The 144,179-nt window shown below is 42.2% G+C and overlaps 2 protein-coding genes across 4 annotated transcripts in view; both read left to right on the forward strand.

Annotated features, from left to right (window-relative positions):
* Positions 1-4,570: 4,570 nt before the first annotated feature.
* On the forward strand, positions 4,571-81,433 carry ABCB7 (ATP binding cassette subfamily B member 7). Of its 3 annotated transcripts, XR_015750700.1 has the most exons (17): positions 4,571-4,717; positions 20,577-20,654; positions 28,602-28,688; positions 35,163-35,282; positions 50,667-50,799; positions 51,212-51,480; positions 54,379-54,467; positions 54,559-54,646; positions 57,110-57,284; positions 58,346-58,503; positions 59,007-59,170; positions 59,319-59,448; positions 61,261-61,432; positions 66,962-67,065; positions 68,729-68,836; positions 77,806-79,434; positions 80,610-81,433. XR_015750700.1 is itself a non-coding variant. In XM_087971975.1 (16 exons), exons 1-16 carry the CDS (start codon positions 4,595-4,597, stop codon positions 78,022-78,024), a joined length of 2,217 nt encoding a protein of 738 aa, XP_087828101.1. In that variant the 5' UTR covers positions 4,571-4,594; the 3' UTR covers positions 78,025-81,433. The 3 variants fall into 3 exon arrangements, 2 of the variants coding, with proteins under 2 accessions (XP_087828101.1, XP_087828102.1); XM_087971975.1 differs by having other exon boundaries at positions 77,806-81,433; XM_087971976.1 differs by lacking the exon at positions 28,602-28,688 and having other exon boundaries at positions 77,806-81,433.
* A 28,889-nt stretch (positions 81,434-110,322) lies between these two features.
* NEXMIF (neurite extension and migration factor) overlaps positions 110,323-144,179 on the forward strand; it is a 409,722-nt gene continuing 375,865 nt past the window's right edge. The window contains exon 1 of the mRNA XM_087971974.1: positions 110,323-110,515. The gene's annotated coding sequence lies outside the window, so the exon portion shown is untranslated. The remainder of the gene's footprint in view (positions 110,516-144,179) is intronic.

Here is a 144,179-nt window from a genome sequence, read left to right on the forward strand (position 1 = left end):
GTTAAACTACATTTCCCAGAGTCCTTCGCGCGAAACCAGGACTCTTAAAGGGGCGGCTTATATTATTATTATTATTACTATTATTCTGCGTGGGAAAATTGGTCCCTTTTCTCATTGCAGGCAGGCCGGGCTGCCTCGGCTGGGGTTGTGCGCAAGCCGCAAGGGAGCGTCTTCCGGCAAAGAAGCCGCCGATCCTGCTTGCAAGCCGCCAAGGGCTGCATTTGCACAGGGGACTAAAAATGGAACGTTTTTCTGAATGGCGAAATCACCTTCTATTTCAGATCTCATAAGGCAAGAGCTACTTGGATCCTGCCTTTGCGAAATCGCATGCACGAGTAGCCCTCGACTTATTGCCATCATAGGGAGCTGCAGAATTCCCTTGGGGAGCAGGGCGGGTTTTTTTGTTTTTTGTTTTGCTGCAATTCAGAGCAAATCCCTGCCGTTAAGGGAGTTCGTGCTCTTGTTGGAGCGAATCCAAATTCCTCCGTTGAGTTTCTGAAGCCGGCTTGGGAAAGTCACAAATGGCAACAACAAGGAAGCTGCAATACATGGCTGGTTGCCAAGTGCTTGAATTTTGATCACCTAACTGGGGCTGCTGCCGAGGTCCTAATTGCAAAGGCATTCAAAGTAAGTCACTTTTTTTCAGTGCTGTTGTAACTTTGAAAGGCCACTAAATGAATGGTTGCAAGCTGAGGATTACTTGTAGCAGCTGTCTGTATTTAGTAAATCAGAGGTGTCGAAACTTGGCAACTTTAAGACTTGTGGACTTCAACTCCCAGAATTCCCCAGCCAGCAAAGCTGGGAGTTGAAGTCCACAAGTCTTAAAGCTGTCAAGTTTGAAGACCCCCGGACTAGGCATACCCAATTCCTACAATTGTTCTTCATATTTTAGTCGTGTGATGAGAAAATGTGGGTCCTTGAGAGCCTGCCTGCATTTACAGCTGCAGGGTGTCTTTGACCCTCCCCGTCTCTCTGTCCTTGCGGATGCTGCCCTGCACTCTGCTGCCAGTGCTACTCCCTCTGCCCTGCATCCCTGCCACACCCAGCTGACCTTAGCTGTCTTCTTCTGCCTTTTGCAAAGCAGCTGCTGGCTGTGCAGCATCCTGAATCTTTTCTCAGGAAAGGCCAGGTGTGCCTTGTCAGCAGCAACAGAAAACAGTGAAAGTTAGCTGGGGATGGCAAGGGCGGTAGTGTATAGGGGAGCCAATAGAGCAGAGATGGGCATGGAGGGAAGGTAAGTCGATGGGGGAGTTGAAGCAGAAATGAGTGCAGCAGGACATAGAGACTAATGACAATGCAGAGTTATTCTAATTATTGCAAATGGGACAACAAAAGTACCTGTATTACCATTAAGTGGTACAGTCATGAGATATTTTCCTTATTAACCATTTCCCTTAGTGTTGGAAATTCCAATCCCAATTAGGGTTGGTAATCAAGGACCACCTCGGCTTCCAGTTCTTCCTCTCCTCCTGTTTCTTATTCTAGCTCTTCTGCTTTTAAAGGTGCACATCAGGCCAAAAAATAAGCAAAAGATTCAGCAGGGTGAATGTTTGCAGAGTCATGACTGCAAGAAAGGGTTTTTATCATTGAATGTATTCCAGTCTTCAAAACCTTTGCTGTTTCCTCCACCCTAAATTCCTGGTATTTATATGGAAACCCCACTCCCATCTTTTAAGTCTTACTTATAAGTTATTGTACATAAAACTGTAACATTGTGCATTTAACTCTAAGAATAAAAAAATGTATCCAGGTGTCTGATCAATAGAATAACCATTTATATGAAATTTACAGTTATATTTAATTCATACCTCTTAATTTTAAAAGTAATTTTTATATCCATTTCAGGGATGCCAAATTGGCAGCCTGTGGGCCGGATGCATCATGCACAGGCCACGCCCACCCCAGCTCCGCAAAGGTGAAAAATGTCGCAATATATCACATGACAGCAACATGACGCTGTGGGTTTGACAACCATGATTTATCTCAGAGTCCATTGCAAGCATGATCAAAACAGGGGATAGTCAATTAATTTTAGTACCAGTATTTTATTACTGCAGATCCCCAGCGTAACTTTCTCTTCTTGGTCACTCCAAGGCTCTTGTTCCTTTTTTGCGGTCACAAGTGATAAAGTATTTTATCTAAAAGATTTTGGTTGGACAGCAGATAAATTAACTGGGAAATTCTGCAAAAGTTTAGCAATCAATTATTCAATTACATGAATGTTGCTGAAATATATCATGTAGAATGCATTTGAAGATATCCTTATGATTATGTCAGTATCTAAAATCAGAGAAGTAATTGTCAATCATACCCCAGTATTCTTCATTTTGGCGAGATTCTACATACCTTCCGCTGTGTGTGTTGTGTAACACATAGGATTCCCAAATTCTTCCTGATGATTGACGGATGGTGGTAACTTTTATTAGGGATATTTTCCAATTCACATAACCATGCCAACAATCTGTTACAATTATACAGCCAGGTAAACAGACGATATAATTACATTTGCCAGTGTTGATGCAGATTAATTGTCAACAGCAGGTATGAAGCAGTGTCCAACAATCCTGTTTCCTACACAATCTTCCCACGTTGCATTTTTGTTGAATGAGCAGGCTCTCATCAGTTTCAACTGCGCTGGATCCACCAATGGCATCCTGGTTATTGGTGGAATGATTGCACACAAATCTCACACATGAAGTGATTCTGACCAGCTGTTGCTTACTTTGATTCTATATCTAGTTCTGACAGAAAGGGACACTTGTAAACTTTCGACCAGCAGGATATGAAAAAACTACAACGCAGTAAGGCAGATGGGTGTGCTCCAGCCACATACTAATTCCAAGGGAATAATAATATTCCAAGTGATATATTATTGATACAGTAAATGAATATTATCATTTTTTAAATATTTTGATAGATGTATGGGTATAAGTGAAGGGAATTTCTTGCAGACTTCAGGTGGTACCTCCAAGGATCTGGCTTGTCCTATAATAGGGCTCTTCAAACTTGACAGCTTTAAGACTTGTGGACTTCAACTCCCAGAATTCCTCCTTCAGTCATGTTAGCTGAGGAATTCTGGGAGTTGAAGTCCACAAGTCTTAAAGCTGCCAAGTTTGAAGACCCTTGTCTTATAACATTAGGATCTTTTCCAGGCCTTCAGCACACAGACTCAATGTATGGAGTACAGGTAGTCCTCAACTTATGACCACAATTGAGCCCAAAAGTTCTGTTGCTAAGTGACACATTTGTTAAGTGAGTTTTGCCCCATTTTACAACCTTTCTTGCCACAGTTGTTAAGTGAATCACTGCAGTTGCTAAGTTAGTAACATGGATGTTAAGTGAACCCAGCTTCCCCATTGAGTTTGCTTGTCAGAAGGTTGCAAAATGGGGTCGCATGACACTGCAATCATAAAGATGAATCAGTTGCCAAGGCTCTGAATTTGAATCACATGACCGTGGGGAAGCTGCAATGGAATGGTCATAAGTCAGTGCCACTATAACTTTGAACAGTCACTAAATGAACCATTGTAAATCGAGGACTAACTGTATTCTGTGATTCTGCAGGAAGAGACCGGCCCATTTCTTGTAGCTGACTTATGCGAAGTGCAACATCTATCCTGCAGCATGCTGGCAGAAATTAGCTAGAACAGGGACTTCCAATCATGGCAACTTTAAACCTGGAGGACTTCAACTCCCAGAATTCCCCAGCCAGCTTTCCTGGGAGTTGAAGTCCTCTAGGCTTACAGTTGCCAAGTTTGAATACCCTGAGCTAGATCGTGCTAGCGACATGAAATAGCCATATTGAAGCCACCTGGAGTCCCATAAAAGTGAGCAATGCCTATCAATTGAAGGAATGGATCCCTATCAAGCCACGGCTGTGGCTTCTGCTCTGCAGGAAAGAAGCAAGCGACAGAATAAGCTCAAATAAAGTGTGGAACGCTGGGCCCTTTTATGACTTGTGGACTTCAACTCCCAGAATTCCTGAGCCAGGATTTTTTTAAAAACGTAGTAAATGGCTGGCTTGGGAATTCTGGGAATTGAAGTCCACAAGTCATAAAAGGGCCATTGTTCCCAACCCCTGCAATAAATAAGCAAAAACAAGAAGAGCCAACTTGAGGAGGAAGCGATCTTTGGCCTCCATCTTTCAGTTTATCCACCTAAAGCAAGAGTCTTCAAACTTGACAGCGTTTAAGACTTGTGGACTTCATCGCCCAGAATTCCTGAGCTAGCATGACTGGAGGAGGAATTCTGGGCGTTGTAGTCCACAAGTCTTAAAGCTGTCAAGTTTGAAGACCCCTGAGTCATAAAGTCCCCATCAAGCCAGCCTGGGAAGCCTCTACGTGTGCTGGACAAAAACCGCCAGCCGCACCACGCCTCGTAGCGTGGGAGACAACAACCTCCACAAACCCAATTCACACTCCTCGCCAACCTCTCGCTCTCTCTCAGACCTCCAAGGTCCCTTCCAACTCTTGTCCAACTCTATCGTCCTATTAGTCTGTTACTCTCAATTTGCTCTCCTCCCTGCTCCGCGCGCCCAGGCTCACTTCCGGTCGGTGGCGCCCGCCCCTTCCGCCCCTCGCTTTCCCCCGTCAATATGGCGATGCTGAGGGCTCTTCCGAGCCTCTCCGGTGACCGGGCGGTGGTCACTGCGCTCCGGACCAGGCCGCTTCGGATTTCCTTGCGCTGGCGGGGACGGTCGCTCCCGGAGGCCTCCCAGGTAGGGCGGCGGGAGCTCTGGCGCTAGCCAAAGGCCGGGCGGGTGAGAGAATGGGGAGCCCGGCAGAGACGAAGGACTCCCGGGCCAGGCCGCCTTAGCGGGGCCGCTCGTGGAGAAGTTGTTCAGGCCCCACCAGGGGAGGGGAGGACCGGCTGGGCGGCTTAAGGTTGTTGTCCAGAGCAGGGGTCTCCAACCTTGGCCGCTTTAAGACTTGTGGACTTCAACTCCCAGAATTCCTCCTCCAGTCATGTTAGCTCAGGAATTCTGGGAGTTGAAGTCCAACAAGTCTTAAAGTGGCCAAGGTGCTCCAGAGCGTTCCAGGAATCCCAGAGGTGTCCCGTCCTCTCCCCCTCCCCTCCCTCAGGATTCGAAGCCTGCCAGTATCTAAGAAGGTGATGAGGTTGACTCTTGGACAGTGAAACAGCTGCAAGCACAGAACATAGAAGGACAGAGTTGGAAGGGACCTTAGAGGTCTCCTAGTCCAACCCCTTGCTTGAGCAGGAGACCCTTGTAGTCTAGGGCCTACCCCATTTATTTATTTATTTATTTTTATTTATTTGATTTGCCAATTGTTTACAAGATAATAAGTATAAATGTATACATAGTTGTGAATACATGAAATGGTTACATATAAGAAAAATAAAAGAATAAGAGAAACAATAGGACAGGGACGGTAGGCACGTTGGTGCGCTTTATGCACGCCCCTACAGACCTCTTAGGAAAGGGGTGAGGTCAATAGTAGGCAGTCTAAGGTTAAAGTTTTTGGGGTTTGGGAAGAAACTACAGAGTCGGGTAGAGTATTCCAGACATTGACCACTCTATTGCTGAAGTCGTATTTCCTGCAATCAAGTTTGGTGCGGTTTACTTTGAGTTTGTATCTATTGTGTGCTCTTGTGTTGTTATGGTTGAAGCTGAAGTATTCATTGACAGGTAGGACATTGCAATGTATGATTTTGTATACCATGCTTAAGTCAGACCGAAGACGGCGTAATTCAAGGTTTTCTAGTTCTAGAATTTCAAGTCTGGTGGCATAAGGTATTCTACAGCGAGTAGAGGAGCGGAGAACTCTTCTTGTGAAATATTTCTGGACTTTCTCAATTGTGCTAATATCAGATACGTAGTGTGGGTTCCAGACTGATGAACTGTATTCGAGTATTGGTCTAGCAAATGTTTTGTATGCTCTGGTTAGTAGTGTGATATTACCAGAGAAAAAGCTACGTAGGATTAGGTTAACAACTCTTAATGCCTTTTTGGCTATGTAGTTGCAGTGTGCTCTAGCACTTAGATCATTAGAGGTGAGTATTCCAAGGTCCTTTACAGAGCTTGGGTCATCAACAAGATCTTGACTATTCAGCTTGTATTTTATTTTCTGATTTTTTTGCCAATATGTAAGACAGAGCATTTATTTGTTGAGATTTGAAGTTGCCATTTGTTTGACCATTCGGATACATAGTCAAGATCTTTTTGTAGGGTAGCAGTATTGTCTGTGGTATTGAACAGCTTTACATCATCAGCGAAGAGAACGCAATTGCTCTTAATATGATCACAGAGGTCGTTTATGTAGAGTATGAAGAGAGTTGGTCCTAGAACACTGCCTTGGGGAACACCACTATTGACAGGTACTGGATTTGATAGGACGCTCCCGATTTTGACCATTTGTTGTCTGTTTGACAGGAATGCTTCTATCCAGTTATTCAGTTGTCCAGAGATACCATAGGATTTTATTTTTAGGAGTAGTTTGTCGTGTACCACTGAATCAAAGGCTTTACAGAAGTCTATGTAGATTGCGTCTATTGTTTTGCCCTGGTCGAGTTGTGTCGTCCATATGTTTTTGCAGTGTAAGAGTTGCAGATTACAGGATAGTTTTTCCTGAAACCAAATTGTTTATTGGAGAGTAGGTTATTTGTCTCTAAGTGAAGGATGATGGATTGGTTAATAATTGATTCCATGACTTTACAGGTGACGCAGCATAAGGAGATTGGCCTGTAGTTTTCAACTAGGCTTGGGTCTCCTTTTTGAAGATGGGGATGACTGTGGCTTGTGACCATAGGTTAGGCAAGGAGCTGGTTCTGAAAGATTTTTCAAAGATTATGCTTAGAGGTTTGGCTATGGCAGTGGATAGCTTTCAAGAAGTAGGCACATATTCCATCCGGTCCAATAGATAGAGATGGTTTGAGGTTGCGTATTGCTTTTCAACATTGTCTTCTGTGAAATCGATATGTATTAGATCATTGTTGTTATCTGTGGTACGGCTAGGAAATATTGGGCATGATCCATTGCTGTTTACAAATACTGAGCCGAAGAATGTGTTAAAGATGTTGGCTTTAATGGTGTCGTCGCTGTAGTCTTTACCATCAGGTCCTATCAAGGGAGGGATGGACCTTGAGTCTTTTAGTTTGTTGTTTACAAAATTGTAAAAGCGCGGTGGAATTGGTGCTTAGAAGGTTTTCCTCTTGTTTAATGTGATAATTGGTGCATTCGGTCTTTATCTGGTGGCATAGATTTTTGTATCGGTTTTTGAAATTGGCAACGTGACCAGATTTGTTTTTCCGCCAGAGTGATCTCTTTTTGGATTGAAGTTTCCTTATTGATATGGGTAATCTGCTTTTTTGTTTTGTTTTGGGAGTTGTTGTTGGTACATATAGTTTGATGACTCTTTTGACTTCAAGTAAAAATATGTTATAATGGTCTTCAACGGTATTGCATCCAGTGAATAGAGATTGCCAATCAAGGGATGAGAGATCGTTGTCTATAAGATCATAGTTGCCTTTTTGAAGTTACAATAGGGATTACATCATTGTGGTGATTTTTGTGTGGATGTATGTTGAGACAAAAGTCGATCATATTGTGGTCACTACTGGAAAAGGGTTCTTTAGATTGTATTCCGTAGATTAGGTTCAAACTGTTGCAGAAGATGAGATCGAGGCAGTTGTTTAAATTTTAGAATAGAATAGAATTCTTTATTGGCCAAGTGTGACTGGGCACACAAGGGATTTGTCTTTGGTGCAAATGCTCTCATTATTGGCCCACCTCTTCCAGTGATGGAGCATTTACAACTTCTTGAGGCAAGTCCTTCCGCTGGTTAAATGTTCTCACTCTTAGGAAATTTCTCCTACGTTGCTTCTCTCCTTGGTTATTTTCCATCCAGTGTTTCCTGTTCTGTGCTTTGGAGCAGGGGGGTCTCCAAACTTGGCTACTTTAAGACTTGTGGACTTCAACTCCCAAAGTTCCTTAGCCAGATTTGGGAGGTTCTGGGAGTTGAAGTCCACAAGTCTTAAAGTGGCCAAGGTTGGAGACCCCTTGCTTTAAAGAATAGGCTTGTCCCCCTCGTCTTGGTAGGAGCTCCTCAAATATTGAAACACTGAAAACAAGCCCACAAACACCGCACAAAGAACTTTAGGGTTTTTAAGAAGCCAGAGGATTTTTTTTTTAAGTGCTGTTAGGGTGAATTTCCCACCCACTTCATTTTAAATAATTCATCTTGGTCCAAGGGTAGGAAGTGATGACTCTCTGAAAGGAGTAGCCGTGGGAAAGGGCGACCACCAAGTGTCCCAAAATAGGGCTGGGACTTTGCACGGGAGCGTTTCGCACTTCAGTGCTTGGTTCAGAGTTCAGCTCTTCTCAAAAGTGGTTTTGCAAGGAGAGCAAGAGTATTCCATTGCTTTGGAAAGCATCAGGATTGTTGATTGTCTTTTAATGAGTATAATGATCTTATAATCATTAAAAAAGTAACTTATTGTTTTGGCTATGTTGCCATGTAGTAAATGAATGTCATTTAGAAAGTTACTTGCTTTTACAAAAGCCGTGGGAATATTTTTTTTTAAGAGAAAGTGAATGAATGTTAAACTTTTTGTATTGATGTTAAATGGGGGAAGATTGATTTAAGTTGCTTTTCTCCTTGAGAATATTGCTTCTTTTGATAAATACATTGCAAAATTTAAAAATGTATTAATTCCAATAAGAATGCAGTCGTTAGCTTTATAACCACCATATCTGTCATATTGTGCTTATCTTCAGATCTTTTTCTCTAGCTCTAGGACAGAGAAGTATTCTTTTCTTTGAATTATTGCTTTGACTAAGAGGAACAAAGAGCTTATAAAAAGGCAAAAATGATTTTTTTCCCCCCAATTGATTTTGGGACTAGATTTTAAATGTTAAAGGAAGACTTCCAATGCAGATTCTTTTATTTGCTTTCATTAAGCTATTGATTAGTATTGCCAGAACAATGAATACAGTGAATATTTTTACATTTGCTCAGGCTGATCTTGACAAAACCCAGTTATTTTTTAGGGGAACATGAAGGGAATGTCTCACTTTAAAAAAACAACAACTAGTTTCTTGTGCAATTTTTTTATTTCTTTGATAGGGAAAGATGGTCATGCTACTGAGCCTTCATAGTCTTTGATAACTGACATCTACACATTTAAGGCTGGCATTACATTTTTAAAAGCAATACTTTTCTTGGAAGATTTTAGGGTAATCATGCAGCTTCCAGAACAAGTTAGTTTTGCATAAGAAGATTGCAGATAAAGGACCTGTCTTGTCTTACCATTTAACAAATGCCATGCCTCTCAGGTTCTAACACAAAAGCACAGTATTCCTCTCCATGTAACTCAGTAGTTAGTATTCCAGTTGATACTTGGGAAGACCAGAGCTCCTAAAGTGATTACTTCTGTTAAACAGGGACAGTTTGCTTGCTTTGGTCACTGAACAAATCAACTGGGTGGATTCACACAACATGCTTATCAAAATTAAACATACCACATTTTAACTTAGCTTAATAGCTGTGATGGTACAGCAATACTTTAAAATTTGTGAAAATAAATAGGCACCACTTCAGTGAGAAGGTAACAGTGTTCCATACAGTGTTCGGTGCAGTCATGCTGGCCACATGACCACAGAAATGTCTTCGGACAATGCTTTGACTAGGAGATGGAAATGAGCAGATGCCCCCCCCCCCAAGTGTGACACGACTGGACAGGGAAACCTTTAACTTTACTTTTATTTATTGAGGAAAATGGAATTTTATTTAACAGGTAAGATATTTTGGTTGGAACTGCCAAGAGTATATACATTTAATAAATTCATTTTGTAGAAATGCCATTACTTTACTCTTTCTGTAGACTTTAGATACAGAAACTGTCTTGGGAAAATGTTTCATATTTTGTTGAATAATCAGTTTCGTATTTGAAAATTTAAACAGAGATATATATCATCTAGACAAAATAATTTATTTTCAGATTTTGAAGCTATCTTGCCACTAGTTACATTTGTCTTAGTTTTTTGATATTCTTCTTAAATGTATCTGCATATCTACCCTGCATTTTCTCTGCTGTTGGCAGAGGCAAATAATTCAATTATATTCCCTATAATTCTTTTTATTTACCTTAGTTCCATTTTTGTCTCATTAAGACTGGTCATTTTCTGGAAGAGGAAGAAATGCCTTTACCCGCCTTCCTAATAATGTTATTAACACTGTTCACCAGCAATGTTGGTAACCTCTTGGACTTGGTACTTTATCTCATTGCAATGTATGTTCCAGCTTTGTTTCTGTTGTTAGGATTTTTTCAGAGCTAGGTGTGCCAAACAGGGACGATTTGTGTGGTTTTCCTTTACTTTAAAACTAATTTTAAAGTAACGAGGAATCCGCATGCAGACAGGAGGTTGTACTTGCCTTGTGGTGTGACTGGAACAATATGCAACTGAACACACTCAAAACTGTAGAAATGGTGGTAGACTTTAGAAGAAACCCTCCCATACTACCACCTCTTACAATACTAGACAACACAGTATCAACAATAGAGACCTTCAAATGTCTAGGTTCTATCATACCACAAGACCTAAAATGGACACCTAACATTAAAAATATCATCAAAAAAGCACAACAAAGAATGTTCTTTCTGCACCAACTTAGAAAGCTCAAAATGCCCAAGGAGCTGCTGATCCAGTTCTACAGAAGAATTATTGAATCTATCACCTGTACCTCTATAATTGTCTGGTTTGGTTCTGCAACCCAACAGGACAGACTCAGACTCCAGAGGATAATTAGGACTGCAGAAAAAACAATTACTACCAACCTGCCTCTCATTGAGGACCTGTATAGAGCACGAGTCAAAAAGAGGGCTGTGAAAATATCTACACACCCCTCACATCCTGGACATAAACTGTTTCAACTGTTCCCTCAAAACGACGCTATAGAGCACTGCACACCAGGACAACTAGACACAAGGAGAGTTTTTTTCCCAAACGCCATAACTCTGCTAAACAAATTCCCTCAACACTGTCCAACTATTTACTAAGTCTGCATTACTATTACTATTAATCCTCCCATCCTTCCTTTCACCCATCTCCTCCCACTTGTGACTGTATGACTGTAACCTTGTTGCTTGTATCCTAATGATTTTTATTGACTGTTTCCTAGTATGATTCGATTGCTTATTGTACCCTGTGACTTTCATTAAGTGTTGTACCTGATGATACTTGATTTTTGACGAATGTATCTTTTCTTTTATGTACACTGAGAGCATTTGCACAAATTCTTGTGTGTCAAATCACACTTGGCCAATGAAGTATTTTATTCTATTCTAAAAACTAATTTCATTCTTTTGGGAAGTGTATTGAACTTGATAATGTTTTACTTATGAAAAATCATTAAATGTTGCTGTTGGTTGATACTTGGACAAAATGAGTAGTTTATAAAAAATGCCTACATTTTATTTCCTTTCTCTCTTTCTCTCTCCCTCCCTCCTCTCTCTCTCTCTTTCTCATTAACTACTATAGGATAAGTCATATATCTGTTTGTAAGGTAATATAGAGCTGTCCTCCAAGGTATGAGAAAGTTATAATCTTGTATTACTGTCCAACTGCAAGAGGCCCTTGGATTGCAGGTTGGGCACAACTGAAGTAGATGGTGTACTAATGAAAGCCATTTAACACCATTGTTACCCTCCCCAGAAGTGGCTGACCAACCAAGATCAGATCAAAAGCAAGCCATGTAGTAGTATTCTGGCAGATCTCAAAGAACCCCAGGTTAACATGTAAAGATCTCTCTTGAATTGACAAATGTCAGTGTTCAAGATACTGAATAACAATGGTATGTGTCAGGCTATCTGCTCATGAATTAAACCCCATGGGAAACCAAAGAATAGTTAAAACTGAAGAAAATGTTTTGGAATGGTCCAGTCAAAATCCTAACCTTCATTCTATAGAAATGTGGTGGAATTGCCTGAAGTGGGCAATTCATGTGAGAAATGAAGGGTCACATTATCAACATTTGGATGCTTGACAAGTGGTTCATATTTATGACAGTTGCAATGTCCTGGGGTGATGTGATCCACTTTTATGATTTTCTGATGAGCAAGTCGGTGGGGAAGCCAGATTAACTTAACCGTGTTACTAATTTAACAATTCATTTCACAACTGTTAAATACATTTTTTTTTACTGTTTAATTAGGTTCCCTTTAGCTAGTTTTAAGACCTGACTAGAGATCAGATTGTGTTTTAGGACATACCTGTGCAGAAATATTGAAAATTCAAAAAAGACTAGCAAACTCAAGCGCTACTGTATATGTTGTGGAAACTAAGTAATAGCAAATTTTGCAATTTTTTAGTTAGATTGTTTGATAATGTTGGTAACATTTTATGTATCTGTTGTGTAAATAACTACTTCATCTGTGCATGAAGCACAATTGAGCTGTAGAACATTTTTTATTAAATGTCAAATTTCTGTTTCATCAAGCAAACAAATGCAATATTTACAAGCAAAGAATGCTGCCTACATTCTGAAATAGTGTCCATTCATTTCCAATACCTTATTTAAATTAATGATCAATAATACATTGTTTAATTTTTTTATAATAAGATTGTACTTTACAGTACTAAAGCAATAATACTTGCAGTTGTCTGCAGGATTAAATATCTATGGATATTCTCAGTCATCCAGGTCATGGTTGTTCCAAAGGTGTTTTCTTTCAAAAGGCAACTGGGCTTTCTTGTTTTGTTGGAAGGCATTTTGCTCTTCTCACTCAAAAACTTTTTTTTTTTTTTGTAAATTTTATTTGAGTTTTCACAAAGAGAAAAAAAAATACAAATAAAACATCTTTTTTGAAAGCAGCATAATCCCGGGTTACATTTCTTCGTACAGACACAAATTCAACTTCATGCTCATTTTTATATTCTATTCCATATCTTATTACTATTTTACATTTTCTACATAGCTTCTCCCCTCTTTTAATTTTCTCAATTTTATTTTAATTATCTCATCTCAATTCAAATCATTGTATTTATATTTTTTGTTTGTCCTGTTTCAATTATCTATTATCTTTTCTCATTAAACAAAATTTCTCCTGTAGTTACTGATTGGAGTATGACGCCTTTATATCTTTTCCCTAAAGTTGTAACATTCAATATAATACATAACTTCCATTTGGATTCTGCTTGGTACATTCTTAAAATACACACTGTATTCTTAAAAAAAGAAAAAATTATAAATGTATATAATTAAAACAACATTCCATTCCAAGTCAATTCTATCAATATTAATATTCATTAAAGTCTTAACATCTTTAACATTACTTTTCAATTAAATATCATACTTCTATGGGAACAATTATAAGCTTTCCATAGTTAATCCCCCCGCTCTTCACTTATATTTTATAAAACATTAATTAAAATGTTCCCGTTCCTTCCTAATTCATTTTTCTCGTTTATTTTATTTCACTTATTTTATTCACAAACATTTCACTAAATTACATTATTTTATCCCTCATTTTAATCATACGTTGTTTCCAATTTTCTAAAGTTATTTCTATTACTAATATAACAATACAATCTTATGTACCTTTACAGAATCCCTTTTTCAGTTAGGTTTTCACCCATTATCTCTAAATAAGTCCTGTTTATATCTTGCTCCGGTCCTTTGTAACTTATTTTCCTTTCCTTCTTCCCTCTCTTCTTCTCTCTGCCCTTTTTACCCCCTTGTCTCTCTACCTCTATTTCTCTCTTCTGTATTCCCCTTTTCTGTTGCTTTCCAGTATTATACTTATTTTTCAAATTATTTTTCTTTTCTTTTGTTTTTTTTTTAAGTCTTAAATTCTCCATTCTCTTCCCCCCCTTTCCTTCTTCTTCCCCACATAAAATTACTTGTTCATTAAAGATGCCTTCTTCTTTGTCCCAGTCTTCTTGTTTTGCAGTCTTTTCTTGTTGTTTCTCATAGTTCCAAATCTCCATTTCTAAGAATTGAAAAACGAAGCCAAAAGAACCCTTCCCTTCTTGTGCATCTTCTTTGTACTTTTTAAGTTCCATTTTCAATTCATCCAGAAGTGGTGCCATTGTATAAATTTTTAAACAACCACCCGATTGATTTTAGTCATTCAAATATAATAACCAAAAATCCAAAGATCACCAAATAGTCCAAATACACGCAAGCTGTTTCTTTTTTGCTCTCTTTTTTCCCCACTTTCTCTTCCTGGGGTTACTATTTAGTTGCAAAGTTTCAGTTAAAATGTATCTTTTAGAAGTCTTGTTGAAGTTTTACTTTAAATTCTTTTTAATTCCAGGCAGTCTCCTCCCTCTTCCAGATCCTGCCCTTGTTCTTTTTCTCTCCCTTCCTGCTTATGAAAAAGAAAAATTTTAATGTCCAGAAATCTCTATTATCCCTTCGGCATTTTGTTTTATTTTCAGCTTAATTGCCTATTGATGTCAAAGCGGATTTTTCCGATTTCTTATTTAAGTCTCTTAGTTGTCAGTATAGGGAAGGAGAGAGAAGGAAAAAAAAGCCAAACCTTTCCCTTTTCACTTTCCTTCGTTGCTTCCGATTCTTCTTTGGGAGCGATGTTATTTTTTGTAAGTTTAAATTCCAGGGTACCTTGGTTGTTGCTTTTACAATTTAACCCGGTCAGCCAAAACTTTCACTTCTTATCTTCCTCCTGCACATTCTTTTCCGGTCGAGTTCTTCTTTGTGGTGGCCATTTCTGACCACCGCTGCAACCGCCTTCGGGAAAGGGAGTAATGGCCAGCTGAGGAGGAGAGATGCGGCTCTCCTCAATCCTGCTGGCGCTCTCCACCCTCTTCACCACCTCTACGGGGTGGCTTAGCCCCAAAACCAGCCGGCTCGGGGCGCTCCAGCGGTGAGCCCAGACAGAAACCGCGCACGATCACGGATTTCTGTCTGTCGCCGAAGCCCTTCAAACTGGAAATCTCACTCAAAAACTTCTTCAGTTCTGACTGAATAGTGGAGAATGGAATTCCTTGCAGTCATATGGTTGCTAAGTTTTGTTGACTTTGGTATTGATATATCCAGACAAAACAGGAGCAAATTCTGACAATAATTCTGTTTTTATGTACAAGCTCAAAACAGCTTTCTTTCAGACCTTTCAAGATCACAACCTCCAGTTTAAGAACTCCTTTATTACGTTAAAATAAGGTTTATCTGGTATTAGCTTAGCATGTTGTTTGCACCAAGCTGTGTGGTTTATAAAATCAGTACATGGCAAGAATAGGCAGCCAATGATCTGCAAGGCCCCCTTGGAGGAAGATATCCAAAGTCCCTTTCAATCTGTTATTCTGTGCTATTTCTTAAAGCCTACAAACTTGAAATTTGGCACGTATGTTCCTCTTGGCTTCTAGGGGCTCACTAAGAAAGGATTTTTCGAAATGACCACCAGAGCATTTAGAGTATTTCCTATATTATTATTAACATGCTCTGATGCTAAGGATTTCTACTCCCCCTCCCCACCTGAGAGGAAATCTGTTCCAAATGCAAAACACAAGCAGTGGAGAGGAGTTTCAGTTTTATTTTCAAAGCACCAGGCAGCTTTAGTACAGAACAATTGAGCTAAGCTATGCCCAGGCTCCTTGCTGTCTCCTTCTTGCTCACAAATACTCTTTCAGTTTCCAAACACACTGACAAGACGCTAGCCAGATGAATACCGATGGATGCTCGTAGACAAAGGCAGAATTTCCCCCCCTTATTTTCCTCCCCAAAAGCTAAGGCCGACCACATAGTTTCGTAGCAAAGCACGGGTGTCAAGCTAGTTCCTAATAGTTGTGGAAGAGGGCAGTTGGCTGAAAGAATAGGAATAAACCAAGTTACTTATTCCCCTTTAAACCATCTCAGGCTTACATGCATTTGGCAGTATTGGCTGCAGGGGGAATCTCAGTATCTTGATTGCAGGCAGTGACTGGTGATTTGGTGGAACATAATCGATCTATGGGTCTCTCCCTTCTCCTTTTTTAAAGCAAAAATTTAATGGGTCTGTGTAATTGTAATTGGGGGTTGTTAGTGTTCAGTATTCTGGGGGGAAAATTGTGTATTAGAATTTGCAATAAATACACCAATTTTGAACCTACCAAATAGGCAAACTTGAATACAGATGATTATCAGCATAGCAACATTACTTTAGGGGAATACCCAGAAATGTCTGTACTCTGTTGAACTCACATATGGTTCTTCAAAACCAGGATTTGTAATCATGCTAAATTAGATACTGCATTTAGCAAAAACCGAAACAAAGAAATTTTGATCACAGGTGCACAATATTCACCCAGAGGTACCTGAATATTCCAGATAAGGCTCAGTAATTGCTTCCAGACATGGTGGCTCAGTTTGCCCTCAGCCCCCGTGCCAAATTTTGAAGCTATAAATTTCCCACTTTTATGAGATGGAATGTAACTAAAAACTGTAGTTTAAAAGTAGCATATCACAAAAATTAAGGACCACCTGATGCAGCCCCGGCCAATTCTTGACTGTCAGGCCAGCCTCCACTGTTAAATGCAGTCCTTAGCCTTTATAAATAGCTCCTTCCTGATTTGCTGAATCAGCTAGCTTTCCAAGGTGCTTTCTGCTGTCCAGGTAGAAGCCTGGCCGACCCCAAAGCATTGCTGTAAATAAAGCACCTTGGCACCTTGCTTTAAAGCATGCAGGCATTGTATTTAAAAAAAAAAAAAGAATATTTAAAAAAAAATGAATATAAAATGTATTGTGCATTTTGGCTCTTCCAAAAATCATTATTAAAGCAAGTAATTGGTAGCCTTGGAAGAGTTGCCCCAAAAAATGAAGTTGAACTAATTAGTCTTCGAATAGGCTGTTTTGGGCTCTGTGGCCTTGCTTGTCAGACTGGATGTTATTTGAACCAGTAATGCAGTAAGTAGGGAGCTAAGAAGGCGTATCACTTTCTGCATTTTGTGTAATGAATTCCTCACTCATTAGCAAAATCCCTTTTAATTTTGCAAAGGGAAAATTAATCTTAATCCGTAGTTATCTAGGGTTATATAAATATCTCAGGCTATACATTCTGTATTAAAAGATACAAATATAGAATGTATTGATAGTACTGATGCAGAATGAGATGAGGTTATAAAATGTGCCAATTTGTATGTGATTTCATATGGAAGAGCATGCTTGCTCTCTCCTTATGGTTGGCACTTATCATTATTTATGGCTGTTACCTACATGCATAAATAATTTGGACTGAGCTCAATTTATTGTAAGTCAAATAACGGACAAAACATAAATAACCAAATAAGAAAGTACAATAAGTAAATTCCTAGATTATGATAAAGATGTAATATTTGAAAGATTTGAAGCCAAGATTATAACTTTAACATCGTTGATCTATCATTCTTATATGTTCAAATAACAATCTCATCACTTTTAAAGAGTTTTCTGATAATTTTCTTAGCAATCACTGACTGTAGTATTTTGGACTACTGATATGTCTGATGTTCATTTAAATTATTGTGTGAAACCAAGCTTGACTTAGTTAAGCCAGGTTTTATGGCTTAACATGTTATGTGAATCCAGCCAATTGTAATCTGTTCAGCAGTCCATGTGGAACAATTGAAATTTCTTCTGTATGAAATTATGGGTGTTAGCGGGTAAGAGAATGAGTTGTATGTCATAACTGTCCTGTAAAAATGTTGATTGGCAAGCTGTAAATAAGATAGGTGAGCCAGGGTTCTCTCAAGCAGCCACAAAGATAGCATTACCAAGCCTCCAGCTAGCTTTCTTGGCTGTAAACCAATACAGGTGTGATTTACTATGCTGCAGGCATACCCATCTCTTTTATTTTCCAAGAATGCCTTTGTGGGTCCCAAGAGCTTCCTAGGAAACAAAGAGGATGGTTAAACCTTATATTCTGGTCTTCCATTTAATTATTTTTTTATTTAATTTTATTTTTAAAGGAGATGGAAGAGTGAGATCAAAGGAAAGCCTTGTTTATGTTTTAAAAGTGAAAGTCTCAAAAAAAAAAAAAACCTCCTGTTATAGTGGTAGATGTAGCACATTGTTTCACTCCTTGCTTATTGTGCATCATCCTATTTAAAGATCTTGTCTTAGAACACAGAATAAAATAGTGTGGGCTTCTTCAGATTAAAAACAAGGCTCTTTGGAAATAATATAAGTAATGTTTAACAGAATTCAGTGCTTGAAAATATTGGAAGAACCAATTATGCTTGTGTCTGATATTTAGTCTTGAAATGTTGGCAATCCAGCTCTGATTATAAAGGGACTCAGTTTAAGCCTGCATAATTTTTGTTTGCAGTTTTTTATTTTTAAATAAAAAGAAATAACTTTTACCATAGTATAATGGCATTTTCTTTCTTTTAATGACCACAATCTCTTGCACCGGGGTGGAGTTGGGGCAGCTAAATGGAGCAGAGAGCCTAAGGACCGAATGCCCTTGAAGGAAATAGTCTGATTTTTAAATCAAAAGATCTAACTGAGAATTGGAATTCAGGCACCTGAGCCTATATAAATTTATGGAAAAGTATACAGCTGGTCCTTGATTTACAACCGCAGTTGGCACCAGAATTTCCATAACGAAGCAGGGAGGTTGTTGACCAAGTCGCACCTACTTTGATGACCCTTTTTTGCCATGCTTGTTACAGCAAATTGCTGCAGTTGCTGAATGACGTGTGTGAATGCAGCTTCCCCATTGACTGTGCTTGACAGGAGCCGGCCGGAAAGATTACGGACCGTGATCACATGACCCTGGGACACTGGGAAGGTCACGAATACGTGCTGGCTGCCAAAGAGCGCCCGACTTTGGATCACATGACCCTGGGAATGCTGCAACAATCCGAAATGGAAAGACTGGCTGCCTTTTTTTCAGGGCCATTGTAACGTTGAACGGTCACTAAATGGATGGTTGTAAGCTGAGGAACACCTGTACTATAAATGTCCTGGAAATCAGAATTAGAATTACAATTCGTTCAGTGACCATTCAAAGTTACAACGGCACTGAAAAAAGTGGCTTATGACCAGGTTTCACACTTAACAACCATTGTAGCATCTCCAGGGTCATGTGATCAAAATCCAGTCATTTGGCAATTGATTCACATTTATGACGGTGGCAGTGTCCCGGAGTCACGCAGTCCTCTTTTTTGACTTTCCTGTTAGCAAAGTTAATAGGGAAGTCAGATTCATTTAACAATGGTTGTGCTGTCCAGCCAGTATATAGGTAATGGGATTTGGGATAGTTAGTTAGGAATTGGGAGCTGTCCCCTTAAGGGAATGCATCATGGTAAATGTAGTTAAGGTATCCTGGGAAATGTAGCTCATGTCATGTGGTCACATCTGTAATCCTGATTGGTCACTGAATTGACCCTTGGTGAGTTGGGGGAGGTTTCTCCACTCTTGCTTGGACCCCAGCAGCATGCTGGTGCCTCACCGTTTGCTATATCATTATTGGGATGAAAGATTACCATCTTTTTACACCATAAAGTGCAGCTATGCAGAGAATTGGACATTGAGATGAATCTCAACATAACTGTGAGTTATCTTGAGGATGCCTGATGAACCAATAAAAAGACTTTGTATGGATGCCTTTATGGAATTATCTATCTGCCTTTATATATTCAGTCAGTAATTATAGAGGACAGAATAGTAAAAGGATGGTAATCTTTCATCCCTTTCATCCCATATCGCAGGAGCAGGGGTAGAGATGCCAGCACGAGGCTGGGTTCATATTAACTAAACGACTGCAGTGATTCACTTAACAATTATTAAGTCAGAAAACGGAGCATAACTCACATGTTTCACTTAGCAACATAAATGTTGGGCTCAATTGCGGTCGTAAGTCGAGGACTACCGGTATCTAATATATTTGACAAGTAGATAATATTAAGTTTGAAAATGTTGTGCTGTCTGTGGGGGGGGGCAGGTTATTTGAAGGACCCTCTACCATCAGATCTATCAAGAGAGACATGCGACAGGTCCCACCCCCAGGGAAGTCCTCAAGGGGAGGGGCTGGTGGCTCTTCTCTGCAGCGGTGTTTGCCTTATGGAACATTCCCCAGCCCCCCAAAGGTCAGGGTAGCGCTCTCCTTATTTTCTGGAGGTCCCTGAAGACCTGGCTGACCTGGGATCTCAGGGGCTCAGTGAGAACTTCAGATAATTCCATTGTCAATCAAATCCACACACATCCCCATGTATGGTTGTGTGTGTGTATGTGTGTGTGTGTGAGAGAGGGAGAGAAAGAAAAGATGCAATTGATAATGGAGCTATCTAAAGTTCTCGCTGACTGTATGATATGTTCATTGTTTATATACTTGTTTAGCTATACTCCACCCAGAGTTATTTCTTGTGAGGTGGGCGGCCATATAAACATAATAAACAAATAATAGGTAGTAAAAATGTTAAGCGGAACAGGCAGAGAATTGCCACTTACCTATTTAAATAGTTAATGCTACAACTTACACATATTCCCCAGCAGTTTTCATATATTTTTTTTAGTTTCTTTTCAGAAGCAAATGCTCTTTCATTATACTGGATATATCTCTGCAGAATGACTGGAGTGTTTCAGTTGTGGACATTGTGCTTTTAATTATTACAGCCTTGCTTTTTTTCTTTTTCTTTCCAGGTTTCACCAATTTTAAATCGACCCACGTGGCACAGCTCGGGAAAATGCTATTCAAGGCAACTGTTAGATGCTGTGAAGGTGATATTAAACAATCTTTTATTTTTCTCTCCTGAAATTCTGCTAATGAGAAAGACTTGTAGACTCTCCCTCCAAGCTTGGCTCCAGTTTATGTCCTGCTTTTTACGTAATCTTTATAACTTTGCTTTCTAGCTCCAAAGCACTTAGGTGAAAAAAAGTAAAACTTTCTTCTTAGAGAACTATTTTTGTAAAAGTCTCAAGAAAACGGATGTGATTGCAAAAATAAAAATAACCTTTGGGCAGCAACAAAGAGTTTCTTTCTAGTACAGCTATCATTTTGGAGGAGGAACAAGTTAGTACAGCCAACTTGTGGCCAACTCACCATGGCCAACTCAGCGCAGCCAACTTGCTGTGGGAAAGCTCACCACGGGACAAGAGTTACACTGATATTGAAGCAATGGTGGAGTAGAATCTTAAAGGAGGAAAAAGGAGGCACAGAGTGAAATGTGAATGGCAAAACTAACATTACTTTTAAATTATTTTAAATACGTAAATTGAATTGATGAGTGGTCCCAACTGCAAGTTGGCTGCACTGAGTTGGTCACCCCAAGTGGTCCTATTCTGTCCGAGAACACCATCAGCTGAAGGGAAAGTCTATGACAGAGGTCTCCAAACTTGGCAACTGTAAGACTTGTGGACTTCAACTATGCTTCAGCTATGCTGGCTGGAGAATTCTGGGAGTTGAAGTCCACAAGTCTTAAAGTTGCCACGTTGGGGGTCTCTGAAAGCAGCCTAAGTCTATAGGCCAGGGAGTTGCCAGCTGCACTGATACCAAGCTGACAAGCTTTCTCAGGAACAAACAAGCATCCACAGCCTTTTTGCAGCCCTACAGAAATGAGTTGCTGCTAGTTTCGGTTGGTAGTCGAGACTTTTATTGTGAACTAACCACACTTCTGGTTACCAAAGCCGGGCTCAAGACTGCAAGAGGTCTGGTAATTGATTTGATCTTTGTAGTGCAGGTAGTCCTCAACTTATGACCATAGTGAAGTTTGCCCATTACAGTCGTATGTTGTGACAGTCGTAAAACTGGCTCACAATGTGACAGGACCTGATTTTATGACCTTTTGGCGGCAGTTCAGCATATGTGGCAAACATTACGCAACTGCCATGCTCGTAAGTGAATAGATATGTGTGTTTTTGCTGAAAACCACAAGTAAAACCTGAATTGGGCAAAAATGTTACGAATCATGGCCATGTGGGCTGGTTGTTGAATGCCTGAAATGTGGTCATGTGACTACGGGGGCCCGTGGCCATTGCCATTTCGGAAGTACTTTTGGGGGGGAATCTGCCATAATTTTGAACAGTCACAACGGTCAAGGACTACCTGCAAATTACCAGCCAGCCAGAATCCAGGCTTGTACTGTAGTAGCACCTCAGAGTGCAGGTGAAATGCCTTTCCTGCACACCAGGATTTCCTATCCAGAAGGGCTTGGAAAACAAACTTCCTGCTTTGCCCATTTTAGAAACTAGAACACCAGCAACCTCCCTTGTACACAGCATGGCATGCTTCTGAAATGGGCAGGCGAGCAGTCGGCGCTTACCAAAATCATTAGAAAAAGGCCTCAAATGGTGGTTCCACAATGGGCAGGCAGCTTCATTAACTGCATCTCATGAGCCACGTTTGGTTCCCAACAGGCCTCCTGTTTTCCCAGTGACCAGCAATGCTCAGAAGCACACTGAGCCCAGGAAATGAGCCCAATTAGCCAGCAAGGCTAATCTGGCTGCGAATGTCTGTTTCAGGTGCAGTTTTTAAGGGATAACCACTTGTCAATATTCTTCTTTATCGTAAAGCCCTAATCCAGGCAACACTGAGGCTCAGACACATTGCGTTGAAAACAAGGAGCAAGCCTGCCTATCCGTATTTTCCTCTTCAGCCTGAAATGGGGAGCATGGTTCAAAAGGTGATGTCAGATCTTCCAGAGACAAGCTGGAAGAAAGAAAGAAAGAAAAAACTACTCCTTTATCATCCTTAATCCAACTATACAGCCACACAACTAGCCCTTGATTTACAACCGGTCACTTAGCAACTGTTCTGACAGACCTACCTAGAAGGTACTCACAACCCAGAATCAAATTTACAATGATTTCCCCCGAGACACATGACCACACTTCAGGCGCTCAGCAACATGACTGCATTTATGGCTATTTGCAGCATCCCACAGGCATGTGATCACATTTCACGATGTTTTTGCCGAAACCCGGCATTTGCTTCTGATTTTCGGCAAAATCACACCATAGGGAACCATTAAGCCCTGCTGTGATTTGCTTAATGACCACCACAGAAATGTAAAATGTAATTGACCTGTTTTACGTCTGTCACATGTTTCAACCGCAATGGGTAGGCTTCATAATGTGGTAATTTGAGAACTGCCTGTACTCCCTACCTATATTTGGTCATGTGCAACTTGTTCTCTTAAAAGTAATAAATGAGAGCCTTTAAGCTCATGCTCCCAAACTAGAAAGGAATTGTCTTCAGCATCTGAGGGCAAATTTCCACTGCATTCACAAATGTACATACTTCTAGTTGTAGGTCCAGTGTACAAATGATTAATTTTCCTTCCTTTATTTTTAATTTTGTTTCTTAAACATCTCAACTGGAATAAAACTTTGTAATCTGATTAATATTTTGCTGTTGAGTCTCCTGGAAGAGAGAAGCCACTTTGTGGAAATTAGAAAGCACCCAAGAATATTTAGGAATAGGAAGAAGAAGTAATCAGCTGCATAGGAAAGTTTGCTTGAAACGTGTCAGAGGAACTGGCAGCCTCCTTGATGCTCTCAATCAAATGTTGACTAACAGACCAATAGCAATAGCACTTAAATTTATATACCGCTTCATAGTGCTTTGCAGCCCTCTCTTAAGCAGTTTACAGAGTCAGCCTCTTGCCCCCAACAATCTGGTCCTCATTTTACCAACCTCGGAAGGATGGAAGGCTGAGTCAACCCTGAGACAGTCAGGATCGAACCCCTGGCAGTCAGCAGAATTAGCCTGCAGTCCTGCATTTTAACCACGTACAGTCCATGGTTCCATAGATGAAAGGCTGACTCATTGTCAACCTTGAGCTGGTCAGGATGGAAAGAATTGAACTCCTGGAAGTGTGAACAGAGTTAGCCTGCAATATTGCATTCTAAGCACTTCGCTACCAAGGCTCTTAATGCAGTTAATTCACGCAGCATGCTTAGCCCTAAGTGATTAGGACAGAATGATGGTGCTCCCTTCATATGCTTTGCCCAAATGAATAATTTCTATTATGATTTAACGATGTTTTCTCACACACTATATGAAGATAAAGGCTGGATCCTACAAAACTGTAAATCCATTCAACTTCCCTATAGCCTGGACTACCCTATAGCCTAGGCGTTACTTCAGGAGATGTGCCTTGCATTGTCCAAAGTATCCATTTTTTTAAAAAAAGTAGAGCTATCTGATCACCATTAAAAGTAATCAAAGTAAAGCGTAGGAGGCTTTTAAAAGAATTGTGTTTACTAGCAGAAGGGACTTTCCTGCACTTTTCCTCCCATTGTATCTTCCTGAAAAACCTGTCTGCAGGGGAAATTTACAGAAAATCTAAACTCAGTTTAGATTCCAGCTTGTAGAAATTTCAAGACAAGGAAGTGAGTGCTATTATTGGCAGCTGTTCTTAAAAAGTTTTGAACATGTCAAGGGCAAGATGGAATAGATTGGAATTTGAGCAACCTATACATCTAAATATATACAGTATTATATTACTACTACTATTTTTAAGAGAAATATAACATAATTCAATTAATATTTCCTATTTTTAATGTAGAAGTCTAAGGGGTTATGCAAAATGTTATTTTACATACCGCATAAAAATTATAAATAAAATGTTGGAAGAGTCACCTTTTGTATAGTCTTTAATAATGTGAGTCTTTGTTATTACTGGGGTCGGTGTTTTGTTTTATTTTTTATTTTATTTATTTGATTTGTCAATCGCTTACAATATAATAGATATAAGTATATATATAGTTATGAATACATGAAATGGGTACATATAAGAAAAATAAAAGAAACAATAGGACAGGGACGGTAGGCATGTTGGTGCGCTTATGCACCCCCCTACAGACCTCTGAGGAAAGGGGTGAGGTCAATAGTAGACAGTCTAAGGTTAAAGTTTTTGGGGTTTGGGGAAGAAACCCACAGAGTCAGGTTGAGTATTCCAGACATTGGCCACTCTGTTGCTGAAGTCGTATTTCCTTAAATCAAGTTTGGTGCGATTAACCTTGAGTTTGTATCTATTGTTTGCTCTTGTGTTGTTATGGTTGAAGCTGAACTATTCATTGACAGGTAAGTCATTGCAATGTATGATTTTATATACCATACTTAGATCAGACCAAAGATGGCGTAATTCAAGGTTTTCTAGGTCTAGAATTTCAAGTCTGGTGGCATAAGGTATTCTGTAACGAGTACAGGAGTGGAGAACTCTTGTGAAATATTTCTGGACTTTCTCAACTGTGCTAATATCAGATACGTAATGTGGGTTCCAGACTGATGAGCTGTATTCGAGTATTGGTCTAGCAAATGTTTTGTATGCTCTCATTAGTAGTGTGATATTACCAGAGAAAAAGCTACGTGGGATTAGGTTAACAACTCTTAACGCCTTTTTGGCTATGTAGTTACAGTGGGCTCTAGCACTTAGGTCATTAGAGATGAGTATTCCAAGGTCCTTTACAGAGCTTGGATCATCAATAAGGTCTTGACTATTCAGCTTGTATTTTATTTTCTGATTTTTTTTTCCTTTTTTCTATTCCTTTTTTTTTCTGGGACATTTGAATTATGTTATTTGCGTTTGATTATGTTGTTAGCTAATGTCAATCCTTGATGGTATATACATTTTAAGAGGTAGCAAGTTAAATACTTAAAATAGACCAACAGCATTCATTTGACCCACATATATTGCATATAAAATGTTATGTAGCTAGTGATTTTTGGTAAAAATGCTTATTAATGGAACGTGCCATTTTCTTTCATTTTTCTTCTTTCCCTATAACTTCCTGACTCCCCTTCTTAAAAACAGAAACAATCATGTTTTCTGTGAAGATTGTGAATTAATGCTTTCTCACACTTTTATGTATTTGCAAGCATTTCTTAAGTTCTTTGTAAGTGCTTTATGATGTTATGTTGCTCACCAAATTGCTCTTGGTGTTCCAGCATAATAGAGATATCAAGCATTTTCTTTGAAGCCTAGGTGCACTTTCAGAAATGACATTCTGAATATATCATTCTTTTTTTTTTTTACTTGCAAATAGAAGAGTCAAGGTAAAAATAACAGAAATTGTGTGTTAGTTCATTTGACTTCAAGTGGTACATTGTGTGACAATTACACAACCATGGAGATGAGCCGAGAGGTGGCAGAAGCTGCAACTGATTCCATTTCTCCCCACAACTGCTGGGTTTATCCCCCAGGACCTGCAGTCTGCTATTGCTCTAAAAGCCCTTTCACCCAAGGCTCAGAGAACTGTAGATCTGGCTTACACCTGTGCACACACACCTGTGCCTACACCATTCTCTTGCAGGCTTCTGCTGCTGCTGTGATATGCCATCCACACAGTGGACTGTATTTAATAGTTGACCTGCTCTGACATGAAGATACCTGCAAGAAGTTAGGAAGCAATATTTTGGTTGCCGTTGACTAGATGTTCTAGCTATTCCAGGGATCTCCAACCTTGGCAACATTAAAACTTGTGGACTTCAACTCCCAGAATTCTTCAGCCAGCTTTGGAGGAATTCTGGAGTTGAAGTCCACAAGTCTTAAAGTTGAATTCTAGGAGTTGAAGTCCACAAGTCTTAAAGTTGCCAAGTTTGGAGACCCCCGATCTAGTCCAAAGCTCCTCTTACAGGTAGTCCTTGACTTATGACCACAGTTGAGCCCAAGATTTATGTTGCTAGGTGAGACAGGTGCTAAGTCAGTTTTGCCCCGTTTTACAACCTTTCTTGTCTCAGTTGATAAGTGAATCACTGCAGTTGATAAGTTAGTCACCCGGTTGTTAAGTGAATCTGGCTTCCCATTGACTTTGCTTGTCAGTAGGTCACAAAAGGGGATCAGGTGATCCCGGGACACTGCAACTGTCATAAATATGAGTCAGTTGTTAAGCATTGGAATTTTGATCACACGACCACGGGAATGCTTCAGTGGCCGTAAGTGTGAAAATAGGTCATCAGTTATTTTTTCAGTGCCATCGTAACTTTGAACGGTACTACTAAATGAACTGTTGTAAGTCTCGGACTCCCTGTATAAGACCCAAAGCATTTCTTCTCTTCTGGAAGAGTTCTTGTTGAAGAAAGAAACGTCTTAGGATCTGAGTCACCCTGCATTTAAAGGTTTTTACTTTTTTAAATTTTGTCTTTCATCACCCTAATTCAAAGCAGACGCACTGTAGCATTTGCTTTTTATGCCTCTCTCTGAATGTAGAGGTATTCACTGCACCGAAGGGTCTCCAAGGATTCCTGAGAGGAGTAATTTATAGAGAGAGAGCACAGTTACTACAAGGGAGCTACTCCTGGACTCCGCTGACCCGGCTTCCCCTAATTTTCCTGAACTTTTATTCACCGGTCCATTCCTCGGCCACTGTAAGAGGTTAGCAAAATTCAGTTGGGATTGGACTGTACAGGCAGTCCTCGACTTACAACAGTTCATTTCAGTGGCCGTTCAAAGTTACAACGGCACTGAAAAAAGCGACATGACCATTTTTCACACTTACGACCACTGCAGTATCCCCATGGTCTCATGATCAAAATTCAGCCACTTGGCAGCTGGCTCATATTTATGACTGTTGGTTGTTTCCTTGGGAAAGGGGTCATGTGGCCAACTTTTGCAACCTCCTGACAAGCAGAGTCAATGAATAGAAACAGGAACAGAACAGAACAGAATAGAATAGAACATGAAAGATTGGAGTGGAGTGGAGTAGAGTAGAGTAGAAAAAGAATGGAGTGGAGTGGAGTAGAATAAGAAAGAATGGAGTGGAGTGGAGTAGAGTAGAATAAGAAAGAATGGAGTGGAGTAGAGTAGAGTAGAATAAGAAAGAATGGAGTGGAGTGAGTAGAATAGAATAGAATAGAATAGAATAGAATAGAATAGAATAGAATAAGAAAGAATGGAGTGGAGTGGAGTGGAGTGGGGAGTGGAGTGGGGGTGGAGGGGGGAGTAGAGTGGGGAGTGGAGTGGGGAGTGGAGTGGGGAGTGGAGGGAGTGGAGTGGAGTGGAGTGGAGTGGAGTGGGTAGAGTAGAGTAGAGTAGAGTAGAGTAGAGTAGAGTAGAGTAGAGTAGAGTAGAATTCTTTATTGGCCAAGTGTGACGACACACAAGGAATTTGTTTTGGTGCAGTGTACATAAAAAGAAAAAATACATTTGTCAAGAATCATAGGTATAACACTTAATAGTAGTCAAAGGTACAAATAAGCAATCAAATCATACTAGGAAACATAATAAGTGATCAAATCAAATTATACTAGTAAACAGTCAATTGAAAAAAAATCATAAGGATACAAGCAACAAAGTTACATTCATGTAGTCATAAGTGGGAGGAGATGAGTGAAAGGAAGGATGAGAAGATGAATAGTAATAGTAATGCAGACTTAGTAATAATAAAGTAGTTTGACAGTGTTAAGGGAATTCTTTGTTTACAAGAGTGATGGCATTCGGGAAAAAACTATTCTTGTGTCTGGTTGTTCTGGTGTGCAGGGCTCTATAGCGTATGTATATGAAGAAGCCAGATTCATTTAACAACCGTGTTGCGAACATAACAATTGTAATGATTCACTTAACGGCAAGAAAGGTAATAAAATGGGGCAAATTTCTCTTAATAAACGTTGCACTTAGCAACCTACATTTTGGGCTCAATTGTGGTCATGAGCGAGGACTACCTCTAATGGATTTTATTGTGACTGTACAAGCACTGACATCCTTCTCTGCTCTCTTCTTCTCCCAGCATCTGCAGGGGTGGTCTCAGATAGACAAAAGAACCTGTTGGCATGGACATGCTGGGGGAGGCCTCCATTCAGACCCGAAGAATGCGGTAAATATCAAACCCCCCCCCCTTTAATCCATCCTGGGTTTTCTGCACCTAAGAAACAAAATATCTGCACAGTTGCTTGCGTGTTTGCCTCCAAGGGGGATCGTTCTGTCGATTTCTCTTAAGTTTGCCTTGGGTTCTCTGAAGCAGGTTGATTGGAAGCACATCCCTATTTGCATAAATTGTTCAGAAAATTAGTTTTGACAGAAGAAGGAAGCCACCAGCTTATCTGCCTGTGATTGGAAATGACTGCATCCTGGGGAGAAAGGTGTCAATTTAAAGCTTTGTGATGGCTTTGACCAGTGTGAAAAATCACAGAGAGGACTGACTTTCCCATTACACATTCTCATGCCTCTTTTCCTCCGCTCTCCTCCTTGATTATGTCTTAGCGGGGGACAGCATCTGTTTTATTTATTTAAAATGTTCCTATCTTTTTGACAACAGGCCTCTGGGGCAGCTGACAAGCAGCGCAAATTAATATATAAGAAACACAGGATTCTTCTATCGTAGCGGTAGATGAAAAAAAGGGAGGCCATATCCTATTCAGCTGCTTTTTAGGTAGTTGTTATTTCATGGTTGTCGTTGAAAAAAAAGCCCTGAAAGGCAATATCAAACTATTTTTAAATATATCAGTAATTCACTTCTCGGGTTTTAGACCTTGCTTCTTTAAACTCCAGCTCTGACATGAATTAATATTTTTCAGTTTAACATTCATTGTTCTCAGCTTTTCTGCCACATCCAGCTCTTGGCCTTTCCAAATGAAATGTTTGCAAAAAGGCAGCTTCTGTAAGTTTAGACAACAGGAGGTGGGAAAACCTTTGGCAGGAAAGAATGGCTGGGAAAAACTGGATAGATGCTGCTGCTTAAATGCCTAAAACTGCCTTAAGACTACATAGGCCCTCTGCCTATCTCCAGGCAACAGTGTCTATCTAGTCCCACCCATTGAGTATTGCAAGGCACAATGTTAAGTTTTGCACTGCCTGGTCTCCCAAGCCTACGTTCGTTCACATATTTATTAAGCACACACCAGCCTCCCTATATTCCTGTGGAGCTGGGAAAATGACAGGAGTCCCTTTACACAAACAAGAAGCCCTTCCTACTTCTGCTGACGAAAGTTAGCAGAAGCAAAGTTAATCAAATGTCACACAATCTCTATACTGTGGAGAGCTGGTGGGCCTGTGTTAAAATTTCCTAAAGGAACAAACATGGGTCCTGTCAAAGCTGTAACACTCCCAAAATTGTGGGGTACGTTTGTATGCAAGAAGCACAGCGGGATACCTTTAGTAAGGTATTGCAAAAGAAAAAGGAACTGTGCCTTTATAAGAGCCAAGACAACGTTGCTTATAAAATGAGGCCTATTTTGTAATACGTGCTGTGATATGCTACGATGCTACGAAAATTGCATTTTGTGTTAAACATACCAAAAATAGATATGTTTCAGTTTTTGGACAAGAATGTGATATAACTCTATTAATTTCTTTTCCTTCCATTATGAGGAGCAATTTGAATACAGGTAGTTCTTGACTTACAACCACAACCGAGCCCCAAATTTTTGTTCTGCTAAGTTGAGACAAGTGAGTTTTGCCCCATTTTATCACTTTTCTTGCCAAAGTTGCTAAGTGAATCATTTCAGTTGTTAAGTGTCCAAATTTTGAATACGTGACCCTGGGGATGATGCAACAGTCATAAGTGTGAAAAACAGTCACTTTTTCAGGGCCATTGTAACTTCAAACAGTCATTAAATGAACCATTGTAAGTTGAGGACTACCTGTACCGGTCTTCTTCCCACCACGTGTCTCGGAGGAGATAGCAGTAAATTAATTTGCCAAGCCCTGGCATTGCACTCCAAATTTTTATGAAATATTGAAATCAGATTGTGCCCCTTCCTTGAGTAGTTCCAGTGAGGGCAAATATAACAAGGAAACAGCACCTGAATTGGCTATAATGATCTCACTTTCCTTGATTGAACCCAAGAATTCTTAGAGACCAGCGCTGGGTGGAAAGAAATTCCATAGTTTTTATCTTCAGTTGCTTGTCTTTGTTGCCCTTCCTTTCCTTACAGTTTGCCTCCCACCCCGCGCATTTCAAATGAGCTGCATGTGTCCACAGAGCTGCAAGGGATTTAATCTAGTTTTCAGGCACATTAAACTGGAAGATATAGCATAGCCAAAGCATATGGGATGATACTGGTTTCCTAAGACAGAGGTCTCCAACCCCTGGTCCCGGAACCGGTCCGCAGCATGCCAGGAACCGGGCAGTGCAAACAAGCAAAGCCCCATCCGTGGGATGCCGGCAGCACACGACACCACGTCCCCTCCGGTCCACAGGGAAAAAAATACCTCCTCTGAACCAGACCCTGGTGCCCAAAAGGTTGGGAGCCACTGTCCTAACGTTTCACTTTTCAGCACTTGTTCCTCCATCCATAGTTTCTTGGTAGGCAAATTCTAAGAGGACAAGAAAATCCTGGCCATGATATGGAACGTTAATAAGACTGTGACAAATCACTCTTTCACATTCTGATTTGTTGAACAAAAGGAAACTTGGCACTCTTCACGAGATGGGGGTCACCCATTTTCCTAAGCCAAACGTGCTTAGTGTGACATGTGGCCATGGATACCAACTCAAGGTCCATAAAGTCAGGGAATTGGAACTTGCTGATCTGTTAAGAGGAATCCACTCTGACAAGGAACGGTGGGGGTGTAATGTTGCAGATCCTGTTGGGCTTCAGTGTAGTCGTCTTTTTATGGTTTGGATGCAAAGGATAGAATGCATAAGGCCTATATTATGAACTGGCCTAATTGTCCAAGTCTCCGTGCAATATTCTACAGAACCATTAGGACATGTTTACTGGAACTTTCCAATTCCTTTATTTTGTGAAGCTTTCATGTGCCAGCATGTGGTAGCTTTACCTCTGGCCTAAATCAGCAAGCTTTTAATAGTAATGATTATTTGCCCCATTTGTTAAGCATTTGTTAAACAAATACTATCTCATATCAATTCACTACAACCTAGTGAGTGACATTAAGTGAAAATGAGCACAGGGCTGTACCTTTGCGCTTGTGATGACCCGGAGTGTAACACAAATGTAACAAAATCCAAAACGTAAATAAATGTCCTTTAATGCCTCCAACTTGGCCCCACTGTTCAATAAAATCAGTTGGAGATAAAACGTACTCAAAAATAGTCTTCAAAAGAAAGCAGTACAGTCCGAATTTAATGAGCAGATAGAGGTAAAAATAAAAACCAAATAAACTACAATGATGAAATGTCCACAACGGAACAGAAGTATTTATCAAATTCAAGGAAATAACAAGGCACAGTCCGTTGGAAGAATGCCAACCAAGATAACCTCAAACCAAAATAAAACACACTTTGTCTACAGCGTTTGCCAGTACGCAGGTCCAAACTCTTATGCAGTTGTCACACCTGCAGCCCATGAAGAGGATCAAGGCCCTCTCCTCCCAAGTAGACCACGTCTCTCCCTTATCCTCTCCTCCCTGTGTGCCCTAGGATGGAGAGGGGATGGGCCTGGGTCCTCCTCTGACTGCTCAGCCGGCCTCTGCCCTCCCCCAGCCTCCTCCACAACCTCCAGAGCCACACTCCCACTCCCTGTTGGCTGTTCCTCCTCTCCCTCAGAGTCCGTCTCCATCAGGGGCACGACAGGGCTTGCAGGGAAGAGTCACAAAGGATGAACAGTGGAAAAACAAAAGCGGGGGGGGGGGATGCATTTAGAAATATTAACCACTAAATTTGTTCTGTACTGTTAGCTATACAATTTGGGGTGAACCCTCCTTTGAATGGTGTGGGAGTAGGAATGGATTTCCAGAGAAAAATTGCAGACTACAGGAACTGTTAGCACTACTTAGGTGACCCTGAGGACACAGATAAACCTCCAAGTGGCCTCAACGACCCTCTAAAAGGATGCAAAGGACCAGCTGTTTGCAAGGAATATAAATCCTTCCATTCCCCACCATCCAGTCAGAGCTGAAGAAGCTCCTTGGATGAGAAGTGAAATGTCTTCAAAAGAAAAACCAGAAAGTCCAGTTGCCTCCTGAAAAAGCACCTTTGGGATTTAGATTTGATTCTGTTCACAGACATTGTATTGTGAAATCAAATCAAATATCTTTATGGTGGACTTTGACCCACCTGTATAATAAAAGAGTGCAATAAAAAGAGAAAGAGTATAATATAGCATTTATTGGAGAAGGGAAATAGATTATACAATTATTAGGGAAGGGAAAAATTATAGGGCACTAAAACAGCATATCTAATTAAAACTTTTGTACTGTTGCATAATTTGGTGAAAATGTATTATCAAACATTGTCAACAACCTTAAGTATATCTTAATTTTTTGTTGTTTCTGTGGGTAGAACAATGTGTGAGAGAATACAGTAACAGAGCAGAATCTGGTTTTTCCCCCCCTCCATCTGGGCTTACCATTTGTTCTTTATAAAATTATAGAAGCTCGTTTCTCTTTTGATTGAAAAGTTGAAAAATTAAAAATGAGCTTTTTTTAAAAAAAAAAATTGAAAGTCACATTACCATGAATGGAGAGAAAGCAGTTTTCAGAAACAGTACCAGCTGATACTACATCTTGGTGTCATGGTTGATTTTAATCTATGGTCTAGATCAGGGGTATCAAACTCAAGGCCTGCGGTTCTTAGATCTGGGGCCACCCTGGAAACAGCAAAGGACCAGTGTCTGTGGTGCCTCTGCCAGTGAAAAGGGACCTTGGGAGGGTCCCATTTTCCGCCAGGAAGGCGTCCTGCAGCTCTCTGCCATCGAAAATGTTTTTGCTAGCAGAGGGCTGCGGGAGGCTGTTGTGGCTGAAAACCGGGCCTCACACGGTCCGTTTCCCCCCCAAGCTCCATTTTCGCTGGCAGAGGGCTAGCAAAACAAGCTCAAAAAATGCAGCATGGGAGAGGAAAGGAGAAAGGGAAAGAGGAAAGGAAGAAAAAGGAGGAAGGATGGGATGGGAAGAGAGCAGGGAGGAAAAAGAAGGAAAGACGGGAAGGAAAAAGAAAGAATGACAAGGGAAGGAAATAAAAGAAAAGGGAAGGAAGGAAGGAAATGAGAGTGAAGGAGGGTCTGAGGGAAGTCCTGCCTTAGCACTTGGCCACCACAGGTGCCCCTGACAAGAGTGACGTCGAGCTGGCCATGCCCCACCCCACAACCCTGATGCAGCCCTCAGTGAAACCGAGTTTGACACCCCTGGTCTAGATCTTCCTAATTATGATTTTAACTATAGTTTAGAACAGGTGCAGGCATTATATACCCTTACATGGATCCCAGAAGCTGCTGTTGACATGTTTCTTGATGCCTTCTAAGCTCCCTGACTTGCTGAATTTAAACTTTTTAGAATCTCTTATTTGAAGAAAGATGAATGGAAGTCTAGATTTCCAATAAGACCCCTGGGGCCCCTTATAGAATCCCAAGGGGTTCTTAGAAAGTAAAATGGTCAATGGCTGTAGACCAGTGTTGGCTTGCCTTCTGCTGGCTTGTGATTAGCTATGTCCACCATGGCAACCATTTTATAGAGTGTCCCACAATATGCCCTCACAATTCCAGATGAGCTCTCTGGCCCAAAAGGGTTGGAGGCCTTCATATAATACTGTTACATCTGGATTGCCTGCGTTTGATTGCTCCCTTGTAGCTAGTCTGGCTCAAATGCTAGCTGGCTGTTAATACTGATCAAGGAAAAGGACTAAAACACAGAGGAGTCACACCTCTTCCACCTCCTCACCAGCTCCTTTGGGTTTCACATACCCTAATCCAGCATTTAATTTGTGCCTATAGCCCTGCTCAGCCAAATCTTGTATGTTCCTAAACTTTTAGAACTCGGAATCTTTAATAGTTACTGGAATTTTGATTTAGTGTTCCTCCTCCCCAGCATGGAGGGGATCCTTGATCCTTAAATCCAGTTTAGAAACTTGCTTTTGTTACATCTCCATTTTTTTTTACAGATCCTTGCTGTAGATAATGATTTACAATTTTGTAACGTGAGAACATTAATCGAAGATCTTTGGAACAGCAGGTTTTATGCTTGAATAAAATTATCCCTATGTTTTTAGTTTCACTAATTAAAAACACCCATAACGTGACAAAAAGTGTCTGCAATTCATATAAGCCCTAAAGAAGGAATTATTAATATGGGACAGGACAATCGGTTTATGAAGGAAACGGAGTTCTGTACTTGAATCTTTAGAAGCCTTGTAATGCACAATTACTCAACCTCATAGCCATTTAGTTCAAAAGATCTGACATTTCACATGCAATTAAACCTAAAACAATTTTCTTAATATTAAGAGTGCTATTACTTTATATCCATTGAACCAATTCCCTTTGGTGCTGATTTTAATTCAAAAGGTTGCTAACTAAAAATAGCTCACATTTCTTGGATTGGGACTGAGGAACCAACCTCATTTGGAAACCTGTTGAGCTCATCCTCTCCATCTCACCACCTTTTGTCTCCACAGTTGAAAGAAATAGATGGCAGAAAGATCCTCAAAGCAATGCTTTCATACGTTTGGCCCAAAGACCGGCCTGACCTTCGTGCCAGAGTTGCCATATCATTGGGATTTTTAGCAGGTGCAAAGGTAAGAACACAAATACAAGCTAAAATGGGTGGCCAGGCTTTAGCCAGACAAAATATCCTAAGGAGAAAGAGAAGCTGATATAAAATACTTTGTTTGGGGTTGTTCTCACAAAACCTTTTTTGAAGATCCATTAAAGGCCTCCGTCTCTGTCTTGAAGAGCTATTATTTTTCCCTTCTGCTTTGAGACCGCTCTAAGTGCTTATATTTTCGTTGGTGTATACATTTGGTGAAAACCTTAAAAGCTTGTTCTCAAGTACTACTCACAATTTCCTGTCCATGGTTAACCAGGCTGCATATCCCACCCTCCTTATTGCACTCAACCACAAAACTAGCCAATCTTAATCTTCATTTATGCAGTTGTGCAGACACTCATTTTGATAAGCTTGCAGTTACTATGCATAGCTCGTGTCACTCGTAGGTGGCGTGGCAATTCTGAGCTATCTGTTGGTGGCCTTCATCCCTCAGAGATGGTACATCATCTTCTGTTAGGCTCAAGTCAAGAATCCTTTGCTGTAGAATTAATTTATGCGGACATTCATTAATAGAGTCTGAACTTAAATGACAATAACTCAAATTGTTCTCTTGGTGGTATTTGCTAAGGTTTTTCTGCTGAGAGTTTCCCGGGCAGTGTGATCATATATCTCACCACAGTTTATGAGATTGGACAGTATTGAAATAGAATACACCCCTAAGTGTATTCTTGGTAGCTTATTTGCAAGCATTTGGAGAGGGATGCTTGTAATATATGCTTGTGGTGTCACTGGCTATTCTGAAAGAGGACAGAAAATATGACAAGAAGAACGTATTTTTTTCTCTGTTCAGTACAGCCATTTATTCAGGGGCTTTTTATTTTGTATTCTAACAAGGACCCAAAGAAATTGTCTTTGATAAGCGTTAATTTAATTCTAGTAGCTCAGACTAGTACAATGTCAGTCCATGGTGCTAGAGTGAATTTGCCAGTGGCCTTAAATTCCAAAATAAAAGAATTATTTTATTACGAGGACAGCCTGACATGAATAGAATCTACAGCCTTTGGTGCTGCACCAGGTCGAATCAAGTGTTCTCTTATCTGCATTCAGCAGACTTCCCTTACTAGAAAGCGCAGGAGGAGGCTGTAGGGAGAACACAGGAGGACTGACGGTAAAGGAGGGCACTTTTAAGCTTTTATTTAACACTTCCAAGGAGGGGGAAACAGGGAAAAGTTTGGCATGAAGGCTTTGCCTAGGCAACCATCTGACCTAATCCTTCATGCAGCTCCCATGCAGGGCTGGAGTTCAGGATGCAAATAAGTATTTTGGCCCATGGAAATTGTTCAGGGAATCGTTGGGGGCGCATCTCTGCAGAGGGCATAGTTAAATATATGTAGATTGCTTTTTCTGCACCAATCTGTGTTTCCTTCAAAAGCAGCCCTATTAGACAGAAGACCCACAGCTGTCCCAAAGATGCAAACATGACTAAGGCTAGCTTTATACCTGAATCTCCCCATCCATAATCTAACTGCACTATACTTTCCATTAACTCCAGAAAAAATTGCTGTTGCTGTTGGCTTTATTTTTTTCCCCCCTTAAGATAAAGAGTACAGGAGAGAAAAGAGCAAAGACGCCAGCAGATTAGAGCTGTAACTTCAGCCCATGGCATTAAGCTGCAAAGGAAGGAAGGGGCTTCTGTGGGAAGGCAGGCAGAAACCTTGAGACGAAGGGCAAAGCCTACATCTGGGGCGTGGAGTGTGGACACGAGCCCCCTTGCTAGATCTCACAGAAGGCAACCAGGAACTGCCTTAGATAGAGTAGACCGCATGTTATCCACAAACTCTCCTAAATGCTTTCATTTTGTTTAAGCAAGATTCGCTTTAGCCTCCTGCCTCCCCGCCCCTCCCCGAACAAGTTGGCAGAGCCATTCTTAGCAAGTGATTCTTGGTGACAAACAGCTAGAGACAATCCGGTCACGCTTTTCATCAGCTGGAGAGGTCTGTAGACCATAAGGGGAGGTTTTAGGAAGGCAGGATGGTCAAAAAGAGCAAAGAGGCTACGGTGGTGTGATCAGAGTCGTACCCCCCTTTTTAAGGTGTGACACCATCTTAACTGTGTTGATCCCCTCCTTGAAGAAACACCTGTAAAGAGGGGCAGGGGGTCTGAGGTGATTCAGTGAGGAACAGCAACTTGTACTCATGGAAATGGATTCCCTTCAATAAGTTCTTGACTGGAGTATAAAAACTGCTTGAAATACCAGGTAGCCATTGTGTGAACTTCCATCACATCAGTGGAGCGCTTTGATGTCTGGGTTGATCAGGTGGTGCTTGCATCATCTGGGGGTTGATCTGCACCCATGTAATCACACCAGCTCACCCTCCTTCTGTGTTGCCTTTATCAGGCTCTCTGCCTCTACTGTTACTGTTGTGGGAATCCCTTGTCAGCTTCAGCTTGTCCTTTAAATTACACAAGAAGTGCCCTGACAAGTACTAACTTCTTAAACATTGAAATGCTATATATTCCAGCACCTATGTGCTTACAGAATTTTTTAAAAAAAATTTAATTTCCTGCAAGAGCAGCTGCCTTGGCCAGATGAGTGCAGCTGAGATCAGAAAATGCTGTCTTGTCTTAGAACTGGGAAGAGACGGAAAGCCGCTTCATTGGAAGAGGGGATTTCAGTATTCTCCACTAAATCTTTTAATAAAATAAAAGCGTGCCCTCAAATGCCAGCTCTCGTTTTGAACAGGAAAAGAAATAACCTCACTGGAGAAACGCAGCTTCAGCAGTTGTGGGTTTTGTATAACGGAAGGATAATGTGTAATTACCGTAAATTGGAGCAGTAGCTATGTTCAAATGGCACATGGAATAACAAATTAACCTGCAGCATAACATTTTAGCCTGCGATGTTTTACAATTGCAGAACTTGTATAGTCAGGCTTTAATTTAGTATGATATGCCCAGTGCCAAAAATGAGGGTGGGTTTTGAGTGTTAACAATGGCTGAGCTCATAGGGCAAACACTGGTGTTGTTTTGTACTATAATTCTCATAAGATTCAGCCAGCAATCATCAGATCTTCAAGTACCGGTTGCAAGTATTCAGTGCATTAATTAATCAAAGCCATCTCTGATTTAAGAGCACCCCAGAGGCATCTAGATAGCCACTATGCCCAGCCTATGCCCCAAGGTTGCAGTCATGAAAAATACTCAAGAAGGGAGTGCCAGGTGTTTTTGGGTTTTGGTTTAGATGTTTGACACTCTTCTCCCAAACCTAGTGGCCTTCAACATTCTGGACTACAGTTTCAATCAGTTGTACACCATCTTAGTCCAAGGATTAAAGTAGAAATCTCAAAACATCTAAAAGGTGGAGTTAGAGAAGGCCAGTCTCCAGATTGCTTAATTCTTCAAAACATGTTCCCACTTTTGAGAATGCTGACAACTGAGCCTGTAATATGGTTAAGTCTAAAGTACTTGGAATCAAACAAAGATGACATTGGTGTCAAATATGCTTAAGCCCTTTATTTGAGCTAGAAAGGTAGGGGTAAAAATTCTCACCCTTATGTGGGTCTGTGTCTTGGATCCTCTCTACCAGATGCTTGGGAGTTTGAGGGTTTGCACAGTGTCTTAGCACTTTTCTGGATGGAGAACTCTGATGTTCCTGGGATCTGTTTGGTGTCTATGACAATTCGCCACAGCCAACTCACCATGGCCAACTCACCACAGCCAACTGTTATTGTGCTGCTATGGGATCTGGAGTTTAAGTGCTGTCTTTTCATCCAACTCTTTCCAGAACTGGTAGGAAATTCCAATGTCTTCCCCCTCAACTGTCTATTAATGGTACATCCCATACAGGGTCTTGCCTTGCCTTGCCTTGCCTTGCCTTGCCTTGCCTTGCCTTGCCTTGCCATAACACTTCCTCTGCTTGGTCTTCTTCCCATGTCTGCTGCTGCCTCAGTCATTCTCTGAGAAACTCAGCTTTGGGTGCTGTCTTGCTGATGTATTTCTGGATTCTCTGGGTATCATCCATGACAGAAGCTTTGCTATTCACTAGATCCAGCCCACCCTCTTTCTGACTGGTGTACAGTCTCTGAGTGTTGCACTAGAGATGTGGAGTTTCTGGGACTTCACTTTGGCAGTTTCCACTTTCTTCTTTGGCCAGATCACTGTAGCAGAAGGGCATCTGATGACTGGCAGGACATTGAGCTGGCTCTCCAGGACCTGTCTGATCCATTGCCGGTACTTGGATAATGTTGCTATTGTCAGGGTTCTTTGCCTTGTCACCATGACCTCCATGTGATAGTGGAATACCAAGATAGTTGTAACTGGTCTGTATGCCTGCTATCTGATCTGCTGATAGTCTCGCCCCTTCAATCTGATTCCCTTTCCTATTATCTGGTCACACATCTCCAAACACTTTTCCAGTCTGAATGACATCCTAATGCCCTCACTGTAGAGCTCTCCTTACCCAATCAGGACAGGTGGATTAGCAAGTCGATGTCTCATTCACTCTTTATGTATACCTTGATGCCATTCACATAGATGGAGTGGTTGATGGTAGTTCCGTTCTTGAACTTCTACCCACATCCTGTCCTTTGATTATCTGGATGAAGAGGATCCAGCAGAACAGCAGTAGGGACAGTGCATCACCTTGGTGTATGCCACGTTTGATGGTCACTTGTATCAGCTGTCTTGAGTTGACTTCCCGTGTTATCTTCCACAGTCCCATTGAGTTCTTGAGGAAGGTTCTTAGTGCCCTGTTGACTTTTTCCAGTGCCAGGTGTTCATAAATCCATGTGTGTGTGGCACTGAATTGTAGGCTTTCCTGAAGCCAATCCAGGCTGTGCTCAGATTGGTCTGTCAAGACTTTGGGTCTTGGGCAACTGCTCGCTCTATGAGCAACTGATGTTTTGAGCCCCTGGTGTTCCCAGGGCCCTTCTGAGCTGTGCTCATGTACTGGACATATGGTCCCATAGTTTGGTGGCTATGATCTCAGGTCCTGAAACCACTTTGCATCACTGTTAATGTCTTCTCGTTCTTCAACATGTTCTTCCAGTAATGTTCAGTTTCTACTGTTGGTGGCTCTGCTGTTAGTCTGTTATTGCACTGCAGGTGGGAGTAGACCTTGGATGGTTCTTTGGAGAACAGAACGTTGATTTCCTTGGCTTCTGCTTCTCTAGCGTATTTCCTTAGCCTGGTAGCTAGTGCCATGAGCCTTAGCAGTCTCCAGGGCTTCAGATGGAGTCAGGCCCTTGTATTTTTTCAGTCTTATCTCTAATCTTCACACTCTTCTGTGATTCTACCAGCTGATTAACCTCTTTTCAAGTCACCTTGATTTTAACTTTATTTTCTGTAGGGTGGGTACGTACTACTGTTCTTGATCGTGTAGCCAAGCATCTCCAGGATTACAATAGCTGTAGTGTATGCCAGTTCATTGGTTTTGAGTTATGGTGGAAGTAGGGATTGTTGTGATTGTTGTTGACACCTTTTAGGGAACTATCTGGTGGTACTTCTCTACTGAGCCTCAGTAGCTAGTTGTGAGTGTTGACTCTAGCTAGTTATCCATGATCTCATACCTCATATTAGTTGCTGTGCTCTGGAATGGAAGAGGCAGTGGTGACATTACAGTTTCAGGTGAAGGCTGCGCAACCAGTTGTTCTTTGGAGTCTTCTTCAGTCTGGGATGTAATGTGTAGTTGGTCTAAAGTTGTGAGAGCAGCTTCCTCTTCATGTTGAAGCATTGGGTAACAAAGTGTTCCTCAGTTGGTATGGATACAAGTCCTCTATCCATCCATAGTTTCCTCATGCACCTCATTTATCCCCTGTTGTAGTAGCATTCTATCAATTTCAAGTTCTCTTGTCTCATTCCAGTAGCCCATTTACCTGCATATTGTCCTGGTTCCTCGATATTTGATGTGAACTTGGTCAGTCCGGGGGACATCTAAGCCGGCATGACTCCCCCAGTTCATGTCACTCTCATATTTTTGAGGTGGGCAGGTGAAGCTTTAGGGGTCTTTGCCAAGGACCCCAGCTGGTTTCAGCTGGGATTTAAATCTTGATCTCCAGCATCAAAGACGATGCTTTAACTACTATGCTCCCCAGCCAGCTAGGTGGTGAGGAGATAGATAGATAGATAGATAGATAGATAGATAGATAGATAGATAGATAGATAGATAGATTAGATATAGATATAGATATAGATATAGATATAGATATAGATATAGATATAGATATAGATATAGATATAGATATAGATATTATCCATCTCCCCATAATAGTTGGATTAAATTCAGGAATTTGATAAGAGCTGCTGTCACCTCCTGTCACAGTTGCCATCATTTTGGCCTTTTGCTCGTGGGCCTAGCATCCATTATTTATGAGTCAAGCATGCCTTTCTCTGTAGCGCCTCTGACTGTTAATTTTCTGTATCTGGGAGGGGAACTGGCTGGAAATGTGAAGTGTGCCGAGCGAGTGCCAAGGGAACTTTAAAATGGATGACAACGCTTGCCTCACGAGGATGTCTTATCTACCTAATCAGCAAGGGATATGTCAAGGCAGCATCTAAACTCATTTAGCTGGAGTCAGCCATAGAGACCCTTAAGGGAGGGCTTTTAATGAAACAACTTCAGCTTGCTTCTTCCACGGCTGCTGGAAGGACCGAGATGCCCCTCCAGGCATAACACCCCAGAAAACTCTGCTCATCTGGCTAGTTCCTCCCCAGCCCCACGTTGTGCTGAGGCAGCTGGGCTCTTGCTCTGTGCGCCCATATTGGATCCATGTCTGCCTTCCCTTCTGAGAGCACTGGGCTGTTTCATCTCATTGGGATTGTGAACCTCAGTCTTTCCCACGAGAAATTATCTGCCAGAAAGAGAGACTTTGAAATCATTGGGTCTCCACACAGGCTAAATTGATAACAACATATAAAAACAGAAGAGGGAGGGAGGGAGGGAGGGAGCGAGGGAGGAAGGAAGGAAGGAAGGAAGGAAGGAAGGAAGGAAGGAAGGAAGGAAGGAAGGAAAAGAGAGAGAGAGAAGCTAAAGTACCTGTGCAGCATGTCAAATTGGACAGGAAGGAGAAATCCTTAAAAATCCCACCAAAAAGATATTGGGTGTAAATAGAGCAGCTTTGTAGCATTTTAACTAATGTAGGTGCATATGTTTCACAAATGCTTGGAGATATGAGTGTTTCTGTGCTCACAAAAAATAAGTTCTTCACTTGTTCAGCAGTGAATACTTGGGAGAGATTGATATAAGCTAAAAAGAGTAGGACCAAAAGAATCACCTGCTTCTGTTCCCGGCACAAAGTTCCTACTTTGCACAGCTCCAATGCAAACTGAAAATTGTGTTCCCTGCCAGCAAAGGACAGATTTATCAAAATAACATTTCCCCATATTTTACCATCCAGACAGAGTAAGGTTAAATGGGGAATATTGGCTTCCTCTTATATCCATTAATTAGGATAATTAATAAGGGCTCTTATAAAGACAAGGGGGTAATTTTCCAAAGCACCAAAAGATAAGATGAGAAGTGATGGATGGAAACTAACCAAGGAGAGAAGCAATCTAGAAGTAAGGAGAAATTTCCTGATGTGAGCAATCCACCAATCGAACAGCTTGTCTTCAGAAGTTGTGGGTGCTCCATCACTGGAGGCTTTCAAAAAGAGACTGGACAACCATTTGCCTGAGATGGAATAGGGTCTCCTGCTTGGGCAGGGGGTTGGACTAAAATACGTCCAAGATCCCTTCCAATTCTATTATTCTGTGTTCTATTATACATACATACAACTACTTTTATCATCATTTAGTTTGCTTAACCCTCAACCTAGAGTATTAATTGTGTTTATGACATGGTTAAAGTCTTTGGGGGGTCTTGTTGCCCAAGTTGCCATATAGGAAGAGAAAACCCAAAGCTGCAAAGATAGAAGAAAAGAAGAGAAGAGAAGAGAATACAGAATAGAATAGAATATTGTCATTTTAAATGTACACTAATCAACATACATTAAAATGAAGTTTTGTATCATTCAGCTCTCAAAAGATAAATATTACGCATATACCCACATTCACACACATATATGACACAGAAAAATATTACAGTTTAGTTTGGATGTATATATATACATAGCAGAAAAAAAGAATGCTACGAGTTTACAAGACGGATGGCATAAGGAACAAAGCTGTTACAGAATCTGGTTGTCCTGCAAGAAATACTTTGAAACCTCCTCCCAGAGGGAAGCAACAGAAACAGACCGTGAAGTGGATGTGTGGGGTCTCTAACAATGCTTTGAGCTCTAGGCATATAGCACATATAAGCAGTATCCTGAATAGCAGGAAGCAAGCTTCCTATAATCTTCTCTGCTGTCCTCACTGCTCTCTGTAGGAGTTTTCTATCTGAGGCACTGCAGCCACCAAACCAAACAGGGATGCCATGCCGTTTATTAAAATGCTTTCCATCATGCTTCTGTAAAAAGTGGCCAGGACAGAAGGAGAGAGATGTGCTCACCTCATCCGACGCAGGAAACACAGGAGCTGCTTTGCACGCTTCACTATGGATGATGTGTGGAGAGACCACTTCAGATTGTTAGTTATCTGCACCCCCAGATACTTAATTCTATTGACTATCTACACAGCTTCAGCCTTGATACAAAGTGGAGTATAACTATGCTGCCTTTCTCTAAAATCTACAATGATCTCCTTTGTTTTGTTAACATTCAAAACCAAGTTACTTTTATTGTACCAGTCCACCAAAGCCTTCACTTCCACCCTATAAGAATCTTCATTGTCATCCTGGATAAGATGGAAAGTGGAGTGAAGAAATATGAAGAACGCAGTGAAAAATGGAATGAAACTACTACAGATTGACATACTAGGCATCAGAAAATTGAGATATACTTTCAGTCAGAAGATCACACTGTTTATTACTGTGTCATGAGACACAAAAAAGGAATCTTGTTTTCATAATTAAGGTTATAGTAAAAACAATATTCTACTACAATGCAATCAATAACTAAATAATATTAATTAGACTTCATGGATATCGCTTTAATATGACGATTCGTATTCAGTTTATGCTGCAATCACTGATGCAGAAGAGGAGGATGATGAATTTTTTGATTAATTTGAAAGTGACAAAACAGCCAACCGAGATGGGCTGCTTATGAGTGGAGACCAGAATGCCAAAGTTGGAAATATTAGATATACAGATCAGGAAGCCACAGTACAGACAGAACGTGATAAAAATGGATTGGCTCCAGGCTGGCAAAAGAGTGAGATAAGACTGAATGTTCTTCCCTTATTTATTTACTTATTCAACTTAAATGCTGCAGACATGGGGAAGCTGGATTGTTTTAAAATTAGAAACATCAATAACGTGTGCAATGCTGGTGACACTTCTCTGATAGCCAAGAATGCAAAGGATCTGCTAGCTCTAGGAATAAAAGTGAAGGAACACAGTGGGAAAAAATGGAACTAAAAAGAGACCAAGCAAATGACAGCAGGTATACCAATTAATCTCAGAACTGATAATGAATATATTGAAGTAGTAGATAACATCTGCCTTTTAGAATCAACATCAACTGTACAGAAAGAGGTAGTTAAGAAATAAGCCACAGACTAGCACTTAAAACAGGGGTATCAAACTCGATTTCATTGAGGGCCGCATCAGGGTTGTGTTTGACCTTGGGGGGGGCGTGGCCAGGGGGGCATGGACAACTCAACGTCCATTTTCAGCTGTGACAGACTCCTTCAGCCCTCTGCCAGCGAAAACGGAGTTTTATTTTTGCTGGCAGAGGCAGTGCGGGCTAGTCCTTTGCTGCTTTCAGAGCGGCCCTGCGGGCCAGATCTAAACATCCCGTGAGCCAGATCCATCCCGCGGGCCTTGAGTTTGACACCCTGACTTAGAATAACAACAGCTGCTGGTGGAGATGAGATGTTTAAAATCAACAAGGTGGAAATTGAATTAGATCAAGACTTTATCTTCCTTGCATCAAAAATTGTTCATGACGGCAGTTGTACACTTGAAATGAAACACAGGATATCCTTAAGCTGCCCTGTAATGGTTAACATGCATAAGATCTGGAGAAGCAAAGATACTGATATAAATACAAAAAAACAGGCTAGTTAGAGCAATTGTATTCCCTGTAATGATGTATGGATGTGAGAGTTGGACACTTAAGAAGAGCTGATCAAAGAATTGATGCCTTTGAAGTGTGATGCTGGCGCAAAGTATTGCGTATACCATGGGCAGCCAGAGCAACTAACAGAGAGGTGCTGAATCGTATCAAACTAGAAACATCATTAGAAGCCAAATTCACAAGACTGTGTCTGATTTCCTTTGGCCACATCATGCATGCAAATTCATTGGCAAAGGCAACAATGCTAGGAATAGTTAGTGGAGCAAGAAAAGGGGCAACCAAAGAACTTGCTGCCTTGATAACGTCAAAACTGATACAAAGATAAACATCCATCAGCCAAAAGAAGCCATGTTTGACCAGGGTAGCATGGAGAGTACTTGCCTATAAAGTCATCAAGACTCAGACATGACTGGATGATTAAAATGACTACTAGCGCTTGGAAAAGCACTCATGGAAGACCTTGGAGAAGATATTCAGATGCCATAGTATCACAGTATATCAGAATACTTGAAGCAGTGATACTTTCCATGTCTATGGAAACAAAAGTTGAATTTTGAAGAAGCAGGATAGGAAGAGAACACTTTCGATATTTAGTGTTGGAAAAGACCAACACCAATGATCAACACCAGCATGGACAGCCAAGAAAGCAAGCAAATGAATGATCAAACCAATCAAGAAGTCTCCCATGAACAGGCTGAAATTATTCCAATTTGTAGCTCTTTGGAGAAGGTTCTAATGCTGGGAAAGGTAGAAGCAAGAGAAGAAGAGGCTGACCAACATCAGAATGGAGGGACTCAGTTACATTTATGATGAATACACTGTTGGATGACTTGAAAAACTAAGTTAAGAACAGACAATCATGGAGAAAATCTATGTGGTCACTAAGTCAGTACCAACTTGGTGGTGGCACATAATTAAAACCTTCAACTTAGAACCGAGCATTAGGTCAGTTTTCTCTACTTCCATGAATACTGAAGGATTCTTTTCTGGAAAATCAGTTCTTACTTGTATAAGCATAGCCTGGCTGCAAAGAAACGCGTTCTAATTTTATTTGCCTAAAGAGATATTTAGCTGCAAGTTCTTCAAGTTATCTGGCAATTACAGACTGCAAAAAGCAGAGGGGAATTTAAAAACTATTTCTGCTGTTGTAAAACAAGGGGTGTTTTGCCATTAAAGTAATAGTTGTCAACTGGTGGTACATGAGACTCAGAAAGAGTGCAGGTAGGTCATTGAAATGTTTGTAAAGTCTTTAATACCATAAATTTTGGGCAAAGTGTTTTGGGTATGAAAATTTTAGACTCCCTGAAAAGCATTTTATGGATGATCACGAGAGCTTCTGGGAATTCCTGAAGTGGCTCTCTGGAAAAATTCATTTTAGTTGTTAATCAGTCACTGGTACAGGAGGAAGGTAAATAAGCTGAACGTGACACTTTTGATTTTGACAGGTAGGGAGTGGTGAAGGAGAGGGAAAATGAGAACACAATGGGATGTAATATTGCGGTGCCTTATTCAGATTCATACTTTTGCCCTTTGGGAGTGGGAGAGACCAATTTTAAATTTCGTGTTAGCACTTTCAAAAGTAGGGCCACATCAGAGGAGGAATTATTATTATAATTATTATTTTTGCAAAATTATAGTAAAGCCAATTAATGTAATTGAAGATTCAGATGGATACCTAAAGGGATGGGGGTGCTATACCCTTTTAATTTTGTGGAAAATATGTATCTCTTAAAACTCACGATGGTGTATAGCCTGTTGTGGTTTTTTTTAAAATAGCTGGAGAGGGAGCTTTCCAGAATTGTTATTATAATAAATGTCATTACTACTGAGCAGGCTCTCCTAGGGAAACCAGTTTTATGGCCTCTAGATGATGGTCAGCACAATGTAGTGCAGATGGAGTGGTATTGTGCCAAAAACAGAAGAATGAATTAAAATTGAGTTTCCAGGCAAGCCGGACCGAAGGGAGTTGACCAAAGCTTGTTGCTGCTTATCTGAAAAGCATAGTTAGAAATTCAAATTCTAAAACAAAATGCTTCTTTTAAACTTTAACATCTGTTGAACACATTCTCTAATTCCTTAGAGTTTTATGTCTGAATTTTGCAACAATCTGTTTTTTTTCCCACTGACTGTGATTTGTGATTGTAACATTTTAAATGTGTGAAATCTTCAGGGATGTTGTGTAATTCTAATCCAAGTAAACTCCTAGAGGCAAAGCAAGACTCCAATATCAAATGGTGATGTGGAGCATTTAAGTTTCTAGTAGCCCTAAAGCAGCCACCACAGCAAACAGTTTGAGAGACAAAACAGGAGAGAGTCTGTCCCTAAAACGTTTAATGTATCTCTTTTAATGAAGCCTCATCCTTTAAACATTAGATTAGGGATTGTGTTATTCAGGGCCTTTTTAATGGTGGCCCTGGAAAAATTTACCACTCCAAATAGGAGGAATGTTACCATGTTGGTTAGTCTTAGTTGCTCTTCAGCATTCATTACTTTCTAACTTGGTATCCTTTCTGCTTGTGTATCTGGGTTAGCTAGAGAAGCTGGTTCTGCACATTACTGTAAACCATGGTTAATTGGTAATCCAAAATTGGTGGTCTTGTATCACACAGTGGGCGACAGGTTAAGCAATCTCATATGGGGTTAGTGTGGAATGTGAACCTTATTTCAAAGGATAATGCTGGTTTGTGGCATTCACAACTCCCCGGGGTTGGAGCATGCTCTCCGGTGCTTTTTAACGTCTATGTAAATCTACCGAAAGGACTTAGCCATCAATTTGTGCACAGTTTACTGCCATAACTGCACTGACTTTAAAAACGTTACCTGATTCAACTGGCTTTTATTGGAGAAGTGCTCCTCTATTGATGTTTTTAGTCCTGTGGGGATTGCCAGGAGTGTATTCAGTTGAGTGAAATAGATTTTAATGTATTTTATATTACATAAAAGTTTAAAGTGTTGCCATTGCTTTTTTTATTCTTTACACTTGTAAGTTCTACTGCTGTCCTATGTCGCCCTTCAGGCAGGTAGCTTAAAAATAAATAAAATAACTTGTCCATTTGCTTATCTATTTTGCTGTTTGTTGAAGGTAAATCAGGCTGTCTTACTGAATTTAGCATGGGGAAAAAGTGATTGCTGAGCAGATCAGCACCTGATGGCCATTGGTTGATTTCTGCAAAGATGTATACAGTCCAAAATGTTCTGTAAACTCCTGAGAAGGAGGAAGAAGTCTGGTTTTTCTCCACCTTTTAAAAGGAGCGATGAGTCAGAATTACTTGGGGTGCTGCTATGTTTCACCTACTGTATATATCAGCAATGAGCAATCCAGAGGTGGATCACTATCTGGAATCCTTTTGGTAATCTTCAGCGCCTGCCAGAACCCCATTTCTGAAATGCAGCAACATATCCTTGAATCTTGAAAGTGATATCTGGTTCCAGCGCCCCCCTTCCCCAAAATTGTGTATGTAATTTCTCATCAAGTTATGTGTTGCATACTAGTTAGGTGTCACCAGAAGAAGAAGGGGGGGATATCCCCCTATAATTGGGAAACCTTAAGAATTCTTCACCTCCTGTGTGAGTAATGCTATGAAGTCATTACACCGAGCTGCTGCCAGCTTCCAGGCTTCAAACATACTAGAAAAACCTGCCTCCCAGCTACCATCCTGATCCATGCCAAGCATGCACACACAGAGTAAAGGGGTCAAAAGTTTCTTAAATGTTACAGAGGTTTTACAAGCAGCAGCAGACACAGCTGTGTGTGCAATTGCACGCACGTGTTGATTCAGTGACATGAACAAGGAAGCTTACCTGCAGAGAGTCTGGATCCAAATCAGGAAACGATGTCCAGGTGCATCATGTTGCTCTCAATTGACCACATGGTGCTGAATTTTTGCACTTGTACAACACGCATTGTGCATTGTTGGCGAGACAACCATTTTGTCTTTTGTTTTTTCATGCTCTTTTTTTTCCTCATGTTTTCTTAATTATTCATGTGTTATATTGTCCTTACGTTGTGAGCCACCCAGGGTTATCTAGAATCAGGCAACGCCAACAACATTGAATAAGTTAAAATTAATTGTTGAATTTCATTTCTACTTTGGGCACATCCTTTGTAAAACTACAGTAGTCCTTGACTTACAGCAGTTTGCTTAGTGAAGTTACAACAGTACTGAAAAAAATGACTTAGGACCATTTTTCACACTTATGACCGTTGCAGTATCTCCATGGTCAAATAAAATTCAGATGCTTGGCAATTGACTCATATTTATGATGGTTGCTGTGTCCCAGGGTGACCTCCTGACGAGCAAAGTCGACAGTCAGTGAATCTGGATTCACTTAACAACCGGGTTAACTAATTTAACAACTGCAGTGATTCACTTAACAAATGTGGCAAGAAAAGTCGTAAAATGGGGCAAAACTTACTTAACAAATTTCTCACTTAGCAACATAAATTTTGGGCTCAATTGTAGTCGTAAGTCGAGGACTACCTGTATATGAATGTTCCTCTTTCTCCTAGCCAATTTTCAGGGGTGAATTTCAGTTTCTGTCTGTCAAGGTAACCTTTCCCCCCATTTTGCCTTTTGATACACCAGGTTTATCCTGGCTTAATGTCTGCCTTGTCAAGAAAGGCAGTGGAGTTCTGTCCTCAAAGTTTTGCGGTTGAAACACTTGGAGCGGTTTCTGTTGGCTCTAAAAATACATTCCATGCAGACTAGAGCTATTTATGTCAGATGGTGCTCCATTCAAAACCCAAGAAAGAAATACTTAGACTCCATTAATTAAAGAAAAGATACCTTTTACTGGAAGTCAAGTCGTAGCAACAAAAGAATCTGAGAAAATGAGCACGTAAATCACATATACAAAGTGATGGCAACGTTCCCACCCCCAATAGGATGAAGAGGGGGCGGGCCTGGGTCTTCCTCTGAACTCCCTCTCCCTTGTTCTACCTCTCCCCTGCTCTGCCCAGCCGGACTTTGCCCTTCCCCAGTTTCTTCCACAGCCAACGGAGCCACACTCCCACTCTCCCTGTCAGCTGCTCGGCCTCCCCCTCGGAATCAGATTCCGACAGGGGCATGACATGAAGGCTGTTTCTTATGAAAAGGGGAAAACGTTTCACTTCAGACCTTGTACTCTTACGCTGTGGTGCCTGAAGGCCCTAGTGCTCCAAGTGGACAGTAGCAGAATATCCCCATTTCAGCTTCTTCAGAGAAAACATGTATACGTTATAAATAAAGCATTTTTAGCATGCCTTGCATAAAGCATATACATAACGATCTTGCACAATATCTTATGCTTTTTAGGCTATGAACATCGTGGTTCCCTTCATGTTTAAATATGCAGTAGACAATCTCAACCAGCTGTCTGGAAATGTTCTGAACCTGAGTGATGCACCCAATACAGTTGCAACCATGGCAACAGCTGTTCTGATTGGATGTAAGTGTGATGCTTTAATCTGCTGACAGGTGCTGACTTTCTTCGGGAAGCTTGGGAACATTGGTGTACATGACCTTTGACGGGGAAGCATCTGGGGTGAACGTTGTTCGCTGGAGTTCCTTCTACTTCGTTATCGTGAAGAATGAACAGGGCTGTGATTCTCCTGAGTGGTCTTATCTCCTGGAACAATAGCCTAGTCTCCAGGCCTGCTTTTGCATTTTTTTTAAAAAAACAACAACAACAATCCCATATATCTGAAGATGAAATCTGTTTAAAAGCGACCTAACTGATAACCTTTGACTTCTCATCCGGGAATCATTCGCGTGGGGTATTAAAAGCGTGCTGAGGAGGAGTAAAGTAAAATTAATTTAAAAATTAAAGCCTTTTTCTCTTCCCCTCCTCCTTTTACCAGATGGCACCTCGCGAGCAGGCGCAGCGTTGTTTAACGAAGCCAGGAATGCCGTCTTTGGGAAAGTGGCCCAGAATTCCATCCGGAGGATAGCCAAAAACGTCTTCCTCCACTTGCACCAGCTGGACCTGGGCTTCCATCTGAATCGGCAAACGGGAGCGCTGTCCAAGGCCATCGACCGAGGCACCCGCGGCATCAGCTTTGTGCTCAGTGCCCTGGTGTTTAATCTGGGGCCCACCTTGTTTGAGGTGGCCCTCGTGAGCGGGATTTTGGTACGTGTCCTTTTCATTCAGTTGCGGCGCCAATCGTTTGTTTGAGATCCACGTCTGATGGCTCTCAGATGTCCACGGAGCTAGGCGTGGCCCATTCCTTGCCTTTCCCAGAATCCTGTTGAGGAAAAGAGGACAAAGAAGGGGTCAGAAAGGCAAAGGAAGGCTGTTGTAGCCATCTAATGCAGCCCCACTTGCCCTTTGCTTCACCTTCACCCCCTTTGAGAGCCCTGGTGACACAATGGTTAGAATCCAGCATTGCAGGCTGACTCTGCCCACTGCCAGCAGTTCGATTCTGACCAGCTCAAGGTTGACTCAGCCTTCCAGCCTTCTGAGGTCGGTAAAATGAGGAGCAAGATTATTGGGGGCAAGAGGCTGATAGCGTAAATCCCCAGGGCAGCTATTGATGCTTTATTATTCTTAAGGAATTGCAAACGTAGAAAAAAAATGGCCCCGCTGGATGTTCATGGCTGTTAATCTATAAAGAGCAGCATCCACTACACACCATCTGACTATGATGCCGATACAGGAGCTGCTGCAGTGAGCTTTACGGAAGGGGCTGCTGCTGTTCCTTGTGCTTGGCTTGCCCCAATTTTGCAAAAGCCTCCTTTCTGATGCTTTGCATAGCCAGCTTCCCTACACGGCTGAATGCTCCGTGTTTACTGTATTGTGACAGGAGGACTCTAACAGGTAGAGGTGGTCCTTGCTTAGTGACCGTTATCAGAAAGGATACTTTATGCCCCGTAAAGCATTTCTGACGATTGTACGTTTCCTCCCCCTCCCCCAATGCATGACTACATTTCAGATGCTGGGCAACTGGCTCACATTTATACACGTTTGCAGCATCTCGTGGTCCCATGTCCATGATTTCCAACATCCTTTCCAGAGAAAACAGTAAAAAAAAAATGCCCATTGGATAATGCTGCATTTGCTTAACATCCATGTTCACTTAATGACCAATCCTTTGGTGATCCCTTAAGTACTTGATCCAATGTTGGTCCTAAATTGGGGACCACCTGCGTAATATCTCCCCACTTGTGGGTAGCCTCTGCTTCTCAGTAACGCAGCACATAAGCTAAGAGAGAGCAATGCTCACAGATTATTGCCGGGAAGGCTAGCTGTCAGAATGCTTACAATGGCCCAGATGCTCCTTTTCTATTCCATGCTTTCCATCTGGTGTTCTCAATATTCCACAGCCTTTGAACCAGGTTGACGTTTAAGAGCGCACACATAATCCTTCCCCCTTCCTTAAATTAGTCAGACTTTCAAGCAAGAGATCCATAAGCGTTGTGCCAAATCTCAAAAGAGGAATATAAAGACAGGCTATGAAACCCATCCCAAAGTCAAACAGTGGCGGCTTTTGGAGTGAATGATGCCTGGTATCTTTCATTTAAATGGGTGGGGTTTGCATTGTACCAAGAAAAGGAAATAAACCCTATTCTAATGGGAGCTTAAAAGTGTGAAATCTCTCACAGCTGCTTCTCCAGACACCAAATGCCAAAGACTCACACGTGACAGAGTAATAAGTATCATTTGGGGACTGGGTTCTTAACCTTGGCAGCTTGAAGATGTGTGAACTTCAACTCCCAGAATTCCCTAGCTAGCTACGCTGTCTGAGGAATGTTGGGAGTTGGAGTCCACACATCTTCCAAGTTGCTAGGGTTGAGAAACACTGGCCTAAAGGAAAAGAAATAGAGGCTTTAGGGTGCTTTGGATTTGTTTCCTGATCTTGCTGCTGAGGGTAAAATGTGCCCAGAAGCTCCCATTCAGGTCATGCAAATATGCCGGGTTGGACTATCCCAAAACCTTTCAACAGAATAGCAATTATTTCCTTGGAAACCTGGGATCTTTCTACGAGCATAAAATATCATCATACGATGGGGCCTTATGCAGAGTTACGGCAGTGCCTTACCTGGCTGCAGCTGCTTCAGCTCTCAAAAGTGTTGGGGTTTTGGGAATGAAAGACCCATCCGGATTGAGTGATTCTTTAAGAATTATGACAAGAAAGAAGAACTGTAATGCTAAACTGTTATACGACCACCAGTCCATATTGGATATGGAGATGATAGTTAGTGAAAGAGGAACTATTGATAAAACTGTTCTGGAATAGACTTTGTACCATACAGGATCAACCTTGGTGGTGCAGTTGTTAGAATGCGGTATTGCAGGCTAATTCTGCTGACTGCCGACTGCCAATAGTTCAAGTCTCACCAGCTCAACATTGAGCCTTCCATCCTTCCAAGGTTGCTAAAATGAGGACCCAGGTTGTTGGGGGCAAGAGAGGGCTGTAGAAGCACTGTGAAGCGGTATCTAAGTGCTATTGCTATTAGCTCCCAGAACTCTTTTTTTTCTACTCTATATTCAGAATGGACTGTGATTAATTAATTTATGTATGTGCTTGTATTTCGAGAGTGCGCATCAGAATTTTCATTTTTAATGTGTGGCAGTGTGTACAAAGAAAAAGTTGACAATAAAGGTTATCTTATCTTAATCGGAATCATCGCAGTTTATTTCCTGACAAATCTGGTAATCTGCCCATCTTTTCCTTGAATCAGAGCTTCTGGGTTCCATTCATTTCTTCCATTCATCTCTCTACGCGCTTCTTGTGTGTAAAGAGTCTTTCCCTTCTCCATTGTAAGTGCAGTAGCTCAAGAGCACAAGTTGAGTGTTTGTATCTAAGAGTCTGTGGCCTTGTGGAGCTGCTCCTAAGTGTACATGGTGTCAAGGAGCTAAACTCCCTTTACCATAATCTTTCCACTTCACTTCTGTTTGGCATGTAGGCAGTTATTATTGTTGCCTCTTTTATGTATGTCTTGTCCAGAGAGCTATCTGTACATTGATGTTCTAATTAAAATGATTTGAATCCTTTTCCCCCCACCCCTCTCTCTCTCTTCCCTGCAGTATTATAAATGTGGTGGACATTTCGCACTCGTAACCTTGGGGACATTAGGAGCATACACGGCATTCACAATAGGACTTACGCAGTGGAGGTAAGACAGTCCTGCTGTTGTCAGGAACTCTCTGGTGAGATTTGACGGCCTGGATGGGAACGACTGTCTCTGCCAACCTTTTGTCTTGCAGGACTAAATTTAGGATCGAAATGAACAAAGCGGATAACGATGCAGGGAACGCTGCCATTGACTCCCTGCTGAATTATGAAACTGTGAAGGTAAAGCCATTCACATGTCTAACTTTTCATGTTGTCGCTCCTGGGGTAGCCCTTGTTAACAATGCCTGTCTTTTTGTACCCTTTACTCAAAAAGAAGATCTTTTTTTGAATTCCTTTCTGTTAGGAATAATGACTGAAAGGATCCCTCTTATGGCCTAAATAGATAAACAAATTTTCACCTACTTTGGGCCATAAGCTGTTGATTACCTGTATGTAATATAAGAAGGCTGCTTCTCCTTTCATGCTTTCCCTCCTGATTTGCTTCTTAAAGGAGCCAGATGCTTCTTTCACTGAAAAGTCTGCCTAAGCGTGTTTGACCAGCTGTGTGGCGGTTTATTAATTCCTGTTTAACTGAAAGCAGAAATGCGAGCTCAGAACCAAAACCACAGTGAGCAGCACAGTTGAAAGGCTAGCTAATGTGGATGGCCTGAATAAACGTAAGGTTAATGTCAATTTTAAAAATCACTATATCAAAAATATGGAGAATATGGAGTAGTATAAAGCTAGATTCTACCCAAAAATGCTTTTCTTGGTTTCAGCAGAAGCAGCATTTTATAGGAAAGAAACAGCAGGTAAAGAAAAATGGTTAGTTAACCTATTGAGAGTTGTTAGAACAAAAACATGGAGAAAATATAAGATGAAACCAAATGAACAATTGGCTCCAGGGGGATTTAGTTTTCAAGGTGTTTCATATGCAGAGCTCAGAGAAAGAATCAAGGTAGATAACAGGGCATTTGGAAGAGCAACAAAAGACAGAATTTGAAGTTGAATTATGTATAAATGGCAGACATGTAATTGTTAAAATGAATGAACTCTTACTGATATTTGAAACGTTGGATGAACAAATGAAATGGTAAAATGGGCTAAGAATTTCAAATAGAATATTGTTGGGATAGTGAGGAAACATGGAAAGGGTTGAAATTTTCATTTGCTAAAAGAACAATTCTACAAAATGATGTATTGTTGGTATATGATTCCAGAAGAATTAGCCAGTCACTCTCTCTCAGCCTTAGGAAGAAGGCAAGCCATTTTTTAAAAAATCTTGCCTTCCCCACTCCTGCAGGAAACTTTTTCACACCAGATAGATGGCAGGATTTATTGGGCAGATACGTGGCGTTTCTTAGTTTATTCTTATTTGACAAGGATTTCAAAAGCTTACAACTCAATTTGCTACGCAGGCTGGAACAATATCATTAATGTTTCCTGGGTGCAGCTGTAAAAGTAGAATTGCCCAAATCTGAATCCATACTCATCTGGAAAACAGAAGGGTAATTCTGGGACTGTCAGCTTTAACCCCACCCAATACCTGTTGTCTTGCCTGGCTCTTTAACCACTGAGGATGAGCCATGGATCAGTGTTACAAGAGAATGTGCTATTACAGTGGTGGCTAACCTTTTTGGGCTCCTGTGCCAAAAATTGTGTGCATGCTTGCCAGCACCCAGAAGACAATGTGCCCCTCCATGCTCCCTGCGCATGCGCGCGTAATCCCCACCCACCCACCCCTGCCATCCCCTTACCTGCACTGCACCTCACGGCTGATTTTCAGCAGGTTTGAGGCCTTTTTCGCCCTCCCAAAGGCTTGAGGAAGGCTTCTGCAGGCTTTGCAGGCTGAAAACTAGCCCCGTTTTGTCACTTCCGATATTTTCGGAAAAACAGGAAGTGACGAAACGGGGCTAGTTTTTGGCCTGCAAAGCCTGCAGAAGCCTTCCTCCAGTCTTTGGGAGGGCGAAAAAGGCCTCAAACCGGCCGAAAATCAGCTGTGAGGCGCGCGCATGCCCAGTGAGGTAAGTTTGCCTGCAGCTCGCATGCCAGCACAAATGCCATCGGTTCGCGTGCCGTAAGTTTGCCATCATGGTGCTATTAGGATGAAAAGGCTGCATCTCTAGCTGAACAGCATTTGGCCAGTAAGAACATATGAAACATGGTATGTCTTGATGTGTCAGATTGTGCTGAGTGGTTGGTCCAACTGATTCGCAGAAAACAGATACAAGGAATCCTCAACTTAACAACAATTTATTTAGTGACTGTTCAAAGTTACAATAGCACTGAAAAATGTGGCCGTTTTTCACACTTACGACGTTTGCAGCATCCCCGTGATCATGTGATCAAAACTCAGGTGCTCAACAACTGACTGGTTCATACTTATGACCGTTGCTGTGTCCCCAAGGTCACGTGATCCCCTTTTGCGGCCGCCTGACGAGCAACGTCAATGGGGAAGCCGGATTCACTTAACAACCAGGCTACTAATTTATCAACTGCAGTGATTCATTTAACAGCTGTGGCAAGAAAGGTCGTAAAGTGGGGCAAAGCTCACTTAACAAATGTTTCACTTAACAACGGACATTTTGGGCTCAGTTGCGGTCATAAGTTGAGGACTAAGCTGTAATTGCATCCTAAATCATAAAACAGCCAGGATTTTCCTAAGGAGATGAACATCATGCCGTCTTTTCTCCCTTTTCCTAGTACTTCAATAATGAAAATTATGAAGCCCAACGGTATGATGGATTTTTGAAGACCTATGAAAACGCCTCACTGAAAACTACCTCAACTTTGGCTCTTCTTAATTTTGGACAAAGCGCAATATTCAGCATTGGATTAACGGCCATCATGGTGATGGCCAGCAAGGGAATCATTGCAGGTACCCCGTTCTTCATATTAAACTCGCGTTTCACTTCCCCTCCCCTCCCTGCTCTGTCAGAGGTTGATCCTTTTCCTTGCTCTTTCAAATGCACGTCCTGTATTCGTGGTGGCACCCCAGGGGTTCCCCCCAGCCACACCAGCTGCCACCGCCAAGGGCAAGGGAAGCTGTGGGTTTTGCAGCAAGGGGTTGCACCCTAGTGCTCCCCTTTTTCTGCTAAGTTTTGAAACACGTGGCTGTCAGCTGATTTCAGCATTAATATGAATCTGTGCTGAATATAAATTTGAGTTGGGTTAATAATAGTGCCAGGATTCCGGCAGTCACTCCAATTAAATCATGAGCCTCGAGCCACACTCCCAAAACTAAAAAAGATTTATTTGAAGGTAACATTTTACATTCGGCATTTACCTGGGCGTAGCCAACTCTGAGACACGTAATTCACTGTCACCCTTGATCCTGCTTCTCCCCCCCCCCCCCTCTGGGTGTATCATCCAACGAAACACGTCCATAGCCAAGAGTTATCAATCATGTTGTCCAATTAGATTTTTGCCCAGAAGAAGCTTCAGTCATCTAATCAGTCTTTGAAGAAAATATGAATGGAATGTACTTTCGATTCCACACTGCTGCCTGTTCTTTGAAACTTCCCTTCCCCCTTCTTTCTGTTGTCAACTATAAAACGTGTATACAAAATGTTTTATGAGTTGACAAATAGTTTTGAACATAGAACATAGAATAATAGAGCTGGAAGGGAGCATGGAGATCTTCTAGTCCAACCCCTGCTCAAGCAGGAGACCCTACTGTATACCCATTTCAGTCTCTTTTTAAAAGCCACCAGTGATGGAGCTCCCGCAACCTCTGAAGGCAAGCTGTTCCATTGGTTGATTGCTCTCACCACTAGGAAATTTCTCCTTAGTTCTAGATTGCTTCTCTCCTTTGCTTAGTTTCTTGTCTTGTCTTTTGGTGCTTTGGAAAAAATAAGCTTGCTGCAACTTATTTTGAAAAATTAAGCTACATAGCTGTAAACTGCCTTATTGCTCCTCTACCTTTTCTTTGTCACAAAGGTAATTTAACTGTTGGTGATCTGGTCATGGTGAACGGATTGCTGTTCCAGATTTCCTTACCCCTTAACTTCCTGGGGACGGTATATAGAGAGACGAGGCAGGCACTCATAGACATGAACTTATTGTTTACGCTACTTAACATAGACACTAAAATCAAAGTGAGTATTGCCTATGAAATCTTCCTTAAACGTTTGTCTTGTACACTAGTTTAAAATGAATCCAGATTCGTTTTTAATGGCGATGTTACTGAAGATCCTTCATTTTAATATTGCATTTCTGAAAGAGCTTTTGAGGGAGGGGAGAAGCCAAGGGGGCATGTGTAATCTCTGCATTTTATATAAGTGCGCCCTGTGCATTGAAATTTTATTCTGTCATTTTAATTAATGATGCAGAATTGATTGTGCGAAAGACTGCTTGGAGCTAGACCATTCTGGCAAAAAATAAAATAAAATTATTAAACTTGAAAGAAGAGGAGAGAGAGAAAGAAAGAAATTTACCTGTGGCTGAAACTGCTAGGTTTTTTTATTATTATTATTATTACTTTTAGCCTCTTTCAGGCCTTTTCTTGTGCCTCATTTTCAATTAGATCTATTGTTTAGCTTGTTAAGCTTTTTAAAATACCTTCCGGGCAGTGTGTAAAGCGGGACTCTTCTTTTAATAGGATAAAGAGCTGGCTCCGCCCCTGCAGATCACCTCACAGACTGCTACCATCGCCTTTGATAACGTGCATTTTGAATACCTTGAGGGGCAGAAAGTCCTCAGTGGCGTGTCTTTTGAAGTCCCTGCAGGAAGAAAAGTGGCCATTGTAGGAGGCAGTGGGTCAGGGTGGGTACATGGATGCACAAAATTCTGCATCATTGATTGATTTCTTTTTTCTTTTTTTTTCTTTTAACGGTGATAAAGACCTGGGTTTTTTTGAAAAGGGGCAAAAAATGTTCTAACCCTGAGTCTCGGTTTTTTTTTTTTTTTAAAGGAAAAGCACAATTATGAGATTATTATTTCGTTTCTATGAGCCTCAGAAGGGAGAGATTTATGTCGCTGGCAAGAATATACAAAATGTCAGCTTGGAAAGCCTGCGGAAGGCTTTAGGAGTTGTGCCACAGGTATGTGGTTTTTTTTTTTTTCTTAACTTGAAAGTCATTCTAATGCACCAGGCCCAGAGACTGATGTAATAATGGGGAAACTGAAGCAATGAAGCCAAATAAAGAAAGCAATAGAAGAAGAAGAAGAAGAAAAAACGGATCAGGTCAGCAGGCCCAGCGTGTGTGAATAAAACAGTTTTTATCTGATGGTTAAAATCCCCCAGAATAAAAGACTGAACCGATGTCCTTCGGAAACTAGTCACAAAAGCTGAAAACATCAAAAAGATTTCCTGTTAAGTCTTTTATTGCTTCTGGAGCTGAAGCAAAATAATCCCCATGGAATCCACTGGCTGCGGAATTCTGGGAGTTGAAGTCCACTTTTAAGTTGCCACAGTTGAGAAACGCTGCTCCAGAGAAGCAGTGATATCTTAATAATGCTCAAGCTAGGTGATTCTTGACATGTCACTACCTTGGAAATGTTTCCTCACTTTTAACTTTTGTGGGAGCACCATCACTTGAGACTTTCAAGAAGAGATTGGACTGCCATTTGTCAGAAATGGTGTAGGGTCTCCCGCTTGGGACTAGATGACCTACAAGGTCCCTTCCAACTCTGATTATCTGTTAAATCTGTTAACGTGTTCCAGATCATTCTATAAAGGAGGTAAAGGCCTCCTGCCCTCCAGGTGTCAGGATTCCGGCAGTTAACCCCCATTTAAATCATGAATCTTGAGCCAAGCTTCCAAAACTTCAAAAGGATTTATTGGGAGTGAACTTGCTGGCACTGCCTGGGTGTAGCCGACTCTGAGACGCATCATTCATTGTCACCCTTGACCCTGGTTTCCCCGCACCCCCTGGGTGTATCATAATTCATATTCTCCAATGGGACACCTCCATAGCCCAGAGTCATCAATCAGGCTCTCCAGTTAGAATTTTGCACGGCAGAAACTTCGGTCACCTAGTTACTATCTTTGAAAACTATTTATGGAATGCAGTTTCTGTTTGCAAGCTGCTGCACTGCTGCCCCCTCCCTTTCTGATGGCAACTCTAAAAAGACCATAGAAATATTTTATGAGTTGATACCAGGTTTGTTTTGCTGGTCCTTAAACTCCCTTTGCTATTTTTGGCAAGATGCCATTGAAGAGCCTGTGGGAGTTTATGTAGGTCCTCGCGAGGCTTGTCCTGCCACGTCCCCTTTCCGGGCTGTTTTGTAAGTGATGTTGATCCTATTGTTGTTGAAATGATGGTGGCCGTTCTTCCTCTCGACCTCTCTAGCTTGGATTAGAATGACCTTCACAACAGCAGCAGCAGCAGCTTTGCCCGCTCTTCAAGTATCCCAGGAGCTCTGTGCCTTGATGGAAAATTCTAGCCAGCTCTCTGCTGACTTTGTAAAGGCCCTTTGCATTGCCAGTCAGCGTCTCGACTTACAACCACATCTGAACCCAACATTTCTGTTGCTAAATGAAACATTCGTTAAGAGAGTTTTGCCCCACTTTACATCCTTTCCATGCCACAGTTGTTAAGTGAATCACTGAAATTGTTAAGTGAGTAACACGGTTGTTAAATGGATCTGGCTTCCCCATTGACTCTGCTTGTCAGAAGGTGATCCCATGACCCCAAGACACCGCAACCATCGTAAATACAAGTCAGTTGCCAACCGTTTTGAGTTTTGGTCATGTGACCCTAGGGTAAACGGTCGTAAGAGTGGAAAACAGTCATAAGTCCCTTTTTCAGGCCATTGTACCATTGTAACTTTGAAGAGTCACTAAGTGAACTGTTGCAAGTTGAGGACTGCCTGTATTTAAGAAACGTTGTTTTGTGTGCCCGTTGTCATAGGACGCTGTTCTCTTCCACAACACCATCTTCTACAACCTCCAGTACGGCAATATCAACGCCTCCGCGGAAGACATCTACGCGGTGGCAAAGCTGGCAGGCATCCACGATGCCATCCTCAGAATGCCCAATGGCTACAACACCCAAGTGGGCGAGCGAGGCCTGAAGCTGTCAGGTAAGGAAATCCATGGGCTCTGCTGGTCTCTGCGCCTCCCTTTTCCTGTCTTGCCTCGGGCTTGATGCTCAGCGCATGCCTTCCTAACCTGACCTTTCTCAGCAGACAGATAAATGCCAAGTTTAATATTAAATGGCCATCCAGCAGCTGGTCCTATGCCTCTCTGGAAGCAGCTCAGGCAGCTTTATTGTCAGGAACCGAGGGTTGGTGGGCTCTTCACACCCTCCTCCCCAGGATGGTGGCCAAATCAGTATTTGATTAGAGGGAGACAATTAGTGGTAGCTGCACAGATTTAAAGATGGAGGAATACACAAAGCTGTCGTGCAGCCAGCAATTGCATCTTCTTCTTCATCCTCCTCATCGTTATTATATCTCCAAGGCCATAGGGACTCATCACAATATCAAAAATGGTTTTTTATTTTTGAAACGATGACCTGGATGACTGAGAATCTTCATAGACGCATCACAATGTCATCGGATAACATCCAAACATGGTCTGATCATAGCTGTGAATACAGTAGACCAGAAAGCTGTCAGTTACAGTTGGGTGACTCTCTTTGGTGGGGGGACTTGAGGGGTAAGATGATTGTGCCTTAAATCTTCCGCTTTCCTCTCAATCCAAAATGACAGAGAGGCTTGTTTTGCCTGGGTTAAGTGGCTAAAATGGGTACCATTCATCTTTCTTTGCCCCTTTATTCCCCTTGCCAGAAAGAAAAAAAAAATGACTCACTGCCTCTCGGTTGCCGGGGGGTTGAGTGCAACTTCTTGTCTGTCCATCTGTGTACAAGGAAGTTTGTAAAGGTTTCCCACGGCATATCTGATACGAATCAAAAATGGGAGCTGTCCAAATTGTTTAAAGGTTGACGTGTCTCTCTTAACTGACTATTTAATGGCAACATTTAGCTGAGGGGAATGATGCAGTGGTGATAGAGAACACTTACGATAATCCTGTTTAATTTTCCTTGTGAGATTCTTAAATGATATGAAAGAAGCATTCATGTGTCATATTGTAGAGAAACATATTTTTGTTAAGGGATAATACATTCTAAGATTGTTTGACACTACAGCCTCAATATATGAGCGAAAGAAGGGAAAAATCACTGTTTAAGAAGATGCTTTAATGCTATTAGAATTATATCTAATTTGCCAGGTCCAATCTGGGTCGGTCCCCAGCACCAGTGGTTTAGTCTTCCAAGTCCATCCTCAGGGAACTTCTCAATCACCAGAATGTTTGCTTTGGGTTATTCTGTGAGCCAAGGACTTGCCAGCACAAGGAAACAAAAGCCAATGACTTAATAATCAGCCATCAACACCCCAATCAACAACCGAAAAGCCACACACAACCAGGCATAAATACAACTCACACAATAGCCCAAAGCACACATTCTGGTGAGATGAGGATGGGCTCCAGCAGGAATCTTGAAGGCTTGGAAAACTAAACCTTCGGTTCCGGTAACCAACCTAGATTGGATCCTACAACATTATCCTGGGACACATATATCTGTCTTCATTTGTGTGTCTAATTTGCTTCACCCTAAATCAAAGTATGAAATGATGGGTTGGAGGAAAACGCAAACAGAAAGGTTTATTGTTCATTGGGAGGATATGTAGCTGTATCAGCACGGAGTATCAGCACAGACAAATTTGGAGCTGAACTAACTGTGTTGTACCTTGAGGGCCAGTTTGATCTATCAGCTAAGGTACTAGGCTAAAACCAGGAGACAAGTGAGTTATAGTTCCACCTTAAATATGAAAGCCAACTGGATGACTTCGGGCCAATCTTTGTGTCTCAGCCCAGTCCACCTCACAGGGTTGTCATTGTGGGGGAAATAGGACAAGGAAGGAGTATTAGGCATATTTGCCACCTCGAGTTACATATGAAGTAATAAAGGCAGGATAAATATCTAGTAAATAAATGAACCCCCGTCCAATGCCAGCTACTGAACATTCTGTTCAGATTCCATACCACCCAGCACAGATATAACAATAGAAGAAACAGGAATCAAATGCTGCATATTTCGTGGAATAAACTTAATATTCCCATGATTGGTTCTTACCTGTAAAGTGGGTGGCAATGTCCACTAATATGCAGCCTCTGATGAAATGGAAACTGCAGATAGTCCTCGATTTGCGACCACAACGGAGCCCAGAATTTATGTTGCTAAGCAAGAAATTTGTTAAGTGAGTTTTGCCCCATTTTACGACTTTTCTTGCCACATATGTTAAGTGAATCACTGCACTTGTTAAATTAGCAACGCGGTTATGTCAAGCATCTGATTGTAAATCACGTGACCCTGGGGATACTGAATGGTCATAAGTGTCAGGATTCCGGCAGTTACCCCAATTAAATCATGAGTCTCGAGCCAAACTTCCAAAACTTCAGAAGGATTTATTGGGAGTTAAAATGTCCGGCACTGCCTGGGTGTAGCCGACTCTGAGGCACATAATCCGATGGAACACATCCATAGCCCAGAGTCATCAACCATGTTCTCCAGTTAGAATTTTGGGTGGCAGAAACTTCAGTCACCTAGTTATTATCTTTGAAAACTATTTATGGAATGCACTTTCGGTTTCCAAGCTACCGCACTGCTCCCCCTTCCCTTTCTGTTGGCAACTCTAAAAAGACAATAGAAATATTTTGTGAGTTGACAATAAGCATAAAAATAGCTCACAAGTCACTTTTTTCAGTGCCATTGTAACTTTGTCACTAAACAAACCGTTGTTTAATGTTGAGGAGTACCCGTATTACATTTTGAAACATATTGCACTCCTAAAAATCTCCCTCGGGATTTTGCAATCTGTAATTCCTACCGATCCTGGCCCTGTTTGGGTAGCTCATTACTCAAGGGAGCTTTGGATGAGAGGTGGGGAATCTTGTCCCCCAAATGAGCCACTGTCCCCTCTTTCCCTGATGCTACAGTCAGAAAACCCAGTTTCTGCTCAGCAGTTTATCTTACAGTGGCCTGGGAGATTTCCTGGTACTGGGCCAAGGGTTGCGTGCCAGAGTCTTTCAGGATAGTTAAATCCGTGATAGTGATCTCCATTGAAAATCTCTCTTCAGAGTTGTTTCTGGTGCTTTTATAAACCTTAAACCTAAGGAACAAGAGAGGAGTGTTTATTTGTTCATGATTTATATAGCACATTGTTTATATAAACTCAGTATTTATTAGGGTAAATGTCTTTCTCGTTTCTTGTGTCAGCTGACATCTTGCTGGACTTTTAATTTCCAATTTGGAAACTGCAGCCACACAGTAACTTAGTTTAAGAAATGGCCATTTATTTTTTAATCAAATGCTATACTTTTAATTATAGCATTGACTTATTGAGAAGGTTTGCAGGAAGGTCACTGCTACAGAAATGAAACCTCTCCCCCCCAAGTATATGCAATAACCATTGTGAACATTGCAGATGCTAAACTCCTCTCCCTTTATTTTATCATGTTGCTGGAAATGCATTGTCAAGAAATGTTCTAAATGACTTTTTTTTATATTTAAACCTGGTTTTTCTTGACTTTGGTCTAGTCTGGTTAAGGCATCTGGCTAGAAAATGGGTGGCGGGTAGTTCTAGTCCGTCCTTAGCCATGAATACCAGCTGGGTGACTTTGGGCCGACCATCTCTCTCTCAGCCCATCTCACCTCACAGGGTTGTTGTGGAGAAACTAGGAGGAGGAAGGCTTGTTGGATATGCTCGCCACCTTGAGTTATTAGTTAAAATTAATAAAGACGGGAGACAAAATAAATAAAGTTATGGAAAATATATTTAATATTACTAACAGGAGATAATTTGTAGGCCTCCTACAGCCCCTGAGAGGAAGTGGGCGGCCACATGAGATGTCTATGGAGATTCTCAGTCATCCAAGTCATGGTTGTCCCAAAAGTACTTTTTCAAAAGGCAACTGGACTTTGTTTTTCTTTGAAGACGTTTCACTTCTCATCTCATACGCTTTTTCAGTTCTGACTGAATGGTGGAGGATGGAAGGATTTATATTCCTTCCAGTCATCTGGTCATTAGCACTCTTTCTGAGAGTCATTGAGGTTTCAGGGTCACCTAAATGGTGCAGATGGGTGTGCAACCTTCTTGGAACTGCTGAAAGGACTGTGTTGTAAACAGGAGGTAGTGTCACATCCCTCCCCCTCTGTTGAGAGAGGGCTGTTCATTCTTTAATGTAGATGGCCTCTTTGACCCCTCTTTCAAACTGTTTGGGATCCAAGACAGACAGACAAATAAAATCCTTGGATGCAAGTGTGCATGCTAGACGCCACAGGTTCATGGTGATTTTACAGAGTATAAGCAGCTGTGGCTGTGTGCACAGAGTTCATGTTGTATCTTAAACGGAAGGACGTTGTAATTCTATTGGATCTGAGATGGTTCTCTTCCCACACTGTTCTAAGAACCAGACTGTTTCAGTAACAGGTTGAAGAGCTCCTTCTCACATTTATCCTGAGATTGTCATGGGTGGTCTTTGAAATGGGTTTGGAGAAGGACCCGAGAAAAAAACCTTGCATTATGGAACCATTACTTTTATAAATACCAGCCATAGCAAATGCAGTACACTTCAGGGTAGGCATTTTATAAAGGAAGTGAGAAGCAGAAATCACATCTTGGGTGAATAGTTCAATATCTGTTTATTGCTCAGCTTCAGGACAGCCACTTAAGGCTTAAAGTGAAATGAGATTATTATCCTCCTAAAGTGGCTTGCTAAAACAAGGCCATGTTAGTTAGAAGGGCACATCACCAAGAACATGAAAACATTAAAATGGAAGCTTGTCAGATCTTTGACATGTAGCACAAGAAAGCAGACGCGTATATAACCATTCATTACTTTCAGGGCCACCCAAATCAGAAATGGACTTCAGATTTTTAAAGACAGGGCCGTAAGTCTCCAAGTAATAATGTGGCAATGTGGTGGCCTTGAAAAATAGCCCTAATTGTGGCCTTAGAGAATGGGAAGCAAAGTGTGTCCTTAACAGTGGACAACATGCGAAGACACCGAAACCCTTGTGGGGAGGAGGGATAGAACAAAGTGTCAGCCTGGGTTACAGATAGTCCTCAACTTATAGCACTTCATTTAGTGACTGTTCGAAGTTACAATGGTACTGAAAAAAGTGAGGCTATGATTGTTTTTCACACTTAAGAACATTGCAGAACCAAGAACCAGAACTAAGGAGAATGTCCTGAGAGTGAGAACAATTAATCAGTGGAACATCTTGCCTCCAAAAGTTGGGGGTGCTCCAACACTGGAGGATTTTAAGGACAGCCATTTGTCTGAAATGGTATAGGGCAGGGGTGTCCAACCTTGGCAACTTTAAGACTTGTGGACTTCAACTCCCAGAATTCCTCAGCCAGCTTTGCTGGCTGAGGAATTCTGGGAGTTGAAGTCCACAAGTCTTAAAGTTGCCAAGGTTGGACACCCCTGGTATAGGGCTTACTCTGCCACAATGGCTCTCTGGTGTCCTTCCTTTCAGAATGGCCTTCCAAGCAAAAAATAGCTTTCACTGACTTTATGTGCACGTGTCTTTCTTTTTTTAGGAGGCGAAAAGCAGAGGATTGCAATAGCCAGAGCCATCCTGAAGAATCCTCCCATTATTCTCTATGACGAAGCCACATCATCCTTAGATTCCATTACAGAAGAGGTAGGTTATCTTCCCCACCACCATCACCACCACATCTTTATTCCAGTTTCTACATTTTGCTATCCCAGGCTCCCAAGATCAAATGTGAAACAGTGGGAGAACCGGCTTTCCTAGAATTGGATGGAGAAATGAACGCCATTCCGAATAAATTATAGCAGGAAAGTATTAAGTAGATCAGTTGGAATTGCTTGACCTGCTCACTCTAAGAGGTGAGGTTTTAATTTGAAGGAAAGCAGCTGGTTGCCACTTAATATTCATAAAAATTGGCCCTCTCAATGATTATGGCACGTGAGCCATGGAATCCTAATTGTGGGTGCATCTTTCTTGGGATGCAGAGTTGACTGTGGATAATGCTTTCATTTGACACCAAATTATATTCGCAGGTAGGGTTGTAAAGCATCAGGGTTTTGTAAAGCAGGTGCTGTGACATCACAGTGGCAGCTTCATAATATTATACATGGACACTTGCACCCCTGGCCACTTCCCTAACTTGTCCTGTCCGAAGCAAAAGCTCACTGTGTCTGCTTGTGTTAGGTTACTTGACATTAGGTTAGGTTAGGTTAGGTTACTTGTGTTAGGTTACTTGACATACCAGGACCTCTGACTGTGGATGACTGATGCATAGTTCATTTCTAAAGAATAGAAGGAGGCAGATGCACCTGTCAAGAAAAATCTCCTTGGATTCCGTTCACTGGTCATGATAAGAATTTTTAGTGAGCTTGTTTATTCTACTTGTTTGTTGCCGTTCATTTTGCTGTATTTATTATGAGGTTGTCAAATGAAGTCGAATGTTTACACAACACAGCTGCACTTTAAAAGCAGCTAGTAAAATGTGACTCCTTTCCCCCCAAAGTGTACAACAAGCAATCAAAAGGGTATTTATGGAAAAGCAGAATTTGTCTGTTGCCTTCCTATATTATAAAGGAAGCCAAAAAAAAAAAAAACCACCCCTGCTGGAGCAGGCATGTTTCTCCTGTTTAGCAACCAAAGTTTCCTCTCATTTTATCCCTGGCATGTCTAGACTTTGCAATGAAGGAATCTTTTTGTGGTTTTCGTAGTTTTCATAGCATGTACATTAAATGAAATATAGGTAGTCCTTGACTTACAATCATAGTGGAGCCTAGAATTATGGACCTAAGTCGGTGCGGTCACAAGTCCAGTCAAGACATCATGGACCCAATTTTTTGCCATTTTTTTCTGGCAGTTCTTAAATGATGCTGTCCTTAACTGAATCCATTTTCCCCAGTGAGTTTTTTATTTTGCTGCAAACCAAAAGTAAACACTGGAAACAGCCCCCTTCTGCCCCCCACCAAAGAAAACCCCCATTGCAAATCACAGAGATGTGACTGCAGGACACTGCAGTCGTAAAGGTGAGCCAGGTGCCTGAAATGCAATTATGTGACCATGTGGGGAGAGTACGGACATTGCAATTTCAAACACGAGTCATAAATAGGTCTGCGGAAATTGGTAGTGGCTTTGAATTGTTACCAAGCGAACAGTCGTAAGTTGAGGACTACCTGTGCATCAGATTGTGACTTTTTTCTTTGTTGATGACATTGGAATGCCTGGCAGCTTGTTTCTATGTATGATTAAATCATTCTCATTTGCTAATCTATTTTAAGATGAGTTGTCCCCCTCCTGCCACCTATCTTTAATCTTTCAGAACATCTTGAATGCCATGAGAGACATTGTAAGGCACAGAACATCCGTCTTCATTGCACACAGGTTGTCAACAGTGGTTGATGCTGATGAAATAATCGTCCTGGATCAGGTGAGACCCAGCTTCCCAAAGGGAAGGAACCTTGGCAGACTTGCAAATGTCATTTGGGGCCACGCCATTTCCCGGTGCCACTGTTCCCTAAAAAGCTTTCGACTTGAAATACTGAAACGCCCTGAATGTGTGGATGCATATTTGTATGTGGAGTGTGTGACAAAGAAAGACAGATGGATCGAGGGAACAACATGTTGGGGTTTGAAGTGGATTGTCATTAATTAGTTTCCCTGGGGGTTCAGCAATGGTACGAGCATAATACCTCTTTTTCAAATTCTAATGATTTTGTATTTTTATTAGGCTAGATCCCCTAATGTGAATCTGATGGTAATTTTATTGTTCCAAGAATATATCTGGAGTACATATTACACATACGTCCCTTGAGTTTCCTTTAAAAAGAAAGAAAAAGTAGATAGTTATATCCTGCTTCCATGAACATTTATTAGGGCTTAGGTGCTTCCTATTAAACAATAGGTTTGGCAATCTGTGTTGGTATTGGCCATCTCTAGAATGTTTCATTAATATATATTTGTCCTATCCCCACTTTCACATTATGAGGGGAAATAATGGGGGGACACCCCCCTTCTAGCACAGTAAAGTTTAGTGGACCTGAGATGGGTTCAAATGCCACTGGTGACTTACAGCCAGTAACAAAATTAGAGTACCAATCGTCGTATGGGAAAACAATACAATCCATGTGTAGCAATTCAAGATTTACACAAATAACGGGGGACTTGAGCATATTCAGTGACCATAGAGTGCTATCTGATCACACAGCCAGGAGAAAACGGTAAGTAAAAAGCCTCAGAAGGAAGATTAGAGTGGGGTATCCTTGGAAAAGGGTGTAGTTGGCTGGGGTGGGTGGGGGGAAACCTTTAGCTGTGCTTTCTTCTGAGCATTTCCTGCAAGAAACAAAATAGCAGAGTTTAGTATCCTTCAGTATCTTGGCATCATGAAGGCATGTGGACCAAGTCCCAGAATACCCCAGCTAGCCATGACGTGCTGGCTGGAGAATTCTGGGAATTGAAATCCACCTATCCCAAAGTTGCCAAGTTTGAAAAACACTGGAATGCTTAATTAAACACAATCCAACAGTGTCCAAGTAATTATCAGCAGCTAAGAAACAAAACCAAGATGATTAGGGGACTAGAGGCTAAAACATACAACGAACGGTTGCAGGAACTGGGCTTGGCTAGTCTAGTAAAGAGAAGGACCAGGGGAGACATGATAGAGGTCTTCCAATATTTGAGGGGCTGCCACAGGGAGGAGGAAGGGGTCAAGCTATTTTTTAAAGCGCCTATAGGCCTGACAAGGAATAATGGATGGAAACTGAACAAGGGGAGATTTAACCTGGAAATAAGGAGAAACTTTCTGACAGTGAGAACAACCAACCAATGGAAGTTGTAGGAGCGCCATCACTTGAGACTTTCAAGAAGAGATTGGACTGCCATTTGTCAGAAATGGTGTAGGGTCTCCCGCTTGGGCAGGGGGTTGGACTAGATGACCTACAAGGTCCCTTCCAACTCTGATGATCTGTTGTCTGTTAAAACCAGTAAATCCAGAGGACATTAAAACATACTGGAGAGTAATATGATTTTTATTTACCTCTAAAACAGTATCCACTGATGTCAGTTGGGGTTGTGTTGTAAAAGAATCTGTCCCTGGTTGAAGGGCATTCCGAGTCAGGTGTCACCTATCCTTGAATTATAACCCCCGTTTGCTTCTTTGCCCTGATCTCCCTGGAAACCAAGGTGGCAATGAGCTTTAAATAATGAGAAAAGATGCTTAGGGACGAGAGGGTCAGATTGTCTTCCATGGAGCCATTGCGATGTAACAGGTTCCCTTTGGCATAGCTTTAATGCCCTGATGGATTTAAGACTCTGCTCCGTTAATCTACCGTATATGCGGCGTATAAGACGACCCGGCGTATAAGACGACCCCCAACATTTCCACTCAAAATATAGTTTGTTATATACTCGCCCCTCTTCCGCACGCCTTCCACTTTTGCACTTTTTTTTTTTTTGAGGCACTTTTGTCTACCGTGGAAGCGAATCCGTGAAGCCGAAAGGAGCAGCCAGCCTTCTCCCAGCTCCCAAGGAAGCGAGGCTCGCCGCCCGGGCTCCGCTGAGGTATCCCGCTGGGGCTGTCAGGAGTTGTTACCGCTGGCATGGCTCCACGCGGCTCCAGTCCCGCGTTGCCTCGGGAAGGGAAAGGCAAAAGGAAGAGCCGCGGCGCGCTTTGCAATGGCAGCAGCGGCTCCTGGTTTTGCCTTTCCTTCCCGAGGCAACGCGGACTGGAGCGCGTGAGCCGCGCCAGCGGTAACAACTCCTGACAGCCCCAGCCGGATACCTCAGCGGAGCCCGGGCGTGCGAGCCTCGCTTCCTTGGGAGCTGGGAGAAGGCTGGCAGGGCAAAAATAGGTCTCTTATACGCCGCAATTGATCTGCATTGTTTCTTTAACATGCTTATAATGCAGAATTACGGTGCATTATTACCAAAAGTGATCAAACCAAACAAACCCAAAACTAAAGATCAGTTATATCCACCAAATTGTCCTGCTCTTCTCTGGCCTGTCACCCTACCCTTGATGAAGCCTTGGAAGTCCAAAGCCCCCGACTGTCACTGTCAGTATGTGATAGTTGCTCCTTTGTATTGGTGTGTGCACATTCATGCTGGATACGCCTAAATGCAGGCTTTAAAAAAAATCTAAGCAAGCAGAGTCTTTCTTTCTTTTTTCTTTTTTGCAAAAAAAACCCCAGTATCCCAATATTTCTGTCTCTCTCACTTTGCCATTTTAGCAACCTTAGTAAATTAGAAAGGGGCACTAAGTGTGACTTTGGGTCCGAGTAAGGGAAAAAAAAGCTGGAAATTGTATTGTGATGGTTGTCCTTAAAAGAGGAAGATGGTAAACTTTAAAAACCACGCCAAGCCAACTTACGACCACAATTGGGACCAGAATCTTGGTTGGTTGAGCAAAGCAGTTGCTAAACAAGCTGCCCACGTGACCGTTCAGCTCACGGATCACAATCCCAGCAACACTCTCTTGCAATCATCAAGTGATCTCCCAGTACCTTAAGCAGATGGAGAGAAAAGCCACCAGTTGAAGGATTTCAGTTCCACGAGGCCGAAAGCCACTGACAGCTGTGGCCCTTTTGATCCCCAAGAGCTGCCTGCTGGAAGAATTTCAGCAGGCAGCCCTTCTCAAGCATTTCTACAGCCCTCTGAAAGTTTTCAGCTCCTCTCCATCCCCTCCACTTGCCACCTTCCCTCACCAGCTTCCCCGTTGACTTTCTGGGAAGCCGGCAGAGAAGATTGTAAAAAGAGAACCTAGGATGATGATGCGCTTGGCGGCTGCTTGTAAATGTTGAGCCTTCACACATGACTTGGGGAGGGGGAGGGGCATTTTGCAATGGCTGGACATGCTTTACAGGCCACGAATCACTCTTTCCAGGGCCCTTGCAGCTTTGAACGGTCGGTCATTAAACAACTAGTCGTAAATCAGGACTTAGGTTCCAATTGCTATCCTTCCCAGGTGCTTGGTGCTTGATGTATTTACTGATGCCCCAAAGTTGCTTTTTCAAAAGGCAATTGGACTTTGTTTTTCCTTGAAGACGTTTCGCTTCTCAACCAAGAAGCTTCTTCAGTTCTGAAAAAGCATCTTTGGGACAACTATGACCTGGATGACTGAGAATCTCCATAGATGTTTCCTGATATCTTCCTCTAGTGCCAGTTGAAGGCTGTTTGAGGGAAGCTGCTACCATCTGGTCTTTCACCAGATTTTCTAGTCTCCATGAAGGCTATCAAAATGATTTTGTTGCCGTTCCTGAAAAGTTCAATTCTTAAAGGCTGAATCTAGACAGGAACCACCCATTACTGTTTTAACAGCATCCCATATGGAAGAACATACTTTCCTCTAGAACTACTCAGTCCCTACTGTCTTTGTGGGACAGTAGATTCAGAAATGTCCCTTTTAATAATGGGATTGTCCCCTTCCTCCTGGCTCCGAAACCATCAAGCGGGTTGGCCACATTCTTCTTTTTGAGTTTTCTTTTAATAATGAATAAACTCCTTGGTTTGGGTTTACTTATTTTATTACCACTTCCTGATCATTATGTTTCTTATCTATTGTGAAATGAACAGACTTTTATTACCTGCAAGGTATTTGCAAGTGTGTTACTAATAACTAATAGCTAATTCTATGTGCTAAGTGAATAACTTCCAGCAAAGCGTAATTGTGGATTCGCTTGTCATCTCCTTTTACATGTTATGTATATGAAAGGATCTGCGATGGCACACTAGTTAGAGTGCAGCATTGCAGGCTAACTCTGCCCACAACTTGAAGTTCGATTCTGAGGGGGCTGAAAGTTGACTCAGCCTCAAGGCCAGATTGTTGGGGGCCAACTCGCCATGGCCGACTCGCTGCAGGACAAGAGTTCCACTAACATTGAGGAAATGGTGGAACAGAATCATTAAAGAAAGGATGCAAAATAAATGGATAAAATGAAATCTGAATGACAAAAATTAAAATTATTTTTTAAAATTATTTTAATTAATTAATTTGAATTGTTGAATTGCCCTGCGGCAGGATGTCCCATGGTGAGTTGGCGGTGGCAAGTTGTCCCATTATGCTCCTCTAAATAAGTTAAACACAAACTGAGCATTGTATTACTTTGAGGAGAAGAAAACAAGCAATAAATAAGATGCATTAGGGGCTCAAAGCATTTGTCTTAAAAAAATACCTTGGATGAAGCTGCCTCTGGCCATCCTTCCCAAACATTCTTCCTCTGGCTACCTCCATGATTTCATATTTGCATTTCACGTGACCATTATATGAAAGAAATTTAACTATTGTAAGGTATTGGCCTAATAGGGCCATTATATCATTGTTACTGGACTTTTTAAAAGGCCCAATTGAGCTGGCTCATTAGTAATAATGAAATGCCGGAGAATGCTTAGGCCCCCTTAAATATCTTGCCTTTGTGAACTCTTATAGAGTAGAAAGGCTGTGATGAGCTCAGTGAGTTGGCTTCATGCATGCCTGGCTCCCAGCTGTCTCATAAATGCTGGTTTCTTAGAAAACAGATAGCTCAAACTGTTGTGCATCAGCCCAGCTAAAGAAAGACAGGAAGAAAATATTAAAATAAATTAGGAGGTAAGGTGAAAAGGCTGAACGACCTCTTCTATGATCTCTTCCCAGTTCAGCATAAATATTTGTAGTTTTGGGTACAATAAAACTCTGAATCAGTAGTTGATTTATATAAAATACACACACAGTGAAGACAATCTATTCAGTTTCATTGCTATATAAGAAGCTTTCTATTCCTCTAAAACTGCTGGGAATGCATGCTGTCTGCTTCAAACGCATCAGGCTTCTTTTTTTTAACCAATGAATTGTAAATTAAGACTGACCTATTGTGAGCTTGATGGGTTTTTTTTGAAAAAAAAAATGATTGAAAGCAAAAGAGATAATGTGGATAAGAGTCCCGTTGATTTAGCACTGTGTTCACCCCACAGATGTTGTGAAGCTGCAAGCTTCAATTATAAATCAGAAGTTTAAATCAAAACTGTTGCTTCTGATGTCACTGTAACCTCCAGACATTGGAAAAGGCAGAGATATAGAAATTCTTCCCCAAAGTTTTCAAAGGTTTTTGGAATATCCGCATCTCCTTCCTCTAATAGAAACCTGTCATTTTGAGGCAATCGTCTGTTGCTTTCGGAGACAGACTTAATACACATCTATGCGGTCACCGCATTATTTCCCCCTGCTTTGGTAAATCCCTTTAGATCAGGGGTCTCCAACCTTGGCAACTTTAAGCCTGGAGGACTTCAACTCCCAGAATACCCCAGCCAGCTTTGCTGGCTGGGGCATTCTGGGAGTTGAAGTCCTCCAGGCTTAAAGTTGCCAAGGTTGGAGACCCCTGCTTTAGATCACTTCCTCTGAAGGTTGTTTTAGAGCTTACCCTTCTGGTAGATTGCGCACCACTCAGCCATTTTGAAAAGGGAGTGCAGAAAATTTGAAAAAAGAAACAAAAAGCCAACAATTCAGATGGGTCAGCCTTATGGGAGAGAATGTAGAGAGGCTGGGAGATTAACAGATGGAAATCTATCCATAAGCAACCAAGAGAGAAGAATATGGCTGTTAGTCCAGGCAACCTCAGAACTGGGGAGCATTCTGAGAAACCCCCCGTCAATGAGTTTCGGAGATACCTTCTGTATTCTCCGTTTATTTATACTTAATATGCCTTATGAGATTGAGGTACTTCTTGCTTCCTTGATCCTGCCCTGAACGAGTTGATTGGTCTGTTCCTCTGCTTTGGTACCCTTCCAAAAAGCAGTTTTATCCGTGACCAGGACCATTTTTACTGCTTCATAGCTCAGTTTTTATGTGGGAGGTCAAAAGATCCCAGGCCATTCCCACCCACTTCTCATTTTTCTTGGGCAACCTGTAACCACTGGGTGTTCTGAGATCAGGCCTCCATGAAGGAACGGGCTAGGTACAGTGAGGGAAGGAGTCTCTTTCCCAAGTTTGGGGCTCTTTCGTTTGGGGAGGGGTTGCCTGTTTTTAACAGATGAATTTCCTGGAGCAAAATTAGAACGGTGTGACCTTCAGTCTCCAACCGTTTAGTTCTCTGCTAGGTGGTCCACACCCTTTCTTCTCACAGCTATGCTGCATGGAAAGTCCATGGACCAAGAGGAAAGGGTGAAAGCCAGGGGCTCCTCTCATATCCTCATAAAAAAAGAACAACAAGAACTGGAAAGACTCACCAACACCCCTCCCATAATCTTGGCTGTTACACACAAGCTGAACTCCGGCTGAATAGGGACAATGTTCATGGATTGTAAGAGAAGAGCCATTGAAAGGAAACATTCTGGAAAGAGGATCTGATAGCCATCTACTCTCTTAACAGCAAACCTTCCAGTTCCTTCTCTCCCCCCCCCCGGTTATGCTCCAGCACAGATTTTGGATAGACGTTGCTGAATCCCTCAAATCTACCGAAAAGAGTTTACGTTTATTGTCATTGCACCTCGTACAACGAAATCAAACACCATCTTCAGTGCACATCATGAGCATGAAAATAAACACAAACACACATCCTTCACCCTCCACACATTGAACCGAAAACTTGCAACGCCGCACCAACACCAATACAGCATAATTCAAAAGAGCTACTGCCCTGGGATAGAAGCTGTTTTTCAGCCTATTTGTCCTTGTTTTTTATTGTCCTGTACCGTCTGCCAGATGGTAATAGTTCAAAAAAAAAAAAGGGTGCCCAGGATGAGATCGATCTTTGAGGATGTTTTGAACTTTCCTAAGGCAGCAGGAACTACAAAGCTCTTCCAAAGGGCAACCCAGGATCCTCTGGGCAATGACGTTCACCCTCTGGAGCGCTGTCCTATCTGCCCCTGTGCAATTGGCAAACCATACACAGGTATGCAGTATGTTAAAAAGCTCTCTATGGTGCAGCGGTAGAAGGTCACCAGCAGTTTTTCATTCAGTTGTTGCTTCCTGAGAAGTCTCAGCTAGTATAATCTCTGCTGGGCCCTTTTGACCAGAGCTGCAATGTGGGCACCCCAGGTCAGGTCCTCTTTTAGGGCAACACCCAGAAACTTAAAACCGGCCACTTGCTCCCCTCAGTCTCCATTGATAAGCAAGGGCTGGATGTCTGGTCTGTTCCTTCTATAGTCCACTGTAAGCTCCTTGGTCTTATTGGTGTTGAGGACCAAGTGGTTGTCTCCACACCACGAAAGCAACCGGTCCACCTCATCACGGTAGGCAGATTCACCACCCCCCTCCCCGGAGATGAATCCCACCCCTGTTGTATCATCTGCAATGAAAAGAGATGCTTAGTAGGTAGTTGGAAATGTAGCCTGACGCCTTGGGAAACACACGCAGGTTGTAGTAGGCAAGATCCAACCCAAGGAACCGGCCTTCCCCAAATTTTGTCCCTCGCAGAAAATGAGCATTTATTTATTTTTTTACAAAACACCCTAACATACATCCCACAATAACAAAAGGAAGCAAATGTTAATCCAAACACTCCCTAGCTTCTATGACTGTAAGATTTTGAGAAAGATTGAGCGGGGGGGATGGTTCTTGCCCTATTCTAGAGTAACAAGTATTGAAATACAGGTAGTCCTCAACTTATGATTACAGTTGTGTTTTGCCCCATTTTACGACATTTTTCTTGCCACGTTTGTTAAGTTAGTCACACAGTTGTTAAGGGAATCCGGCTTCCTCGTTGCCTGTGCTTGTCAGAAGGTCCCAAAAGTTGATCACGTGACCCTGGGACAGAGCAACCGTCATAAATATGAGTCAGTTGCCACGCATCCAAATTTTGACGACGTGACCACAGGGATGCTGCAATGGTCATAAGTGTGAAAAACAGTCATAAGTAACTTTTTTCCGTGCCATTGTAACTTTGAACAATCACTAAACAAACTGTTATAAGTCAAGGACTACCTGTAAACTATGATTGGCTTATTACCGGTATGAGTGAGAGATATAAGGGTATAAGGGTTTGGATAGAAGGGTTCATACATTTGTAGAAGTGTGCAGCCCTCTAGCTGGAAATCCACCGATGTTTTCGCCATGATGCTCAATCTAAGGCCACATTGTGGTGGCGCAGTGGTCAGAATGCCATATTGCAGGCTAACTCACTGTTCATTGCCAGCAGTTCGATCCTGACTGGCTCAAGGTTGACTCAACCTTCCGTCCATTTCAAGGTCAGTAAAATGAGGGCCCAGATTGTTGGGGGCAAGAGGCTGACTCTGTAAACCGCTTGGAGAGGGCTGGAAAGCCCTGGGAAGCGGTATACAAGTCCAAGGGCTGTTGCTGTTGCTTAAGGGGCTGCTCCTTTCCTATTTGAACCCACGCTGTTCCAGTAGGTTCTCCTAAGACAGGTGGGGCCTCTCCTCGTTCCAGAGAAGCCGTGCCGTGTAATCATGGACTTCTGATTTCTTTTAAAACAGGGCAAAGTTGCGGAGCGTGGCAAGCATATTGACCTGCTTACCAGCCCCAACAGCCTCTACTACGAGATGTGGCACACTCAGAGCAGCCGGATGCTGAACCGAAGCACCAGTGAGAGGTGGGAGGAGAGAAACCATCACATGTCCAAAGAGGAGGAAAGGAAGAAACTGCAAGAAGAAATCATCAACAGTGTGAAAGGCTGCGGGAACTGCTCCTGCTGAGCCCGAGTCTAAATCCACCCCCAGCTGATGCCAAGGAAAGTGTGCCCTGAAGCTGCATTCAGCCAAGCTCAGGGTTGAATTTAGTGGGCTTCTCTCCGTGAAGACCGGATTTTGGTGGCCAAAGGATTTTAGACCTGCTAGTCAGTGAGGATTGGTTGAAACTGACCTGTACTGCCCCATTATTAACACTTAACATTTGGTAATAATAATCTCAGACAAGGTGCAAATCCTCCTGGAATTGTTTGTAACATGGCAGAAATGGCTATGACTATGAATTATCTGGCATTCACTGTTAAGATGTTGCATATTCTAACGCTGTTCCTCACTACTGCAGAGTTAAAGGTGGTTTTTAATATATTGATTTTAAGAGAAACCAATTAAATCAAGTACGAATATTCATGGGGGGGGGCGGAAAGGATGCCATTAATATTCTTTAGTTGTTGCATTTGATAGAGTTTGTATCCTTTTATAAAGGAGGCATCGGGTTTGCAGTTCAATGCAAAGACATTTTTGCCTCAATATTTACTGGTTTCCCCCAAAAGAAGTACATATTTCTGCAAGGACTAAATTTTCAGTGTTAAGAACAAACGAGAGCGTCTCAAAATGATCGGTGCGTCTTTCAAAGCAGAGTATTAACAGCTGGTTCATCTCAGTTCTGTAATCTTCCCAGAACGGCACAAGGAAATGTTTCTATTAAATTCTAATGATAATTCAATACAAATAGTGTTAGAATTATTGTCTTGCCAATAAGTTGCTTTTCTGTAGCAAGACACAGAGTGTCTTCATTCTTCAGGCACTATCCACTATGCCCAGTTATGTCAATAAGTATTGATGAAGGAAATCTATTGTTTGGAAAAGTAATGTGAGTTGACCTTGATTAAAAATAACTATCCATTAGGCACTTCGATACAAAGATGAGTAACTTTTGCTGTGCCCTGCAAAACAAAACCCTTTAATATGTGGTAATAGGTCAAAGTGGATTCATTCTTCAACTGGATAAGTTGCTCTTTGATGCCATTAATGGAAAAAGTTGTGCTGCTAAAAACAAGGTTGTCTTCCTTCCTTCCTTCCTTCCTTCCTTCCTTCCTTCCTTCCTTCCTTCCTTCCTTCCTTCCTTCCTTCCTTCCTTCCTTCCTTCCTCCCTTCCTTCCTTCCTATAGGGCCATGGGGGAAAGAAAGGAGCAGAGGGGGGAAAAAACAGTCATTATTGAATTCCAAGAATTGTCGATATAATTTATCCTGCTTTCAGTGTTTGCTTGCTTTTTATTCCCAAAATGAAAGTGCTTGTCTGTCTTAAGAGACTGGTATATACCTCCAGGCACCATCTGTGCCTCCCTGGAGTGTCGATGCATCTTCCACCCAAGCTTCATGAGGTGGCTGTCCTCCTTGTGGCCATTGTTCCAGTGAAAGGTACAAAGATCCTGCACGCATGTAGTGTCTGCGTACATGGGGCTCCATAGCGCCGTGATTTGTAACCCGTCAGGTGTGCTCAATGATCATTTAAATAAATACTTTTCACCAGAACTACAACCAGTACATCATCTATGTCAAGCTACTGATCTCCTCCATGCAGACGTTGGAGGGCGGGACTAAGTCAATTTGAACTGCGATTAGTTCCTTGCAAAATGTGGTACAATGATCCAGTGCTGGGCTCCAAATAATTTAACAACCGGTTCTCTGCCTGGTTGTTGGGTGGGCGTGGCCATGGTGGGCGTGGCCTAGTCCTGCACCATCCTGGGAGCGAAAACGGGCTGTAGAGGGCCTCTTATTCCCGGGCTCCAGAGGTGCTCTGAAGGCCGGAAATAGGCCCGTTTTCACTCTCCACGAGCCTCTGGGAGGCCTGTTTTCCACCTCCCCGGGCTCCACACGCCCCCTGCACTTACCTGGGATCCAAAACAGGCCGTGCGGGGACTCCTGGGTGGGATGGGGTGGGGCGGGGCCAACCGGTCATCAGAAGTACTGGTTCACCGAAGCAGACGTAAAATTAACATCTGATTTGCCTGAACCAGTGCAAACTGGCTGAATCCCATCCCTGCGATGATCCTAGCAATTTTAAGGCCAGCCAACCTCCCCTTATTTCAGCAGTTTTATATCCAGAGCACCTTTTCAACAAAGTGGCATCACTGCAGGGCAGAGTTTCTCAACCTTTGCGACTTTAAGGCAGGTGGTCTTCCAGCAAGCCTGGGGAATTCTAGGGGTTGAAGTCTATCTGTCTTAAAGTTGCCAATGTTGAGAAACGCTGCACCAGGGGGAGTATTTCTTTATCTTGGCAGCTTTAAGATATGTGGACTTTCATTCCCCGGTTTGCTGGCTGGAGAATTGTGGGAGTTGTAGTCCACCCATCTTAATGTTGCGGAGGTTGAGAAACACTGTTCTAGTGAAAAAGCAAGCAAGCAATACTGTGGCGTTCTTAGGTTTTGTCTTTGTGGAAACAAAGTTTTCTGTAAAACGCTAAAGGGGACCAATTTTTCCTTTTAGACTAATCATTCCTAATTTTCAGTTGTTTTTCAGGGTCTCATATTATGTCCCTTCTGAAATGAGGAGGGAAATCTACTTCAAAGCCTTTTTTTCCCCCTCTCTCTTAGATAGACTACGGTGTGAAATAAAGTCACATTTTATTACTGTAGGGCAATATTTCTCAACCTTGGCAAGTTTAAGATGGCTGGAAGCGGCAGTTACACACCAATATCTACAGTTCTAGAGCTAACATGCAATGCATGTGGCCCTTTTCTGCCCTGAATTAAGACTGACTCCACATACCAAGTTGATTCTGAATTTTTGGGGCAAGCACATTTGTTGCCGTCTACTGGTTTTTCATTCCCTTTGCAGATTCCTACAGGGAAGGTCCAGGGCGGAGTGGAAAAGAAGAAGGGCCCTTCTTTTGGAAATGGGCACCTGCTCTAAAGTCTGGATTTAAGCATTTGTTGGAAATTAAAACAAAATATTTTTTTTTCCTGTATGCCATTCTCCTGATCCTAAGGATCCATACGTTTTAATTACCTCAACTTGAAAAACAAAATTTAGGAGAACATATAGGGGAGAGAGAGGAAAGAAATCTTAGTATTTGAATTATTAACCTAAGAGAAAGGAATAACTTTATTTTGATCGGCATTTAAAGGAAAAAGGCAAACATTTAGGGTACTCAAATTGCTTTAAATTCAAGCAGAAAAGAGGGGGTTGGAACATGTGGGGGGCTTTATATCTCCCATCTGTACAGCTCTTTAAAGAAGCTGCATCTTGTCCTGGGATGATGTGGCTACTTTAAAGACTCACGACTTTGAAAGACTCGCATCCCAAGACATTTTTTGGTCCTTTGTCTAATCCAATGGGCTGCAGAACCCAACAGAAAGTAAAGAAATCTTAGAAACAGGAGTCTTTCTGACAGTCTTTATATGTTTTTTTTTTTTAATATATGTGCATTTGATAGATTTTGTTAGCATAATGTTTCATTTACAACATATCAGAATGTATTTTGGCACAGTAGCTTCTGGTCTAGACTTTCTGATAGTAAGACAACAAATTGATTTTTTTTCTAGTATATGATCTTTTGGTACGGTAATTGCATGTTGCAAAATGGCTTCATGCTAAGAATGCACTGATTGTATTTTATAAAACATGATGACGCTCTAAAGAGACATTGATAACTGCCACTGACTATTCAGTTTTCTTGTGGCCTTGAGTCAGTGGCTGGACGCTTTGCTACAGACCAACCAAGTCAATAAAGTTGCAATTTTTTAAACTAATCTCCAAATAAAACTGTTGAGCCCATTGAAAGGAAATTCAAGGAAGCATGGACTATATTGGAAGAAGGATTTCTCACTCAGTTATCAACGTTTTTTTAATTGAAAGTATATAGTTGTCAATGTTATCTTAGAGCCGTAAAGAAGACCCTACATTCAAGCGAATGTGTTTTTTACTGGCAAACGAATTAGAAAAGAATGTCTGATCCTGAAGTCTTTCCTTGATACTATCCTATGGAAAATGTTGGGCATTGCACAGCACTGGAGCATTTCTCATGTTTCTATGTGCTAAGTTGAAACCATTCGTTTAATAATTGCTCACAATTTCTTACCACATCTTAGTTATGGAGTGCAGCTTTTCTCAGCCTCAACCATAGCTGGCTGGGGGATTCTGGGAGTTGAAGTCCACCCCCATCCCCCAAATGGTGCAGAGGTTGAGAAACCCTGGTGTCGTGCCTTAGCAGGTTCCATTTTACAATTTCTGAACAGATTTCAATGAACAAAGAACAAGATGGAATTAGCAGGAAACAGTGCAGAGAGGCAGCTCATTGGCTGTGCGTACAATTTCATATTTCTCTGCAGATTCACATGGCTTTTCTTGTTAATTGAACTAACAGAAATTATTTTTGAAATTCAGATGTTTTACATTTTATTTAGACCTTTAATTCCCTTCACTAGTGTAAATATAACTTGGGCAGAGCAAATAACCAATTTCCAAGCAGCAATTTAAAAAAAAATCCAGAAGTCACCCCAGTAAAAGTATTGTATATAAGATGTCTATTATGAAGTCTTAACATAATTCATGTTTAATGTGTGTAGATAATTATTACTGGAATAAATGACGAATTGCTTTTTGAATAGAAATGGGTGTCCTGTTGAAATTATTCTTTCTGATAGTAGCTTTTTCAAGAGCAAACCAATATTTTCCACGGTTCCTTGCATGGAACAGAAGGCCTGATTATTTTAATAGCATGCCTCATCTACCCAGAGGGAGCTGCCTTAGAATTATTCTTGGATTAAAAGTCATTGTTTGTGCAGCATTCAGTAATGTCAGTGAAATGAGAATAAATTGTCACACTTTGAGCTTTTAACAATCAGCAATGAAAAATTCTCACCTGAACGGATAGAAAAAGGAACTCCACAATGTCTTATAAATACCTCATTATTACCATGAGAAAAGAGCTATATTGAATTGTTTTAGGCCATATCTTGTTCTAGATTCCACTCATTAATGTCTTTTAGCTTTTCTTTTCTTTTTTTTTGGAAGGCTTCTCACAGTAGCAATCATGATTTAATAGCCATGATTTAAGCCATGATTTAATAGCCTAAGGTTTTCCACCTGTATTGAGCCTATGGCTATGATAGTTACGAATTACAGAAGACTGGATCCCAGCTCCACTTGGAAGGCTGGTTTCCATTATTGGTCAGTTGGAGCAGAGGGGAACGGTGATCCAAGTCTCTTTTCCACCCGCTGAGCTTTGATGCAAGATGGGAGCAGCAGCAGAGTTTCCGCCCCCTTGGCTATTGCCATTCGAAGGTCGGTTCTGCCTTCTTTTGCCATTGCAACCATCTTGAGTTCAAGATGACCCCACCCCCTCAACTTCATGGCTGAGAATCCTCCTCATTGGCCATATGATGACAGCAGATTCTGGGATTAGTTTTCTTTCGGATTGCCTGCAAAACCAGAGGAAGAATAGTTTGCCCAGATTGTGTTCAATTTAGCCAAATTTTATATTGACCTCAATTCATCCCAGCGGACAAGGATTGTCTCAGCCGCATTCAATGGGGGTGGGAGAATACTTAACATTTTTGCAAGTCCAGGGACAGAGATGGAAAGAATAAAGGTTCAAAGCTGTGGATGTGGTTGGAATCTTGATCAGAATAGAACTGGAAGGGACCTTGGAGGTCTTCTAATCCAACCCATTGCTTAAGCAGGAGAACCTATTCCATCTCAGACAAGTGGCTGTCCAGTCTCTTCTTAAAAGCCTCCAGTGATGGAGCTCCTACAACTTCTGAAGGCAAGCCATTCCACTGATTAATTGTTCTCACTCTTAAGAAATTTCTCCCTAATTCTTGGTTGCTTCTCTCCTTGATTAGTTTCCATCCTTTGTTTCTTGTCCTGCTTTCAGGTGCTTTGTAGAATAGATTGACACCGACCCCCCCTCTTCTTTGGGGCAGCCCCTCAGATAATGGAACACTGCTTCATGTCATCCTTAGTCCTTCTTTTCTCTAGACTAGCCAAACCCAAATCCTGAAACTGTTCTTCATATAGTTTAGTCTCCAGGCCTTAAATCATCTTAGTTGCTCTTCTTGAACTTTTCCAAAGTCTCAATATCTTTTTAATGTGGTGACCAAAACTGGATGCAGTATTCCAGGTGTAGTCTAACTCTGTAATTGCAGGAATGTTATTATCTTGATGGCAAACCTCAGGTAATGAAGGTTCCAAAGCAAATACAATCAGGCAAACAAAGTCACTAATTAAAGAAGGATTAGATGTGGTAGACTTTAACTAGAGATAATTAACTGTGATGCAGTTATAACCAAAGTTAACCAATGTTGAGGATTACTAAAATGCAAGTAGTTCTCAACTCATGGTTTTATAACAGGAGTATGAATACTTCTAATGCCAATAACATGGCACTAATAACACCATGAAGTGCTACCATTTAACTGAGCAATACTTAACTGGATGCAGTATCCCAGGTGTGGACTTACTAAGGCTTTGTAAAGTACTAATACTTCATGTGATTTTTGATCCTATGCTTCTGTTTATATAAGCTTTTTTTGATGCTGCCACGCACTGCTGGCTCACGTTTAAGTCTTAATCCCTCATATTTAAATCTCAATCCCTTCCAAAGGCTGGTAAACGTAATTTAGAGTTAAGTTTTCATACCAGTAGCCCTCAACTTATGGCTACAGTTGGGACCATAATTTCTGGTGATCACACCCGATTTTACAACCTTTTTTGCCATGGTTGTTAAGCAAAACATTGCAGTTGTTTTGGGAATCACTGGAGTCTAATGTGTTATCTGATCAGAGCCCCCACTGGAGCATAATAGTTTCACATTTAGGCACTCTCAACTTATTCAGGGTCCTCGAAGTAGTATATATATTTTTTTTTGCTTCCCCTTCTGGGGCAGGGGAGAGCAACTGGCACAGCTGGCTCAGGAATTCTGGGAGTGGGGGGTCCACAGATCGTAAAGGGGCCATAGTTGCCCACCCCTCTTCTACATAGTATGCATAGAGGCAAAGCATTTGAAAGAAAAGTAAAGCAATCTGGCACCAGATTTTTTAATGTGTTTAAATTTTAGCAGAAGGCAACACCCCATTTGTAAAAGACCGTAAAAGATGTAGCTTTGCCCTTGTGATGGGGCAGCACCAAATGTGGGACCTCCCATTTATGGAACTCCTTATCGGTTGTGGCCACCTCCTTTCCTCCTTGAATGGCGTGAGAGCACAGCGGATCTTCTGGAGCAACCCAGAGATTCTCCCCACGGTCAACTCGCTGCGGGACAAGAGTTACACCAATATCAAAGAAATGGTGGAACAGGATCATTAAACAAAGGAGGCAAAAGGAGGGACAATGAAATATGAATGACAATTTTTATTTTATTTTAAATGATTGAGTTGTTAACATTGTCCCATGGGGAGTTGAGTTGGTTGTGGCAAGTTGTCCCATTCCGCACTTGTGTGTTTCCTGGGGTTGTCTCTCAGGAACAACTACGGCAGCAGCAGCAGCAAAAGGAACTTTTTTGTCATAAAGATGACAATGACACACAGAGATAACTTTAGACAGCATTATTGCACCTAACTTTGGTGCACTGATTCCCGCAGAATCTCTGAAGATCACAGCTAAGTGGTCTGGAGGTTGGGAATTTAGAATTATTTGCTCATTGAGGTGACACATGCTAACGTTCCCTGTTTTTTTTTTCCTACTGAGTATGTTGTTATGGTATCTTGGGTCCCACCCTCAAAAGATTCAACCTATTGTAGTAAATTGCACAGTAGATGTATTTATGATGTGAGGAAAGAACAACACATCTTTAAACACTCGCCTCAGGCCACATTGTAGAGCTGATTCTCAAGGGCTGAAAGACAAATGTGTCACCCAGCATTGCTGTGCATTCATTACGATTCTTCTATGCTTTACAGCTATCAATAAAATTGTCAAGGAAAATATTTACGTCACTCCAACCTTAAAACGAGCCTTCTAATGTTTTCAGCCTTGGGTGTCTTTGTGTTCCTTTTTGAAAGACAGGGGTTTTACTTCCAGTACACAAAATACTACTGTATATGAATTCTATGCTGTAGCCTCTTTTTGAGTTGATTCAAATGATATTCTTCAGCACTCTTTGTACTTCTACATTGTCCTCATGCAGGAAAATGTTGAAGGCTGGAATGCAGAAGAGGCTTCAGGTGTCTACCACGGAAGTCAGTTTTTACTGGCACAAATCTGGAGTATATAACATGTTACCAGGCAAAAGCGGAGGGGAGGAGGAACGCTTAAGCTTTCTGAAGTAGATCTAAGAGTAAAGAATGTAAAGTGAGTTAGAGAAAAATTAAACAAGGAATACAGATAGGGTGAAGAGACACACAAGGTTTTAATACAAGGAACAGAAGCAATCATCAAGTATCCTAAAGCAAAATCTAAATAAATTATTCAAAAATCTATTTCGGAAGATAATGGGAAGGGGGATTGAAAAAAGGGGGGAAAGTTTAGATGCCTGCTGCTCTATAAGGGAAATTAAAAAGAGGAAAGCCGTTGCCACAAGAGCGAAGAGGTTACAGACACACTGTGGAGGATCCTTTGATAATTCAGAACATGAGTTGGAAATGCTTCCATGTTGGTGCAACTATCCATTGAATGTCTCTTAGGAAAATAGGAGGGGTTTTTGTAACCCAAAGGTGGAAGGACTGATCAGAAAGTATGTCAATGAAGACTCAGTCATCCAGGCCAAAGGTGTCTATAGGTTGAATCATAGCAACTGGGTCAAAATTTGTTAATCTGAGACATTGCTTGGATGAGCAACGAAATGTCTCAGATTAACAAAGTTTGATCCAGTTGCTATGATGCAATCTTTAGACCCTGACCAGAACCAGACGCTGGGGATGAGCATCTCTGTTCTGTGATGTGACCTTCCCTCCTGGCACAAATTCTTCATGTGTCACTGAAATGCTGCTTCTCTTTGGCTTGCATAAATTTTATATTATAACCCTATACAGCTGTTCACTCCTTTCTCAAGTACCTCTTGCCTTCAAGTAAGAAGAAATGGAGTCTCAAGGGACTTGGTTGCTCTGAGCTGATCCTGGGAATTTTGCTTCACTTTATCTAAGGATCTATCAAATGGCCTTTCACAATCAGACCCCTGAGCCCTTCCCCACTCTAAATGCACAAAGAAAATTTCTTGGCCGCTGGGACTATCCAAAGACCCTCATTTGCTGTGCAGGTCTTTTGCTGTAGAATGTGGGACTACTGTACAATGTAGAAAAGCTCCCAGAAGTTAGTTTTTGGACGCTGAATTTGTGAAAGAAACCATAGCAAAGAATTTCTGATGTAGTTGAGGGTGCAGAGAGGCATGGAGGAAGCAAATTTCGAATATCCGGGATAACCATCCAACAGTGAATCAATCTGAGATATGAAGGTGGTCAAACCATCTCCATTTTGTCTGTGGTCATCCAGATAATTCTGGGATTTCAGACAAGTGTCTTTCACATTCAGAATTGCCAAAACTGAACTCCTTATATACTGACCAATTCCTTCTCTGGATTTACAAAACACATTGAACCAAGAATAAACAGGCAGGTTGAGCTGGCACACCTTAGAACATGGGGCTGGAATGGACCTTGGAGATCTACTCCAATTGATTCCTCAAGCAGGAGACTTTATACTGTTCTGGAGAAATGGTTGTCCAATCTCTTCTTGAAAACGTCCAGTGATGGAACATCCACAATTCTGGGGAAAGCCATTCCATGGATTGTTTTCAGTGTCAGAAAAGTTATCTTTACTTCTAGGTTGGTTCTCTCCTTATGATCTTCCACCCACTGCTGCTTCTCCTGCCCTCAGCTGCTTTGGAGAATACGTCAACTCCCTCTTCCCTATGACAACCCATCAAGCGCTGGAAGACAGGTATCATGTTCCACCAATCCTCCTCAATAGGCTGGGCTCTCTCTCAACCGTTCATCGTATAATTTAGACTCTAGGCCCTTTTATCTTCTTCGTTGCTTTTCTCTGCACTCTTTCTAGAGTCTCAATATCTTTTCTGTATCATGGCAACCAGGTGTGGATGCAAAAGCATTATAAGACGGTATTAAACACTTCATGTGATCTTGATTACATGTTAATGATGCAACCTAGGGCTGTGTTGGCCTTTTTTGGCAGCTGCCACTGCACACTGCTAGCTCATATTTAAATGATGGTCCACTAGGACTCCAAGTTCCCTGTTACTGCTACTGAGCCAGGTACAGCCTATTTCGTACCTGTGCATCAAATCTCAAAGGGTGCCTGACTTGGTCTTCTGGAAGCAGAAGGAAGCATCTTCCGGCTTCTGGTTTCTTACTGGCCTGGTGGCAGAAGGAGGAAGCTCATTTTCTCTCACCTGGAGGAAGGCCCCTTTCTCTTGGGGGGGATAGAGATGAAAGCCATCAATGAAGAAGGTCCAACAGCCAGGAAGCCGAAGTGATCCAGTCAGTCTGTGACATTTACATGGAAAGCTCTTAAGCACACAAGAGGAGAACCTTCTCCTCTCTTCTTAGATTGTGTACATTTCGGCTTTGCGTAGAAATGTCAACGACACCCCCCACCCACCCCCGTCCTCTTATATAAGTTTCCTGGCCTTTAAAATACATTGCTCTTATGGAGGCTTTTTCTCTGTGAACCACCATCAACTGAGAATAACAGAAGCTGAAGAATCCACAAAAACCAGAAAATACTTCGGCCAACACCATTTTTTTGCCCCTTAACAAAGATTTCAAGTCTCAGTGGAGGGCGGAGCTGGCGTCGCGACGATACGGCATGCGATCTTGGAGGTCTGAGATCGCTGCCGATATCTTTGCTCCTGGACGGTCCTATCGAATCTAAACCGTCCCGAAGAGACGGTGAAAGTGAAGAGCGCATCCTGTCGATCCCAAGGATACCGCAAAGTCCCTGGTAGATCCAGGAGAAGCTCTTCTTGCCAGCGGCAAAGAGGCAGCCATTAAAGCTGCTGAAGTTGGGACAGCTCCGAAACGGAAGAGAGCAGAAAGAGAGAGTGTGCCAGTTTGGTGAGAACTTTTTATTTTATTTTAAGATCTGAAAGGACACCCTAAGGAAAAGAAAAAATCTGTAAAAGTTTTGACAGAAGTGAATAAGCAGCGATTTTAAACAGTAACGTCAAAGTAATGTTTTGGTTTTTTTTTTCTCATTGCTGGATTTTCTATATATGATCTTGTATTTTGAAACTGGACTGATTTTTTCATTTATATCTATTTTTTTCTTCTCTTTTTTGATTTTGTAATATTTTAGGCTAGAGGCTCCCTTTAGTTATTTCATTTTTTTAAAAATATCTTTTCTTTTTTTATTAATTCTTATTATATCCTGCTTGGAAAAGGAGGGGGAAAGTGAGAGCAAAGAAACTTTGTAACACTGCCAACTAGAGGCTTGGAAATATTCTATTTCTCCTGTGACCAGACAAAGCTGAGAAAGAAAGAACTGAGATTTTTTTTCAAGGACATTGCTATTTGATAAGATAGAGGGAAGAGCATGGGAGAGTATTATTGCAGGTGCTCTTCTGGGTTTCTATCAACAGCTGGAGTCTGGTGTTGAAACTTAGGGGGGGAAAAAGGTGATAAGTTTTTGGAGAAGAGAGTTATAATAAGAGCCTTGGATAATCAAACAAAGTGCAGTGTGCCCTTTTTACTTTTCCTAAGTTGTGCTATCCCTCCTCACCAGCTTTATTGTATTTTTTTTACCTTTTTTTGTAATAACTATTTGGGTTTTTTGGCTTTGTTGGAGCTTGTCTTTGTTTTTCTTTTTTTTTTTTTGGAAGTCCAATCTCTACGTTTGCTTTTTATTTTAAAGGAAAGCCTTAAAAGCCTTTTTTCCCCCTTTCCTGGTATTATTGTTTTTTCATCTACCTTTCTGGTTTATTTTTATGCACTTTTTTCTATTTGAGATCTTTCAATTGGATTAAGGTGTTGAAGAACCTGAAGAATTTTTCCTTTTCTTTTTTTTTCTTTTTTTTCTTAATTCTTTTTCTTTATCTAACTATTGATTGGATTAAGGTATACAAGAACCTGAAGAAATTTTGTCCTCCCCCTTTTTTTCTTTTTTTAAAATTATTATTATTGGGCTTCTTTTTTCTACTATTTTTATTTTGAACTATAATTGGTTACTTCACAATTGGATTAAGGTTTAGAAGAACCTGAAGATTTTGAATTGCTTAAAATGAGTAGGAAATTTATAGCTCCTGGTTCTTCAACTTCTATTTCTTCCTCTCCACCATCTGGAGGACAACGTTCAATACAGACAATGTTAAAGCAAGAAAAAGAACAAGAAAAAGTGACTCTGCAGATGATTATGCAAGGAATTCAAAATATTCAAGCAAGATCAGAGAATATTGAAAAGAGAATAGAGAACATCGAACAAAGAACAGAGAACATTGAACAAAGAACAAAGAACATTGAACAAAGTACAGGGAAAACCGATGAAAAAGTGGAGAACATCCAACAAATGATGTTGAAGTATGATGAGAGATTCCAAAAAATTGAAGAAGAAGATAAACGAAGAAACAAGAAGATTGGAGATATTGATAATAGATTAACGGTGGTTGAACAAGATAAAAGTGGCAAGTTGAGATGGGAGATGGATAGATCAGAATTTTATCTTAGATTCCAAAACATAGAGGAAGAAAAAGGACAAAACTTAGCTGAGATAATGATAGAAATACTGGCTGAAGCTTTGGAAATAACCCAAGAGAAGATGATGGATGGAATAGATGAGGTTTATCGAGTTTTCACAAGATATGTGATGAGAAATAGCTTACCAAGAGAAGTTCACATTAGATTTACAAAGAAAGCCATTAAAACGCAAATACTGCAAGTGGCAAAAGAGAAAACATTGAAATACGAAGACAAGGAGATTGTGGTCTTGAAACAAGTACCCAGAAGAGTGAGATATATGGGAAGAGAATACTGATTCCTGACTAAAATGCTACTTAAAAAACAGGTGAATTATAGATGCCTGATTCCAGAAGGTTTAATGTTCACATGGCAAGAACAGAGACATAGAATTGACTCAATTGAGAAAGCGGAATTATTTTATACAGAATTTTTTGGAAGGAAAGAGGAAGAGGCAGAAAAAGAAATCTCACTAATTGAATTCCAAGAGGACTGCCAAATGGTGACTGAAAAAGAAGAAGGCACAGTAGGTGGAAAGATGGAAGCCAAAGAACAATGTGAACTAAGATCTATGAGAGCTGCTAAACTTAACTATAAAATATAACCATGGAAGAGAAAAAATTGATTACAATTAATATAAATGGACTTAACTCAGCCGTTAAAAGAAGGAAAACCTTTCATAAATTAGAGAAATTAAAATTTGATATAATTTGTCTACAAGAAGTACATATTAAAAAACAATATGAACAATTGTTGGTACAGCCAAAATTAGGGAAAATATTTACTTCCTTGACCCAATGTAAGAAAAGAGGAGTAGTTTTATATATTAAAGAGACCACCCCAGCAAAATTGATCTATACCGTTGATGATGGAAGAATACTAATGGTGGAAATAATGGACAATAATATGAAAACACTCCTGATTGTAATTTATGCTCCGAATGACAAACAAGAAGAATTCTACAAAAAATTACATATGAAAATAATCGAACTGGACTATGCTAATATAGTTACGATGGGAGATTTTAATGGAATTGTAGACAATAAATTGGATTATACAGCACAGAAAACAATAAAGCAAAACAGAAAGACTCTCCCTAAATCTTTTTTTAAAATGGTAGATGAAATAAACTTAAAAGATACATGGAGAGAAAGAAATGCTAAAACTAAACAATACACCTTCTATTCAAATAGACACTTATCATAGTCCAAAATAGATATGATATGGATGTCAACAGAATTAATATCTAACATTCAAGAAATAAATATTAAAACAAGTACTTGGGCAGATCACAATCCAATGACAATTAAATGGAAAGGACAAAAAAGAAGATCTAGATGGACGTTAAATAATACTATTTTAAAGGAAAAATACTTCACACAGTGGATGGAGAAAGAATTGGCTTTTTTCTTTAGGGAAAACAAAAAAGAAGATACATCAATTCAGAATGTATGGGATACAGTGAAGGCATATGTTAGAGGCTTGATAATAGACTATACAAGGAAAAGGAATACTATGAAAAGGCTAGCCTCTAAGGCCCTAGAGGATGAGCATAAAAGACTTGAAAAAGAGCTACAGAAAATGCCACAGAAAAAGGACATCAAGCTAAAAATGGATATAATTAAACACAAAATGGGTCAAATAGAAAAAGAAGAATTAGCACAGAAAATTAGAGGTGCTAAACAGAACTACTTTGAAGACGCAAACAAACCAGGTAGATGGTTAGCATACAAATTGAGAAAGGAGAAAGAATCAAGGAAAATATTGCAATTAATAGATGACCAAGGCCAAGTTTGCCATGGTAGCAAAGAGAAGAAGGAAATCATTCGAGACTTCTATGGGAAATTATATATGCAAGAGAATATTGATGAGGAAAGAGTTAAACAGTACTTACAGAATGCTAATTTACCTCAGATACCTAAAGAGACTGAAAAAATGTTAGAAAGCAATATAACGATGATGGAGCTAACTGAAGCACTCAAGAAGCAAAATAATGGAAAGGCACCAGGTCCAGATGGACTTCCGGCAGAATTTTATAAAACATTACAAGAATCGTTGAATCTTCCATTGCTAGAAGTTATGAATGAAGTTATGTTAAAGAAGAAGATACCTAAATCATGGTCAGAAGCCTATATTACACTTATTCCAAAAGAGGAGGCTGACCCATTACAAATTAAGAACTATAGACCCATTTCTCTACTAAATGCAGATTATAAAATCTTTGCTTCAATATTGACAGAAAGACTTAAAAATATTTAAATAATTTTATCCATCCTGATCAAAATGGATTTCTGCCAAAGGGACAAATTAAAGACAATATGAGAGTAATCTTGGATACTTTGGAATACTACAAGGCACATCCTGAAAAACAAATGGCTCTGATATTTTTAGATGCACAGAAGGCATTTGATAATGTGAATTGGCGATTCATGTTATTACTGTTGGAACAGGTGGGCTTTGCTAGAAAATTTATTCAAGCAATAGAAGCTATATACTATAAGCAAACGGCAAAGGTAATGATAGAGGGAGAACTGACAGACTCTATCTATATAAGAAAAGGAACAAGACAAGGGTGCCCACTATCACCTTTGTTGTTTGTGTTAACTTTGGAAGTGTTAAACAGAAATATTAGAGATGAAGAGAATATAAAAGGAATGAAAATCAAAAAGGAAGAATTTAAGCTGCAAGCATTTGCAGATGATCTGGTTTTCATCTTAGAAGACCCTTTAGAAACAGCATCAAAATTGATAGAAAAGATAGAGACATATGGAAAGGTGGCTGGTTTGAAAATAAATAAAGATAAGACAAAGATCTTGACAAAGAATATGCTATTAAGACAAAAGGAAGAACTGGCAGATCTATTGAAAATTCAGGTCACGAATAAGATACTTGGGGATATATTTGACAGCAAGATGTAGTACATTAAAAGAAAATAATTATATTAAACTTAAACAGCAGATAGCGCTAGATTTGGCGAAATGGGAAAACTTACAACTGTCACTAATAGGGAGAATTTCAACAATCAAGATGAATATATTACCCAGAATTTTATATTTGTTTCAAACAATTCCAATTAGGCTTGAAAAAGACTACTTTGAAGATTTAAATAAAATTTTGTTGAAATATATATGGCAAGGTAAGAAAGCAAGAATAAAGTTAAAACTTTTGCAAGATGCCAGAATTAGAGGAGGATTTGGTTTGCCTAATTGGGAGTTGTATTACCAAGCTACAAATTTGATGTGGGTTAAGGAATGGATAACACTAAGAAATACTAGATTGTTGACATTAGAAGGACATGATTTGTTGTTGGGGTGGCATGCTTTTTTATGGTATAAAGGAACTAAAACACAGGGGTATTTTAGAAGACATTATATATGGGAGTCTCTGTGGTTAAACTGGGAGAAGATTAAAAGATAATGTTATTTGAAAATTCCAGTCTGGCTATCGACTATTGAAGCATTTTCTTATCCTATAATATACAAAAAGGAACAAACAGTTAGATATGGTGAAATATTGAATGAAAAGGGTGAACTCAAATCTATACAAAAACTAGAGGAACAAGGTATAAAGGCTTTCATATGCGCAAATACATTCAAGGTATGATAAAGATTCTAAAACAGAAGGTTTCTATGATAAACTGACTGACTTAGATAAGATTTTGACAGGTACTGATGAAAAGGTGATTAAAAATTGTATGGTTATTTATTGGAAATTAAACTAGAGGAAGAACAAGTTAAAGAAACTATGATTGCTTGGGGGAAGAATTTTGGATATGGGATTGATTTAGAGAAATGGCAAAAACTGTGGTCTCAAAATTATAAAATGACAATGTCAACAGCATATAAAGAAAATTTGTATAAGATGTTTTACAGGTGGCATTTCCCCCCGACAAGAATAGCAAGAATGTTCAAGAATAAATCCGAAAAAATGTTGGAAATGTCATCAGACACCTGGCTCATATTACCATATGTGGTGGACTTGTGCAGATGCTAAAAAATACTGGACTAAAATCCACATGTGGTTGGAAAAAATGACAAAAAAACATATTGACTTGAAACCAGAGATATTTTTATTGGGAATTTTACCTGAAATATATAGTAAAGACTTGAAATACCTGATTGTAAATGTATCAACAGCGGCTAGGATTGTATTTGCTAAAAACTGGAAAAATGAGAAAATACCATCACAGGAGGAAATCATTAAGAAAATATTGGAATGTGCTGAAATGAGTAGATTGACATTTGAAATTAGAGAACAAGAGGATAAACAATTTTATAAAATTTGGGATCTTTTCTATCAATGGTTAGACAATAAAGTACAGTAATGAAATATGTAGACTTTTAGAAAATAATAAATATATAAAGATGTACTTCTTTCTAATTATATCTACAAAATGATTTTAGGATAGATTTGGGGTGATAATATGAACTGTTATAAAACAAACTAAGTAAATTATGATTATCTTGTAAAACATGAATGAATAAAAGTATAGTCAAATGATTGATTAATAATGATACTAAGGTATTTAATTTTTGATTGACAATATGAGATTATATGTAATGTAATTGTAACTGAAGACTACGAAATGGAAGCATAAAACAATTTGTAAACCAACCGGCACACTGTATATACACCTATGGAAGATAGCTTGATGTTTTTATGTTTTGTTTGTTTATGTTTGTTTTTAAAAACCAATAAAAAATTTTTAAAAAAACAAGATTTCAAGTCTCACGATTGTCTAATAATATAGTCATAATTACCTGCTTTTGGAAAGAACCAGCATTCTGGTTTTCTTTTGTCATCAAGGCTGTCCCAGTGCAGCCTGGCACCTGAAAGCATCAAGTGGAAATAAACCCAAATGTCTGCCGTGTCGCACCTTAAGCAAGAAGGTGTTTGGGGCCGCTTTAAAGGTTTATGCTTTGAAGATTGCACACATGAGTAGGTTCGAGGGGCCGATGCTTGCAGTACAGTTATGAGAATTTTTGTATGAAGAAACAGATATTGGGTGGGGAGTGGAGGGAAAAAGGAAGGGGAGAAAGGGGAGAAAAGGTGACCTGGAATTATCTATATCAATGTGATCTTGATTCTATCCCTCTGTTAATGCAGCCTAGGACTCTGTTGGCTGTTTTGGCAGCTGCAGGACACGTCTGGCTCATACTTAAGTAGTGGTCATCTAGAACAGAGGTCACCAACCTTTTGGACCTCAGGGACCACCAAACTCATAATTTTAGATCCCAGGGACCACTAACAGGTTCTGTGGGCTTGGCCTAATTTGTGGGTGTGGCTTGGTGGTCATGTGACTGGCTGGGCATGGCTTGTATGTAAATGTTATAAATATTTATATAAATATTGAATTTTTTATTTAAAAAAAGAGCAACTTTTACCCAAAATCAGGCAAAGCAGGCAGATTGAGTTGCTCACAGAATCACAGATTCATTCTATCTGCCATTGGCTAGCTCAGTCTGTCACATAAAATTTGCTTGCAAGCAAACTCACAAAATTAACTCACAACACACCATGCATGTAAATATTGAATTTTTTTTTATAAAAAAGAGCAACTTTTACCCAAAATCAGGCAAAGCAGGCAGATTGAGTTGCTCACAGAATCATTCAGTGATCTATCTATCTGCCATCAGCTAGCTCAGTCTCTCAAATTTGCTTGCCGTTAGTCTGCACTGAATTTGCTTGCAAGCAAACCTTCAGTCCTAAGGGAGGTTCGGCTGTGCTGAGCCGAAGATCTAAAGACTAGCTAGAAAGCAAGAAATCCAACCATTTCCTGCTTCCTAGCTAATCTAAATCTCCCAGCACAGCAGAACAGAAGATGGTCGGAAAAAGGAAAAATAGAAATTTAGCAGGCAAGTTTACCGGGTAAGGAATGAGTGGGCGGGGAGGGTTCCCGCGGGCCATGTGGGTAGCGCAGCCTTGTGTTTCTGCACAGCCTGGATTAATTGCTTTGTGAGGGTGCTCTGGGAGTGAGATTTCTCTGCGGCCCACCAAAATTTTGTCACAGCCTACCAGTGGCCCGCGGCCCACCAGTGGGTGACCACTGATCTAGAACAGGGTCTCCAACCTTAGCCACTTTAAGACTTGTGGACTTCAACTGGCTGGGGAATTCTGGGAGTTGAAGTCCACAAGTCATAAAGTGGCCAAGGTTGGAAACCCCTGAACTAGAACATCTAGAGATGTCTTTCACAGTTGCTGCTGTTGAGCCAGGTACCCCACAGGTGTACCTGTGCACCTGTTTTTTTCTGCCTAGGTGCAGGTTATTGTTTTTCTTACCACTGAACTGCATCTTATTAGCTGAGGTCCAATGCTCAAGTCTGCCACAATCCTTTTGAATTTTGAGTCTGTCTTTCGAAGTGTTGACTGAAGTAGGCTATGATCTTGCAGGTGAGATTATCTGGGCATAAACTGACCCACAATTTTTTAAACCCAAATATTCTGAATAATGATCGTGCTACTGATAAGCCGGTTGTGAAAATTATACAACATATGGTAAGTTTATCCATGGATGGGCTTATCTGTGAGTATATATGGTGAGTCTTTATTTTATATTCCAGAATTGGAAGTTTAGCACAAATCTTGAAGGCTGACACATTGTCTCCACAGCATATTCATGCCAGTTTTTTGATATTTCTTATACAGAGGTAAATATTAAATCAATAGAAACAAAGATAGAGGGAATACCTTGATGGGATTTTAACTCAAGAGATTGTTAACAGCAATCAAGAACAAGACCAGGTAAAATTATTCTCAGGACTTCTAGACACCTAAGAGAAAGTTTGAAGAATATAATCATGAAGAATTTCAAACAACAATTGATGGTGGTCGGATGAAGGCCAATCATAGCTGTGTCAACTCATAAAATATTTGTATGGTCTTTTTAGAGTTGCCAACAGAAAGGGAGGGGGAAGCAGTTGCAGCAGCTTGCAAACCGAAAGTGCATTCCATAAATGTTTTCAAAGATAGTAACTAGGTGACTGAAGTTTCTGCCATGCAAAATTCTAACTGGAGAGCCTGATTGATGACTCTGGGCTATGGAGGTGTCCCATTGGAGGATATGAAGTATGATACACCCAGGGGGTGCGGGGAAACCAGGGTCAAGGGTGACAATGAATGATGCGTCTCAGAGTTGGCTACACCCAGGCAGTGCCAGCATGTTCAATCCCAATTCTTTTGAAGTTTTGGAAGTTTTGCTCGAGATTCATGATTTAAATGGGTTAAGTGCTAGAATCCTGACAGCTGAATTTATCTGAGAAGCTTGATCTTCTCAGTGGTAGGGGAAAAGACTCGGGGTGGCTAAAGATGCTTGGAATAACAGTGGAAGAGCAGGGAGAAGAATTCATGGGCAAAGCAACAATGGAAAACTGGTGAAGGGACAGTAGAGCTGCCTTTTCCCTTAAAACAAAGGAAAATGGGGAAGGTTCTTTCTAAAGGCTGTAGTAATATATGCCACAAAGCAAATGATGTTGGCATATAAAATTCATAACCATATGGACATATACTATGATAAAACTTCCCGTAAATCCAGCAAACGTGTGACTTAGAAGGAGTTTTTGAAATGGGATAAGCTGTTCCCACAGGCCCTTGTGATAAATCTTCCTGGGAGGCCATCCGAGAGAAGACAAAACTAAAAAAAACTCCCTTTTACCATCCTGTAATCCCTTAATTTATTGGATGAAGTTGAGTGTTTACTGGCCGGATGCCCTTCCTGACACCATGTGGAGTTCGCAGCAGATACTTTCTTTGCACCCCGATAGAGACACATCTGCCGCTACTTAGGATTGAACTCTCAACCTTGTAAATGTGAGGTGAGCATCTCCACCTTGAGGCCACCATGCTGCTCGGAGAGGAGACGAACAGGGTAACAGTGAGTTAGGATCAGAGGAGAATCAGTAGTGGAAATGTTGAGTAGTTCGGAGAACCGGCCAATCCCACCTCTGACTGGCCCCACCCCCATCTATTCTCTGCCTCCCATTGAGTCTGAGCTGATTGGCTGGGTCTTCTTTGGTTGCCCTGCACAGGAGAACTAAGCTGGAAAGCAGGTTAGTGGGGTGGGGAGGGAATGAGATTTTGCAGTAACTTTCCCCTGCCACGCCCACCAAGCCATGCCACGCCCACCAAGCCATGCCCACAGAACTGGTAGTAAAAAAATTTGAATCCCACCACTGGTTGGGATCTTTTGCTACCTCCTAAACTAGAATTGTGGCATCGGGGATTCACTTTAGTTTGCTATTCCAGGGTCACTGGGAGCAAAGCAGGTGATCACCTCCCAAGGAGGTGATCAAACCAGGAATGGTCTATTTGTTTAACCAAACTTGGCAGGTAAACACAGCGACACCTTTGGGGAGTTTTCCAGCCTTTCCCCACAGAGGCCAGTGCATTCATCTCTTTTGACTTCTCTCTTTGGTGCATTGTTTGTTTGTTTGTTTGATGCATTCAAGAATGAACATTTTCTTCAAGACAGCTGAGCAGGAATTATTTGTACATTTAAACCATCCTTGGTACTCTACGTTCCAAGAAAACTGGGCACTAGCGACAGTTGTTAAATAGTACAAGATGCGTAGCGGCAGAGAAGATCAAGATGGCCTTAAGCAGGAACCAAAAAATGGAAATTTGGCTTTTCCCACCTTCCTTCTGTGCAGTGGCTGGAGCTGGCTGAACATCCAGTCGAAACAATCAGGCATTGTTGGCAGTGTTTGCACTTCTCCTTGCCCGTCTTCTGAAAATACACTTAAAAGCGTTTGCATAGATTTGGCATTAGCTGTGTTGCACTTAAAGATTACAGGACTGGCCATTTTTGACATTTGTGGGTGTGAATTGTCTCATCTATTGACTAGTAGCCATCCCGAGGATGTTCCAATTCTTTGCAGGCACGTTTCCATCTGATCAAGCTTTAGGACTCAAGCTGTTTATAAATAAATGTTGAAAAACGGGCCTTTACCAATAGCAATCGGAAGCAAAAAGTATATATCTTTCTTTTCCTGAGACATTTTAAAATTTTAAATGACCTCCTTTCACCTGAAGTTTGAAACGGGAAGTAATTATCTACTTAGGGAAAAAGGATTTGCTCCTGCTAGGATTCTGGAGATGATAGTCCTCGGATTATGACCACAATTGAGCCCAAAATTTATGTTGCTAAGTGAAACATTGGTTAAGTGAGTTTTGCCCCATTTTACGACTTTTCTTAGCATTGTTGTTAAGTGAATCATTGCAGCTGCTAAACTAGTAACCCGATGGTAACGGGAATCTGGCTTCCCCAATTGACTTTGTTTGCCAGGGGATTGCATGAGCCTGGGACATGGCAAAACCGTCATAAATATGAGTCAGTTGCCAAGCATTTGAATTTTGCAATGGTCTCAAGTGTGCAAAATGGTCATAAATCACTTTTTTTCAGTGCCATTGTAACTTTGAATGGTTACTATATGACTAAATGTTGTAAGTCGAGGACTATTTGACAAGTATATGAAGTGACTTTTTCTTTTAGTACAGGAGGTCCTCGACTTACAACAAATCGAGACAGGCATGCCTCAAATTCAGGTAAGAGCCTGGAAGATGATGATCATTCATTGGCTAAAAAGGCATTTCTTCCCAGAGGGACTGACCCCTCTAAGTACTGACTGATAACTTCCCCTCCCCTGGAAACAGGCAATAGACCACCAGCTGGGCTCCTATGGGCCCTCACCAGTATTCTTAATGTTCCTAGGCTTTGACCAAGCAAATCAAGTAGTAATCAATAGAATGAAGGACATGGAGTTCCGAGAAGAACTCAATAGGTTGGCTCGCCACAGCAGGGACAGAATCAAACAAGGAGTGTGGGAATCAGCAAGATATCTAAATGATCTGATCTTCCCAAAACAAAGAATAGCATTCTTCAGAGCCAGATTTAACATTCTCCCATCAGCACTCCTTCAGGGCAGGTATAAGAAAACGCCAATAGCAGAATGGGTATGTATATGTGGTAAAGGAGAAGTTGGAGATATCTCACCTGTTTTATTGTACTGTGAGTTAGACAGAGTTTATAGGTCATTGTGTATTCTCCCCTTACTAGAGAGATTGCCAGGGAGGGCAGACAATTTTTATGTGGACTTTCTCCTCCAGGATTCAAACCCAGCTATTACATGTGCCTTGGCAAAATTCTGTGTCGCTGCAATGTCTACTAGAAAAAAATAGGTTACAGAATTATAGCTGTCAATTTGTCACAATTTTTGGAGATAGAACAATGTTTGGAAAATGATATTTACACACATACTTATTGGCTCTCCATTCATATAAACCAGGGAGTGCCCCTAACTGTTTAAGAATATGTATTTTCTTAACGGATGTTTTTATCCACTATTAATGTATGATAATGTGTCAGTATTTTTTTTATACATATTGTAAATAGTGATGTCTATTGCTGGTCTATGACCATAATAAAGTTATATTCTATTCCTCAACTTACAACAGTTTATTTAGTGACCCTTCAAAGTTACAGTAGCACTTTTGACCATTGTTTGTCCTTCAGCGCAATATGTGAATCCAGTCATTGTGGATTCTAAACCAGGGGTCTCCAACCTTGGCCACTTTAAGACTTGCGGACTTCAACTCAGATTATGGCTTAGCATGTTTGAACTCAGCCAGCAGGGGCTTATTCAAGCGACAGCTAAGCATGATCTGCGAAGTCTTTCCTAATTCAGTGGAATGGCTGAGTTCAGTCACTGATGCTGCAAAAGTTTGGGTGGGCTTCTAATCTCCTCAATAGCCCTTACAGGTATTTGAATTAAGAGTCAGAATCAAAGTTTGGCCCTCTATTTTAATATTCTAGGTCTAGGAGCTCCTTGAGGCAGAACCGTTCTGTAGACCATTCAGAAGACTGAATAATAATCTTTATTATTATTGGTAAAGCATCTCACTGTTATTATTAATTGTTAATTCGGTTATTTTTATCCTATGCTTCTACCATGGATATTGTACTGCAGTTTCTTGATTGTAAAGTGTGGGTATTTTATTGTTGATTGTCATGGGTTTCTAACTGATTATGGCATATGGATGTAATCAATCAAGCAACCAAGCAATATCTTTTGCTTGCTAGAACCCAATGTTGCAGAACCATCTTGATGAATGTTCAAGTGCTCCTTTCTAAAGTATGGCAGCCTCTTTCCTCATACTCGGGGATCAGCACATAATGGTGATGTACCTCCAAGCATACTTAAGACTACAAATCACAGAATTCCCACTCAGCCTGACCAGGAATTCTGAGAGGTTTGGTCCCATCAGCTTTGGAGGACAGCAGATGGAGGAAGAATCAGATGATCAACTCTTACTGAAGAAGACTTGATGTTCCCCTCATTGTGATTCTTGAGGTGCTTCTCTCTTGAGATAAACACAAAGCATTTGGCCCCTTGGAATGGCTTCTTCTTCTTTTGAGGGTACTCTGAAGAGTAAATCTGGGGAGAAAGCTTTATTTCCATTCCGATGGAAGTCCATGATGAGTGGTCAAATGATAAACCAGTTTCAAATCATCTACAGAAGATGTCTCTTGCCTTCCTCTCTCCAATTGCCATCAAGGCTGGAGCAGACATGATCCCAAATCCCACAATATAAATCACGTTAATCATGCTGAACACAAGACTGAGCTCTACATACAACCATATTCTATTTTACACTTCTAACTCAGTAAGGATTATTCCCAAACTTCTACAACTCCTGCCTTAATTTTGTGGAGTGTCAAGCTTGACGATAAGTATGAAGGAGTTGATTTTTTTTTGCTTATCAGTGTTAATGGGCTTAGGAGTGGGAACTTCAGAAGCTCTTGAAATGTTTTGCCTTTTTCAAAAAGCTTGGAATATTAATAACAAAAGAACTGGAGCTTAATCCCTGCCAAATAAATGGATACATGCAATTAAGTTAGAAGAGGAGATGCTTCCAAGATACAGTGCTGTACATTGGGGTGTGTGGGTGATTTTTTTCTGTTTCAAAAGGCATCTGAACTGTATTTCATTTTTCTACTGAGCTATTTTTTTTATTTCCCATTTTTACTTTTTTTTTTTTTACATTGATGGTGGCTGCTGTTCATTCTCCCTCTGCTCTGGCTCTAATCTTTGAGCAAGTTAACATACATGAAGCCAAACCTGGTGCTAATCACGGCAAAGTCTCACCTAGCAAATAAACTCTAAATGAGGCTGCACATTCTGATATATTTTCATGCTTTTGCTTGTGTCTCGGGAGCAAAGTTTAGCCAGCAACTCCTGCCTACCAACTTCCAACGCAGACAAATAATTGAACAATAAACAACAGCCTCACCAAGGAACCACCAAGAATGTTCCCATCAGCACTGACTGGGTGAGCCACATATGTATGAACAGAGAATAAACCCCACTCCCTTCCAGCACTGATGATGATATGTAGTTGGGTAATGAAACATCTGCAAGAAAAGAGCTGAGCTCAGATAGCACCAAGGATCCTAGTCTTCCTCCTCCTCCTCCTCCTCCTCCTCCTCCTCCTCCTCCTCCTCCTCCTTTCTCCACTCCCTTCTAGCACTGATGATGTTAGCTAGCTGGGTAATGAAAGAAACATCTGCAAGAAAACCACCAAGCTCAGAGAACACCAAGGACCTCACAGTTCAACATTGAGTTATAAATATTCTCTTCTATTCATTCTTGCTTTATGTCAGGCCCTGCTACTGCTTCATGTATTTCTCAATTATCTTTTATTTCAGATATAATGAAGGCCAAGATCAAAACTTGGATCAATACTTTTAGCGTTGTGTATATACTCAGAGCATATCCTCCGGCAAGGGCTCCTGCAGAATTCTTAATCTCCAACATAAAGGAAAATGGCTTCGTACATTGAACTCATCCAAACCATAATAGTCCCCAATTTACAGCCATTCATTTAGGGACCATTCCAAGTTACGGAGGCACTGAAAAAAAGTACTTAAGGCCAGTCCTTCCATTTATCTCCACGGCCACATGTTTAAAATTTGGATGCTTGGCAACTGAGTCATACGTATGACGGTTGCTGGGTCCCAGGGCCATGTGAATCATTTGCAACCTTTTGACAAGTCAATGGGAAAGCCAGATTCACTGAATATCTGTGTTACTAACAACTGCAGTGATTCACTTAACAATTGTACCAAGAAAGGTCATAAAATGAGGCAAAACTCACTTTACAACTATTTTGCTTAGCAAGAGAGATTTTGGGTTCAAATGTGGCTCTTAGTCAATAATTACCTGCAATCGTCTTCTTTCTTTTTTTCTTTTTAACCTATAATCCTCTTCATATGACTTTGGAAGTAAATTTATCTATGTTCTCCTGGAAGTGATATTGTGGTGTTGCAACTCAGTTTACTCATTCAGAAGCAATGCAGGTAATGCCTCCTCTTACAACAGTTCATTTAGTGACTGTTCAAAGGTAAAAGACAAAGGTTCCCCTGGCACACATGTGCTAGTCGTTTCCGGCTCTAGGGGGCGCTGCTCATCTCCGTTTCAAAGCCAAAGAAAAGCCAGCGCTGTCCGAAGACGTCTCTGTGGTCATGTGGCCGGCAGGACTAAGCGCCGAAGGCGCATGGAACACTGTTACCTTCCCACCAAAGTGGTCCCTATTTTTCTACTTGCATTTTTTTAATGTGCTTTTGAATTGCTAGGTTGGCAGAAGCTGGGACAAAAGGAATGGGAGCTCACTCCGTTACGTGGCTCTAGAGATTCGAACCGCCGAACTGCAGACCTTTCTGATCGACAAGCTCAGCGTCTTAGCCACTGAGCCACTGGGTCCCTTGTTCAAAGTTACAACGGCCCTAAAAAAAAAGAAACTTATGACTGTTTTTCACACTTAAGACCGTTGCAGCATCCCCTGATCACACGAATAAAATTCAGATGCTTTGCAGCTGGTCCATATTTATGACGATTGCAGTGTCCCAGACTCCGGTGTTCATCTCTTGTGATCTTCTGACAAGCAAAGTCCACAGGGAAGCCAGATTCACTTAACAACCCTGATTCACTTAATAAACGTGGCAAGAAAAGTTGTAAAATTCGCTTAACAAATATCTCACTTAAGGAACAGAAAATTTAGGCCCAACGATGGTCATAAGTCGTGGAATAATTGTACATAATTTTTCTCTTTGGTGGGGTCTACATTAACATCCCCCCTTGCTCCAAACTGTATGATATGTGGGGGGGAGTAAATTGATATCTTGTGGTTCTCCTAAATGTGGCTTCTGGAGTCACCTCTGACCCCCAGAGAAGTCTTGAGTCGGTCTGTGGTCATCAGGAGCTTCTCCCTGTTGTGGCTGGACTTCTGATACTAGAGAATTGAGACGCTGGAGGTTGGGAAGCAGTTTGCCAGTAACATACTTTCTTTTCCACACATACACGAGGCTGCCCATAAATTCACCGTGTCATAAACTTAGCCGATCACCTTTAGAATCAGGAACTAAACTTCTGCAGTTGACATACTCTCTAAATCAGGGGGTCTCCAACCTTGGCAACTTTAAGCCTGGTGGACTTCCAACTCCCAGAATTCTGGGAGTTTGTTTATTTATTTGTCAAGCATGTGTTAGATATAAGTATAAACGTGATTGTTAATACATGAAAATGGATACGAATAAAAGGAAACATTTGGACAGGGACAATAGGCACACTGGGGGGCTTATGCAGACCTCTTAGGAATGGGGTGAGGTCAACAATAGACAGTCTAAGGTTAAAGTTTTGGGGGTTTGGGGAAGAATCCACGGAGTCAGGTCGTGTATTCCAAGCATTGACCACTCTGTTGCTGAAGTCGTATTGAAGTTCTCCAGGCTTAAAGTTGCCAAGGTTGGAGAGCCCTGCTCTAAATTCATATGTCAACCCTTTCCAACTAAAATCTTTCTCCAGCCATGGTTTATTGAGTTTGTTTTTCCTCTGAGCTGCAGTTGGGCAGCGAAGGCCTCTAATTTAGCTTGAGGCACTTTGGGTGAGATTTCAATGTGTTTCCTCACTATAATAGGCTTGGATTTGCCAATGTATTAAGGTGCTTTTATTTTTCTTAGTGAGATTGGAACAAGTTTCTGCATCAGGATAGCCAGCCACTTCATTTAAAATGATCTGCCAATCTTACATTTCCCTGTGTAAATTCTCTGACTGAAGGCCTGGCAATTCCGATTCCACAGACCCTCCGACTGAAATAAATGGAGTAGTGACCTCTTTGTACCTCTGTTGATGTAAAGCTTGTCTCTCATGTCTTCTCTGAGTGATTTTTCTCTCTCCCCTCCTTTCTCCTCTTTTCAAGTAATATCATAATAATTGTATCATCAATTTGCTGTTCCAGATTTTCAAGAGATCCCTAATTTACTTTCAAATCTATCTTCATGAATACGGTGTCCCTCTTGATTTGGGCTGGTAAGCTAATGACTTTTCATTTGCAGAACCCCATTCATCCAAATTAAATGTATCAGGAGAGACTACAGCTGCACTGACTACAAGAATTTCATCTACTGTAATTGCTGAAGAAACCTTTCTAAAATATATATTTTTTTAAAAAAAATACCTTCAAGATTTAATTCAGGAAATGGTCCATGTTGTCCTCCTTGGGCTTATTCTTCAGATGAAAATAATGGCCACAACCTAAAGCTGAGGGAGACGAGTAGTTCAGAAATGTGAAAAATAAATAAAACTAAATTAGTAAAATAAATTCCCATTAGCAATGTGTCGATCAATTGGTAAAACCAGTGGTGCATTAGATCTTCCACCTGCCCCATGACATAGATGCACCCAAAGGTTTCTCAGGCGAGTCGCAGTGACCTGATTCAGAAGTTGTTTGGTTACTCATTGTCAGTTGGATTGTCTTCGGGGGAATCACGTAGTTAAATATCCACCACTTCAACCTGTCCCAAAAGTGCTTTTTCAAAAAATCCAGAAGCTTCTTGGATGAGAAGCAAAATGTCTTCAAGAAAGAAAAAAAACAAGGAAAGTCCAGTTGTCTTTTGAAAAGGACCTTTGGGACAAGACGAGTGAGAGTCTCCATAGACCAGGGGTGTCCAACCTTGGCAACTTTAAGACTTGTGGACTTCAACTCCCAGAAGTCTTAAAGTTGCCAAGGTTGGACACCCCTGCCATAGACACTTCAACTTGTCCTTACCACAATCTCTAACTCTTCCAAGAACATTTTAGTGATTTCTTTCATCCTGTCCATCTCCTTTGGGTCAGGGCTGTCAAACTCCTGGCCCGCAGGCTGGATGCGTCATGCTCTGGCCATGCTCACGCCCGGTTTAGTGAAGGGTGGGAAAGTCCTGATACGTCATGTGACGCCTCCCTGACGACGTGAGTTTGACATCCCTGCTTTAGGCTTTCCCCTATTTCTTCTTGCTTGAAAGTAGACCAAGAACCAACAGAAGGAAGCTTCACAGAGGAAAAGCCAAAGTCCAAAAATGAGGAACTTTCTGATTGAGAGCTCTAAGAAGTCAGCCTTGCAAGATAGGTCCAGACAAGGAGCACATCCAGATAAACCTGCCCTCAGGTGTTTTGGAGAATAGGTTGACCGCTCCTTCTCTATGACAGCTCTTCAAGTACTGGAGGATGCTATCATGTCACCCCTAATCCTTCTCTTTGTCAGGTAAGACATACCTACTTTCCATAGCCATTCATGGCATCATCTTTGTTGCTCTTCTCTGCACCTTTTTCTAGAGTCTCAGCATCTTTTCTGTACTGTGAGGACCAGAACTAGACCCAGTAGTCCAAGTGTGGCCTTACCAGTACAGTATAAAGTGGGGCTAACAGTTCATAACCTTGATACTATCTCTCTGTTGATGGACTGCATTAGCCTTTTTTGACAGCTGCAGCACACTGCTGGCTCTTATTTAAATGGTTGTCTAAGCGCACCAACGTGCCTACCGTCCCTGTCCTATTGTTTCTCTTATTCTTCTTTTATTTTTCTTATATGTACCCATTTCATGTATTCACAACTATGTATACACTTATACTTATTATCTTGTAAACAATTGGCAAATCAAATAAATAAATAAAAATAAATAAATAAGGCACCTAGACCCCTCTTGAACCAGACACCACCTATTCTATATCTGTGCATTTGCGTTTTTCCTACCTAAGTGTAAGACATTACTTTTCTCACCACTGAATTGCACTTTGTTGGATAGGGACCATGCTGAACTCTGTCAAGACCCTTCTGTATCTTGAGCCTGTCTTTTAACCTGTTGGTTATTCCCCCCAACTTGATGTTATCTGCAAATTTGACAAGTTCCCCTCCCACCTCCTTGTCTAAATAATTTATGGAGAAGTTGAAAACTCCTGGGCTTAAGACAGAGCCTTAGGGTACCCCATTGCATGCTTCCCTCCCTATAGAGGTAGCTCCATTGAGGACTACATGTGGAGTGTGGTTAGTCAGTCAGTTGCAAATCCACCTGGTGGTGATACTGTCTATCCCACATTTTTCTACCTTACCAAGGAATAAGTTATGGTCAAGTGCCTTACTGAAGACTATACTACACCCACAGCATTTAGAATCAGAATAATGGTGCTGGGAGGGACCTTGAGATCTTCTAGTTCAACCCCTTGATCCACTAATATAGTCACTTTATAAAAGAAGGCAACAAAGTTTGTTTGGCATGATCTGTTTTTAAGACCCATGTTGGCTTCTAGTAATAACTTTGCTCTTTGCTCCATCCCTGTTAGCTCTTATCCCACAACCCTGAAAGCTGGTAGGAATCTCTTCATTTATTCCTAGCAAGAGTTATTCCTGACTGGGAAGGTGGCAGACCAGGTAGAGACACACCTTCAGATGCCACCTTACCTGCTACTTGATGGAGGCACTTCATTCAGACTAGTTTTCTGAACTGGGCCGCTTGAAGATGTGGACTTCAACTCTCAGAATACTCTAGCCAGCATGATTCTAAACACTGATTCAGACTAATAAATAACCTAACAACAACAAGAGGGTAGGAGAAGAAGAAATGGGTGGGAGATAGAGCCAGCCTAGAACTAAGGAGAAATTTTCTGAAAGTGAAAACCATCCGTGAAATAGCTTGTCTTCCAGAATTGTGACTGCTTCATCACTGGGGGCTTCAAGAACAGACTGGACAGTCACATGTCTGAAATGGTATGCTTGAGCCAGGGGTTGGACTAGAAGACCTCTAAGGACCCTTCCAACCCTGTTATTCTATGTTCTAATATTACAACTGGTTCTTTAAGCAAACACACTGTTATGGTGAGGTGTGCCCTAAATTTCAGATCAGGTCCATCTCTGATTTAAATTTGCCTGTGTTCATTAATTATTTGCTAACGGATTAGCATTAAATGATTTCTCTAGCCACTGTATATATTAAATTCTAACCTGCATAGCTTCCAAGAGGTAAATACCGTCTCTCCTTTTTTCCAGAATTCTTATTCTTCATCTCACGGGTTGGAGAACTCAGATATGGCCCTAAGAATGAGGCACGGATAGCAAAACCGTCTTTGAATTTGCAACATTTTCATTCTATATAATTCCTTTGATATAAATATGGCAAATTCCATATGTAGGTTTTTATTATAGCAACACGTCTCCTGGAATTAGTTGAAATTTACAGGGCAAGAAAGCAACCCCTTACTGAATGATGTATTGGCCCTATTTCTTTTATGAAAGGTTTCTTTTTAGGCGCACCAAAACAGTTTTATTTTCTCTCATCGGAAACTTCTGTTCCATCGCTGTGTGTCGTTGGGTTTTAGGGTGGTTTTTTGGGGAAAAGAAAAGCTGCTGGGTTGTTTTGAAACATTGCAAGGTTCCTCCAAGCAATCCTAAGGGCTCTTCTCCACTCGCCGGCTCTGCGCAGAAAACTCCCTTACTTTGGATGAGAGCAGCGCTCAAGGGCAGCCGGGGACCAGCTTCCCCAACCGGGCGCCCCCCTCCAGGTGTGCGGCGCCTCCTCGGCCTGCAGTCCCAGCCCCGCAGGGAAAGGAGGTTTCCCGAGCGGTGGCAGGAAATCGGCCTCCTCCCAACCCCCCGGCCCAAAGTCCGAGCAAATCTCCCGCTGGGGCCGCTTTGACTTCGGCCTCGAGCTGAGCGAGGAACCGCTGCTTTAACGCCGCCCGTCCCGAGCGGGAGCCGCGGGGCAACTCCGAGGAAGCGGCGGCGGCGGCGGCCGGAGCTGCGGCACGAAGAAGCTCCCGCTCTCCGGGCACCGGCAGCGTCGGCTCGCCCAGCTCTTTGCTCCGGGCGCCGCAGTCCCAGCCAGCCCGGCCCGATGGCGCCCGAGCCGCGCTGCCTTCCGCGCCAGCCGCGGGACCTGGAAGCAGAGCTCGGCTCGGCGCTCAGGGCAGGCGAGCTCACCGGCGCGGAGCTGCCCGGCCGCCTCGCGCCTCCCTCCCCCGCCGCCCGCTTCGGCGCTCGAGGCGGCCCGGCCGGAGACTCCGCGTCCTTCTTGCCTTCCTTCCCAGGGCAGGTGGCAGCGCCGCTCCCCGCGCCGGCCCTGGGGAAACGCCCGCCCGCCAAGCGGAGGGGCGGCGTCGGCAGCGCCGCGGCCCTTCTGGATGGGCGCAGGCAGGCCGGGGCTGGAGGAGGCGGCGGCGCCGCGCGGGAGGAGGAGGAGGAGGGGCGGGGGGGGGTCGGGCGCGCCCCCTCCCTCCCTGCTGCCCGCCCGAGCGGCGCTGCGCGGGGCCGGGGCGGGCGAGCTGCGGCTCCGGCGGCGGCTGCTCCGTCCGCCTCTCCATCCTTGGCCCCTCCCGGCCGTGGAGGCGGAGGCGGCGGCGGCGAAGGAGGCGGAGGCGGAGGCGCGGGGCAGAGGCAGGCGCGTCCACCTGCACGCGCTGGAGCGCAGGGCGCATGGAGGAGCCGCCGCCGCCGCCGCCGCCGCCTGAGGAGCCAGTGCCGCAGTAGCCGCTGCCCTGCCTCGCCGCCCGCAGCCCTGCCCGCACCGGCCGCGCCGCAAGGTAAGCCTCGGGCGGGGAGGGCCGGGCGGGGGCCTTTTGTGCCAGCCGGGGAGGCGGCGGCGGCGGCGGCGTTTTCTCCGGGCGAGCTGCGGCTGCAGCAGAGGCGGGCGGGGAGGCCGGCGGGCGGAGGGGCGATGCGGGCGGCGCAGCCTGGCGGTCCCCGGTCGCTGGCGTCGGCGGCAGGCGAGGCCCGGCGGCTGCCGAGCTTCCGGGCGGTGGGGGGCGCGAGGCGGGCGGGGACCGTTGGCGGCGGCTCAGCCCCGGCTCGCCTCCCTCTCTGGCCGCAGCCGCGGGAGCCGGGGCGGGCGTCGGGGGTCGCGGGCAGCCCAGGCCGGGGGGTCGGGGAGCGAGGCGGGGGCTGCGGGGCGCGCGGGGCTGGAAGTTCCAGCCTTTTCTTTGTAAACCTGCCCAAGGGGGAGGGGAGGGAGCCCCCAGCCGGCCCCTTTGTTGGACGCCCAGCCTCGGCAACCGGCCTTGCCCGCCGGCCTCTCCGGGCGGCCGTCCTTTCGCGCGCGGTCCCCGGGGAGACTGGCCGGGAGCTCAGGCGAGGCGGGCAGGCGGGCTCGCGAGGCGGCGGCGGCGGCGGCCGGGGCTGGGCTGGCCGCTGGGGGGATGCAGCGGGGCCTGGATGCTGCCCTCGCCCGGGCGGCTCCGAAGTTCAATGCGGAAAGCGGCGGGAGGCGGCCCGAGGTCCCCGCCGGTGGCGGAGAAGAGCCCTGGGATGCTGGGATGCGCTTAGTGGCGGAGCCCGGGCCGCTCCCGCCGCCTGCGCGGAGGCATGGAAGGGGCCGGGCTCCGTCCGACTCTGAAGCGGCGTTGCTTGGCCCCGATGCGGCGGGTTTTGTTGTCGGGCGCAGCGATCCCTCCTGGCGGCCTTTTCATTCTTCTTCCTCAGGCCGAGCAGTTGCTCGCTCGCTTTCCTCTCCCTGAAGCCGCGCAGCTCCGAAGGGGGCCGTGAGGGAAGAACTTCGTGAGGGAAGAAGGGAGCAGCCGAGCCCTGATAAAAGCCCCCCCCCATTAACCCCTTCCCGGATCAAGCCGGCTCATCAAGCCAAAGTGGCCGGGGCTTTGAGGCTCAATCCGGGGGAGAGAAGGAGGCAAATGCCCAGCTTGGCGTCTCCTTCACCATCTGCCCAGGAAGCCATTCGAAAATGGGGCTCTTGGCTTTGGGCCTCTTCCCGGCCTTCCCAGCCCCAGAGGCCTCACTCCCCTTGGGCCTGGCAGAGGGGAACCTGTGGCCTGTGGGGAGGTTGACAGGCCACACATTCATTCGGGGAGGGGGCAGCAACAAGTGCAAAGTCGCTTCTGTGACCTCGCCTGTGTCATATGTTTCTCATAAGTATCTGTCTCATGTATTCAAAACTGTGTTTATTCTTATCTTGTAAGCGATGGACAAATCAAATCAATGCTAAAAGTACTACTCATGGGTGGGGGAGAATCTGATGGTGGTGCATTAAAGCAGACTCCGAGAAGGCAGATGGGAGCCTTGGGGAGCCTCGTGCTTTTGCTGGAAATGATGGAGCAAGTCGGCTCCGCGGGAAGGAGCAGAAGGGAGAAATAGCAGAAGACGGGGAAACTGGCAATAATAAACTCAGCCCCGGTTTCAAGCAGGTGTTTTTCTAGCTCTGTCTGGAGATGTGAGAGATTGAACCGGCGGCGGCCTTCTGAAAGTAGGTGGACTTCTTCCAGTCTGGGAGGGAAGCCCTTAGGTTGACTCCTCACTTTCAGCTCTTCCTCCTGAAAGGATTGAGGTGGCCCTTTCCCTCCACCCAGGTTCATCACTGGGGTGGAGCTGCCTTCCGAGCATGGATGCACGTGGCCAGAAGAGCCTCCAAGCCAAGCAGCTTAGATGCGGGGTGCAGAAGTGGGGAGCTACGTTGCAGAGCTCCACTTAGGGCAGGGTCTCTAACCTTGGCAACTTCAAGACTTGTGGACTTCAACTCTGGCTGAGGATCTCCGGGAGTTGAAGGTCCACAAGTCTTGAAGTTGCCAAGATGGGAGGCCCCTGAAGGGTGTTGGGGAAGGGGAAGTCTTCCAGGAAAGTCTTCTTGCCTTCTGTGCCTGGGGAGCTACGTGGATGGAATCTCAAGGCCTGTGTGTGTGCGCGCAGGAGGGACTGGCCGCCTCTTGGCGTTAGTGTTTTTATTGGCCAAAGGACCGGCTGACTTTCCTTCCTGGCATTTGAATCAGGGAGATAGTTGCTGATACCGTTTGAGAAGCGTGGCTGCTCAGTAGCCCTTGGGGGGTGGGGGGAAATGGATGCTAGGAAAGAGATTGTACATAACTATATGTGCCGCATTACATAAGCCTCCCCTTTTATTTAGATCTTGTATTCTGTTGCATCCAAGGAATTGGGAGCAGGAATGTGCGTGAAATATCAGATCAAATTTTTATAAGGCACAACCTTCTCTCTCTCTCTCTCTCTCTCTCTCTCTCTCTCTTCCCTCCTTCCCTCCCTCTCCTCTTTTTGTTTAAAAAGAAGAAGAAAACCCTAATTGATTGATCTGGCCTAATTCAGCAAGCCCAGTCCACCTGATTTTTAAAAGTCATTGGTTGGATGTGCCTGTAGGAATGTCAGTGGCCTCTGGAATATTTGGTTGGCCAAGCCAGGTGCTGCCCTTCTGGGACATCAGAGCTGCCAGAACAATGGAAGGGTAGAGGCTGCCAGTGGAGGGACAGCCAATGGCAAAGCAGGCACAGGGCAGAGTTGTGAACTTCACGAGGCCATTGGTGGAAATTCGAAGGCTTTCAAGCATGAGCCAGCCGTGATTTGATTGTTATGTGCTGTTTGCTGGTTATCACCACTTAGGATGACTCCCGGCAACCTAGTATAGGTCGAGAAGGGTAAGGAGGAGGAAGAGAGATGGAAGGATCTGATGAGTATGTTTACTCTGGAGGAGAAAAACTAAAGTTAGCACTGTTGAACTATTTCCTGAGATCAGTGGCATTGGTGGCCAAACAAAAAACAGGTTGCCCTTCTCTATGTATGTCCAAGGAGAATCATTTTGCAGAGACAGCTCATAGGACGTAGAATAATAGGGTTGGAAGGGACCTTGGAGATCTTCTAGTCCAACCCCCTGCCTATGGCAGGAGATCCTATACCATTCCAGACTTTCTTTGGGCTTAATGGGATATGGATGCATGTGATAATAGCAAGAATAACAGAATAGAATAATAGAGTTGTTTTAATTTGGCTTCTTGTGCCAAGGGGGTAGGGCTTGATGACCTCAGAGTCCCCTCCCCCCCCTAGGATTCTACAAGCGCCTGGCATGCTGCAGGTCCAATCAAAGCAGAGAACATCCCCTTCCCTTACTAAATCTGTTGATGTATAGGGGCACGGCAGGCAGCTCAATCCTCCGTGTTTTTTAAAAAATAAATATTTGTCAAAAGAACAGGCTGCAGCAATTATGCAAACGCATGGGTAAGATTTGGCATGCAACATGCCTGTTAAATCAACCTGTTCAGTGAGTACATCTGCTATGCACCAGTGCTCCGTTCCATCCCTGCAAATGAATAAACTTGGCTTACATGCTTTAATTCCTTCTTAGGGTATCTTGTCCTCCCCAATGCTCGGTCCGGGTTTTGGGAGGACTCCCATGGTGACAAAGCTCTGTGGGCCGATCGGAAGAGGGCAAAGAAGGGCTATGAAAGGGTTTGCTTGGAAATAGGCTTGGGAATTGATGGCGAGAGTCCCACTGGTCCTGTTCTTCATTCTTCCTTTGCAAGGGGACACACAAAGTGGCATCTCTTTATATGCTTGTTTTGGAGACTGTGGCATTCAGGGGACAAGCTGCCCCGGAGTTCAGACTCCGAAGTCCCCCTGCCACCCTCACTGGCCTGGGCCAGCTCTGCCACCTTTTCTCATGCTGTAGAGAGATAATTCTGTCTATTAGTTAAAGCACCACGCTAGAAACCAGGAGATGGGGAGTTCTAGTCCCACTTTAGACATGAAAGCCACTAGGTGACTCTCTCTCTCTCTCTCTCTCCCCCTCTCTCTCTGTGTGTGTGTAAATACAGTACAATCTAATGTATAGTCTCTCTCTCTCTCCTCCCCTCCCCTCTCTCTCTGTATGTGTGTGTGTGTGTGTGTGTGTAAATACAGTACAATCTAATGTATAGTCTCTCTCTCTCTCTCTCTCCCTCTCTCTCTGTGTGTGTGTGTGTGTGTGTGTGTAAATACAGTACAATCTAATGTATAGTCTCTCTCTCTCTCTCCCTCTCCCCCTCCCTCTCTCTCTCTGTATGTGTGTGTGTGTGTGTGTGTGTGTATAAATACAGTACAATCTAATGTATAGTCTCTCTCTCTCTCTCTCCCTCTCCCCCTCCCTCTCTCTCTCTGTATGTGTGTGTGTGTGTGTGTGTATAAATACAGTACAATCTAATGTATAGTCTCTCTCTCTCTCTCTCTCTCTCACACACACACACACACACACACACAGACAGACAGATTTATATGCTAGAAAATGGAAATCTCCTTTTGATTCTTTTCCCAGTGAGAGTTTTCTTCTGCTGTTGCCCTGCCTCACTCAGAAAATTTTGGGCGAGGGTGTGCATGTGTTGTTTGCTAAAGCAATTCTTGAGTTCCCTCTTCCCTCTCCTCCTTTTTATTTCATGCCAGAGGAAAAATTCTGTTAAGAGCTGAAAGGTGGGAGAGCCTCACAATGGCCTTTGATTGGGAACCTCTGAGAGGGAGGGGGAGCAACACCCAGCCAGGGCTACTTCCCTATCCAGAGACCCCGCCTGTTTTTGGCTTCTGTGCAGAATGCCAACCCAATTAGGAGCTACAGGGTTTGCTTTTTAAAAATAATAATAATGGGTAAATTCTGTGCTAGGAATCATTAGGACAGTTAGTTGGTTGGTTGGTTGCTTATTGATTTATTGGTTTTGAAAGCTGCCCATCAATAATAGCCCCCTGGACAATTTACATGCATTTTAAAATACAGTACAATCTAATGTAAATAGTATGGAATAAAAATGCCTCAAAAACAGCACTAAAGTTGAATAATAAACAATAAAAAAATAATGCAGCATAAAGACAACAGCAACAGCATTACCCCCAAAGATTAAGAATTAAAAGTAATGTGATTGAGACGGAGGGAGTTGGAATGTTGCTCCAAAACCGGCTGTTCTGAAATGGCCTCTGGGGAGAAGAAGCATGGAGGTCAGTGCCAGGTGGAAATCTTAGGGCGGGCGTCCTGTGGACGAGGCCCCACTACTGAAAAGGCCCTGCTTCTTTATGCATCTCATGGACTTCTTTGAGGACGAGGGGGGGGAGGGGGCCTGGAAGGGACCAGGGTCTCTGAGGAAGATCTCAGCGTCCACATAAGAAGGCAGTGGGGGAGGTAGAGAATTCAATCCCGGCCTTGAGAAGGAAGGGGGAAAGGTCAAGAAGCAATGGGTGGGAAGCTTGTTCAAGAGAGATGCAACCTGCAACTAGGAGGAATTTCCTGACAGAACAATTAATAGCTTGCCTCCCAGAGTTGTGTTGTGGGTACTCCACCCAGTGATGGAGGTCTTCAAGAAAAGATTGGGCCATCATTTGTCCCAGTTGGTATAAGTTCTCCTGTCCAAGGATTAGAAGACCTCCATGGTATGATTCAATGAAAGAGTTACTCAGTTTCATTGTACACATGTTGTGCATTGACAATAAACGTTTGATTGATTGATTCATCCCTGGGACAGTGGAAAACCTGGGAAAGAGACTTGAACCAGACTAAGAAACCAATGCCACATAGATCAGGGCTACTTTTATTGGGACAGAAAAGGGCTCCTCTGAGATATTTTCTTAGGCTATTTTCTTGGCTCAACCAACTCGGGCTGTTGGGACTTGTCTTGGTAGCATCTACAGCCTTCCTTCAAGGCCATTCCTTTGTCCTCTGCAGAAGAGCCCTTCCTTGAAGTATTTGGACTGGCTTTCAAGTTTCTGTTACAATCCTCTACAACAGGGATCTCCATCCTTGGCCACTTTAAGACTTGTGGACTTCAACTCCCAGAATTCTGGGAGTTCAAGTCTGCAAGTCTTAAAGTGGCCAAGGTTGGAGACCCTGCTCTACAATAAAGGGCATTGCTAAGATCCATGCAAGCATCTCTGCTTCTTCACCTGGCCTTAAGAGCTGAAGGAAGAATTTCCCAAGTTTATCCTTATCCAGGGAGGATCATAAGCTGCAATATATGTTCATGCTGATAGGAAGCAGTCTGAGCTATTGAGGGTACATGGGTCTCCAGGGAGCCCAGAAGGAACTATGGACCCAATCTCTGACCTTGGGCCAGTACAATCTCTTCCAGAATAGGGAAACTCCAACTAAGAGCAGAGGAACTGCCCATATTTGCCATTTGTAGCTCAACAGGATTGAGTTTCTGTTGAAGTCTAGTAGACTTCATTCAGGCATTGGTTCGCATCATCAACGGTCATGCCTGTCTAAGTCCAAAAGAGCTAGATGTGGGCTTCATCTTCACAGTGGTGATACTTCAGCCAGTGCTTCCTGAGTAACACCTCCCAATGGTGTTGGGTACATGGGCAGTCAGCCTGATAAGCACAGGGGATGAAGCTTGGAGCATCATTGGGTCAGGACAGTAAAAACGAGGCATTTTTGGGGGGATTTGGTCCCCTCAGTAGAAGCAGAGCTCACTTCCCAGCCATAGTTTCTCAAAGGATGCTATGACTGATGGCATCAAAAAACCACTAAAAAGTGCAAGAAAATCGGTGGGGCTGTCTCTGTTTCGGCAGGGTGAGCAAGATCGTTTTTGTTCTAACATCTGACCTGGAAATAGATCTAGAACAGGGGTGTCCAACCTTGGCCACTTTAAGACTTGTGGACTTCAACTCCCAGAATTCCTCAGCCAGCTTTGCTGGCTGAGGAATTCTGGGAGTTGAAGTCCACAAGTCTTAAAGTGGCCAAGGTTGGACACCCCTGATCTAGAACCTTTATTTCCTCTCCAAGTGAAGCACCTTGCCCAGCAGGGGAATGTTAGCAGTTGGCTTGATGGTGGTTTTCATCACCTTGGAGCAGCTTCTGTCTCTTTATGATCATCCCCGTCTCCGCTTTTAAATTAATAACTTCCTGAAACCCAAGAATGATGTTGAATTTTAATTGGAAAATAAACCTGCTGGTGTAATAATTTGTTTTATCTTTATTTTTTGGAATACTGTGTGCAGCTATGGTCAGCTCACCTCGAGGTGGACGTTTTAGACAGGAAGAGGTGAAGAAAGGGTGACCTGAGTAATGGAGGAACTTAGTGGGATCCATCAAAAGGGCTTTTTAGGTTCAGTGAAAGTGGGCAGGCATAGAGACCTGTAAAACCATGCATGACCTAGAGAAATGTGGAGAGAGATTTTTCACCATGTGGATCATGCTGGCTGTGGAATTAAGGGAGTTGAAGTCCACCCATCTTAAAAGTGAAAAACACTGATCCAGAATTTAAGGCCACCCATTCAAAGTTGAATAACCCCAGGAAGGGAAAACTGTTTTACTCAAGTGTGAATTAACCAAGAGCTTTGTTGGCATCACAAGCAGTGATGTTTACTAATTTCAATGGCTTTCAGAAACAAAGTATCATCTTCATACATTGCTAAAGAAAACCTGTATTCATAGTCATCTTGTATATGATTGCTTAACTACCAGAAATCAGTCAGTTATAAATACACATTTATAAATACATGGATAAATACTTGAAAATAAAATCTGAGCTAAGAGCAGACATTTCTTTCATTAAATTATACTTGTCTTTCTATCTAATGGATACGCAAGGCAGAATTAAAATACATCTTTTACACACACACACACACACTATGCAAACACTGTACATGTGTGCGTGTGTCTGTTTGTGTACACCATAGTTAGGCCTTTGCTTACCCCTAGTAGAACCTGCCCATCAAGGTTGTAAGTCATGATGTGAAATGGAATGGTCATGGGACTGATCCGATTTTATGACCTTCTTTGTGGCTGTTTCTAAGCGAACACAGTGATTGTAAAGCAGCCACTGTGGACATGGCAGTTGTTAAGAAAACCAATGATGGGCACAGTCTTGCCAAAAACTGGGAGTAAATGCCGGTTTTTGGCAACACCATCAAAAAGTGCATCACATTCTGTATTGTGTCCCATTTGACCATTGCTCAAAGTTTGCTCCCATAACCAGGGGGGGCAGCCATTGCAACTTCGGGTTCGGTTCATAAGTGGCCCCCAGCTCTGTTGTAAGTCAGGGACTACCAGTGTGTGTGTGTGTGTGTGTGTGTGTATGCATGGATGTGTATATATGCATGGATGCATGTATACGCATGTATAGTGTGTGTGTGTGTGTGGTGTACATACATAATGTGTGTGTATAATATATGTGTGTGTGTATGTGCACATTTTATGTATGTATGTATGTATGTATGTATGTATGTATGTATGTATGTATGTATGTAAACTATGATTAAGAAGAGGCCTGTATGATAGAATTCTTTGTCAAGTTCCAGTCTGGGATTTCTTTGTCATTCTGTCGCTCCTTCTCGGAGTACCTGCATCTAAGGAAGCAATTTGTTCCTCTGGATAACTATCCGAGATAGAAGTTGGCCCTTCATAAAGAGAGATTGTGTATAAGACTTGTAATCTTCAGTGCTCTCCTGGCCTTCTTTGGGGGTTGGGGGATTGTTTTGGGAGAGTGGATGGATGGGTGTGAATGATCCCAAATCAGTTGGTGCTGCAAAAGCAGATATTTTTGTGTGTGTGTGGCAGAAAAGCCAGATGCAGCCCAGCATATTTGAAGAGGTTTTTCCGTGTTTGGCTTCGAGCTTCAGGTGAGAGCGAATGAAACCCCTTGAAATCTGGGCTTCTGATGCAGTCAGAACACAGAGGCTGATTTGTTATTGTTGTTTACAGCCCCTTTCTGGTTTTTTTGACAATCTTGCCAAAGGGAGAGCTAGGAAACACTTCAATCCATCAGGCCCCCCCTTTCATCTGAACCCAGAGAGACCATGGAGGTGTTGCCAGATGCTTCAGCGGGGTGGGGGGTGGGTTCCATCCACAATGCAGTCAGATTTTCAAAAGGTGGTCATCAGTTCCTATTTATTTGGAGAGAGAAATCGGGGTAGGTGTGACAGTAGAAGCTTTGTCTCTGCCCCTAAAGATTAACAAAAGTTCTACTCTGTTGCTGCCTGCCAAGGATCATAAATTTATTCTCTTTAAATATCCATTTGAGCAAAAGCAACTATCGGTTTTGAGTTTTTTGTGTTGCTAGCGAAAAGAATCTCTTTGGATATTGATTGCCGGAGGACTCTGCCAGGCAAAGTACCAGCAAGTACCTACACCCGTAGCATGTCCTACCCTTTTCTCCTTGAATCCATCCTTGTAGAGAGTTAAGGAAGATGACCATGGTAGAAACATGCAGCAACTTCCTAGGCAAGAGGACTTGAAATATTTTTAGGACCCGAGCAACAAGATAACATCTGGAAGTGACTTGGACAGAGAGAAGCAACCTTAGAACTAAGGAGAAATTTCCCGACAGGACAATCACCCAGTGGAACTGCTTTGCCTCCAGAAGTTGTAGTGCTCCATCACTGGAGGTTTTCAAGAAGAGACTGGACAGCCACTTGTCTGGATTGGAATAGGATCTTATGCTTGTGCAGGGGGTTGGACTAGGAGACCTCTAGGGTCCTTTTCAACTGTGTTATTTTGTTCTGTTCACTGAAATAGGAGGAGGAGGAGATAAAGCACAATCAAACTTGTGAGATGATATCAATAAAGGTCAATATCTATGGTGATTTTCAATCATCCAAGTCATGGTTGTCCCAAAGGGGTTCCCCCCCCCAAAAGGCAACTGGACATTCTTGGTGCCTTCTTTGAAAATGTTCACTTCTCATTCAGGAAGCTTCTTCCAAGAACTAACAGTTGAGTTGCCTTTTGAGGAAAAGAAAATCTCCTTTGGAACATCAATAAAGGTAGTTTTAACCTTCCTGCGATTTCCTGGTCTGGTCTAGTTACTTGTGCTGATAGTCTTCTTGCATCCCTTGTTTATGGTGAGCCAGGACTACATCTTTGTCAAAGAGTTGATGAGTAAAGACTTGTTGGATGGAGAGGAGGGCAACAATATGTTAATATCATGCTACTAACTAGGGCATACAAAACATTTGCTAGATCAATACTCGAATACAGCTCATCAGTCTGGAACCCACATTACGTATCTGGTATTAACACAGTTGAGAAAGTCCAGAAATATTTCACAAGAAGAGTTCTCTACTCCTCTACTCATTGCAGAATACCTTATGCCACCAGACTTGAAATTCTAGACCTAGAAAACCTTGAATTACGCCGTCTTCGGTCTGATATAACTATGGTATATAAAATCATAAGTTGCAATGTCCTACCTGTCAATGAATACTTCAGCTTCAACCATAACAATACAAGAGCACACAATAGATACAAACTCAAGGTTAACCGCACCAAACTTGATTGCAGGAAATACGACTTCAGCAACAGAGTAGTCAATGCCTGGAATATTCTACCTGACTCTGTGGTTTCTTCCCCAAACCCCAAAAACTTTAACCTTAGACTGTCTACTATTCATCTCACCCCTTTCCTAAGAGGTCTGTAGGGGGCGTGCATAAGCACCCCAACGTGCCTACCGTCCCTGTCCTATTTCTTTTATTTTTTCTTATATGTATTCATTTCATTTATTCATAACTATGTATATACTTATCCTTATTATCTTGTAAGCGATTGACAAATCAAATCAAATCAATCAATCAATCAATCAATCAATCAATAAATATGCCAATTACAGGGACTTGAAGGTACATTGTGTGAGGGCAGGCTGTAGGAACTGGAGGTGTTCAGTCTGGAGAAGGGAAGACTTAAGAGAGAGACAGACAAAAAAGAAACCACAAGGAAGATGGTGAATACAGGAACTCCACAGAAAGTAGGACCATAAGTAACAGCCGCAGCTACCTAGCTTTCATTGATAAATATAAGGAAAAATTTATTGATAGCAATTTCTGTACAACACTGGAGCAATGAATGGTTTCATTCATTTGCTTGTACATTGCAGAACAGATTAACAGATTAAGAGAGTTGGAAGGGACCTTGTAGGTCATCTAGTCCAACCCCCCCCAAGCAGGAAAACCCTACACCATTTGTGACAGATGGCAGTCCAGTCTCTTGAAAGCTTCCAGTGATGAAGCTCCCACATCTGAAGGCAACTTCAGTTCCACTGATTGATTGTTCTCACTGTCAGAAAATTTCTAGGTTGAATCTCACCTTGATCAGTTTCCATCCATTATTCCTTGTCTGGCCTTCGAGTGCCTTGGAAAATAGCTTGACCCTTTCCTCTCTGTGGCAGCCCCTCAGATATTGGAACACTGCTCTCCTGTCTCCCCTGGTCCTTCTCTTCCCTAGACTAGCCAGGCCCAGTTCCTGCAACTGTTCATCGTATGTTTTAGTCTCCAGTCCCCTCATCATCCTGGTTGCTCTTCTCTGCATTTTTTCTAGAGTCTCAACATCTTTTTTATAGCGTGGTGACCAAAACTGGATGTAGTACTCTAGATGTGGTCTTACTAAGGCTTTATAGAGAGGTATTAATACCTCACTTTATCTTGATTGTTGGTTAATGCAATTTAGGATTGCATTGGCTTTTCTGGCTGCTGCCGCATACTGTTGACTCATATTTAGCTGGTTGTCCAAGATCCCTCTCACAGTTACTGCTATTAAACCTGGTTTCACTCAGTCTATATATGTACTTTTGGTTTTCTTGCCTAAGTGTAAGACTTTAGTTTTCTCTGCATTGAATTTCATTTTGTTAGATAGGTCCCAGTGTTCCAGTCTGTCAAGATCCATCTGGATTTTGAGCCTATCTTCTAGGGTGCTGGCTATTCCAGTGTTGATGATGTTACCTAGTTTGGGTAATGAAACATCTGCAAGAAAACAAGCACTCTTAGATAGAACCAAGGACCCCTCATGTCAACTCTGAGCTATAAATATTCTCCTTTATTAATACTTAATGTTAGTTGGTACAAGGCCTGTTTTCTCAACCAGTAAACCTTCAGATTTATGGGGACTATGGCAACAGAATTGTCTTCTCTCTATAGTATTGATGCAATAGCCTTTGAAAAAAATTCCTAGCTTCATGCCTTAGTTGTCTCCTCCCTAACCGTAGCGTATGCTCAGAATTGCTCAGCACCCCTGTAGGAGTCTCATTGATCTTCCAGAATAGTCCTTAGCCTTGTCTTCCCACTGTTTCCATGCACTTATGTTCTAACACACCCAGAAAGTCACCCGTATTGTAATATCCTTTCTTCTCTCACTGTCACATCAAGTAGCAGCATCCTCATTGACCTTACCTGACCTTGAAAAAGCTATTCAGGGTCACACCGGATCAATCCTGGAATGGGACTCCACCAGGAAATCCTAAAGCCATAAGGTTGATTGGGAAATTAAAAATTCCCTGATATGTTCTTCCCAAAAGGGAAGGGGTTATTTTTTAGGCAAGAAGATGTGCGTTGTCTATCTCTTGGAAGTTTTGAAGAAGAGGCTCGACAGCATCTTTTTAAAGATGAATAGGTTTTTCTACCCTACTTCAAAGGGTAAATGATCTTTCCAACTCAACATTTTTAAGATTCTTTGAAAAAATAAACTTCTCTGGAAGAAGGCAGCGACAATAACCCTTCTGTGCTGTTGCCAACAAAACTGCATGGATGTGTTCATAACATCTCCTGAAAATAATCTTGATTTAAGGGCGCCTCTATCTTTTACCTGCTCCATCCTAAGCTACCCAATGCAGATGCAAACTACTGCTGTGTATGTTTCATGCTCACAGAACACTCAAACTATACTTGCACTAAATGTAAACTAATTGGATTACTAGAAGAGACAAGGCTAGTCATTCTGGGACTCAACCAAAAAGATGAGGAACTCCTAGTAAAAGCAGAAGTTTGTATCCAAACTGAACACAGAAAGAACAAATAACTACCAAGAATAATGAACAGACAGAGGTAAACCTCAGAGGTCAAAAAAAATTGCTGTCCAATCTAGTCTACAGCAGATCTAAATGAGGGAGAGAAGGGGAGGCCATCAAATTTGCAAATGACACCAAATTGGGAGGAATTGCTAATAGGATAGATGATAGATAGGTAGATAGATAGATAGATAGATAGATAGATAGATAGATAGATAGATAGATAGATAGACAGACAGACAGACAGACAGACAGACTCAGGATTCAGAAGGATCTTGAGCATTGGGCCCTGTCCAAAGAGGTGCAGGTCAGTGGTTAGAAATGTAAGGCCATGCATTTAAAACCAAAGGCACAGGTACAGAAGAGGCATACCTGGCTCAACAGTAGTAACTGAGAGGGATCTAGGAGTCATAGTGGACAACCACATAAGTATGAGCCTATTGGGTCCTTCTACCTGGAAGTCTCTATTTTTTTTTGTCTTGGGACTGTGACTCCTGTGCTGATGGGAGATAGTTGGGAGTTGTATGTTCCTTAGTTTGAAGAGTGTAGGGATAGGAAATACTTTTCTGTATTCCTTTTTCTTTGTGGAGCCTTTTGCCAGTTCGGGTTCCCTTCCCCTTCCCTTTTTTCTGCAGTAGTAGAGCTCAGTGGGTGTTTTTGTCCAGAGGCAGCAAGCTAGATTCCTGCAGGGAATCTGAGTGCCAGTTTTATTCTGTTTCACCTTTTTTGCCACATTAGGAAAAACACCTAGAAGAGTAATGTCTATCTAAATGTGAAGTTTCTGCTTAAGCTTTTTCATGAGGGTAAAATAAATCATAGTTAAGCTCACGTTTCGTGCACTGAAGTGTTCATATGAGCACATCCAGAAGCATTTAGGGAGACAATTGCTTTATAAAACTGTGCCATAGAAAATATTAGCATGAGATCTTTGATTTTCGCAAATGCCTTTTATGAAACCCCAATTTATTTTAGCTACAGTAAGCCTTAGATTGTATGGAAATTCTGAGTATTACACGTGACCTGCGTTCAGTCAGGTAGGTTTCTGTCCCTCCTCTCCCATTGATTTCCAGAGGTTTAAACTTCCATAGGAGGGGCTTGGTAAAACAAAGGCATTCACTCATTTACCGGTTTGGGCAGAAATTCCCAGGTCGGCATTCTGGAGAGATGTTATCTGACACGTTACAATCTCTCGGAGTAATCGAAGGATCAACATTTTGCAGTTAGCCTGAGGTCAAACCTACACAAACCTACACAAGAGATGAAGGGATATTTATAGCTAGGAAGGAGCAAACATGGGCAGTCAGTGCTTAAGAGGGGCAGTAACCAGGTCCTGGTCAAAGTAAAATTCGATTTGTATTCACATAAAAATAAACCTAAATCAGTTAATGCCATTGATAAGAGTTCCTCCCCAAAGGTTGAATGAATCTTTCATTTAGTTCAGAGGTCTCCAAACTTGGCAACTATAAGCCTTGTGGACATCAACTCCCAGGATTCTAGCTGGCTGGAGAATTCTGGGAGTTGAAGTCCACAAGTCTGAAAGTTGCCAAGTTTGAGGAGCCCTGATTTAATTATATGTCATTCCATTTTTTTAAAGGGAGGGGGGAATTTTGGGAGAGACTTTGGAGGGTGCATCTAAGGCTTTTGGGGGGCCCTGAGTGGCCCTTCCTATTTTAGCCTTGCTCAGTCCCAAGTTGTAAAGGATATACAGCCAGTTTTTTATGTGCCGAGCGTTTCCTTCATGCATGCCCAGCTGCACTAGACTTTATTGTGCCTTTGGAAAAACCCTTGTTCACTCATGCGCTGCCTGCGTGGGAAGATCATGAGAGGTGCTGACATTGCTCATTCGACCGTCTTTTGGAGCCGGCCAGGAAACATGTTCTTGGCTACTCTTTCCAACCAAGTTAGAGCTATTTATTTGCCGCGCTGGAACACAACCGCATGGAACATGGTGGCAAATTTTAAAGAAGGGGAAAAAAAAAGATTTTTTTCCCCCTCCTCATCCTTCGACACGTTTCTGGACAAATCCTTGCAAATACCTCCTGCCGACTACAATCCTTGGAAAATTCAACAGAAATTGGGGTCACGTCGTTTTACAAGGAGAGGATGGGGCTTTGATGGAAAAGAAAGGAGAGACTTAACGAGAACCTTAATTATGGCATTTAAAAAAAAAACAGTGGCATTAGTATCCAGTAACAGTAGCATAGCCTAGAGAAAGAATATTACATCTTCAGAAGTCTCCTTTTTTTTTCCTTTCTGGAGCTTAATATCTAAAGCTCCCACAGCAAATGTCTTTAGATGTGCGACCAACAAGGGGAAAAATCCCTGTGTGTTTCACAAATTGAGAAGGGTCATCGCTGGCTGCCTCATTAGCAGTGAGGTCCCACTGATGTCTCCTGAGGTTACATTCATACACAGCCAGGTAAGCAGCTGTAACATCGGAGCAGAAATCACCCAAATTGCTTACCTTTTCGTTCAGCCTATCGTCTTAGCTCTGAAGTTGAGGCCGGCTTCTTCTTCGCAGGTGCAAGGGATCCTTTAGGTAGGACAGTGTTTGTCAACCTCAACAACTTTTAAGAGATTCCCTGGCCAGCTTGCAATCCCTGGATAAAAGTTATTTGTGCAGCCTACCTCACAGGGTTGTTGTGGAGCGTCATGGGAGAAGGAGCCTCTCTTTGAGTTACCTGAAGCTTCTGAAGGAAAGGCAGGATGAGAGATGCAAATAACAGAACAATTGCTTTCCCACGCAGTCCAATCATTATTATTCTGCAACAAATTACTGTGAAATGGCTTCACAATCTTGCCTTGTGTGAGCCCGTCCAAAGACAAAAACAAGGGTGTGTGTGTTGGCTTATGGGCAGCAAATTATACCCAGAGGTTGCTGTGGGTCATGTGAAGGTGCTGCTGGACACCTGTAAAACCCTAAATGGCTCAAGGTCCGGTGTTCTGCAGGGCTGAATACCTCCCATTGTCTCTGTTTATCTCACCAAATGTAGCAGAAGGAGGGAGGTTCTGGATCCCTCCTCCTCCTCCTCCTCCTCCTCCTCCTCCTCCTCCTCCTCCTCCTCCTTCTTCTTCTCCCCCCTCCTCCTCCTCCTCCCCCCTCCTTCTTCTCCTTCTCCTCCCCCCTCCTTCTCCTGCCATATCCCTCATTGGACGTTGGCGATCATGTTGGTGATCCTATTTTTATCAACAGCCGCACAAAAAAGCGCTGTTGAGTTTTGTCCAAACCTTACATTTTGAAGCCATGATGCTCTTCTTCTGCCTGGACTTCGTTTGCCTTCAATCTTTCCTTGGAGGGTTGAGTAGAGTATGCCGTATTTTTCCTGGTGTCGCATCCCATGTCTGAAATATTCCAACTTTCACTTTTTTATGGTTTTGATGATTTCCCTTGGCTTTCCCCGGCAGCTTTCCCTTCCACTGAACAATGTCATCTTCTTGGACCCCTAAGTTGTGCCTTCTCACACTTGCCCTATGCAATAGACTCCCTCCAGAGATTGGGACAGGGCTGACCCTGGTAGCCTTTTCTAAGACCTACCTGTTCTCCCAGGTGCTTGGGTGGTATGGCTAGGGGAGATTCTTGCTTATCCTTGTTTTTAATCCTTATTAAGCCAACAGAGACACATACGTCAGGGGCCCCAACCCTACCAAGGCCTACCAGGCTGGAGCAGGTTGGGAACTGGGCCACTGAAGCAGCGAGTGAGCACATTCACACGTGCAGTTCCATTTCCATGAGTAATAGACACTCATGCTCATGTGCAGCTCCAGTTCCGTTAACAGTGGGCCCTCAGGTGCAAGGCTCTATTTGCACGAGCAGCGGGCACTCACACAAATGGAGCTGCACGCACACACACTTGCCATTCCTAACAGTACCATCCTTTCTCCCCCCCTCCTGCTGGGCCCCCAAGCTGGAAAGGTTGGGGACTGTTGACATATACGACCCAGACTTAACATGCAGTTTTCTAATGTTTGATTTCTAAAATAAAAATTCTTCGCTTTGGTTTGTAAAACATTGCAGAGCTAGGTGGCAGCAGCTGGTTGATGTTAGCTGAAGCTAAGAAGGGGTGGGCCTGGTTAGGGATCAGATGGGTGACCACCAGGTGACACCAGGGCTGGGTCTTGGGAGTGGGGCTGTTTGTGTGAACTGATGTTCTGGATGAAAGCAGCGGTAAGCCATTAAAATTTTGTTGTGAAGAAAACAATCGTGTTGGGTCCATGAAGTCAACGGGAGATGAACTCAACGTTGTCCTCATTAGACAATCCAGAAGAAGTTATTTGAAATCCTGCTGTGGGCTCGGGATCAGGAAAGATGGCAAGGTAACAGCTGTGGCTGATGCCTCTTCACTTCATGCTTGTGGCCTTCCCTCTGCAGAATCTCCTGCTTGGGCAGCCAGTTGGATTAGAAGACCTCCAAATTCCCCCCCCCAACTCTGCTCTTCTGTATTTCCCAATACTTCTAACTTAAACAAGATTCATTCATGGCGCTTAGCCATGGTTTGCTTAATTGTCTTTTGGATAAAGTATGACTAGTTGAGATTGCACGGCATGGTAAAATATAAATCACAGTTTATAAACCCAGTGATTGGGATTAGCTTGAGCTAAAATTCCGGCAGGCACCATTATATAGCTTAGTGCAATGTGTGAACCAGGCGAGCAGCAACAGCCTCGGGTTTGGGTTGCTGCCCAAAGACTCATTGGAGTGAGGAAGTTTGGAGAGATCCCGGTTCTCCCGCGCCAGATTCTTCCAATCCAAGGGGGAGGGAGGAAACGGTGGCTGTGCGGGTGGCAGAGGATTCGTTACCCTGCAATATTGAATCTCGGTGGCCGTTTGTACACCTGAAACATCAAATGCTTTTAACTCTGTGCCGGAAATGAAAAACCGCTCAGTCAAGCATGAAAAGATGGACTAGAACTCATTAGCTGAAAAAGGGTATCTGTTGGTCACGTGGCCAGAGAAGCCTTTGTGCCTTTTCGTGGAAGGGGATCTGAGGAAGGGATGCAGGCTCGAAGGGTGGGACCCCCTCCCTCCCTCCTCAAGGGATATGGGTGTGTTTGTATAGCTTGTTTCCAACAAGGTCAAACATATTAAGAATTAAGGTGTTTAAAAATATCTTTTCAAATGTTCCTCTGGTTTTATCTTCTTTTCCTTTTGCTTGCTTTTCTCCTCTGCTCCTAAAGCATCCGAAGAAATATCCCCACTTGACTAAATTGCAGCTGTTACTGAGGGACAGATTTCCAAACTCAAAAAGAAAAGAACCTGCAGTTATTTTGGATCCCACAGATGTCTTCATTTTAAATTGAAAGGAGGATTATTTTTAATGTTTAAACTTAATTGGACCTGAGCTTCTGCTGTTTCATTTACTGCAATATTGTTCTAATAGCCAGATTTTTTATGGTGCAATTAGCAATTGCATTCTTTGGAAACTATGGCTGTTCCTCCTCGGCCTCCGCCATTGTCCTGCTCCTGCAGTTGTGCACTCCTTCTTCAGCTATGGAAAAAACACACACAAACTGACAACAATGTGTTCTGCACAATATAGTCACCTGGTTGTATGGATTTGAAAAATCGAAATGGTTAGACCCATCCTTGATTCCAGCTGTTTCCAGGGTCCGTGGTGCTTTGTGGCGACCTGCATTAAGAAGGTGTGGTGTTTGTATGGTGAGTTGTGAGGTTGTTACAAGACTAGAGTCATCCTTGAGGAAAGACAAATGGGGCCAAGTGGTAGTATCAATCGAATACAGCTAGTCCTTGGCTTACAACAGTTCATTTAGTGACCGTTCAAAATTATAATGGCCCCTGAGAAAAGTGATTTATGACCATTTTTCACACTTAAAGCCATTGCCGCATCCCCATGGTCACATGATCAAACTTTGGATGCTTGGCAACTGACTCATATTTATGACGGTTGCAGTGTCTTGGGATCAAGTGATCCCTGTCAGGACCCACCCCCATTCAAATCCTAAGTCTCTAGCCATATCTCCCAGAGTAAATAAAATGGATTTATTAGAAGTGACCATGTTGGTATTGGCTGGATGCAGCCGATACTAAAATACATTATTCATTTTCCCTTTGAACCCGGTCTCCCCCCGCCCCGGATGTGTATTCTTCAATGGGACACAGCCATAGCCAAGAGTCATCAATTTATTCCACGGAACCTATACACAAGAATCTGATCTACTAACCATCAAAGCAAAATGGCACCATGCTCTCCAGTAATTGCGCTCCGACAGCTTTGGACTGCCAGGGTGATTATCTAGGCACTTAAGGAGTGCACTGTTTTCCCCCACTCCCTTTTTCTGGCAGCTGAACAGACCAAAGGAGTCTCTTTTTAATTGACAATCCCCTTTTGCAACCTTCTTACAAGCAAAGTCAATGTGGGAGCCAGATTCACTTAACAGCCATGTTAGTAACGTAATAACCACATTGATTCACTTAACAACTGTGATAAGAAAGGTCGTAAAATTCACTTAATAAATGTTTCACTTAGCACCAAGAATTTGAGGCTCAATTGTGGTCGTAAGTTGAGGAAGATCTGTAATATGATTTACATCTTCACTGCGGTCATGATTCTGAACAATTGTGGGTGACAATCTGTAAAGTTGTATGCTGTGTAGGAGGTGGCCAGGATGAGCCGGAGGGCGGGGTCAAATGCATCATCAGCCTGGAATCTCTACACCCCCAAAAGAGACATAAGACAAGCTCCACTTGGAGTCCATTAACTCTAATCCAGTGCCATTTTGCTTTGACCATTAGTAGATATCAGACTCTTGTGTAATAGGTTCCGTGGAATAAACTCACAGTGCTTTTGAACTCTTATCCTGGCTCCTGTTTCTTGCACCTGACATGCCCAGGTATGAAAGTCTTTTGTTCTTGTGTAACTCTTCCCGAGGCAGGAATGTTTAAATGGAAGGAGTTCTCCAACCTGAGTTTTCTCTTGTATTTCATAGAAGCCAGCTTTGCAGATCAGAATTAGTCCTTGTTACAAGGGGGGGGGGCCCCCGGCCCGGGGCCGGGCCGGCCGGTGGGCCCCCCAGTGTGGGGGGGCTGTGTGGGATCAGAAAGGGGGGGGGGGGGGGGGGGCTTTTTTCATCAAACAGCGTGCCGGTACGCGCGTGCCGGTGCGGGGCGCGCTAAGGTGGGCCTGGTTTACAATCCTTTTTGTGGGAAGAAAAACCATACTCCAGATTAGCTACTAATGGTCACAGGAACAGGAAAACAAAACAACCAGGATGTATACCCAACTAGAGATATTGAGTGCCCAGGATGTTATTCAAAGCCACATCAACTGCACCAAGTTCCATACTTTTGATTGATTGGTTATGTGCCATTAGGTCTATGGAGATCATCCAGGTCATAGTTGTCCCAAAGAGGCTTTTTTCAGAAGATGCTTTGTTTTCCTTGAAGATGTGAATTGAAGAAGCTTCTTGGATGAGAAGCAAAATGTCTTCAAGGAAAAACAAAGCCCAGTTGCCTTCTGAAAAAAAGCATCTATGTGTCTACCAGATTTTCTGCATGATAATCTGCCTTTGAGCTGGTCCTTCAGGTTTTCCACCAGTGCATTCATCACAGCAACTGGTCCATTAAACCCGGTTGCTGGTCAGCCTCCTCTTCTTCCTTCCACTTTCCCAACATTAGAACTTTCTCCAAAGTTCCAAAACACCAGAAAACGGGCCTTGCAGAAGTTCGGGAAGGTTGGACATGGGCCCGTTTCTGGCTTCCAGAGAGCCTCCGGAGCGCAGGGAGGGCAACCTCCCCCCCGCTGTGGTGCAGGAGGCTGACTAGGCCACACCCACCATGGCCACGCCCACCCAGCAACTGGGCAGAGAACCCTTTGCTAAACCTTTTAAAGCCCACCCCTTTCTAGGCTCTCCCGTTTGAGCAGGGGATTGGACTAGAACAGAGGTCTCCAACCTTGGCAACTTTAAGACTTGTGGACTTCAACTCCCAGAATTCTCCAGCCAGCAGAGCTGGCTGGAGAATTCTGGGAGTTGAAGTCCACAAGTCTTAAAGTTGCCAAGGTTGGAGACCTCTGGACAGAAGACCTCCAAGGTCCCTTCCAATTCCATTCTGATTGATTGTTCTAGCATAATAGGCACAAAATATGGTGATTTGAGCCTGGTCATTTGTGCCTCAAGTAGACTACTTGGTTGGTTTGCCTGATGATCCATTGGCTTGTTTTCTTTGAGGAACTCTTCTCCCATACCAGAGTTCAAGAAGTGTAGATTCGCTAGCTGTATTTTATATTACAGAACAAGAGTCTTCAAACTTGGCAAGTTTAAGACTTGTGGACTTCAACTCCTCGAATTCCTGAGCTAACATGACTGGAGGAAGAATTCTGGGAGTGGAAGTCCACAAGTCTTAAAGCTGTCAAGTTTGAAGACCCCTGTTATAGAACCTCAACCTATGTTAGTTTATGCTTTATTATAGTGAAGCCATAATCATGTAATTCACTAAGCCATGGCTGAGATAGGCTAGCATTTGCATGAACACACAGCTGTGGAGTGATTTTCAATATAGGAACTGTTAACTCTAGTGGTAATTTATTGTCCATCCCCTGAGCTGATAGGTTAGGCTTAATAAAAGCCAAATTAAGTATTCACGATTGTTTTCTTTCATTCAGCAAATTCTTGGTTCTGTACATGGAAAAGGATTTAAATGGCTAATGCTTGGCATGTCTCCTTTGGCACAATTAGAAAAAAAACATGGGTGAAGAGATTCTGTCATGCAAATTTTCCGGTACTGGATTCATGAAAAAGCTGCTCTTGTATAGTAACATCTGTAATAAAAACAAAAATCAAAAAACAAAATGAAACAAGGAAAGGCAGCCTGCAGCCCTTTACCTGGGGAGCCAAGGAAATATGCTAAGTTTTTATGTGTTATTAACTCAAGACCGCCGGTGGCGTATTTATGGTTTTAATTGTATTTATTTAGCCCATATGGTTGGCTAACCAAATATTATTGATTGCTTGATTCCATTTGTTTCAGGCCTCTCATAACAATATTAAAAGAATTCCACGCAGGGGAAGGAAAATGCTTCTGGACCCGCTAGCAATTTTTCCCTTCACGTCCCTTGTAAAATATTTAAATCTTGAAGTAACCTGGTAGTTCAAAAGAATTAAACATTAACTTGGCATTTATTTATATTAACTATATCCTGTCTTTCTATCCATGGGCACTCAGAATTTATGATGAAGACATTTTAACTTTGATGATGAAAAGCACTGAGTTCTCTCATTTTACTCGTTAGGTTTATTCTCCTGCACTTATTTTGGACTTGTAATGCTCCTACCTTCTAATTTTCCCTCCACAACAACCCAGCAAGGTGGATTGGAGTAAGAGAGAATTATTGGTTCTGTGCCTAAGGGGGGATTAGAACTCAGCATCTCCTGCCCTTTAATCCAGAATGTAAACTATTGAACCAAACCGACTCGCTTAATTCATTTTTTTTTTTTGTCTTTGGTTTCTGAAAGTGATACAAAATAATTCTGAACAATAATAAACACTAAATGGAGCTGAATAATACTTTGTTTCAGGTAACTCAGATTGACTCTTCACTACAGTTAGTCCTCAATTTGTAACTACAACTGAGTCCAAAATTTCTGTCGCTAAGTGAGACATTTGTTAACTGAGTTTTGTCCCTTTTTACGACCTTTCTTGCCACAGTTATTAAGTGAATCATTGCAGTTGATAAGTTAGTAATACAGTTGTTAAGTGAATCCGGCTTCCCCATTGACTTTGCTTGTCGGAAGGTCAGATAACAGATAATCAGAGTCGGAAGGGACCTTGTAGGTCATCTAGTCCAACCTCCTGTCCAAGCAGGAGACCCTACACCATTTCTGACAGATGGGAGTCCAATCTCTTCTTGAAAGCCCCCAGTGATGAAGCTCCCACAACTTTTGAGGGCAACTTCTGTTCCATGGGTGGATTGTTCTCACTGTCAGAAAATGTCTCCTTATTTCCCGGTTGGATTTCTCCTTGTCCAGTTTCCATCCATGATTGCTTGCAAAAGGGGATTAGGTCACCCCAGGGCATTGCAACCGTCATAAATATGAGCCAGTTGCCAAGCAACCAAATTTTGATCATGTGACCACGGGAATGCTGCAACTGTCATAAGCATGAAAAACGGCCATAAATCACATTTTTTTTCCAGTGCTGTTGTAACGGTCACTAAATGAACTGTTATAAGTCAAGGGCTCCCTGTAGTTGATCTGCAGGAAGAAAATGATCTTGAGAAATGCAGCCCTGAATATTTGGAGAAGTAATTCTGTTGTGCAACACAGCTGATCATTGTATGAACTGGGCCCTCCTTTTGGGGGGGGAAACAAGCCCACTTTTTGTGTTCGGTGATTATATATTTTGTATGCAGTCTTATCAAAGTTTAACCCCTCGGTCCCTGCCGAGATTGGGCGCATTTCAAACACCTCAGAATGGCTGTGGATGAAGCAGAATGCTTTTTACCAGCATAATAATGTTTTAGGTCAGAAAAGCTTACAACCCAGTCCTGGGTTGTTGTTTTTTTCTTAAAAAATAATAATAATAGTGGTAATTTTCAAGTTACTAAACCTGCCCTTGACGTGGATGTAATATAAGCAGTGCATTTTCTTCTCATCTTTTTACAAAGCACAAGGAATTTGTCTTGGTGCAAATGCTTTCAGTATACATAAAGGAAAAGATACATTCGTCAAGAGTCTTATTTATTTATTTAGCATATCAGACATGGACTAGCAATATATATTATCATTTCATCTAGATTAGTAAAACACAATACAGGAAGTCTTTGACTTAAAATGGTTCATTTAATGACCGTTAAAAATTACAACGGTACTGAAAAATGTGACTTACGACTGTTTTTTAATAATTACAACGTTTGCAGGATCCCCATGATCATGTGATCAAAATTCAGAGGCTTGGCCACTGACTCATATTTATGACGGTTGCATCCCAGGGTAAGGTGATTCCCTTTTGTGACCTTCTGACAAGCAAAGTCAACAAGGAAACCAGGTTCACTTAACAACCGTGTTACTAACTTATCAACTGCAATGATTCACTTAGCATGAAAGGTCGTACAATGGGGCGAAACTCACTTAATACATGTCTCACTTAGCAACAGAAATTTTGGGCTCCATTGCGGTCCTAAGCCAGGAACCACCTGTCCCTTGAAGGGCCATTGCATCCACAAGGGCAGGCGTACACCCATAATAATACTATGGGTTTGCTTCTGTTTGGCTTAATGTGATGTGTGAATTGTTTACCTTATATAAACCAGGTCCTCGGGACTTGTCTAACAAACCAGGGTTAAAGACCTTCTGGTGCTGCTTTATGTGTGAATTCCATCCTTGCCGTGAAAAGGTTTACCACAAGGAGCCGTAAACAGCAGGGAACATAATTTTATTTCAGATGTTTTCATTGTTACTTGTAATTCATTCAATTGCCAAAGATTTTTGTGATGACCCAAAGGGGCATGGCACAAAGGCCACAAAGAATCCCTTTATTATCTCCAACTTTGACCCCAATGTCCAGGTTACCTTCTGGCTGGAGAAAAATTCTCCCAGGAACAGCCTTTAACTGTAGAAAATTCAGTCCAAAATAAGGTACACACAAACTATAACTTAAAATCCAAACAAACCAAACTGAAGTAATTAGCTTGACAGGGCGGGAGAAGGAATTTCAGACTTGAAAGCATGGCAAAACTCACACAGTTGGGAAGACTCCAGGAACACAGATAAGCCACGATGCTACAAGATAAAGTCACGTTTGCTCCCAACAGCATGCAGCTTGCCTTTTTTTATGTACTATATTCCCAGCTGCAGCTAATGAAGGGAATCAGGGCCCTTTCCTTCCCTGTAAGCCATGCAACCTACGTTGCTCTCTTCTCCGTTCCTCCCTGCGTGCCCTAGGATGAAGCAGGGGTGGGCCTGGTCTTCCTCTGAATTCCCTCTCCCTTGTTCTACCTCTCCCCTGCTCTGCCCAGCCGGACTGTGCCCTTCCCCAATTTTTTCCACAGCCACATTCCTACTCCCTACCAGCTGTCTGATTCTGACAGGGGCATGACAATTTGGGGGCAAGTTACAAACATACTTAAAGTATTACAGCAATGCAAAAGTACCATACTTTAATAAGTAGTGTAGGAGGAACTTTACCAAAACACCAGCATTATCCCCATTTAATTGGACCATTAAAAGCTAATTAGAACAATGCCTGGGAGAAGAGCACGGGCCTTCGATGGTGTCTCTGTGCTGAGAAGACCCTTTTCCATGCAGGAGCTGCTGCTGGGAGTCAAGAGCATTCAATTCTTGGCAACTACATTGGCCCATTCATTCCTGTGGAGAGCATGAATAGGAGAGAAGAGAAACAAACGTTTTTCTTTCTTGGCTGAATTAATATTCTTGAAAGAATTTACCTAAAGTGGAAGGTTTGGAATCAGGCAGAAGCTTCACCTCCCTTTCTCAAAATCTGGTTTATGAAATGAAAGAATCGAGACCCCCAGGGATCTGTTAGCAACTATCGGAATACCACATCTACAAACCGCCAAAGCGATTTTTCAGAATTGCCTCTTTTAGAATTAAAAGCTGCACTTGATGAGTGGAGCAGCAGTGAGTGGGGGCGCCTAGACCTTTCCTGCTCAAGGGTGGGGCTGAGACGGATGTTAGGAGAAGACCTCTGCCTCCCTCTCTCCCCTCCCCCTTGCAGAATAGCAATAGCCCTTAGACTTATATATCACTTCATAGTGCCTTACAGCCCTCTCTAAGCGGTTTACAGAGTCAGCATCTTGCCCTCAACAATCTGGGTTTTACCTACCTCGGAAGGATGGAAGGCTGAGTCAACCTTGAGATGGTCAGGATTGAACTCCTGGCAGCGAGCAGAGTTAGCCTGCAGTGCTGTATTCTAACCACTGAGGGAGGGAGGGAGGGAGGAAGGAAGGAAGGACTGGCAATAGCACTTAGACTTATATTCCACTTCACAGTGTTTGCAACCCTCTCTAAGCGGTTTACAGAGTCAGCCTCTTGACCCCAACAATCTGGGTCCTCATTTTACCCACCTCAGAAGCACAGAAAGCTGAGTCAACCTTGAGCCAGTCAGGATCGAACTGATGGCTGTCGGCAGAATTAGCCTGTATCGATGTAGGAGTAATAATTGGACCACTAGCAAAGCATGAGCAAGCATGGCGATGAAGCAATTGAAAGACCAATAATCGTTGACTGCATTAACAGAAGGATTGTGTCCAGATCATGGGAGGGAGCGACTTTGCTGTATTATCCTCTAATTGAACTGCTGTTAGAGAACGGAGAGTTCTGTGCACTGCGCTTGAAAAGAGACATGAGAAAGTTGGAAGAGGTTCAGAGGAGAACAAGAATGATCAAGAATGAGGCACTCTGGCCTTACGAGAAATCAGAAAAGGCACTGAGCATATATAGCTTGCTAAAGTAGGGAAACGGGGCAGAGCGGGAGAGGTGAGAGTGGTGTAGAGCTGGGGTCTCCAAACTTGGCAACTGTCAGACTTGTGAATTTCAACTCCCTGAACCGATTGGACTTCCACTCCCAGCATTCCCCAGTCAGCCATTCTCTATGCTGGCTGGGGGATTCTGGGAGTTAAAGTCCACAAGTCTTAGGAGTTGCCAAATTTGGAGACTCCTGGTCTGGAGGAAACTAAAAGTCTCATGTTCAAGCGTAGATGGAGCTGTTCTTCGTTGAGTTTAGGATCAAGACAAGGAACAACCGATTGAACCTAAAAGAAATGAGATTTGGGCTCTGTATAAGAATGACATCCTGATAGTAAAAGTACTTAAGTGATGAGATGATCTGCCTAGAACCATGATGATTCTCTCTGCTTTGGGCTTTCAAACAACTGCTACGTGTTGGAGATGTTTCAGGCAGCTTTGCACTCAGCAGGGGGTGAAGTGATGGTTGTAACGTTTCATTACAGGTTGTCCTCACTACCATTCATTTATTGACTAGTCAAAGTTCTGGCTCTGAAAAAGTGACTTACATTTGGTCCTTGCACTTAGCAAAATTGCAACATCCCCATGGTCATGTAACCAAAATTTGGCCACACAGCATGTATTTAACACAGTTGTAGCCTCCCGGGGACATGTGACTGCCATTTGTGATCTTCCCAGCCCATTCCTTACAAACAGTCAATGGGTGAAGCCAAATTCAATCAATCAAATCAGATTAGAACTGGAAGGGACTTTCTAGTCCAGCCCCCTCCTCAAGAAGGAGAATACCATTTCACACAAGTGGCTGTCCAGTCTCTTCTTGATGGAGCACCCACAACTTCTGAAGGCAACTTCTGTTCCACTGATTGATTAGCCTCCCTATTAGGCAGTTTCTCCTTCATTCCAGGTTGCTTCTCTCCTTGATTAGTTTCCACCCATTGCTTCTTGTCTTGCCTTCTTTGGTGCTTTGGAGAATAAGTTGACCCCCTCTTCTCCTCAAATATTGGAACCCTGCTATCCTGTCACCCCAATCCTTCTTTTCTCTAGATTGGCCATATCCAATCCCTTCAACCATTCTTCATAGGTTTTAATCCCCAGGACTTTAATCACCTTAGTTGCTCTTCTCTGCACTTTTTCCAAAGTCTCAACATCTTTTTTGTAATGTGATGATCAGAACTGGATTCGGCATTCACTAAACACCTGCCAGAATTCTCTTAACAACTGTGGCAAAAAAAGGTCTAAAATTGGGCGTGACTCACGTAAAAAACCACCTTGATTAGTACAGTAACAGAAATTCTGGTCGCAATTGTGTTTGTGGGTTAAAGACTAACTAAACAGTGTTTAATTTAACACAACTTACCTCCCCATGTTTTTTTATCTCTCTAAATTGGAAGTTACTGTTAGTATGAATTGAAACTTCCCGTCTGTCCTTGACACAGGAATTATCATCTTTTTAAAAAATTAAAAAATAAAACAAGGGCTCTCCTAGTAAAATGCCAGAACAAAATGGCATTTTGAAAAAAATAAACAATTTCCCTTTCTAACTCATAGCCACACCAATTAAAACTGACCCCTCACTGATTAAAATTAGCCCCTTCTTCATAATCAACTAAATCTCACTTGATTAATCTACCAATAGAATTTTGCAGCAGCCCAATAAGTGAAGCCTTAGCTGTTAGCTAAGTCAGTCAGCGCACCATGCTTCAGTGGGCCTCTGGCATGCAACTCACTGTCCTAACATGGGGATCAGAATTTTTTAAAGTTGCAGTATGCTGAATCCATAGGTACCTCAATATTTGTTCATCAGTGACTGGCTGATTTTAAAACAAACAAACTATTATAGCTACAGTCTTGTGTTGCTCGCTTGAAATGCTGCATCCCTTTAATTTATGTCTATAATGAATGTATGTCTAGTCTAGTGAAAAGAAGGGCTAGGGGAGGCACGATAGCAGGGTTCCAATATTTGAGGGGCTCCTACAAAGACAAAGGGGCCAACCTATTCTACAAAGCACCAAAAGGCAAGACGAGAAACAATGGATGGAAACTAACCAAGGAGAGAAGCAACCTAAAACTAAGGAGGAATTTCCTGACGATGCGAGCAATCCACCAATCGAACAGCTTGCCTTCAGAAGTTGTGGGTGCTGGAGGCTTTCAAAAAGAGACTGGACCACCATTTGTCTGAGATAGAATAGGGTGTCCTTTTCAAGCAGGGGGTTGGACTAGAAGACCTCCAATGTCCCTTCCAACTGTATTACTCTATGTTTTAATCTCTGGTTTTATTGCACATCTGCAAATCAGGAGACATATTCAAATTCATTATGCACTTCAGTAGTGAGCTTTTAAAATCCATAGGTTAGGATTATGACTCTCCTGAAAGCTGCCTCTCATTTAGCATTAGAGAAAGAGTTTCAGGTTGAAAAGTGTGGAATAAATATTTGTGTTTCAGCTATATCGTACTTTAACACACTTTTAATAAAATCTAAATTAAGATTGAGTTCTGATTCAAATAGATTGGAAAATCTGTGAGGCCGTATTTCTGGGCTGCATTGGATGATTCCCTCTTTCCCTGTTATATGTATATAATTGAGTTTGTTTAAACATTTTAATCCATTTAATCCGTGTATTGAATTTGTGATTTTAATTCATTTGAAATGAGCACTTTGATTTGCTTGGGCTGTTTTTCACAAGTATTTCCAGGTGGCTGGAGTAAACCATCACCATTGGCCTTGGTGCTTCTGAGCTTGCCTGCAGTGTGAGGTGTTCCTTCTTGATTGTCACATTTTGCTCTTTTCGTTACATTAATTATGGGTTTGTTAGGTTCTGCCTTGTATTTCCATTGTGCTTTTTGGCTATGTGAACAGATCTTTACTCGCAGCCTTTTCCTTTATCTGCAAATATTCTGAACTCAATTTAAGGTTGACACTGCTGTACTTTGTCTTTGAGTTCTTTGAGTATCTTCCTTTCAATATTTTGTATTTCATATTTTTGTCAGTGACATCTGGGTGTCCTTCCTTCCTTCCTCCCTCCCTCCCTGATGCTGACCAGGATACACCACTGGATGTCACCAATTTATTCCTGACCCCAAACAGGCAGATGATCTCACCCAGCGGTTTCACGTATTGAGAGATCAAGGAGAATAAAGATGAGATGCTACCCCATCCCAGCTCCATCCCAGGTCCTGAGAAAGCTGTTTCCATACGAAACCTTGGCCTGAACCTCAACTGAAACATGTCTGCATAATCCAATTCCTCCTCTGGGGGCCTTGTTCAGAGTATTGCAGCATAAATTCAGTGCCAGAAAAGTAAACACAGATGGCTGAGGTTTCATTTAACTTCTTTATAAACACAAGTGAATTTTACAATACCAGTTGTAGATTTCTTCAACATGGAGCAAACTCAAACAGAAGCAGACATGTTACAGGTTCAGAGTTTAACAGAAATCCAGGAGCTCTGAAACAGACCTCAGTTTCACTTTAGTTCAGCAGGCAAGCAAGACACACAGCAGAGGAGAGAAGCAGTTTCATCTTCAATAGATAGACTCGGAGCTCAACATAGCTTCAGAGCTGCAGAGCTTCATATAGAGCCATGCCTAGGCTACTTCTAGTTTCAGTTTCCAAACAGTCCTCATTGGCTGACCAAGTTGCTATGCCTATTCATTGGCTGACCTTGTTACCATGCTCTATTCCAGTGCATGAATATAGTCAGACAGGCCTGAAGCTGATTGCCTTCTTTACCACCTTCACTAAAAGAGATAATTGTCCAGGATTAAATGTCTGTGGAGATTCTCAGTCATCCAGGTCATGGTTGTTCTAAAGGTGCTTTTTCAAGAGGCAACTGGACTTTCTGGTTTTTCTTTGAAGACATTTTGCTTCTCAACCAAGAAGCTCCTTGATCTCTGACTGGATAGTGGGGAATGGAAGGATTTATACCCCTTGCAGACAGCTGGTCATTTGCATCCTTTTAGGGAGTCAACGAGGCCACCTGGAGGTTTTTTCTGCGTCCTCAGGGTCACCTGAGTGGTGCAAATTAGTGTGGAGCCTTCTTGGAACTGTTGAAAGGACTGTGTTGTTGACTGGAGATAGATGATGTCGTATCCCTCCCCCTCTGTTGAGGAGGGAGATGAGAAGTGAAGATGAGAAGTGAAATGTCTTCAAAGAAAAACCAGAAAGTCCAGTTGCCTCTTGAAAAAGCATCTTTGAGATGTTCAGGACCATTTGGCTTCTTGAGAGGGTGTGCCACAGCCTCCTTCAAAGCTGAGGAAGCCATCCCCTCACTGAAGCTGACATCACACATGGACCCAGCCACATTTAAGAAGAGACCTGAGTCTAAGAAGCACGTGGGCAGGTTAATAGAGTAGAGAACCCTGTCCATTTCCTCAGGAATGAGAGAATCAAAGTTAGTCCAGATAACTCTATAAAGTTGGCTCTTGGCACCTTATCTGGGCCTTTGCACCAAGACAAGTTCCTTGTGTGCCCAATCACACTTGGCCAATGAAGAATTCTATTCTATTCTGACCAGTTGGAACCCAGCTATAAGCAGAATATTCCTATTCCAAGATATTCCTGCAGCTTATCCATTCCCAGCATGACTGGGTTCCCCTAGATAGGGCCCTTGGGCGACTATCAAAAGATGCAACAAGGGTGAAGAACTTACTTGTGCTCCGTAAGATTGCAATGAGATTCCTGGTGTCTCCTCTTGCACTGCTTTTCCCAGAATTCTTCAGAGATGAACCCACAGAAGGTGAGGTGTGGTCCTATTGGGATCCCCTGTTGGATGTGTTCCCACTGCCTTATACTAAGTTTGGATGACACTGAGGTTGTGTTCTTCTGTCCTGATCATCCTTTTTTAAATCTTCTCCTGTTTGTTTTGCTCTTCAGGGTTGTTAAATGGCAGCCTTACTGATCTTTGAGGTTCTTATCAATGAAACCCACAACTTTAATCTTCCACCGTTTTTTATTCTTGAGAAGGTTGAGCACCTTCTTCATGTTTGATGTTTTGCTTGGACCAATACTTCTCTTTGAGCTTTGCTTTCTGTGGTGCTGGACCGTTTCTGATTTACTTTTCCTTCTTCCGTCTACCAATCTTTCTCATGATTGAGTCATTGGGACCCTTGCTAGTTCATACTGATGGGGCTGGACTTCCAAGCTGTGCATACCAAAGCACCCTTGGGATTGGGGTAATTTGATTGCAATTCATGTTCTTGTGTGTTTGGCTCAATCATGCAATCAAGATGGTTTGTTTGTTGTTTTCATTTTGTTTTTCCATTTTTGCTGCATTTGGGGGGCTTTCTTTTTATTTTTTCTCTTGATCTCATGATTTTCAAAAGGCTTTTAAACATATTTTTCAGCTCTTTATGAAGTTGGAGAGCTGGCTGGGTGTAATGCAAGGGTCTTCAAACTTGACAACTTTAAGACTTGTGGACTTCAACTCCCAGAATTCCTCCTCCAGTCATGTTAGCTCGGGAATTCTGGGAGTTGAAGGCCACAAGACTTAAACTTGCCAAGTTTGAAGACCCTTGGTGTAGTGGTTAGAGGTGCTGGGACAGAATCTGGGAGAGTATGAACTCCAGTCCCACCTAAGGCTCAGGGTCAACTGGGTGACTCTGGGGCCCCTTCCCCCTGCCCCCAGCCAAGGAGGAAGAAGGCCAGGGCAGTCCCACCTCTGGATATGCTGTCACAAAACCACAGAAGTCAAGTTTGTTTTGACTTGATACAAATATGAAGTTGGGAGAACTTTTTTTCTTTAATGTTGTAAGGCACCCAGCATCACCTTGTTGCGAGATGGGTGCAAACAAAGCAAACAAATACTTTTTTCTTGATTGTACAGCTAGTTCTTGACTTACAACAGTCTATTTAGTGACTGTTCAAAATTACAACGGCACCAAAAAAAGAAGACCGATTACCGTTTTCCAACTTACAACAATTGCAGCATCCCCAGGGTCACATGATCAAAATTCAGGCACTTGGCACTCCTATTCATGACAGTTGCAGTGTCCTGGGGTCACGTGATTCCCTTCTGCCACCTTCTGACAAGCCAAATCAATGCAGAAGCCAGATTCACCTAACAATCTTATTACTAACTGAAGAACTGCAGGGATTCGCTTAAGAACTGTAGCAAGAAAGCGGGACAAAACGGGACAAAATTCACTTAAATGTCTCACTTAGCAGCAGAAATTTTGGGCTTAGTTGTGGTTTGTAGTACCTGATACAGGTAATCCTCAACTTATGAGGGACTCCATGGAGGTACTTGTGTTCCAGTTCCATTGACCACCCTTCCCATATTGATTTATTTATTTAGCATTTATTTATTTATTTATTTAGCATATCATACATGGACTAGCAATACATATTAACATTCATGCGGCTGCATTCAGGCACTTGGCAATGGTTGCATCTGCAGCATCCTGCAGTCCGATGACCGCGTTTTATGGCATTTCTGTTCTGCCAAAATCTGGCATTGGCTTCCATTTTTTTGGCAAAACTAGCCCATGTCAATCCATGGGCTTGCTTAATGACCATAGTGTTTGTTTAACAACCACTGCAAAAAAGCTTTTAAAAAACGAGTCCAGTCATGGGACAGCCTGTTTTATGACCATCACAATTTATGATCGTGTTGGGCAGGCTCCATTACAGTCATAACAAAGCAAATAAGTTTAATAAATACAATACAAATAAATAAAATCTGAGGGCTACCTGTACCTGTTTAAATGTTGCCAGTGTCATGGTTAGATAAAGGTTACTCCAAGAACCCTTACTAGTTTGATTGATTGGTGTGGAAAGTCTAATCTCTGTGTTGTAAATGTGGGTTGGTATCTCTCAAAGGCATCTCGAGAAACCTGACTTAATTTTCTCATAGGGGATGAAGTTGAAATAAGGGCCTAATTATGTCCCATCTGGGTGCTGGCTCTGTTTTTGCTGCATGTTGTCCACCAATGGCTGGAACGGTGCTCTCACCCCTATTTTGAATGGGAGTTTTAAAACAGATGCCATGTTCCTCTGGGTAAAGGAGCAAATAAAGTGGGAAATTCAGAAAGATTTCCTCCGGGCAATAGGAAACGTCCTCCTGAATACTCAAGACCTTTGATGTGTTCCATGGCAATGTTTCTCAACCTTGGCTGCTTGAAGATGACGTGTGGACTTCAACTCCCAGAATGGCCAGCTCCTAGGGGCCACTGGCTGGGGAATTCTGGGAGTTGAACTTCACACATCATCTTCAAGCAGCCAAGGTTGAGAAATACTGTTTTATAGGGTAGCTCTCTGGGTGCCAGTTTCAAATTTTGGAGATGTTAGAGAAAGTTACTTATT

The sequence above is a fragment of the Notechis scutatus genome, chromosome 10 (assembly GCF_049901735.1).
Source record: "Notechis scutatus isolate UNSWTSFEM ecotype Mainland chromosome 10, rNotScu1.2, whole genome shotgun sequence".
Lineage (NCBI taxonomy): Eukaryota > Metazoa > Chordata > Lepidosauria > Squamata > Elapidae > Notechis > Notechis scutatus.

Bases quoted from the DNA above. Each gene is read 5' to 3' on its own strand.
- ABCB7 (XM_087971975.1), top strand. From the start codon at position 4,595: ATGGCGATGCTGAGGGCTCTTCCGAGCCTCTCCGGTGACCGGGCGGTG. The intron at 28,689-35,162 runs GTAAATATCAAA...TTGTCTCCACAG, and splicing joins ATTCAGACCCGAAGAATGCG to TTGAAAGAAATAGATGGCAG. The intron at 59,449-61,260 runs GTATGTGGTTTT...CCGTTGTCATAG, and splicing joins CTTTAGGAGTTGTGCCACAG to GACGCTGTTCTCTTCCACAA.